The sequence below is a fragment of the Prunus mume genome, linkage group LG5, assembly GCF_029339155.1.
Source record: "Prunus mume cultivar Tortuosa linkage group LG5, ASM2933915v1, whole genome shotgun sequence".
Lineage (NCBI taxonomy): Eukaryota > Viridiplantae > Streptophyta > Magnoliopsida > Rosales > Rosaceae > Prunus > Prunus mume.
The window spans coordinates 16,308,766-16,448,428 of NC_142702.1; the positions used below are offsets into that span (position 1 = coordinate 16,308,766).

General features: G+C 37.3%; 7 protein-coding genes, 2 long non-coding RNA genes and 4 pseudogenes across 10 annotated transcripts; 5 read left to right on the top strand and 8 right to left on the bottom strand.

Annotated features, from left to right (window-relative positions):
- Positions 1-5,012: 5,012 nt before the first annotated feature.
- On the top strand, positions 5,013-6,554 carry LOC103331453 (uncharacterized). The gene is given in 2 exon segments (XM_008234075.3): positions 5,013-5,707; positions 5,709-6,554. Coding segments are annotated over 2 exon segments (933 nt in total). The 5' UTR covers positions 5,013-5,347; the 3' UTR covers positions 6,282-6,554.
- Positions 6,555-15,241: 8,687 nt separating this feature from the next.
- Positions 15,242-18,137, bottom strand: LOC103331454 (putative purine permease 11). Of its 2 annotated transcripts, none has more exons than XM_008234076.3 (2): positions 17,980-18,137; positions 15,242-16,514 (listed from the first exon to the last, which is right to left on the bottom strand). In XM_008234076.3, exons 1-2 carry the CDS (start codon positions 18,014-18,016, stop codon positions 15,421-15,423), a joined length of 1,131 nt encoding a protein of 376 aa, XP_008232298.1. In that variant the 5' UTR covers positions 18,017-18,137; the 3' UTR covers positions 15,242-15,420. The 2 variants fall into 2 exon arrangements, with proteins under 2 accessions (XP_008232298.1, XP_008232299.1); XM_008234077.3 differs by lacking the exon at positions 17,980-18,137 and adding an exon at positions 17,684-17,965.
- Positions 18,138-19,465: 1,328 nt separating this feature from the next.
- Positions 19,466-23,693, bottom strand: RAB6A (Ras-related small GTP-binding family protein). The gene is made up of 6 exons (XM_008234078.3): positions 23,389-23,693; positions 21,412-21,482; positions 20,891-20,979; positions 20,517-20,628; positions 20,044-20,134; positions 19,466-19,855 (listed from the first exon to the last, which is right to left on the bottom strand). The coding sequence occupies exons 1-6, from the start codon at positions 23,503-23,505 to the stop codon at positions 19,709-19,711; spliced, it is 627 nt and encodes a 208-aa protein (XP_008232300.1). The 5' UTR covers positions 23,506-23,693; the 3' UTR covers positions 19,466-19,708.
- Positions 23,694-31,215: 7,522 nt separating this feature from the next.
- Positions 31,216-32,318, top strand: LOC103331466 (putative rRNA-processing protein EBP2 homolog pseudogene; annotated as a pseudogene).
- Positions 32,319-38,766: 6,448 nt separating this feature from the next.
- Positions 38,767-40,680, top strand: LOC148917136 (protein FAR1-RELATED SEQUENCE 5-like; annotated as a pseudogene).
- A 1,486-nt stretch (positions 40,681-42,166) lies between these two features.
- On the top strand, positions 42,167-44,200 carry MTACP-1 (mitochondrial acyl carrier protein 1). Its single transcript, XM_008234079.3, has 2 exons — positions 42,167-42,429; positions 43,768-44,200. The coding sequence occupies exons 1-2, from the start codon at positions 42,229-42,231 to the stop codon at positions 43,942-43,944; spliced, it is 378 nt and encodes a 125-aa protein (XP_008232301.1). The 5' UTR covers positions 42,167-42,228; the 3' UTR covers positions 43,945-44,200.
- Positions 44,201-46,687: 2,487 nt separating this feature from the next.
- LOC103331457 (putative invertase inhibitor pseudogene) lies at positions 46,688-47,479 on the bottom strand (annotated as a pseudogene).
- A 7,853-nt stretch (positions 47,480-55,332) lies between these two features.
- LOC148917137 (uncharacterized) lies at positions 55,333-58,149 on the bottom strand. Its single transcript, XR_016126702.1, has 2 exons — positions 56,325-58,149; positions 55,333-55,982 (listed from the first exon to the last, which is right to left on the bottom strand). It is a non-coding gene; the product is annotated as an uncharacterized LOC148917137 (long non-coding RNA).
- A 3,279-nt stretch (positions 58,150-61,428) lies between these two features.
- LOC148917138 (uncharacterized) lies at positions 61,429-63,044 on the bottom strand. Its single transcript, XR_016126680.1, has 2 exons — positions 62,622-63,044; positions 61,429-61,904 (listed from the first exon to the last, which is right to left on the bottom strand). It is a non-coding gene; the product is annotated as an uncharacterized LOC148917138 (long non-coding RNA).
- Positions 63,045-82,687: 19,643 nt separating this feature from the next.
- LOC103331458 (protein TRIGALACTOSYLDIACYLGLYCEROL 4, chloroplastic) lies at positions 82,688-87,414 on the top strand. The gene is made up of 5 exons (XM_008234081.2): positions 82,688-83,085; positions 84,258-84,507; positions 85,194-85,575; positions 86,513-86,829; positions 86,950-87,414. Exons 1-5 carry the CDS (start codon positions 82,814-82,816, stop codon positions 87,145-87,147), a joined length of 1,419 nt encoding a protein of 472 aa, XP_008232303.1. The 5' UTR covers positions 82,688-82,813; the 3' UTR covers positions 87,148-87,414.
- A 17,148-nt stretch (positions 87,415-104,562) lies between these two features.
- Positions 104,563-112,016, bottom strand: LOC103331470 (LRR receptor-like serine/threonine-protein kinase EFR). Its single transcript, XM_089051708.1, is given in 4 exon segments — positions 104,563-104,887; positions 104,890-105,017; positions 105,148-107,523; positions 111,818-112,016. Coding segments are annotated over 4 exon segments (2,967 nt in total). The 3' UTR covers positions 104,563-104,623.
- A 13,853-nt stretch (positions 112,017-125,869) lies between these two features.
- On the bottom strand, positions 125,870-129,224 carry LOC103331471 (uncharacterized). The gene is made up of 2 exons (XM_008234090.2): positions 126,527-129,224; positions 125,870-126,380 (listed from the first exon to the last, which is right to left on the bottom strand). The coding sequence occupies exons 1-2, from the start codon at positions 129,216-129,218 to the stop codon at positions 125,977-125,979; spliced, it is 3,096 nt and encodes a 1,031-aa protein (XP_008232312.2). The 5' UTR covers positions 129,219-129,224; the 3' UTR covers positions 125,870-125,976.
- Positions 129,225-139,092: 9,868 nt separating this feature from the next.
- LOC148917139 (uncharacterized) overlaps positions 139,093-139,663 on the bottom strand; it is a 40,143-nt pseudogene continuing 39,572 nt past the window's right edge.

Consider the following 139,663-nt stretch of genomic DNA (forward strand, 5'->3'; position numbering starts at 1 on the left):
TGACTTTCAAAATCGTGTAGCCAAAACCTCTTTAATTAAAGAACACCACGCAAACACAGAGAACCCTTCAAATGAATCTATCGAAATTAATATTTTTTTTTTTTAAGCAAACCAAATTAATATTGTTTTTTTATTTATTAAGAAAACCAAATTAATATTGGTTTGGTTGACCTAGTTTTTAGTCTATAGTTTATTTGCAAAATTATAATATTGTGGTCTTATACTAATTGTGTGTGATGTATATAGTTAATCTCATTATTAATCAATACCGTCGTCAAATCCTTCATTTAATATGAACATCGATATATGATTGGTAGTGAAGCTAAAGAATACCACTCAAATGTTGTCAAGGCGAGTGACACGTACTAGATTTAGGGTCTATTTATGTAGGAAGTATTTTTACTCGGTGTTAAATTTGTAAGGCAAAAAGTCACTTTTTGTCCTTATAATTTAATGAAATTTTCACTTTCGTCCTTGTGATTTTAACTTTGGCAATTTGACCCATGTAGTTTGATTTTATTGCAATTTAAGGACATGTCTAAATTTTCATAAAATTTCTTGACATAATAAACATGTGTCTCTTACATGGATGGGTATTTTGTATGGAAATTTAGATGTGCCCTTGAATTGATATCAAATCAAAGTATAGGGGTTAAATTGACAAAATTTAAAACTACATGGACTAAAGTGAAAAATCCGGCAAATTATAAAGACCAAAAGTGACTTTTTTCCGATTTGTAAAGAAATGGGTTTAAAAAAATACATATTCCCCCACAAACACATCCTAAAACTTGACCGAAGTCGATTTTATTAGTTCACACACATCTACTCTTGTTTTCAAGTGAGAAGTTATGAGGATGTGAAGAACAATCGCACTTTAGAAAGTTAAGAAACATTGTAAGCATAAGAGTTTGGGCACTTCCCCAATTACCAATTAGTTTTGGGGTTGAAATCTCAACATTTTTTATGGTATCAAAGCCAAGTTTACTCACGTTTAAAGTCTAACAGTCATGCGTGCTCCAGGTCACTAAGTTAAATTGTTCATAGGTTAGGCTTGAAATTTTGCTATATATACATAAAGGTCGTGTAAGGATGTGATAACTTGTCCCACATTAGAAAGTTAAGAAATTTTATAAGAGCTTATAAGGATGTCAGTCCCTCATTATCAATTTTTTTTTATTTAAAAAAATTCAATCAATAGTCTATTCTAAGGGGAGGGGGCACCCACAAGGGGATTCAAACTAATGTCATGGGATTTGCAAACAAAGACCTCAACCACTAAAGTAAACAACCACTCGCTTCATTATCAATTGGTTTTAGAGTTGAAATCAAAGACTCGAAGTAGTATGCTTTTTGGTCATTATTACTAATTTCAAAGATTTGGGTACCATTTTTTTTTTTACAATGGGGCCGTTGTATGTTCCCTTACTTAAGCAAGCACCTACAAGTGTTGTTTAATTAAATTAATGGCAAATGGTTTTGTGGGTTACTACCAGAATGCGACCCAGTCCCTACAGATATATATTATGCACTAAAAAAGTTTAACATGCTCACAAAAGTTGCATTGCTTTTAGGGATTTCTAAAAGGTGAGTTGGGTGCTCTATAGCCTTGATTGGATGGTCGAGGTCATTGTCTAATAGAATTTAAGTCAACCATTTTGCAACGACGACTTTGATTTTTACCAATATTTAAAAGTAAATATTTAACATGGTTATTCTCACATTGCAAAAAATTATCTAAATACATCAATAATTGATAATTATTCATACACGTATGCATGACTGTTTAAAACAAAATTCGTAATTAAAATTATACAATAATAAACACTCGCGCATAAAGAATTGTCTAAAACAAAACTCGTAATCGAAACCAGATTTTAGTTGCATCTAGATCTACAAAGAAGAGTCTTGATTTTTAAGACGAACGGTACTTCGATTAAACATTAAAATGATCACAATGATAATAAAATGACTATATGATTTTCAATTTGATTAAACTTTTCATGAATAATCTTGAAATTGGACATTTTTGGTACTAGTCTAAAAGAGAAAGTACATGTAGCATTCCTCTTTGATCAAAGGGTAGTCTCTTAAATATATGCGGCGCACAAAAGTGACAAGTCATATACTCATATATTCAATTGCGTTGTCTTGTATTATCTGAAAATAATGAGATGGCGACACTTTAAACTTTGTCTATTTGTTCTAGCTCTCTATACCGAATAGGTCTTTGCTCTACTTGTGGTATGTAAAACTATCACAATTACTATTTTCACCTTTTTCAACTACCAATTATATTTCAAAATTTAGAAACAAAAATTAAAATAATTATCATATTTTCACATAGTTATGTATTTACTCAACAGATGATTCATCTTCACTTTCAACTAATTGTGTCCTTTTCTTTGGGATGTGTATTGTAATTATTCATCTTCCTAACTTTTCATGTGTAAACTAACACATGGTATTGATTTAAAAAAGAAAAAACTAACACATGGTATTGGAATGATTCAAATTGTTAATTGTTTGTAGATTACTAACACGAATAGAATAAAAAAGTATATATGCTGCTTTATACGATGCTACCCATCCGATGTAAATGACCTAATATTTTGTAGTGAGCTCATCACAATATGTAATTCAATACCTGAAAATTCAAGAATTAGAGGTTGATTAGGGGAATAGTTGATCCAATTCCAATTCATTCTCCCTGATTGGAAAAAAGCCTTCGGTATAGAAGTATTTACTATTTACCACGAATATTAAGTTATTAAATATTCTAAAAGGCATTTTCAACTAATACTAAACTTGATATGATATGAGAAAAGCAATGGAAGTTTCAGAAACTCATAAGGACACCTGTAGTATTAAGTACAAGCAAAGACTTTTGAACCATCAAAATCTTGCCGACTGACCTGTACCATTGACAAAGGTGCAATAGGCATTAAAATGCAGGTTAAGTCCGATGGGGTCAAACGCGTACTGAGTTTGGTAGCCAAAACACACACCACAAACAGAAGGTTCAATTCAAGCTCAAGCCAAAGCCCCAAGGTTCAAGTCAAAGTCCCTTGTACGTCTCTAGTCTTTGCTTTTACTTTTAATTTAAAATCTTGAATGGACGTTCAAGAAAAGGAAATAAAGCAAATGATTCAAATGTGTATGGGCTCACTTTTAATTTGAAGTTTAAGAAGAAGGATTTCTAGGTCTAAACGATACAACTCTTTTTTCTATTGGAAAATTATAATTTTAGGAGATGATTCGAGCTTTAAATATATACAAATTTTGAATTACGTTACAAATAGCATCGATCCTTCCACTGAAATAAAGTGAGATTTGAACTTGAAATATTCTTTTACAAAATAAAGACAAAGGTCACTAAATCGAATGATCTTAACATACACTCGACCTTTGTAATGTATATAACAATTCAATTTTAAAATTTCAGATAAAGGTAGTTTAGGTAAAACACTAACATTCACCAGAATATGTATCTTTCATTTCAAATTTGTTCAGTCTTGAACCAAAAAAAGAAAGTGGAGTAAAGGGATACATTCCCCCTCCAAACTAAACTCCTTCCCTCTCATTCAAAATTCCCAATCAAAAGATAAGTGGCATCTCACCTTTAATTTCCTTTTTCTTTTTTCTTTTCTTCACCACCAAACCCCTTTCTCAGTATGGCTCATTAGTTCTATAATTAGATAAGAAAAGAATGAATAAGAAAATAAAAACATTATTTTCAGGACATGCTATTTTCATAGGTTTGTGTTGTACCATATGACACTGATAGGAGTATAAAGAGAAGAATTTTTGTAACTCTTGTTTTTATGAACCAAATTGCTTTCTTTTTGTGTATTATTATCTAAGAAGGGGAAGTGGAGAGTATCATATTGGATTGCCTCAAGATTGTCTCTTATCTGTAACGTGAATAAAACCTAAGGTACACTTGGGTGAAAATAGAAGAGTTTGACCCACTTTTTCCACAGCGTATGTCACCCCATGTGCGAACCAAATTCCCAAATTAGTTTCTTCCATTTTTTTGGCTTTCCATGAAAAATGAAAAATAACTAGAAACACGAAGAAAAAAAACACAGAATTCCACACCGCGCCGTTTGTTTTTGTTCACTATTCTATGATACAATAATATTCTCCAGATTTTAATCCAATAATGATAGGACTGGTTTAGATCCTATAATATTGGATGAATACTTTTTCGATTGGAAGAAATAAATTTTTATTCCAATAATAACTGTAAATACCAAATAAAATATAAATAGTGAATGGAACCCAATATCAATTTAAATATTGTTTAGCAATAAAAAAAACAAATGGATATTGAAATCCTTCCAAAAAGCCCATATGCTTTGGCTTTGCCCCCACAAGGCAGGAGATTTAATTTGCTCCATCCAATTCCCGAGCTTGGTTATGCTCAACCACGCGCCTATAATTAGTGGTGCATTAACATCTCCTCCAAGGTGGTAAATCTTAAACCCAACCCATAATTACAAGCAAAATCCCAACTACAAGATAGGATAATACATGTCAAAGACTCAAAACCAGATTTTCCCTCACCTAATGATTGAAGATTAAAAACAGTGTTTGCTCTGTACATTAGAAAGTCAATTAGAAGATATCCAAAATTAAAAATTCAAATTTACCACCGTGTATTAATGATTGCTAACTATTGATGTATGTAAAATTCACGTTCAGCGTTGACTGGCAATTAGTTAATTAATTACCTGATAAGCGAAAAATCATGATTTTGGTAATGGCCAACCTTCCAAATTAATTTGGTAATTGGATAAACAACAAGCTGTTACATGTATCATCCATGAACATCTTCTTCTCTCAAGGCTTTGAGCCAAGTAAATGAATTACGACCCTAAACCCAATCCAACCTAGCACATGTTTTTCTTATACTTCAACTCTGACTCTCTCTCTCTCTCTCTCTCTCTCTCTCTCTCTCTCTCTCAAGCTTTCTCTCTCTAAATTTAATAAAGATACCAAATAGCATACCCCATTGCACACCTCACACGAGCACACACCCACACACCCACGCACAAATACCCACATAAAAACTCCCACCCACTCTCCCTTTCCTTCTCAAATACAAAACCAAAGCCAAGAAGAAGACAGAGCTCCCCCTTTTGGCCAGTGAAGAAGCCCTTTGGGTTCCTCATCATTTCCCATAGAGATTCAGGAGAAGATCTCTTTCAATTTTCATACCCAGAAAAAGAAACACCCTATTTCCTCAAAAATGCCCACAAAGCCTTAAATTTCTCCTCATACCCACTTGCACAAGCATTTCACGTTCAAATTGAATTGTGGGTTCGGATAGTAAATGTTTTAGATGAGGTGCAAGAAGCACCTTTGCGACCTCACCAGCGCCGTCGGTGTCTGCTCCTCTTGCCTCCGGGAACGCCTCACCGCCCTCATCGAGGCCCAAACCAAGGCCCAGGCCCAGGCCCAGCTTTCTCGGCTCCACTCCCGGACCTCCGCGCCGCCCGATGAACCGAAGCGCAAGTCAGACCCGAATCCTCCGCCTCTCATCTTCCCTCGCTCCGTCTCCCCCTACGTTTCTCGAAGAAAATCGGACGACTCCACGTGGCACCACAACCACCGTCTAGATCATCAAAACCAGCAACAACAGCACCGTATTCGATTCTACAGTACGCCCCAGGTGGGCCCCACCTACAACAGCGCCACCAGCGCACACCATTGAAGGGTCGTGCAGGAAGACCAAGACCAAGTTCTCGCTCTTATCGAGCCTTTTCCGGTCCAGATCCGATAAGTTTTGGTCGGATCCTAGTTCTTCGACGCTTCAGCCCACGTCGTCCTCCTCGGCTTCGTCGCCGTCGTGGTTCTCGGCGATCTTCTCCGGAAAACGACGGAATCGATCGAAGCAGCTCTACGCCGACGAGTCCAACAACACCGGCGGGCAGAGACCTCGCGGGTTGTCGCCTGATATAACGCCCGATCCCTTCGAGGACTGCGAGCGATCGCGGTCAGGCAGCGGGGACTCGTCGGGGGCGACCCCGGAGTGGAAGCGTACGCCGACGCTGGCTCCATCGTCGACTCGGAGGACACGTGTTGGCCAGGGGAAGAACAACGTCTCGGGTCTGGCGTTTTGCCTGAGCCCGCTAGTTCGGGCCAGCCCGAACCGGAACTGGGGCCAGAAGGGGTTGCCGCCGGAGTTCGCCGGCGAGATTCGGGTTGCGGCGGCGTTTTGCAAGAACCGGTCGAGGAAGCTGGTGGATTTCGGTAGAGCCAATCCTAACCGTTGATCGTACTGACCATTGTTGTGCTGTTGACAACCACACTGTTGTTTATCGCGTTTGTCTGTCGAAAGTACGATTTTGCCCCCTTCATCTTTTTTTTCTTTTTCTTTTTCAAATTTTCTTTTTTTAAACATATGGATGGTAATTTAAAAGGGAATGTTGGCTGTGTCTCTGTACACTAAAAATGTTGTTGCTTGTTGGTTACCCACAAGATAGATTCTTTTTGTTGTATAATTTGGAACCTTATATAATTTTAAATACAGTGAGTAATTTTTTAAATTACGCAATTGCCCTCCTATCTCTCTCTCTCTCTCTCTCTCTCTCCTCTCTCTCCTTTTTGAGTTTGGGTCTGAAAGTGGGAAACGCCACCGCATTGTGGGAACCATGGGGGCTCATGCGGCTGCTCCGCACTGGAAAAGCACAAGCTGACCCAATGGGGTGGGGCCAGGTGGTTCAAATTTTTGATCAGTGGCTGGTGTGGGTACCACGCGCCCACTTAGACTAAGGTGGCATCGTGACAATTGAGAATCAGTGTGCTGGTGGGGCCCACAAAACGCTGCGTTGTGTTGTGTCATATTGATATTGTTGCGTGCGTGTGTTAAATTTTTTAATAAATAAATTTGGTGAGTCTGATGATCGGATTCAGATTTTCGGATGCTTAGGAAGGTAATAGGGTATTGACCAAAAAAAAAAAAAAAAGGGAGGTAATAGGGTGGGGCCCTACGTGGGTTTTACATCGGTGGGACCCAATGGAACGGGCCTCGCCTGACCAAATATGCAGCTGCTTTGTTAACGGTCATGGCTCATGGGAAGAAAACATCAAGGGTTGGTTGGGGGATCTTAAATCTTCAATATTGTCCCAATTCCCAAATTTTCATATACTTACTATAAGTTTACACGTAGGTTTGTAGTCACAATCTGTAGTTTTCTTTTTATTTTTGGTTACTATTCAATACATTGTTCGTATAATGTTGTATTATCAAACAATTTCACCTGTTATGTTATCGATGTAAATTACAGGACGAGTCATTCGAACAATAGTCGTGTAACCTAATCATCCTTCAATTTATTCAACCTAATATTTTTTTAAAAAAAGTTGGAGGAATATAAGGTGAGAAAATAAAAATGAAAATCACAAGGTTCTTTTTTTTAATTTTAAAAATTGTGAATAAAAAGCTTTGTTTAGAGTTGGTGTGGTTTCCTAGAGAGGTAGATTCAGTACGGTCAATGTCCTTTTGGCTTTTAAAAAAAATGAAGTTTTGTTGGTGGTGGTACTTTTCAGTCGGCCTTTCCTTTTCATCGGGTGGCCTAATTATTTGATTAGAAGTTTTTGTTTTGGACCAGTTTGTTTTTGATTTGAAGTCGAAGCACGAACTGCTTCATGATGTTCCTTTGATTTTTTCTTTTGTGACAAGTTAAAATCATGGGGATCTTTTTGCTTTTGTTTCCTTTATTTGAAATTGATTTTCTTCTTTACTCAAACTGAGCAAATCATTGCAAACCTAAAAACTATGAGAAATCTCACGACTCATGAAGAAACCTTATGTCACTCTGACGAAAGAATGATCGCAATATTTCATATAGAGGATTGTAACAAGCTTTGATACTTTACAATAAGATGTCGTTTCTTCTAAAAACAATTATTCTTTGATAATAAAAAACTAATATCTTCAATATTGTACTCGAATGCTTATTTGTCACAGTAGTTCTTAGTTTACCAGTATTTCTCTTTTTAATATTGAAAAAACTTTATAATATCAATTATAATCAATTGATAATTAGTTTCGAACCTTCTTCCAGTCTGCAACCCAACTCGTGCCTATTAATTTTTTATTTTTTTAGTCAAACGTGATTGAATTTTATTGATGATAAGAAGAATAAGTATAAAAACTGGACTATGTCCTAGATGATTAGGCGGACATCTCTACACATAAGGATATGACATTCAAACTAACTCAGCAGCCTACTCTCTCAAACCATGATAACGATGGCTTGATATATAGTGCAAAATGGGCACCCGACCATTAAATTAAAGTTTAGCATTTTTGTCAAGAAATATGAGATGACCAAACGTTTTTCTGAGTTCCAATAAGAAAAGATCGAGAATGTTATAATTGTAGGCCAAATTTAATGTGGTAGACTGACTCTCACATTCCATGTGCCACTGATTTATTGCCAAGGGCACAAATATTTTCACCCACATTGCTACCGAATAATTAAAGACTTATCCAATTTCCCACTTTACTTATAAATCTGTCCCCTGTGAATCTTGAAGCAATCCCATTTGAATTATAAATCTGTTTTTTTCGCATCCAAAGGCGATAGAAATTATAAATCCTGTTGATTATGTTTTCAAAGATATAATTGGATTTAAAAAGTCTCATGAAGCATGAAATTATGGATTAAACATGTGTGATGTGAGTTGGTGAAACAATAATTTGTGTGGCATTTGGGTCAAGATGATTTAATTGCTTTTAACTGTACTATAAATTATTGACCTGAATAATTCAGACCTATCAACCCTAAACTTACTTCATTAATACTTCAATTCTTTTCTCTTGTCAGAAATTTAGGTTGTTTTAATTGTCCTTAATTCACATTCAATTCACTGAAATTATTCAATACTGAATACTAAATCTCAAAAAAGTGTCCAACTTTCAAGTGGTGAGGGTTGATGGAAAAATGATCGTATCCTTGATTTATCATAATCTTTCTTAATTACATTTAAAATGGTCGAACCTTTGATCTATCATAATCATTACACATTTTTCTCATCCTCACTTTACTTAATCTCAAGGATTTTCTTAAGACCGTATTCTTTGGTTACATTGTAAAAGACCTAACCCTCGACATATCCTAGTGTTAACTCATTTTTCCACTCTCCTCGCTACTTAAGCTTAATTCGAAGAGCCTGCGCGGGTCTAAAATACATCTCTTTTGTTTCATGATCACTTGATGAGCCTAACCAGAAGATGAATTTAAGAATTCTTCTTCTTAATATATATTTTTTATATTCTCGAAGGTCAACACTAATACAATGGGAGCCTACCTATTTATGGCACACCCACCATTGACGTAGCACTTGATGAAAGTAAAATTTTCTTTGTTTACAGAAAATAAAAGGAAATTTCAGTTCATTAATGGATCTCACCATCCATGGACTGACCATAAATATTGGTCAGTCAGAAACTTGGGGCTGGAGAATGTTAGAAGAATTACAATTCTCGCATATACAGTGAAGGAAAAGAGATGGCTATAGAAGAATTTTTCGAAAGCTAACATTGTTACAGCAACCATAAGCATGCACGTATATGAATATGAGACTTGGTGTTTTATTCTGACCCCATTTAACATTTATGATTTATTCCATGTGTCATCCTTGCTCTCCACTTTCAACTTTAGGACCCAGAGATTGATGGCTTTTCTTTACAAGATTGGCGAGCAAATTAATTAGGGGACACAAGTTAGGTGAGCTTGGTCTCAAATGGAAGACAGACAGAGAGGGAAAAAGTGAGGAAATGCAAGAGAAGAGACATGGGTGGTGTATTTTTGTTGAAGAATTTAAAGTCTTTTATTGGAAATTTGACAAAAATGATACAATATATAACGAGTGGTTCCACTACTAATCGTACCGAGATTTTTTTAATAAAAAAACTCAACTACTTCTCCGCTAATGAAGGTCTTATTAGTTTGAAACGTGCATAAACTTGTTTATATACTCCAAAAATATCATTTTCTAAACTCTACCAACATGAAATCAAACGGTCTCCGTCGCTCTCCTTGGAGACATATGTATAGTCAACTACTAACATGCTATAAATTATGCGCAATGCATATGCATTATACCTTGACCTATAAATAATGACCTAGTTCTAGGCCAGGCCCAGCAGAGACAATCATACAGATGAGAGAGAGAGAGAGAGAGAGAGACAGAGAGAGAGAGAGAGAGAGAGAGAGATGCATCCTACAGTTGCCAACTTGCCAATAGATTGTAACATCTCATTCAGCAATTAATTTATGTAGTTGCTATCAGTGACGGACTCAAGATTTTGAAGATGTGAGGTGAACGTAAGCGATAACTGATGATTTAAAAAAGTAATTCATCTGCAAGAGAGAAGCCATCATATATTTATTTGCAAAATATTTATCAGAAATCTATTGGATTTTGATATTTTGACTTGCGAAGATATTTTGCTTGTCAAATTGAATGAGAAGAAGTCAGTGAATTGCCTGTGTGAATTTCTTCACCTTTCCTAAACTCAGAAGGGCACAAAGAAGAGGGAGAGAAAAAGGGGATGATGGGAGAAGATGGATGGGATGAAGGAAGACAAATTGAATGTGTATCTCTAATTTTTATTTATTTACTAGCATGTTTACTTACAAGTACTAGGTATAGGAAATGTTCCAATTCTTCACCTCACCTATGTTTACTAACACATAAAGTCGGATAGTTGCTTGACCTATTTTGTAAAATCTCTCTCTCTCTCTCTCTCTCTCTCTCTCTCTCTCTCTGAATTGGTTTTTATTCTTCTTATAGGAATTGAAAATGAGTTGTATGGTATAAGTTTTGGTTATTTGTTGATAATATATTAAAATTTATGGGTGAGCTTGTGCTATTATTTTTGTGTTGTATTGCAATTACTTCTTGTTGTTGTTGTTGTTGTTTTTTTTTAAGTTTTTATTTATGTATAAAGATGCATTTGAGGGTAATGCTCATTACTTTTATTGACTAAGTGTATTTTTCTATGTTTATTAATGAAATTCACTAGTACATTCGAGTTTTTAATGTAAGTTTCAACTGGTCGGCTTTCGAATCCTGGATCCACCACAACATGTGGGTCACACCTTAAAATCTGTAATCACATACCTTTAAAATCATGAATTAAATTAACTTGTGAGGTGGGGGGATTACAATTTTAGAATTTCCATTCATGTGCTAAATTCTTTATTTTCCCATTGCTAAATTCTTTGATTCATTACTTCACCCAATTCATGATAAGTAAAAATGCCATACATGGGTTAGAGAGAAAGGGAATGAGGATGGCTAAGAAGAAGCACAAAGAAGATGGTTGGGATGAAGGAAGACAAATTGAACGTTTATTCCTAAATTTTATTTATTTATTGGGCTAGAATAATGAAAAGAGTTTAGATAAATTAAGAAGCATAAGTCAGGATTTAAATTACTAATTATATGTATCATTGGATTAATTCAAAGACCTTTATTAGAGCACTTCCACCCGTGTAGGCCAGTATGGGCAGAAGGCCTCCACAGCCCCCAAAAACTAACTCCAGCAGTGAAGGCCAACCCGGGCAAGGAGTGGGCTCTATCTAAGGCCAAGACTTGCTTGGGATGCTGTCTGGGTTTGCTGATGTCAGCATGACATCAAAGACCAATTTAAATACCCAAAAAATACAAAAAATTCAAAATAAAAATAAAAATTTCTTCCACCTATGCATGTTCTTCACTTCCTACACCAAAACTCCATAAAAATTCCTCTCCTCATATCTCATGTGAATAGTATTTGTCTTTACTTGGCATGTCAATGGATGGAAAAGCAAAATAAGAAAGGGTAAGGAAATCACTATTCACATAAATAGTGTCTACCCTTACTTGGCCTTATCGTTTGCCATGACACCATAGGTGGAAGTACTCTTAGAGAGATCCTCATAAGTCCTCATTTAGGTGAGTTAGACTGATATGCAGATTATTTGGAAAGACATAATAACATTTTATTGAAGTGAAAAATCGGAACTCATATAAATGAATTTCAAATAAGAGTGTTGCTATTTCCACCCCATATATATATATTTTTTTTATCCATCTTATTTTTTAAAATTTAAAGACAAATTTTCCCATATATAGTAGAATCAAACTCCCAGATTTTCATGAACATGGTGATTGGAATAAAAAATTGAAAATCGTAGTGGGTGCGTGTGTAGAGTAGATTTTTGGGATAATTTATTTTGGTTGGAGTGTGAGAGACAGGGAGAGACACGGAGACAAAGAGAGATGGCCATGGCATGTGGATGATGACGGATGGGAGGGGGTGGTGGTGGGTGAGAAGGGTTCATCTTAGTTATTTTAAATTATTTTTTGTATTTTAAAAATTACTAATGATTAAAAAAGAGAATTTGCTTAAATAAATAATTAAAATGTATTTTAAGAATAATAGTGGTTGAAATATTTTTATTTATTTTTTATATGGTGGTGGAAAGATAGATGTGTGAAAATAGCAGCACTCTTAAATAATCGGGGCAAAACTTTGTATTGTTGTTGGTATTCTTTATTGGCGGCCTTGGTTACTGTGGACTGATCTGGGTCCAATTTTCTTGCACGAACCAGTTAACAAGACGTCAAAACCAGCTTATCTTATTCATCCACAAATTGTGTATTTTAAAACTTGGATATATATATTTTTAATCAATATAATTGTTTATGTTTTGTTAACGTTGGACACAAAACATTCATGCCCTAGAAATTGAAAACCTAGTGGTAATCTATTAACTAGACATTATTTCACAACCAAATACTATTGCATTCAATATTCACACCAAGGGGATGAGTTGACCATGGACTAAGCAGACTTTCGATCTTACGTACAACAACAGCACAAAAAAAAAAATCAAAATCAAAATCAAAATAGAAAAGCATATAGTAAAATGATAAAGTCAATGTTAATAGACAATAGAGATATAATATGTGCATATGTCAATGGATTAAATTTTGATTTAAATTCGATATAACTAATTTGGGATGGATTGAGATTCTTAATCCTATTATGACCAAAATTCGATAATTCATTAGCTTAATAAATCAAATATGGATTATAGCTGAACCAATCAAATTTAATTTAATATTTTTATGTGCTTTTAAGAATATTATATATGTGTGAGTGCATTGAGAATGCACTTAAACTATTTAATTATAGAAAAAGAACACAATAAAAGAAATTCGATACTAAAGAGATTTTAATTATTTCTAAGTCTTAAAATGAATCCGATAATAATTCGATATGAATTTGATGCTTATCAAATATGGATCAATAAGTTCAATCCAATAATCCAAATATGATCGGATTTGGGTTGATGCCATTTTTGTGTGAATTTGATCCATTTATAGGCCTACAAGTACACAACTAACAATCATTATTATCTAAGAGATTTACACATAGGTTAACTTCCACCTTAGAGCACTTCTAGCGGATCTGTTTTGTCAAGGCAAAATGGAGCCCAGATTGGGTTTAAGCTTCCGAACAATGAAAGGCAGTTCGGGCAAAAATGGCCCCCAATTATCCAGGCAAGTCCAAAGGCAAGAATTGCCTGAGCTGCTTAGATTTGCTGATGTCATGCTGACATCAGCGTAATGTTAGCAACCAATTTAAATACAAATATATATATATATATATATAATACCAAAAAATTCAAAAATTTTTATTTTTATTTTTATAAATACCTGGCCATGTACTCACTTCCCACACCAAAAATCCATACAAATTTATCTCATCATATTTCATGTGAATAGTGTTTGCCTTTACTTGTCATGGCAATGGTGGAAAAGCAAAATAAAAAGGATAGTGCAGTCACTATTCACATAAATAGGACGCTCTTACTTGCCCTTACCTTTTGCCATGGCACCGTGGGTGAAAGTGCTCTTACTCGTCCCTCATTTAGCTCATCTTCATTTGTATAAATTACTAGAAGTACTCATACAATTGAGAAACACTACTATCAACGGTTCACATGAAAAATGCTACTATCAACTATTCATGTACACGTAGGTGACTGATAACTTAACACAAAAACTCTAGTGAAATCTATCAAAACCCTTTCAGTTAGGACCAAATACTACAAGAAGTCCTCTTTCATCTTAAATAAGAAGGGAAAAAAAAAAGTAAAATAGCTAACTCTTATCCTAGGCATTTGTGGAACATATGGGCTATGCTAAGAACATGTGTATAGTTTTTGCTGGTATGCTTTCTAAAGTCTCATTACAGAGGTCTTTGTATGATCAAATATTACTTTTAACTTCCAACAATAGAACTATCTTCGCCTCAATAATTTAGAGATGCCCTAATCCAAATCAAGCGAAAATTGACCTCCTCAATTTGGAATATTGCCTGGCCTAGTGGTTTGCTTGCTTTGGCCTTTCGTTCTACATTGCCTTGCACTACAGGTTTTCTGTTTGTCTTGTATCTTTTTACTCTCTGTTTTTCCTGCTGTCATGTTTCGCTGGATGTTGCTGGCTGTGCTTTGTGCTCTTCCAAATAATTGGCTGCTCTCTGGTTTGTGGTTGGGGTTTTATTTTTCTGCTTGTTTGTTTCTTCCATCATGGCCTTTTTGCCATGGGGACTGGGAAGAGAGGCCTGCTCCCCTCGGTTTGTGTTTGCTTTGTTACTTCCGCTGGGAACTGTCCCCTTGCTTGTGTCTCCTTTCCGGTTAGATATATTCATTCATATACCACAAAAACGAAAAACATAAAAACCACAGATTTACATGAAACATGTACATTTTCCTTCTATCATGTTGATTTAGAGGCTACCTACTGCCAAATTTTCAGCCATTATTATACGTCGCTTGTGCATACGTTTTAAGCACTTTCTTCCTAACTAAAGCATCTGAAATCACTTGGCCCTTTCTTCCTAACTAAAGCATCTGAAATCACTTGGCCGGAAAAAAGATCAAGAACCGACACAGAGGTACGATCCTACATAACAGATCCTGCTCAAGTAAGATTGTGCTCTCTCTCACCCTTGTCATCAGTCTACTAAACCTAAAATTCAAGTTTAGACCGTAGAAAAGCTAAAATTAACTTAATTCTCAAAAGGACTATTTTACACTACGTGCAGTTCAAATGCAAGTATAAGAGGATCTGAATGACCAATTACATAAGAGACTAAGAGACAATAACACAACTCCATCCCATGATTGTTTCTATAATTCTTTATCTATTTCGACATTTAATCATCTTAGATGACCATGACCATAAATATTACAGTAACAAAATAAAAAAATGTGATTTCAATGACATCAAAATATTTCTATAACCAATATATAAGTTGTATGGCGTTGATCAAAGTCTTAAAAAGACAGCTGCTATAAATAATCGAAAAGAAAAATGTATTCCTGTGCATTTTTATTCAACCAATCAGGCAGAAGAATCATTGTGTGATTCCCTAACACCAGTCTGCCTTCTTCTTACCTTAGAATCATCAAGGTAGTTCTGATAAATATAAGTGGCAAAACCCCAAATAGCCAGAAGCATAGCAATTATCTTGACACCGTCCATCTTGTCATGGAAAATTATCACAGCAGCTATAGGAGTAACAGCCAAGGAAAGAGTACTAATTACGTTGGAGAAGAGAGAAGAAACAACGAAAATTAATCCCACAACACCAACAGAACAAACTTGCCAAGCCACAGCTGTCCAAACTAAGGTCATCACATAAGAAACTCGTCCCTCGCCAAACTTTTCCATTTCCCCATGCAAAGTCCTCCATTCCCCACTGGCAAAAAGACCCACAGTTGCAGCACAACTGGCAACCAGTGCTGTATAAATTTGCATTTCCAAGACCACAGAAAAGGTTTCCTTCTTAAGAACTTTTTGGAAGGTAAGCTGCATGAGGGAAAGCAGAAGAGAGTAAATTGCAGAAGCTCCAAGGGTACAGATGAATCCAAGGATATGTTTCCACTTTGAGACTCCTGCTGGTCCACTGGAATCATCACTGACAGCAATAAGAGCTGCTGAGAATGACACGATAATCACTGAATTAAGAATCAATGCAGTGAACTTCTGGGAGTTGATGAAGTACGAGAAAACTGCATTGAAAGCCAATTGAGTTGCACAAATGAGGGAGTAAGTAGAGGCAGATAGGTACAAGAGTCCGACAGAATACAACATGTTGTCACAAGCCAAGAGCACTCCAAGGGCAAAGTAAATCAAGGCAAGTACTTTAATGGAAGGTGGGGCTGAAGAAGTTGATGGATCTTTGGATGAAGGAATAAAATAAAGTGGGATGAGAAGAACTGGGAATGCTGCAGTTTGGACAAGAGTGGCCATCCACTTACTATTACCACCCTGGTCATAATAGAATCTCCCAAGTAAAACCGCAGCAGCCTGCCCCACAATGAGGAAGAAGATGTTGAGTGCCACCATAAACCACCATTGACAGCGGCCAAGTTTGACAAATTGTGTTTGCTCTATGACAGTTTCATCTTTGGCTAAAATCGATTCTTGGCTATCTGTATTTTTACATGTAAACAAATTAGCTTCCTTATGGGTTTATCAAATTATCATAAACCAAAAATTAAAGCATTTGAACCTGGGAATCATGAAACATGTAAACCGAAAACACAACATCTATAAAGAGAGTTTTTCTCTACTGGTAAATGTCATAGCCAAATTTCAGATAGACATTATTGGTCGAGAGGCAAGACCTCATTTCCTTATACTTACAGTCAGCATAGACCTTTAATGATCTTTGAAAGAATATTACTTACACATTACTGCGTATTTAAAGGTCTCCTGTATCTCTTTTTTTGTAATTGCAAAAGCATATGCACGCTTCTATCAGGTTAGCCAAAACAAATCACAAGCAGGAAACCTTGGGAATGTCCTCTTCTAATAAAGGTGATTCGAGGATTCAAAACAGAACAAAAAGGCCTTCTTTTTTATATTACTTTTTTGCTCTTACAATACACAGAAGAAAAATGAAATTTTCATGCCCAGGAGGAGCATTTGATGCATGGATATGATCAACTCTAATCAATAAACATGCACGCAGTTAAGCATATCATTTATAATCACTACCACATATTATGTTGCAACAATATGCCTGTGGAAATAACCATAAGGTCAAGAGTATATCCCAAATAAATAAAAAAGACAAGGGGGGAAAAGCTTAGTTGAAAGCGAAGAATTGGGCCGTTTGTGCCATAAATTCATGCCCAACAAGCTAAAAGCACGATGGACTCAAATCCTCACCTAACCAGCTAAAGCATATATAATAATCATCAGAAGCACACAAAATAAATAAATGAACTAATTTGACGAAAAAATAAGTCAAAAATCGAAATCCAATTGAACTTTTCAAACCCGCAAGTAACCAACCACTGAAAGCAACCAAATACTACGAAGAATAAGCATGTGTGAAGATTCAAAGTGAGTCAGTGACAGATTTTAACCGGAAAAAAAAATCTGAGTGCCCAGAATTCAAGATTGCATATTCTGTTCTTCTCATAAGTTTCTCAGCAACCAAACAGAACCTCATATTTTGATTAGTCTGACGAAAACCCAATAACATATCGATCAAAATAAACAAAACCCATGTCTAATTTCACCTTTAATCCTTAGAATTCAACACACAAAATCAAAAACCAAAAGAAAAACAGAGAGAAAGAGAGAAAGAGACCTGGCATGGCCATGCTTCTTAAGGTTTGCGTGACTGAATGAAAGACTTTCAAGTCTAGAACCCACCAAGCGGTGGCCGGTATTGTTAAGAATGGAACAAAGAGGTTTTTTAGTGGGTATTTACTGTTGCGGCTGCGTACTTTCACGATTCCAATTTTCAATCATGTAATTATGAATTTATTTATTTTTGTGTTCTTCGAGTGGTTTAAGGGTTCAAAAATAAAAATAAAAAGAGCCCAAGGTTAGAGGTTAGAATCGTAAGATGGTTAACATGAATCAGATAACCGGGGTACATACCTCTCCACCATTCAGATTCTGCCTTGTGTAAAGACATCAGAAATCTGCGGCCAAAAAGAAATAACACGAGAAATTTGAATTGCCCTATACCCAAAATGTGTCTGAGGAGTGAGAAAGTACAGATTTATGTTATGCTACTATGTTTGCTCCCAAAATAAGTACAAGACTGGAATCTATGAAAATAAAAGGGTATTCTCGGTATTTGGCGGGGGCCACAGCACAAACAAATGTGATATCTGGCTCGTGTTTTGGTGGGATATCTGATTTGGGGTTGGCCCAACCAAATGTGAGTGTATTTAGGTTTTTTTTTTTTGGGTGGGAAAATCTTCGAAATTTGGAGTTCACGAGATGAAAATGTTTTGTAATTAAAAAAAAGTTACATCTTAAAAAAAAGTACATGTATCTCTTATGTGATTATAATACAAAGAAAGTAGAAAAGATTTTAGTAATGTGACATGTGGATGATGTGCTACGAGTTTACTCAAATTATAATAAGTGTACAATTATAAAAGTTAAGGGTCTATTTAATTCACGGAATGAATTATTTAGGAATGTATTTCCCAACCTATTCAAAAGCTTGGAAATACTAGAAAATGATAACTAGGAAAGACCTTCTATTTTCTTTCACACATTTGGTTTGTATAGTAATATAGGAATTGAACTTTGTTCCCTTTTCTAATAACACCCTAATTAACTAAAGAAAATCCAATAATTTTTATGATTTCCATGTTTAAGGTATTTAATTTTCAAGAATGTACTCATCAAACATGAGAATGACAACTCATACCCATTCCCAAACTTCTAAACCTTGAACCAAATGTAAAAGGGAAAATCTTAAACTCAATACACATGTTATGCAAATAAGAGTACTGTAGTGATACAATGATAAGGACCAAGTTTTGCACAAATTATAGTGTGTTTACAGTGATGTCCACTCAAATCATAACACACGTTCCTGCCCAACATGATCCTAATTTCTATGGATAATTCTTCCACATACGAAGGTTAAGATTTTGATTAACATTGGCGAGTTTCCAAGACTAATCTTGAGATTTTCTATGACACCAATTTCTAAGGAAAGAATAAAGAAAAGAAAACCGTCTACTTACCTTACTTATATTGAGGATACCATTGTGACACTTTCTTGAGTCAATTACCCATTGACATGTATTTTAACTTTCTGACATGACAATGCAATTTTTTCACATGACAATGAATGATAGGCTTGGATACCACCATGGTAACATCCCCGTGTAAGTTCTTCCCACTCAAAAGAAGTCGAACTTGAGATATCTTTCAACATTAAGAAGATTAGTACCGCTAAACTAAGAGCTAGTTGGTTAAAATTAAAACTCAAAACAGAATCCTTCTTAATTATTTTCTTTTCCCCCTTGAACTTTTTTCCAAGTTCGCAGGTATGGATAAAATATTAGAAACAAAACCAAATTTAACACTTATCTTATAGGGTGGAGAAAATATAAGAATATTTCAAAACATAAAATCATAGAAATCTATTAAAATCACTTTGCAAAACAAGACGTCTCTTTTAATTACTTTTAATTTTGTCTGAGTGTTTGTGATATTCTAAGCTTAGCCAAACAGTATAAAAATCCTTTAAATCCAAACACAAAACTCCGAATGCTACAGTAACTAAGCTTTACAGACAGTAGGATCACCGAAGCATACAAGGAATGGGGTAAAGAAGTTGAATAAAAAAAACCCACGTAAATTAACAAGCACATCCGCCCGACTGTGCCTGTGACTGTGATGAATTTGCATTGGATGACTTGAGGTTCACATCAACCATATCCTCTTGCTTCGTCGAAGAAAGTGTTTCCATGCCAGGCAAGGCAGCTGCTATCTTTCGGAACAGTGCCTGCAATCGGATTAATGAAAATTAACATAATGACGTGTCCATCTGCAACCGAGTAAGCATATCAAGTGACCTTGACGAGGGTGCAGTGTTCTCAACAGTTGTATCTTGATCGACCCCAAGCAACATATTCATACCATTAAGACATTACATTACTATGATATAACTCATTAAAGATAAATGTGACTCACCTTGATATTGAAGCCAGCCTTGGCACTAGTTTCGATGAACATAACATTGAGCTCACGAGCTTTGGCTTCTCCTTCCTCTATGGAAACTTGCCTGTCCATCCACAACATGGCCTATATATGAGCACCGGAAGTGGCAAGAAAAATCAGATGCAATAAGCTAGCCTAATTGACAGTGAGATACGACCTGAGGGGAAAACTTGTAGTATTACCCTCCTCGTTCCCATCTACAGTACCAAACATGTATTCAGCATACATGTTTTACGAAGGTACATCCGCACAGCTTGGTTTAGAGCATCTTCTTCTAGTGCTCAGATTGGTCAAGCACGCAAATGAAATAAATAGCATGCAAAAGATGCAACAAGTCATCATTCTCATGAAGACCACGTTTGCATGACTAAGGAACTAAAAAGTGTAGGAAACAAGAAAATCAACTGTCTTCACAACTTACTGCAGAGAAGAAAGCAGATCACTACCTTTTGTCTACAAGATCTGTTTTGTTTCCAACAAGTACAATGATAACATCACTTCCCCGCTCAGTGCGAACCTCTTCAATCCACTTGGAAGTGTTTAGGAATGACTGCCTGCCTATACCATAAGAATGAGCCAAAATTGAAATTCATCAAACATTGAACATAAGACCCAGTGATTTAATTAGAAAGAGATGAAGTTCAAGCTCAACACAGTTACTTTTGACTAGATTTTTTTTTTTCAAAACAAAACAAATCCCTCACAGATGGGACTCTTAACAAGAGCTTCCTCAAAAGGATATTCACAAAGTATTTGAACAGCTGGACTAAATTTCAGGTCCAACAATTTAGAGAGAGAGAGAGAGAGAGAGAGATCATACTTGCAACATCATATACAATGACTGCCACAGAGGAATCCCTGATATAGCTTGGAATGAGACTCCTGAACCTTTCCTGCCCAGCAGTATCCCTGTTCAAATTTCAAAACTTTATGTTTCACGAGATACAAATTTTTTTTTACAATGTCAATCTTGTCCCAGGATGAGATAAGTATGAAAGCCCAATAATCACAGAGAGAAAATATGGAAACAAATCCAAAGCTTTAGAATGAATGTTCAAGAAAGACAAGTAAATGTGCCCCAAGTACTTAGAATCATAATGAGAGTACTAGTGACTTCTAAGAGGCAATCTCTTTAATAAAAGCAACCTAGTAACCACTCATTAAGTCCACAATAAATTAAAGTCACATCACAGAATGAGAACACTGAGCAAGCTCATGTATATAAGAAATCTAACTGTATACTTTGAAAAGGGGGTTCTAATCCATCAATTGAACATAAAACCTACGAGAAAACATGGTAACATCTACAGAAAAATAAACTAAAAAAGGATAAAGACTGACCAGAGCTGCAATCGAACAGTTCGATCTTCAAGGTACATTGTCTTTGACAGAAAATCAATGCCGATGGTAGCCTGGTCATCAATGAATAAACATATAAGCTAAGAAAGAGAAACTCGAACAAATAATTCAAAACATGTAAGTTAAGAATTGAGCATAGATAAATGTACAGTGCCAGATAAGTACATAAATGTGTGTGTGTAACATTACATCAAAAAAAAAAAAAAAAAAGACAAGTGTCTGCACATTAAAAGAGATGGATGACAACTAAATAAGTATTTTAAATAAGGAGCTGTTTTTCAGCCGTTATCAAATTTTGATGAAGAATGCATGTCATCCACTGTACAATTAGTCGTTCATATATAACATAATGGCTGAAAAACATGGTCTCATGTAAGAACTTTATTAAAGAATAACTATATACATGTATAATTATGTCAAAAGAACAAAGACATCCACAGGAATCCCAACAAAACTAAGAAAAAAGAACAAAAGGTAATTAGGATTGATATCTGTAGAGTGTCAGCAAAGAAAGACAAATGAATGACATTTGAAAAATCAAAATAATTGCGTTACAGAAAATGCATCCACAGGAACACCCACCAAAATAAGAAAAGGAAAAGGTGAAAACAAACAAACTTGTGCAACTAAGACAAAAAAGATAGATATTAAACCTAATTATTCCATTGGGAATAAACATTTAGAAACCAAAAAGTGTTGCCTCTATGGAATGATAGGTGAAAATCCACTGGTAGTACTCATAGCTCAATGGCAGAGCATTTGGCCAAAAACAAAAGGTCAGTGTTACAAATCCCAGAATGACATACCTGTTTAGTATTAGATTGTACTAACTTATATATCATGTTTATAACTAATGCCTTTTTCTTGTGGCCGAGGACCCAAATCATACACATATCCCAATCATCCATGCATATCCATAACATAGGTCCATTTTAGGTTGGCTTTGCATATATTCACTCATAAGCTTTTTATATAACGATATGTTTCTCAGCCGTTATATCAGATATGAACAGCTGGCCACCATTAATGGTTGAGAAATAGGTACTTATTTAAGGATCCTATTGCTGAAACGGAGGGTGACACCCTCCAATCCCCGTCGAACCCCACTTCAAGTTTTAATTTTGAATCTCAGCCCCACCCCATACCAATCCATGAACGATTACTGTTGCATCATTTGAAGAAAGTCATAAGCAACTGGTTTAATTCTTTTCCCTACTCCAACGTAAAAGAAAAGAAAAATCATAAACTTCTAATATTACAAAAAGTTATTAAGGGGGCCAATCCTTACCATGGTTATGAACCTCACTTCATTAGAACATTTTCAGCTCCCACTCAATGTCTGTCCTTTATTTATTTTTTCACATGCAGTACTCCAAGCAATACATCTTTCTTTGTTTTTTTTTTCTACACAACTCTCCTTTGTTATTAAAACTTTACGTACTACTTCAACATAAAAAGGAGAATGCTGTAATGTACTTGGCACTTGGCAGGCACATTCGAACGGCCGTCACATAAGGCCCCACATCAGCTTCCACAAGAAAGTAGAAATACTAGAATTAAGACTGCTCAACTGTAGTACAGAAATCAGTGTTTGGATTCTAATAATAGCAGTACCAGCTCGTGGTTCCACACAAAGATTTGGATCAGCATTTATTCACAAATTTCACAAATATGTACCACAACCATAAAAGTCTAACAAATGTAACGAAATTTCAATAATCCGAAGAATTCAAAATTTGATACCAAACATAGCTCATAGCTGTTAGATTGAAAACAAAAATCGCAAACGAAAGAAATTTCAATTCCATCATGAATTGGAAAACTCTATGCCAATCAATCGAAGACATTGTTGATGTTCACAGCAACTGTTGACAGAAATGAAACAGCAAAAGACTGCAAAGCTCGAAAAGTTGAAGATCAAAGAAATTGCAAAAGAATTGGATAGGGAAATCCGATTACCTGATACGTGTTGTCGAACTTGTCGTACATGAAGCGAGTGATGATGCTGGTTTTGCCGACGGACTGGTCCCCCAAGAAGACGAGCTTGTACTTGGCGAGTGCCGAAACGGGAGCCATGGAGATTTCGGATCTACGTGGATCGGATCGGGTTCAAGGTCGAGATCTCGCCAGAGATTTATCGGACAGATCGAGATCTCGGAGCCTCGTTCTAAATTCGCTTCGTTTGTTTTATTTTTCCTCGATTTCGTTTGGGTGCGTATTTATACGACGATGATATGTTGGCATATAGAGAAAGGGAGAAACAGAGACAGAGAGAGACTGTTTTTGCGCGTGAAATTGGTTTGAAGAGGTTTTCCCGAAAATAAATTATTAATGTCAAAAATATTCTTACACGGTTATTAGCTTTCTAGTAAAATGCATGGCTAAGTGGAAAGGGCCTTCATAATTTGGGTAAGAAACTTCCTCCCTAGTTTAGACGCTTGTATTTAGAAGAAAAATAAACATGCTATTTTGGAGGCCAAAATGCAACACATAAAGCTTATTTAAATACATTTTCTTTTGTCAACAAGATCTAGCCTTGTGAAAAAGAGTCTTTGACTTGCAACCAAATGATCTTAGGTTTGAACCCATATGGCACCAAGGTAGCGTGTATGTGTGTGAGAATCCTCTCATCCAACAAAAACAAAATTGATTTATTGGTTCACCAACTGTCTCAAGTGTAGGTCTCCTTGCTATGGCATCGGTCTCCAGGCATACCGATCTCATCGGTTAGGCATACTTGTAGGCTCCACCTTATAACTTGTGAAAAAATATATATTTTCTTTTAAAATTAAGAGAGATGGGCAACGGCCCACTATTAGCAACACCGATATCGTTCACAATTTAACCACCTACATAGCCTAGTAGGTGTAGAATTTATCACAAAAGGTCTCAGTGATATTAGTAGTATAATCACTCATTATATATTATATTTATTTTGTCAAGTTTCCGATGTGGGACTTTATATTATTCAACATTTTCATCTTAACTCTAGTGTGAATAATCTAACACTTAGAGCACCTCCACCCCAAAAGGAAAGGGCAAGGCAAATGCAAGGCAAGGTTTGACACTATTCATGTGAATAGTGCAGCCTTGTCTTTTTTGGTTCCACCACAAAGGGAAAGGGCAAGAGCAAATACTATTCACTTTACTTTATTTTATATTTTTTTATACTTAAACCATTAATTTTGATAAGCTTTTTAGATAATATTTTTGGTTGCCACATGTCACTATTTATTATAAAGTTACATTAAATTGGAAATGCAAGAAAAAAAAATGATTATGCAATAAAATATAAACAAATTGGAAATGCAAAGAAAAAAAAAATTGAATATGCAAGAATAAAAAACAGTTACATTAAATTGAATAGGCCATTTATTTTTTGATAAATGGAAAGTAGTAGAAAAATGAGAGTGGAAATTAAAAAATATTGGAAAGAGAAGAGTTGCATGAAGATTTAGTGTTGAAAGTGAATAAAATTGTTAGGTATTTATAGGGAAGAAATCCATAATTTCTTGATATTTTAAAAAAAAAAAATTCAATTTTTTTGCTATTTTTTCAGCCAAAAAAATCAAGGGCGTCAGATTTCTGCAAACAATTCAATCAAAGTGCCCAAGAAGCGCCACGTGACATCTTCCTATTGGTGTAAAGAATTTGATTTTCAGGTGACATCGCGTGGCGTCACGACGTGCGAATCGAGGGCAAGAGCCCAGTCCTGAGTGCCTTTGGGCTTGCCTAGGTGGTGAGTCCCAAAGCTTGCCCAGCTTCCTTTGCACTGGAGGTCCAACTCGGCCAGGGGGCTTGTTGCGGGTTAGTATCTTTGCGTTGCACTTGCTCTTAGCCTTTTATTAAAGATCTTATCTATAATTGGAGCTAATAATTACACATAACTATTCTAAAGAACCTAGCAAGCTAACTTAATACGAGCTTTTAGCCAATGAGGTCTAGCATAGTAAAAAAAGGCATTAATTTGTAAACTACTGGTCTCATATTCGAATCCCCATGACACCTTAATAGTGTGTGTGTGTGTGTGTGTGTGTGTGTGTGATGAACCTCATCCCCTTGTAGTTTAGGAGAGGAACTTACCTATACTAGAGATACCACCAGAAGTGGAGGTACTCTAGGGTCCGAGGTGGCCTGCCCTCCCCCACCCCCATATTATTTGTTCTCAACACGGTAAATGTTTGGGCTTTAGTTCATATATTTAATAATGCAAACCATATAACCATTCTAATGGCCCCCCATTGCAATCCATAATAACTTCATTTATAATTATTTGTAAAATGTTTGTGGGCTCATTACACAACTAACATATATATATATATAAAGGAAAGTATTAATCCTCTAATAACCAAACCAATGAGTCAAGGAAATAGAAAATAAATAGTTTAAAGGGAAATGAGATTTTACAAAAAACTTTTCTGTTTTGATACATGAAATTGAGTACAGAGTTCTAAAAAATGTCTGTTTTTCCTTATATATTATTGATTGTATGATTGATTTTCTCTTTCTATACTTGTATTACGGTCCCACACATACCATTCTGGCTCCGGCATTGAATACCATTGTGTCGTTATTCCAAACCAATCACTTATTGACATGTATTTTAACTTTCGACATGATAATGCATGATAAGCTAAGGATATCACCATGATGACATCCTCATTACATGTGAGTTCTTCTCGTAGTTTAAATTATCACTTGTATTTTAAATAAATAAATAAAGAGCTTTTACTTTATATCACCATGCAAGTTGAAGTACAAAGTTGGCACAAATCAGTTCATTAGTTCACCTTTAAAAATTTCTAATGATTGCCGGTTGCCCCAGGATCTATGCGACGTACTTGGATATGAGACCAGGGACATCTCCATATTTCGTCCCACACTATAATATCATTGGGAAGTATGTGTTGAACAATTAATCTCAAGTTATATACTTTAAAAAGAAATTAAAATCCAGTTTTTTTTTTTTTTCTATATTAAGAACCAAATTGATGAGCCTGACGACAAGGGGTAAGATGTTTTTGGTGCAGCTTTTACATGGTAAGTTGGTGAGGGCCAAAGATAAATATTTCCTATTATAAACCAATTTATTCATATCCTGGTTTCTCATCCTTGACTACGACTAGCGTTTCTTTCCTCTTTTCTATTTGTTATTTGGGTGCCGTATTCAATTCTAAATTATTTTGAACTCTTTCTTTGAGAGGAAGTTTAATTCTTTCATACAAACAAACATTCCTTTTTTGTCAGGACAATTGCTCCATTTGGAAAAAACCAGCAAACAAAAAGGTTACCAAAAGCTTCATAACCCTACCTTCCATATATGCACTCCATGGCTCATTATAAAACCCAGGCCATAACCCTAATTATTTTCACTACCCCAAAAGAAAAGAAAAGAAAATTAAAAACCTTATCTCATGGCTGTCTCTATGAAGAAAACCTTCTACTACAATTTTTTTCCCACCAAGGCCGAGGAACAGGAGGAAGAGAAAAAAGGCGGTAGCAGCAGTGGAGAGAAACAAATCAGCCGAGTTCTGATAGAAATGCATGACTTTCAGGACAATCAGCCGCCACTGCTACTAAAGCGTACCGATCCACGGGGCATCATAAAGGCGGTTTCTGTAAGCGAAATCCAGATGGGGATTCTTTTCTTTTCATTCAGTGAGACGTTTGAGCACATCTTTCGACATTGGACGCTGGACGAAGTCAATTTGGTCATAAGTGGCTACAACAAGTTCCATGTTTTGGTGAAAGATGTTACTGATCACGAAGAAACTGAGTACAGAAGTGACAGAATATTTTTCCAGAGGTTGCAAAACGATGAGTTCTATATTCTTGGGTGTTTGGATGTGATAAGAAATAGGTATCTCAGTGCTGGTGACGAAATTGGCTTGGCTTGGGAAAGGGATAGAAACGGAACGGGAATGTTTCTGTTCAAATTGTTGAGCAGAAGCAAGAGGGCGCCCGCAAACATCATGTTTTAGATTATTAAGAGTGTGAGTTTTATTTTTAACTCCTAATAAAGCATGGTGGATTTGGATTTTTATATGTGGTTTTCATGATTGTTTTGAGTTTGATGGATATGGAACTTTAGTAAGTGATGTTTCTGTTCTATGCGAATGTCTTGTTTTATATTTCAATGATGACTGATTTCTGTTTTCTCGTGTGTTTTTTTGCTAGCTAGCAAATATTAATTCTAAAAACCTGAATTCTATGTATAATCTATAATTTTGAATATAAGGAGCAAATCTTTGACACTCAAATATAGGGGTGGTTGAGGTTCGGTAACCGCGAATTTTTACCCAAACCGCAAATCGACCAACTATTTGATGTATGGTAATTTTGAAACAGTAAACCGACCGTTTTCTACGGTTTACCCTATTGCATAAACCGCAAAAAGCGCCGTGAATTAGCGGTTTAAAACCGCAAGTTCTTTTTGTGTCATAAAAATCAAATCTTCCATATTTTAGGCCTAATTTTGATGCTACTTTTGAAGTCCTTTTGATTTCAAGCATACTTTAACCCAAAAATATAAATTTACAACCTCAACTTCTCAAGTATATATAAATTCACAACCTCCTCAACTTCTCAAGCATTCATAACCTAAAGAAAATTAAAGTTACAATTCCAAACATTCCAATTAAAGTTAAACTTCTCAAGCATTCCAATTCTAAATCCTTTAAAGTTACAAACCAAAAGGAAAATGCAATGCAAAATGAATTAAAGTTACAACCCAAAGGAAAAATCCAATTCAAAGTTAATTAAAGTTACAAACTAAAGGAAAATGCAATGCACCAATGTTAGAAACTAAAGTTACAAACTCAAGTGTTGGTGGTGGTGAGTGGATTTGAAATGACCTCGTTGTATTGTTTGAGCACTAATGCTACATACAAAATGCGATTTTTTTTAAATAAAAAAAATATAGAGTTGCGGTTTGCGGTAACCGCAAGTTTTGAAAATCAAATACCGTAACAGCAATAGCAAATTAGCGTTTGGTTCTTTATACTGCAAATGCGATTCGGTTTCCCGTGATTGCGGTTCCATTGAGGTAAATTCTCGGTTGGTTTTTGCAGTTTTTCGGTCTAAAATGCCACCTCTATTCAAATCATAATTCGACCTTTTTTTTTATTATACAAAAGATATTGGAGGTGCGGAAAATCGAACACAAATTTCTTGTACAATGATAATTGCTTTAGCCACTTGAGATATAAGCCGTTTTTTTTTTCCTGATAACCCCTTGTCATAATTGTTTTTTCTTTGTTATAGAAAAATATGTAAATAAGGGAATTTGCGTTGGATATAATTCCGTATGGCATTGTCAATACATTTTGAGATTGGTGTACGAGCAGTTAATGAAAGCGCAAATAGCGGTCGCTAAACGAGTATACTATTAATGAAATTTACTTTTTAGTTTCTTTTATACAAGGACAAAAGCTAACGACCATTGACTAGGTTAGGTAAGTGCAGAAAAAAGAAAACGAATACTGGTTTGGTATGATAGTTAAAATAGCATGTTGAATTAGGGCTGAGCACAGTCCAGTTCGGTTCGATTTTCAAGTACAATGTCTAGGGGGATTGAACCAAACCTGGACCTATACAATTTTGGTTTGATTTGCCTAATTTTAAGTTTTAAATAGGAAAAGGTGAATAAGAGAGAATAAGAACATGAGAGAAATAGGAAGAAAGGAGAAAGGAGAAGAGATAGGGAAAGAAAGAGGTCAAGAAAAGAGAAAGATGGAGGCGCAACAAGAAGAATGGCTATGGTTCATCGAAAAGAAAAAGAAGCAAGGCCAGAGTTATCATTTAGTTGGTATAATAAGACTAAGGCATTGAGTATTAATGAAACTAAAATATCTTGATAGTTCTTGCGATTACTAATGTTTTTTGGATTATTATTGGGCTTACTAATAAATTTGGATATAAATAAATAAGTTAAATTAACATAATTGGTCTGATTCGGTTCAGATCGACTTTTCCAAGGCAAAAACTAGAAATGAACCTAAAACGGTTCAATTCGGTTTTGAGACAAAGTTGACTTTCTTGGTAAACATGGTTTTCCCCCCCTTTTAATTGTACCAAACCAAGTATTATAATTTGATTCAGAAAATAACTTTTTACTGTATGTGACATCGTCTTATAGGAATTTAAAGTGTGATTAGATTGTTATTAAATTGATTTAGTGAAATTACCTGTAGGATGTCTATATATGCCTAGAAGGGGTTAAATAGACTAATTCAAGTTTGATGAGCTTATTTAGTAAAAGAGAAATACGAAAAAATTGTATAGAAAATTGTAGGGCTGTTCACGGATCGATAACCGTGTCTTAGAGGAGTTTCTACCATCGAACCGGAGGTCATCGGCGCACCTATTTTGGAGACCGCCGCCACACCGAGGAGATGCAAGACCGACTACAATCGGCACGCCAAGAAGTCGGTGTGGTTTGGTTTGGTTCGGTGAGTATCGATGGCAGAGGATTGAACTGAGATTAAGGACCACTTCCTGGTTGAGGGTATGGGGAGGAAGAAGAAGAAGATGGAGAGAAGAGGGAAAGAAGAAGAAGAAAATGCAGCTATTTACCCAAAAAAAAAAAAAAAGAAGATGCAGCGGCGGGAGGAAGAGGAAAGAAAAAAAGATGGAGAGAGACAGAAGAAATAAGGGATGTCGGCTGGGGTGGGAGAAAAGAAAAAGAAAAGGAGAGTGTGTGGGGCAGGGAAAACCCTAACTTTAAAAAAAAATATTTAGATTGTAATAAATAATACAATTATGCACACATTACACAGGAAGACACATCAGTCCAGTGGTATTTGGGCTTTATATATGAACTGTGAGCAAAGTTCTATTCCCCATCATGGCATTTGTCTAAATTTTTAGGCAATTTAATAAAATCGGTCGGTTCGGGTTTTGCCGGTTTAAAAAAATTCAAACCGGTTCAAAATTGGTTCACACTCGGTCGGCAGGTTTTCCTATCGATTTCAATAATTTGAATAAAAAAACTGGACCAACCCGCCAAAACCGGTCTGGTTCGGTCGGGTTTTCGGTAATAATGTGCACCCCTAGAAAATTGATAATTGAATGTCAAAGAACCAAATAAAGATACTTTGATGAGCTTGTATTGTTTGGGGCCGTGCCCGAACCAAAAAATAATAATAACAAACTTGAACAAACAAATTCTAAGAGCAAATTTGTAAATCTAGCCTATCTAGGTTATCCTTTCTCCATCCTTGATGTTAGAAGTGCAGCATAAGAATTTTCATCTCCTTCTTATATATATTTTCATATTTTCAAATACATGAACTAATAGGAAGCATTTTCTCATGTTCACTGTTCTTAAATGGAATTATGTTTCTTTTTAATAGATTTATTGTTGGTTTTGCAAGATTGCAAAACATGTTTGAGTTGAAATTAGTCTCACATTGGAAAACTAGCATTCCTTGGAGGTCTTTGTAAGACTTTCTCTTGGAAATAGAATAGTTTGGATTGGGTTATGCAAGTGGCCCAATTGAGTGATAAACACATAGATTTCGCCAGAAATCAAAGCCTTAATGCTAGGACTTTGATTTAGATAGTTGTATCTTGGTGAAGCAGACGCCTGCTAGGGGCGAAATTCTGTTTTAGGGACATTGAAATTATGCAAGCCTCTATCTACAAGAACAATCAGTTTTTAATTTACTGCCATATTTAATTTTGTTATTCTATTTGTTGTTTAATTTACTTACTAGAATAATACTAATTGTTGGTCCACCATCATTCACTCCATGGATGAACACAATGAAGAGTCCACACTATTAAATGGGGAAAACAATAGAAGAGGATGATTTGGAAGATGTTGTGTCTGAGCTAGAATCCGAACCAGAATATGGAAATGAGGAAGATGTGAAATTGACTAAGCCTTCTAAGAAGCATCTCAAAGGGAGATGTCAAATATCAAACATCAAATTTAAATTTGATGGCTGATGTGGCAATTTGACATCTTACACAGCTTTACACTCCACCCGATATGTCAAATTAAATTATTATTTTATTACATTTTCGTGTTGATTCATTTTTAATTAAAAAGAAAAGAAAAGAAAAAATAATAAAATATTCATTTGACATCTTGCTTTTGGGATGTCAAAAATAACATCTCAACCCCAGCCTTCATTCCACATCAGCTTTGACATATCGGTTGGAGTGATGTGAGATATTATTTCTAGTTGTTAAATGTCTATGTGGCACATTTGACACATCGGTTGGAGATGCTCTAAGAATGCCTTTTACACATAGGCTCTAAAAGGAGCAAAGAGGGCCTTTGAGAAGCTTCAGTCCATGAGGCTTGCTTTTCTTAGGCTTGAAGACTACTATGCAAAAATGGTGAAGTTAGATTCCCACATGGAGAAAGTAAAGGGCCGTCTTTTGATAGACAAGAAGAAGATTGAGGAAGCTAGGAGAGAAGGGAGGCTAGGGAGGTCAAGAAGTTGTTCAAGGAGATTCAGGCTTAGAAGTTGAAAGAGAGAGCTAAGCAAAAAAGAGAGGACATGGAATCCGTGAAGAAGTGGAGGAAGCAGAGGTAGCAAAGTGGGTTTCATGAGGGTGACAAAGGTAGTGAGTTGGATTTGGCTTTTGAAGATGGGAAGCCATTTAAGAAGTCAAGCAATAAGAGGCCATGTGTGTCTCGTGGAGATCGGTTCGGTGGAAAGGCGGCAAGACAAGGTAGGGAAGGTGAAGAAATCAAAGAAGAGGAAAATCAAGGATTCCAAGTTTGGATTTGGAGGGAGGAAAGGTTGTAAGAAGCAAAATTAGCTGAAAAAACCAATGATTTGAGAGGCTTTAATAGAGATAGTTTCTCAAGAAATAAGAAAAGGAATAGTGATAGGATACATGTAAACTTTCAGTTTTTTTGTGCTTCGCTCTAACATATTGATCTTGTAGTGTTAGTTATGCCAATGGCGGGGTCTAGCCCACTGAAAAAGGGCTTTGACTTGTAAACAAGTGATCTCATGTTCGAATCCTAATGGCACCTTAGTAGTGTGTGTTTGTGTGCTAGAAACCCCTCTCCACTTGTATTTATAAAAAAAAATCATTGCTGCTACCAAGCCCTCATGAATTATACCAAGTTATGTTCATCTTCATGCTGATTAAGAACAAATGAGTCTAGCAAATGAAAGGCCAATTAGGTGCCTTATGCTCACAAGCCCATTTCATGACAGACCAATTACACTGCAAATCCACATGAGGGTGCATGGAGGAAGATAAAATTCACTGCAATTCTTTACACAAGTTAATGTTTTGTGAGTTTACCATTTGTATCTTTCTAGTTACAGGATGTTACTTTCCTTTTTTTGTTGGCGAAAATAAGAAAATTCATTACGAAACAATGGGGGTAATTACAAGAATTGCAGAAGCTATAATTCCCTAAACATGAAGGGTTCCACCTAGATCTAAGAGTACACTTCAAACCACAAAAGGTAGAAACAATGAGCAAAAGAAAATAATAATAACATCAACCTGTTAGAAGTCATAATCATAAAAAACAGAGCAAAGCATATAAGAATTTGGGTGATGTGGGCTAAAACAGAGCCCAGAACGACCAAATGCCTCCAACTCAAGAAGGATCTAGTAAATGGACTAGGATGGAGACACAGAACTGGCCCAAAGGCCACTTGAGAAACCCTAGATCAAACTAAGGAGAGTTTTGAAAGGCTATATTTTTTGTTGTTGGAAGAGATGCTTGATAAAAATAATAAGCACCATAAGAGTGTACAAAGATAACACTGAAGTAGCCAATACTATCCAAAACCCAAGCATGAGAGACATGAACAAATGCATGACCTTAGAAAAGATTTGCGCTTGAACAACTAAAGGAAAAACAACAAGAAAAAAGAACAGGATGCCCTTGGCAACACCAGAAACTTGCAGTTTGGCAACCTGCAAAGGTCTACCTAAAACAAACCAAAGCAACACAACTATACAAAGAACAAGTGAAAAGAAACCTTAGGAAACTTAAACAACACAACAACTAGAAAACCCCAAACCAAACTAAAAGCAAAACAACTAGAAAATCATAAAAAAGAAACAAAAACCTATTAAAAGCCAAGTTGCATAGAAAACGAAGAAAACTAAAGAAACACAATTACCCTTAACTGACCCACCAAATTGTCCGCCGGCAAGAGCGGTGAAGGAGAAGAAGAATCAGAATTACCCTTAACTTGTTTAACCGAACCAGATTAAACATGAGTAGCATGATCGGCAATCCGCTTGATACCAGCATGTGAACCCTCTGTAGACCCAACAATAGTGAGAGAATTGGAAGCCCCATAGTGTTTTTGGCAAGTATGGAGTCAGAGGCTAGAGTTCAAATTGCCATGTTATCCACTAGATCGAGAGCATTAGAGATACAGATACCCAATTGCCTCTAATGAGGTGGCGAAAGTAACTGTTGTTGAACCGCCTTCAAAGAAGAAACTACTTGAGAACCACCAACCATTTATAACCGCTGCCCAAAACCTTCACTGTGCTTCACTTAACAAGCCAAAGTTATGTTGCTTTCCTTATTGAAAAGAGTTACTTGCACCTCTTTTTTTTTTTTTTTTTTTTTTTTTTTTGAAAGAAGAAAAATTATGATTCATGAAAGGTAGAGTACACAAAACACAACTTTTCATCTTTGATGCCATTGGGTGCATGTAAATATAAAAGCCCAAGATAAATCCAAATATTAGGTGGTCCTCATTGGGCTATTCTTGGGCAAAGGCTTGAGCCTATAATATGGTTCAATTATGGTGTAATCCAGATTGACCTAAAAAGAAAAATAAAAAAAAAAGAAAGAAATATCAACTTATTATATCAATTAATATGAAAATATCTAATTTAAAAAGGTTATAATTCAAGTGGTTTAGGACTGTTACCCTGCACTTGAGGTCATGTTCCCCTTCTTAAGGTTTATGTGGTTTCAATTTGGTCACTTTTGCCCATGTGGTTTTCAATTCCAAGCAATTCGAGTACATTACCCAATTTTCGTTGATGCTCACTCAATTGCCATCGCTATTCGCAAAACCTCGCAGGGATGTTTAAAGCTTGATGGACCTTAGCCATATTTGGTTCGAGATCCAACTTTTTGCTGATATCCCTTTCTGCAAGCAGAAGATAGAAGTTAGTCAACCACATACATCAAAGAATTCAAATGAAATTAAAGCATGTCAATAGACTATGACTCACCATGGTAATAGGTGATAGGAACAAGTAGACCGTCACTTACTTCGCCTTCCCACTTTTTGTTGACCTCCACAGCATTGGTGTTCCACACAGTCTTCATGGTTGAGACCGTTAAACAATTTGGCATTACTCACACGAAGTTGGGCATACTTCCCACAGCGTCTCACCTTGAAGAAGTAACAGATCTCCCATACTGTCAAGCCCAGGCTAAAAGAAGCAATTCAGGTTATCAAAGCAGATGATCGCCCGGTAGACATTTGGGGTACATTGGCTTAGGGCATACTCCATGGCATAAAATATCTTCCTGAAGAACGTCAACAGCCAAAATGTGTAGCCCAATGAGAAATAGAAAAGGTGGAAAGAGATGATCCTGACATCCGGGTTGTTCGGGTCTACCCGAGGCATATCATTAGTTGAAGATTCCGTCAACCTGACATGCACGTCATTAGGTGTGGCAGAAGCAAAGGTAGCACGCCACTTATGGAACTGAGTCTTGGACGTGATGCAATGCAAGTTTGCCACAAATCTCTTTTTCAACACCTTAGAACCACCTCATAAATATAAGGGCACTTGTGAGCTAGATCACCGAGTACCCTCATCAGAGACCTGATAAGTGAAAAGCTGCAAAAAAATGAAGAAAATTCTAAGGAAAATAGCAAGTCAAAACCCTAATTGGTGGTATAAAAAAAACAAACGGGAGGAGACACACGGCCTGAGCCGCAACACCTAAGCAAGTGCGACCTTTGCTCCAAAAAACAAAAATAAAAATAGCACTTTCGCCAACAAAAGGCGATGACCACTATGGCAGCAGCCTCCTCTCGCGACCTCGGCACAACCAACATAGGCTGGTCCCACAATCAATTCAAGCACACAAGCCAATTGGCGAACCAGATAAGAAACAAAAAAACAATAGAGTAGCCACAACTTCGCGCCAACAATGGCAGCAACCACGACCGTGCTCAGCCACGAGTTCACGGCTGGCCTCGCAACATAGCTAGTTCACGTAGTCACGATGACAACCAGCCATTGTTCGCCGTGATAAAAAAAAAAATCTATTACAACCACCGGTGTCCACCATGGCCGTCACATCACAACAACAACCAACTAGGCCATGCTAACTAGTCCTCGCCCATGAAGAAAAATCAAAGAAGAAAAAAAAGAAAAGAAAAAGGCATGACTTATCTTAGGCAAATCCTCTCCTCGACAAGCAGTACACTCCTCCAAGATCTCTCTTATAAGCTAGAAAGTAGAGAAAGACAAGTTTGCAATTTGAAGATGAGTGAAGAGAAATCTTGTATTTATGGTAGTTGGGTATACTTGACCTAGAAGGAATCACAAGCTTATTCCAACTGGGAGCCTAATTCCAAGAAGAAGTCAAAAGCCTAATCCAATTAGGAGCCCAACTCGTAAAAGGAGCTCAACTCACAAAAAGAAGCCCAGATGCAGTTGGAAAGCCCAATAAATATTTCACATTTCCTCCATGCAGAAGCGGGGGGCATTTGTGGGAACACATATTTCGGCAACCAATAAGAAGATGACACGTGGAAAAAATGAATATTCCTTAGGTAAACTAATTACCCTAATTAAATCCTATTTAATTAGGGAATTATCTTTGATTTAAGATAGGAATATCTCTCTAAATCAAGGAAACAATTTCTAGCAAATCTCTTTTATTAATTCCTAACATCTTTGGGTAAGAATAATCCTAATTAAATAATGATTATTCTTCAAACCTTAGCCAAGCAAGGAGTCTATAAATACATGGCTACACAACACGCATGAGGTAATTCCAAAACCCTAGCTGAATCCCTATCTCTCTCTCTCTCTCTCACGCCACTCTCTCCTCTGTCCTTCACGGCTCCGACCACCCTCACATATGGCTCTAGCCACCCGGTTCTCTCATATCATAGAGAAAACTCCGACATTCTCTATTATTTTCGTATCTTTCTCAAGATCATCTAACTGACTTAGGCATCAGATGGCCTTTGGCCAACACTCCCCGAGTGTGGTCTATTTACTCTAACATTTTTCGCAGGAATCGAGGAAGAAGAAAGAGAAGGAAGCTCGAAGGGTGAAGAATCTCTCGTAAATATTCTTCAGTGAAAATTTTCCTCAAACATAGGTGTTAAGGTCAAAATCCCTTGCCAATTCATTGAACACGTGCCCCTAAACTAAAATGGAAGATGGAATATAGAAATTAGCAAGGGATTTGACCTTAATACCCTCCTCCAAATTTCTAACGACAGTCGACAAATTTGATGGAAATTGGGCAATGTTTTCGAATTGTCTGGAATTGAAAATCACAGGGGCAAAAGTGATCAAATTGAAACCAGGGACCTTAGTGGGAAAAGTCGTAAACCACAGGGACCAAAAGTGAATTTTGCAACAAAAAAAAGTTCAAAATCACGCCCCTAACACGTGACTACTAAGCTATTTGTTTGTTTTTTTTGGTCCGATACTACGAAAATTCTATGGTGCCTCAATATACAGTCCGACTATCCAATGGTTGAGTTTCCATGTTAAAAAAGGATGGCTGAGATTCAATGACTTAGTAACCTGTTGAGCCCTAGTTATTAAACACGTGAGTGGCATATAAGGAAAGAGAAAGGTAGGTTTGGAGGATGAAGAAGACGTGCAGAGAAAGGCAGGTTTAGAGGATGAAGAAGATGCGCGCTCTCCTCTCTAGTTGCCCAAATCGAAAATCCTAAGAGCCCATCCAATCCTTAGCTCCTCCAGGAACTCTTTTCTTTGCTTGCCCAAATCCAATCCTTAGCGCCTCCAGGAACTCTTCTCTTTGCTTGCCCAACTCCAATCCTTAGCGCCTTCCAAGAACTCTTCTCTTTGCTTGTCCACGAACTCTTGGCTCTGCTTCCCTAGGAACTCTTCTTTCTCACTTGCCCAAATCCATCTAAAGCGCGTCCAACTCTTGTCTGTGCTTGGGCAAAACGCATCTGTAACAAGATAATGCTCACTGAATTGAGGTCCTCAACTCTTCTCTCTGCTTGCCCAAAACTCATATGCAGTTACCAAATTAATGGTGGGTCCAACCTCCATGATGAAATGGTCACCAAATTGGAAGTATTTAATAAATTTAGTTTCTTCTGGGCATTGTCTGATATAGAATTTCAATTTCGCAGGGGAATGGATTTGTAATAACAACGTGGTTGTAAAGATTTTGAAGATCCTTGGCTGTTAACTACGACATTTGAGTTGGTGGACAAATGAAGTGTAAGGAGGAGGCTTTGAAAGTATGGAAACATCAAGTAAGATTTCAAAGAACCCTTTTTTCTGGCTTAGGACTTGAATGTATTTTGGGCAATGAGTTGATGTAATTGTTGACCTGAGTATGTACAATTGCATGAGATTATTCATTTGTGTTTTTTTTAAGAGAAAGTATGTTAGCACAGAGAGTATAATGTAATTTCAGTTTGAAATTATGTTTCTCAGGCATGAAGGGGTTTGGTAAGATGGACAGGGGTGTAGAGACATCAAATGATGGTTGTAGTGATTTAGGGTATCTAGGATGGTTGTGAAAGGTCGAGTCACAGGGCACCGGCAACAAAGAGTGGGCATATGTCGATCGAACATATGGTTAGTCAAAGTAGTGATGATAATGGTGGTGACATGATTGCACCGAAGAAAGATGTTATGGGGAAAGAGTTTACAACAATAGAATTAGCGGAAGAATATTATATGATCGATCCTCAAACATCTTTGCACCGAGAAAAGATGCAAAGGGCATTGGATTTAGCGTGAAGAAAAGACAAATTGGTTCGAAATTCAGAAGGGAAAGTATGTAGGAGACGGTGGTGTTGTTCTAAAGAAGGTTTGAGAAATGAGAAGTTTAATGATCGATCAAATAGGATTCGACCACCGAAGGCAATTATAAGAGAGAATTGTTCTGCCTATTTTTGGGTGGGTTATGAGAAGAAACGTGATGTTTACATCGTTACAAATTTTGAACCACATCACAATCATCAACTAGTTACTCCACTTGAATCGCCATATCTCTGATGTAACCGTGTCGTTTGAAATTCCGATTTAGCACAAAGAGTGGGAATGCGAAGAGCATTGTTTAGAACATGTCAAACATATGAGTATATGGTCGACCAATGTAGCAGGTATTTAAATGTTGGTTTTCAAATAAAGGATATGTACAATAAGTTGGATGCATCACGCAGGGAAATTTTGCTCGGCGATGACACAGAAGCTGCACTCTCTTACTTGAAAGCGAAAGGAATAATGGATCTAGAATTCTTTTGTAAGTTCAGTGTTGACGAGGAAAATAGGCTTGGTAATTTGTTTTGGAGGGACTCCACTTCACTTTTGGATTACATTGCCTATGGCGATGTCCTCATATTCAACAGCACGTACAAAACAAATGTTTATGACAAGCCCCTAGTGTTGTTTGTCGGTTCGAACAACTACCGTTCTACTGTAATGTTTGGTTACGCATTATTGCAGGATGAGACATTTGAGACTTACAAGTGGTTATTGGAAACATTCATGGCATTCCATGAAAGATAAGAAGCCAATGTCAATATTGACAGATGACGATGAGGCGATGCGTAAAGCCATTGATGATGTGTTTTCCATGTCTAACCATCGGTTGTGCTCATGGCATGTGTCAAGGAATGCACAGAATAACTTGAAGGATAATGAATTGCTAAGAAATTTTCAGGCATGTATTTGGGAACCATTTGCATTGGACGAGTTTGAGAAAAAATGGGAGGTTTTGAGGGAAAGAGCGAGTACTCCAAAACAAAAAGAATGGTTGAAAATGATGTATGCAAAAAGAGACTCATGGGCTGAATCATGTATGAGAGGAAAGTTTTTCGGTGGTATGTGCACCACTCAACGCATGAAGTCCATGAACAAGTATATGAAAGATTATTTGAGGAAAGCGGTGAAGTTGTTTGAATGTATTCCAGCAATTGATAGGGCTATGTTACGTCTCAGGAATACCACGACGAAGGATGGTTTCAAAGCAAATTACTCCACACCAGTCCTTAAAACCGTATTGACAAAACTTGAGCAATAAGCTTCTCTGATTTACATGCATAGGTGCTTTGTATTGGTACGTCATGAGATCGAATCTTGTTCAACACTCACCCATGATAATGTAATGCATAATTTTGGAGGTCGTGTATACGTATTGTCAAAATATGGTGAACCGCATAATAATTGGACTTGTGTTTACCACAATGGGGAAAATATGCGGATAGAGTGTGGATGCCGGAAATATGAAAGTGAAGGGATTATTGCCACCTGTTTTATTAATGAAGTGCGTGGAAATTCCTCCAGCACTCATAATGAAGAGATGGACAAAGAGTGCCCAAACTGATACATGTAGAGAATTTATCGGCAAAGGCGAAGACACTACCAATGAAGTTGTAGAAATGGTGAGGTATGGAAGTTTAGTGCTATGTCAAACAAAGTATGTTTTTATGCATCGAAGAGTGCAGATGGTTATGCCATGTTGATGAATGAGTTTAGTAGATGTGAGGGAATTTGTTAAGGCTTACGGCAAAAGGAAGAAGTGACAAGTCTGAAATTAGGTACTACTGAGCAATGTCCTCCAAATATTGTGAAAGATCCAAATATCGTTAAGACAAAAGGCACTCAAGCAAGGTAGGGTGGAACGCGTAAGTGTCGACAATGCCATTTGTGTCGCGGATATGGACATACAAAGTGTAATTGCTCTCAAAGAAACTTGCATCCAAGTAGAAATGCATGTGTGAATATCCCATCAGGTAGTGAAAGCTATCAGTATAGTTCTGATAAAGGGCCGTCCCCGGACATTAGCTACAGTTATCCTAGTCAAAAGGTTTCTCAATGCAGAGGCAACTATGTGGTTGATTTATCTGGTTCTGATAGTTTTTCTATTACAGACCCAATCGGTTCTACCCCCAACAATGACAATGGTTTCTCATTCGACAATGGTGAACCTAATTCCCTATGTACTGGTTCAATCCAAAATAATTGTAGTTTTGGAACTTGGTTTACATGTAACAATTAACATTAAATGTAGATTTAGTGATGGACAAGATGCTTTCATATGACTGACATATTATTGTTTTATGTATGTATTGTTGAGAAATGTTTTAGGACTTGTAGGGCGTGCTTGGATGAAAGTTTTATCAAACCCACCTTGCTTTCTAACCCATTTAATCATTTTGCACACCGATTTATTGTCCCAGGACACAATGGGATCCAAAGACTTATCAACATATACTCCACCATGGATAATTGAATCGAAATAGAATAGTTGCAGAAAAAGCAGTGACCCATTTACATATGCAACTTTCTTCGATTTAAACGACCTTACGCCTTCACATAAGAAGTTGAATCCATGGCCGGCCCAGTTCTTGGTCTCTATCTTCCCTGGGATCGTCAAGAAAGTTAAATAGTTCCTGGTCACTGATGGTGAAGATGTCGGGCAAAGTACAGTGCCAAGTGCAAACATCATAAATCGAACTTTAAAGTCTTCATCCGCATTTTCACACATTTCCAATTGTTCAGCTAAACCCCTTACTAATACTCTCTTGCCATTTCCACAGAAACTCTTAACTAACTGTTTCACCTTTTCATCTTCTACCGGCAAGTCGGGTTCAACATCCTCGCCGGTGTTCTTAAGACCCATAACACACCCAAACTCAACGACACTTATTCCAAACACATTGTCGTGCAGTTCTATAGAAGACGTATCAGGATTGAACCTTTGAATAAAAAATTGGCATAGTTCGCAGTGTAAACAAGTGCAGGACAAAGATGACACATTACCGAACCCAATAGCATTAATTGCTAACCGCTTCTCATTCGACAATTTTTCCACCGTACGAATGGAATCGGTCCGGGCTGCATCTACTGGTCAAACCCATCTCATTCACTACATCGTTTACTTGCCTACTCGAACTTTCTACTTGCCCACTCGAACCTTCCAAGGCAGAACCATATGTTGCATTATCTTTAGGGTTCAATTTCATCCACTTATTAGCAATCTCTTCTTGCATCTGAAATAAAAAATTCTCATTAATAAAGCCTTTTTAATAAAATAATTAATAAACTGACCCAATCCATTGTCCATCTCTCACCTTACTGTCCAACTTTGCATTGGCCACTTTCCCCATTTCATGTCATTCTTTTTTCCTGTAAATCATTTATTTTTAATCAAAAAACCATCATAATAATAAGCAACCACATTTCCAATTTTTAGATGTACGTGTAACTTACATGAAATTAAAAAATGCATCTCGGCCAACTCTTGATTGTTGCACATTACTCTCAGCCTTGCGCTTTCCTTTCACTGATCCCCTTTTTTGAGCTTCCATAACTTAGATCGTTTACCTATTCACGCGCTGCTCATAACTTACATGAAATTAGAAAAAGCAGTGAAATCGTTACCTATTGACGTTAGGAGCAGCGCGTGAAATCATTTACCTGTTAACCGGATCAGCAGGTTTCCTTGTTTTAAAAAAAAAGTCACGTGATTGGCTGTGCCTTACAGCTGATGCACCACAGAAGGACTCTAAGCTGTTTGTTGACAACGCCATTTTCCCGAACAGCAACGAAATAGACTGAGAGAGAGAGAGAGAGAGAGAGAGAGGCAGAGAGATGGCGCTGAGAGCAGCCCTACTGCGGCACGTGCGAATTCCGGCACAAACCCTAAACCCAGCCCTAACCCTAACCGGAGGAAAATGGGGCCCACCTTCTCTCCGGTGGATGTCATCGCACGACGATCATCTCTCCAAATCCGAGGTCACCGAGAGAGTCCTCTCTGTTGTCAAGAGCTTCCCAAAAGTCGATCCTTCCACGGTATGCCTTTTCGTACCTCTACCTTCTGTTTGTTTCCCGGGAAATGTAAAACATTATATCAGAATCTCAATCTTTGTTTTGATTTTTCCATCGCTTTTACCGTTTTGTTCTTTGGTGAGTTGTAGTTAGTGTGCTATCAGTCAATTTCTTATTTGAACTTAATTTTTCACATGGATTTTTGAAATAATTCAAGTTTGATTTGGGTTTCGAGGTTATAAAATAATGTCAAAAGAAGAGAAAGAAAAATGAGATTTTGGATCAGTTATATATATATTTTGGGTTCAATTTAGTCCCTTTTTGGGCATTTTGTGGATATCAATGCTCAGACATCAATACAATGTAGAAATGCTGGTGTTGTTTTGTCCTGAATTCGTTGTTTTCTTTGTTTTCTTCATTCTCTGCCTCTATGGTAATGGGCTAAGTAACTATTAATCATTCCGTATTGTTCTGTATGCTGTTTAACCTTTAAATATGTTTAATGGGTCATTTGGGCCTTTTAATTCTTATGATAAGAATCATGGGTAGAACTTGGCCCTGCAAAATCAGCCTGCTAGGTAAGGATTTCGAAAGAGTTCCTATTTAGCTGGTGTGGGAAAACAAGAGGCAGAAAACAACTTTTATAACTGATTTTTGGGGCATGTAATGCACATTTTGCATGGACTGTGATCCTTGATTATCGAAACTGGATGTTTTAGTATTTGTTCGATGCACTTGTACGCATTAGTAAGGGTTTGTTAGAAATTTTCTGAGTAAAGGACACATGGTTGCAACTTAACATATTTGTAAACTCACTGGTCCGAGACAGAGATCAGGCTATTAGAACTAAATAGGACAGATGGTGAGGCAAATTCTCTGGAACAAGGAAAATAGATATCAACCTTTTCAAAATGATAGAACATTTTTTTTTTGCTCTTTGTAAGGAAATTCTACTACTGGGCACTTGATAACTAAGATCTGAAAGGTACTGGGTTTTATAGGGAAAGCGGGTTATGAATGAGAGTCTTTATGGATTGTGCGTGCGCTTGGTGACTGCTTTGATAGATTTATATGTACACAGTAGTAGTTAAAAATCCAAAACCATATTACCTGCAGGATCTATTTTAGTGCTCATGTACTATGTTAGAAACTTCATAAGTGAAATGGCATGAATGCCCATCTCCCTATTTGCAAGTGGCCTGCCCCTTAGGTTCTGGTTTAACTTTTTCATCTGTCTCATTTTATAAGTATAATTCTGTTTCTCCCTTTCAGAATGTTTTCTTTTTCCATCAATCAAGCATTAAAATTTTGTTTTGACAAAAATTTAGTGGGAGTACTGATTTTTCCAGCAATTATCTGCAGGTGACTTCTGATGTACATTTCCAGAAGGATTTGGGCTTGGATAGCTTGGATAATGTGGAGATTGTGATGGCTCTGGAAGAAGAGTTCAAGCTAGAGATTCCAGACAAGGAAGCCGATAAGATTGACTCTACTAATCTGGCCATTGAATACATCTACAACCATCCAATGGCTGGGTAACTCTCTTTAGTAGCAGCTTTTTTCCTTTACATGAATTGTTCAAACGTATTTTTGTTTTGCTCTTGTGACACTTGTAGAAATTGATCACCGTGTTGGTTGAAAATAATTTGCATCTGTCTGAAAAAAGAGTAGTCCTGGAACTAAATTTTATCAATGTCTTTCCAATGCATCGATTGTAAACAATGACATCTTCTATCCAATCAGCCTGCTGATTGGTTGTGTTCCTGCTCAATGCTATTTTTCATTACATGGTTTAGCGTTCTGTATGGTTAATGTGTCTGTGAGTTGAAAGTGCATTATAATTTATAGCCCTCTATACTTGTGGACTTGGTTGATCACAACTTGACAACTTCTTTTTTAAGGATATTATCTAGGTTACCGGTGGTTAACTTTGCTGCTCTTCATATTGGCAAGTTGTGTCCTTGTGGGATCTTATTTTCCAATCCATAATTCATTGTTGCAAGTATTATGATGCTGGTGACCAAAACATTGTCAAAATGATGGGCAGGTCTGTGTGTCTGCTTCTACGTTAAGCATTTTGTTCCTTGAAAAGTGCCTGGTCTCCAAGGAACACTGTTTTTTTGTTCCGTCTCCAAGATACACCTTCTAACCCCAATATTCTTATTTCACTCCAATACTACAAAAGCGTTTTTAATAATCTTGAAATTCTTATGACAGTGCACAAAGCACTCTCAAACTTTTATGTGGATACATGAAATTTGACCAAGATTTATAATACTACCTTTCCATGCGTATATTAGAAGATATAGTTTGTGATATGATCAAGTTGCTATGTATAGTTCATATGAAAACTTTGATGATTGTGATTTTGTGTTGGCATGTGCCCTAACATCTTTAAATATATAGCTTTTGCAATATGTCCTACTTATTTCATTCTTGTGGGCAACTGGTCTTCTGGAAGTTGGATCTCATTGCAATGCTTGAATGGTTTTGCCACTTAACTGTCTTTAATGAGATTGCTTGTAGTTGGATTGAATCTTAGGATTTCATTCTTGTGGGCAACTGGTCTTGTGGAACCTGGATCCCATTACAATGCTTGAAAAGTCTGCCACATATCACTGCTTATTTATATCACCGAACTAAGAACTAGTTGGTACATGTTAAATTTGGAAGAAAGAAAAGTGCATTTCACATATTTTTTGTGTGTGATAGCGTTAAGCATCAAATCATCTTTGCTTAAGTTGCCTTCTTTTCAGCCAATGATTGCATGTATTCTTATCATAATGCTAGAATATTATGGAAGGCCATGTTGTTTTAGCATTGAAGTCTACGACATCGATCAAAATAACTCTCTCGAAGTTACTCCAAAACACTTACTTGCAATGACTTGTCCTCCCGCAAAGATATATTAATTAATTTGTTGGATTCAAAAAGGAAAATTGAATTGCAAACTACGAACTTAATTCTCCAAATTTTGTTGCCAAAGTTAGGAAGGGGAATGAGGAAAATTCACATACACGAGTATTATGGGGGCTTGAACCGAGGATCACTTGGGAGCACATCAAATGCCTGGGTCAATTCAACTAACACCCTATATGTGGTGTTACTTGAATCCAATTAGCCTCAAGTTTTTTCACTATTCAGCCTCAAGTTTTTTCACTATTCGACCGAAAAAAAAAAAAGGAAGGAAAAAATGTATATTTCATTGGCAATCCATGACTTTCAATTTTCAGGTTTGACCACCCTACTTCTCGGCCTTTGAGAGAGTGAAACATGAAGAGTATTATTATAGCGGTGGAAATTCTAGTCCTTGCAGGTTTTTTCCTTCTTTTCTTTTTGCCTTATTCTGGTAGTCTTTTCGTGTTAAGTTTTGGCCTTGTATTTTTATTGATCAACACACAAAACGGCAGCTACTAAAGTTGTAATTATTATAGAATATTTGGGTGTGTATTTATTTAGCCCATATTGTGATATGGGGTTTAATTTGGTCACGTTGCCTTGGAAAGCTATTACGACCTTTAACTGCTAATAGGCCATATTGTTTTGTCATATAACAACCAAAGCACACATAAAAGTAGAATTCTTGCATCCACACCCAACATTTCACTGACGACGCAATCTACTAATTAGTAAAGAGAAGAGCACTAATGTGTACAAGGCTCCACCACATACTTCTATCAGATTATTTATTTATTTTTTTCTTTTCGACTTTTTGGGAGTAGATTCAAACGGGATCTCTTCTAACAAAGCGAAGAGAAATGTTATACGTGTACATATAATTATCAGCTACTAATGTAATGAAACAGGTATAGATCAACGTCTAATAGTCATTCACATATTTTGTTAACATGCATTCACCCTTGGCTTCAAAGTTGAATCCTCAATTTGTTGCAAACATAAATTCTTTATAAACTTGGAGCTAGGTTTTATAAAAAACAAAACCGTGGTAAGGGAGTGAGCACACAACGGTGGTCAACTGGCCTTGACATACCATTTTGCAAACACATTTCTTGTCCCTAACAATAAATACTTGTAGTTTTCTGTAATACCTAACATGAACTTTTAGTTGATCAATTGCTTCTCTATCATTAAATATTTTATTATTATAAATAATTGTAGGATTAATTGGAAGTTACTCTTTCTTGATGTTAGCTTCAAAGCTCACCATTAGCAATCCCCTAATTATCATATCTTCATCAATTAGATTTCTGGTTACAGCTAAGCGGAATTCAGATTAAAAAAAATTTGCAAATAACAACAACCAGACAATGAAACAAACAAATAATGAACATGAAACCTATGCATTGTAGAAACCAAACCACATAACTCCAAATATACGACAAATAAGTAGAAACAAAAGACAGCTAGCAAGCCAAGCCACCATGCAAATACCTTCTTATTTAAATTAATTTAAATCCTAATGAACCAAGCATGTGGATAATAGAAAGAGCTATGGCAGAAAGCTGAAAAGCATCGTTGTTTCTCTTCGTCAATGGCGAAACCAACCCTTCTCTTTCATGGAAACCATCTTCACAAGTTACAGGGGCATCACACACTGCAGTCACTCGTATATTGGCATCTCGATACTGCTTAGCCTTGTAAGATCTGAGAGCTTGCTTGATGTCTGGTGTGGCGTCTGAATAAAGCTCCAAGCAGACTTCCAAATAGACCCTTAATAATTTCTCCAGTTTCTTGTTCTTCAGAAGGTGTTTGATGTGTTGCCTTGTGCTGGTCATGTTTTGGCGGATTAAGTTCAGGGAGATTATGCCAAGTTGGCGAACATCGGCGCTGCTGCTATTCGGGGCGGCTTGGAGGGAAGTTACGCAGAATTTGTAGCTTAGGTTTGGATCGTGTTGAACACATTTTTTGCAGGTTTCAGGGATGAGGTTTTTGGCAGTTATGGCTTTCAAGGTGAAGAAAAAGAAGAAGAATAGGAAGAGAGGGAGGGATGTGAGAGAGAATGTGGAAGTTCTCATTTTTTTTTTTTTTTGTGTTGTGGGGGATTGGGAGCTATATTTTCTTTAATGGGTATTTATAGGTAGTGTGGCTAAGTCTTTCTGATTTTTTATTATTTTATTATTATTTATATATAATGAAAATAGTTAAATTACAAAGAAAATTTGAGGATATAATATAATTTTAATGGACACATTACAAGGATAATTTGAAAACCAAACGTAAAGTTGAGTGCAGTTATGTCCTAATTTAAGAAATTTATCTGCCATCATATTTGCTTCTCTATACAGATTTTGGACTTTTCAACTTTCCTTGTTGATGAAGAAGACTTCAAATATTTTAACCTGCTATCAAATTCTCCAAGGCATACTTACTGTTCATGAAAGACCATGCTTAAGGACTGCAATTTTCGATTGAAGAACTAAAAATACAACCAATTGGAAAAGTACCACCAATTTTCACATTTACCATAAGTGATCCCTGCAACAATGTTCCAACAAATTTAAAATTTTGTTTTCCAGATTAACGAAAAGCAGGTAAAGTTGAACAATTTGTCAATAACCAATCACATAATTTCGATTTTGGCGGTTCTGAAATTGTGGAGAGGAATGTTGCACACTTGGATTGAAATTATTTACTTCAAAAAGTGAATAAATAAGATTATAGTAGCCTCTTTGCACGCCCTTTCGAGCTTGGGAGAGGCTTTTTAAAAAAAAAAATTTAAATTTATTTTAGAATTAAAAAAGATAAAGGGTAGTTGTGTTCCATAAATATAGAATTCATTATCTTATTTAATTTTTTTAATATGAAAAAGTGTGAATTTACCATATCATACACATTTAATTAATAATTTCAATTCTTAATGTTTGCATTAACCAATGACATTTTTTAGTATTTTGAATGTTTCACCATTCTCTTTCTTGTACTTTATATTATCATTCAATTAATAATTTCAATTATTAATGTTTGTATTAATCAAAGGCATTTTCTATTATTTTAAATGTTTCACTATTTTCTATTTTTTGCTTTATATATATATATATATATATATATATATATGAAGATAGCAGAGAGAGAAAACCTAAGTCCAATGTTATAAATGGTCTTGGGCCAACACAGTTGTGGAAAGAGTAGGGGCCTCGGCGTGAATTATTTTGAGCCCCAACTCGGCCTTGGCACAAACCTGGTTTGAATACAAGAGCCCAGCAGTTACATGCTATACACCTTTATGAATTTTGGCTTTTAGTCAACATAGCATATGGAATATACTGCTTTATTTTTATATTATTTACAAAAGTAATTGGACCTAGGGTATGTGTTGTGTTGTTATTAGTGCTGTGTGAGTGGCTGTAGTGTGTTGTTATTATTCAAACCGGGGCATGCTGAAATGAGTTCTCAAGAGTTAAAGGCTTTTATTTCTAAGTAGTGTAAAAATGAATTATTAATACAAATTTTCAAAGTGTGTGCAATGCACCAATGTTAAAACTAAAGTTACAAACTCAAGTCCCTTGTGTTGTTTGACGTTATTTATAAAACAACATAGTGTAGTACATTTTATTATAAGAAGAAGCATAATGTTTCTTTAACTTGTAATATGTTCCATTTCCTTGAAATTCAACTTCATCATCCGGGGGAATTCATGAATTAGGAATATAAGAGAGAATGCCACCCCTACAAATTTTTGTGTTTATTTTTCCCTTACGAATATCATATTTTAATGAATTAATGAGTTTTTTTATTTAAATTCCACACTTTTCTTTGTTCACCCTAATACTTCAATCATTAATCTCTTAAATTTTATTAGTGTAAAAAGATAAAAAAAAAAGTCATCCAATGTAATACTTAATCCTAGTACGTACACACACACACACACACACACACACACACACACACACACATACACTCCACTACTGTTCATATTAAGTTTTAGAAAAACACAAACTCCTCTACACCATATTACCAGATTACTCATCTATTTCAATATAAGAAACCTACTACACTCTCATATTCTCTTTACAAACCTTAATGCAAATAGTGGCTTGTGGGTCGTCAATTGTGGTATGTAATGTGAGAAGTCACCATCAAGAAGACCACCTGCTGATTTCCCCAAGAAAACTTCTGAATTTTGTACAAGAATTTGATTAGGGCTCTCAAGGAAGGTAAAGACTGTGAGTCTCTCTGTTTTACAATAAGTAATGATAGCTGGAATTAGTTGTTAATCACTAAGCATCAAAGTAGAGTGGTGAGGGGCAAGATAGTGAGGTGTGGGTTGATGAGTTTTTTTGAGTTTTATCTATTTAAAAACCCCACACTTTTCTTTGTTCACCCCAATACTTAAATTATTAAGTTCTTAAGTTTTATTATTGTGTAAAAGACAAAAAAGGTCATCCAACTTAATACTTAACCCTAGTACATCTATACACACACTCCCACACACCCCACTACTCTTCATATTAAGTTTTAGAAAAATACAAACTCCTCTACACCCTATTGTCAGATTACTCTTCTCTTTCAATCCAAGAAACCTACTACTCTTATTTTCTTTTCACAAAACCTCCTAGTTCATGCTCAATGCCGCAACACTTTTGACAATAGTATTTTTATCTCTTTAAGTAATGTGAGGTTGAGGTGAACTTAAAGTGGTGAGGGGCAAGATAGCAGGGTGTGAGGTGTGAGGTTGATGAGTTTTTAATTTTTTTTTTCCTGCTTGGTGTGTATTTAAGGGTAATTTGGGAAGATAGTGGAGTTTTCTTAGAAATTGTGAAAATTTGAATTAGAAGTTGGGGTTAACTTAGAATGTGGGGTGAACAAAGAGAAGTGCAGGGTTTAAATAGAAAAACTCGTTTTTTTTTCTTATGCTAGGTGTGTATTTAAGGGTAGTTTGGGAAGATAGTGGAGTTTTCTAAAAATTGTAAAAATCTGAATTAGAAGTTGGGGTAAACTTAGAATATGTGGTGAACAAAGAGAAGTGTGAGGTTTAAATAAAAAAAACTTGAATTAATTCATGGTTTTTCAAGTATTGGATTACGAATTTTAATTTTAGTTTTTCTAAAGTTTGGAGTAATTTTTTTTTCCTGATAAAAAGGCGATAGAATTTTATTAGATTAATAGGCAATATAACAGACATGGGTAAAACTTCCCTATTGACCTGAGCCAACTGAAAAGTTGAAATGATCTGGAGGCAATCTCTCTTATTATTATTATTATTATTTTTCTATAACTCCTTACTACTGCCATAGTTTCCTCGAATATAGTCAAATGACGTTAAGGACAAAATTGGCTACTAATAGGCCTGGCTCTCCTAAAGAGACTAAGAACATATTGCTAATTCAAGATTGTCTCTAGAATTATGAGAGAATAAAATAGAGAAAACTCATAGAGTGGAATCCACATAATTTTTATTTTTATTTTTATCATTCACGTGTTAGTGTTTGGGGGTGGTGAGAATTCACCAAACTGGGCACTTTTCGAAAGCACGAGCAACCGGGCTACACTAGTGTAGCTGGAATGGCTCGAGATGTGGAGAATAGGCGACTGGGTATTTGCTCATATGCGGCCAGGCTACGTGGCTAGGAGGTTGGGCCAGGCTATGTGGTTGGAAGAATTGCCTGGGCTGCATTCGAGCTTGGCTGGAGAGTGTGGCCGGACCACGAAGTTAGAAGATGTGGCTGGGTTTTCAGTCGCAAAGCTGGGCAAAGAGATGCGGCTGGGCATGACTGGAGGAGTTGGGGCTGGATCAAGTTGGGCAGATCCCGAGAATGCAAGCGGCTATAGGGAAGTTCGAGCGTGGCAAAATCTTGGCTGCCGGACAGCAGCTGGAGTATCGTGGCCGGGCTGTACTTGAAGTTGCGGCTGGGTTTTTGTTCGAATGGGGCAGAAGTCATGGTTGGGCGTTGTGATTTGGAGCTATAGGATAGAGCGGATGAGGTTTTTGTTTAGGCTGGAGTGTTGCGGCCAGATTTGCTGGGCCATGCTCGAATGTGGCTGGAGGTTCGAAGGTGGATGAGTTATTGAAACTTGGGAGTCAACATTTAAGTTCTTTGCGGCTGGGTGAATACAGCTGGAGCCTTTAGTTGGTCTCCAAAATTGCAGTTGAATGGTTTGCAAAAAAGTGATCGTCTTATATATAATATATATATAAAGACGTAATTTATGCATGAATCTTATTAATGAAAATACAAATATTAAGCATATGAACATAATGGTATATTTCAAAATACTCAAAATATTTAAATTTCAAAGACTTTATTAAAACATTGGCTTATGAGAATGTTGGCTTACAAGTATAGTTCCTGGCTTCGCTCACACTCGGCTGTTCTTCAGATCATTGTTTCTGAGAGAACAATTTGAAACTAGGAAACTAAACTTTTACATTATGAATGCAAACAATGCAAAGATCCCCTTAAATAGACAAAATCAAAATCTTAGTAAACTTAAAGTAACTCAAGTAAACTAACTCAGGTAGCTTTGTAATCACGGAGAAGGAACTGTGTAGCTCTTGATTGGGTTCACTGTGCATTTACTCAGCGCTTTTACTCAGGAATCTGCTTTGTGCTTTACTCGGATGCTTTTACGAGGAATCGCTTACCTGTGCTTTTATGCTTTTGTCGATTCACTTTCAATTTTGTCTGCTGCCTTTTTTGACTCAATTATGATGGGGAATCTTAGTCTGAATTTAGCTCATAAGTGGCATATGCTTCATTGGGGTCCTGACTGTGGGGATAGTCAGACCATCTCATGGGACGATCAGGGCTCGGGCTCAGTTGGCGAGGTTGGCAGCTTGAAGAGGATTGGGATTCATTGTCTTCATCGTCTTGCATTTGGGAGGCTTGGAGTAAAAGTTGCTTAGCCATATCCTGTAATTCGGTTTTAGATTTTCCTTCAACAGAGAGAGTAGTCTGAGAAGAATGAGGAGAAGCAGGCTCAGGTTCGTGTGTAGGGAATGGAGCTTGGGGAAAATCACGGTATATAGACTCAGAAGTACGGTGGATTTCAAAACAATCCCACCACTTAACATAGAATTGTCGGGAAAATAATTCTAGTTTCCCAATTAACATTGTAAGACCATTTCATAATCCAGGGAATCTTATAACGGGTAAAGAAAAGTTGAGGGATTGGAAAAAATGAATCACGCTCAGGAATTTTAACTTTTGTAGAGAAATAGGTAATTAACTCAGTGACTTGGGGGGGGATAATTTCTGATTTAGGACCATGTGTATCCCACCAATGAAGGAGCCAGTAAGGAAGCTCACTACGAAACTTACCGTCAAAATTGATAAACCAAGAATGTGTAAGCTCAGGTGTTTGATGTAGAAAAATATAATACTAGGACTCAACATAATCAGCATAATTATATTGTAATTTGGATGGAAGGGTTCTTAGTTCATAGGGATGTGATCCTCAACGCTTTTCTGACTTAGGACTTGGTAAATGTAGAGAGAATGGTAGATGATTTTCTGGGGATCTACTTTATCACGGATAGGCTTAATATCAACCGATTTAGTCTCATGGAGAATTTCTCTGTAGAACTTAAGGGATTTGTAAGGACTGTGGGGAAGATAATGAAAACCTGGTGGAAAATGATTTTGGGCAATCATAATGGGGCTCAAAGATTTAGAAACATGGGGTTCAACAATAAAAAGATTAGTTGTACTTTTATAAACATAAGGAGATGTCTTAGGGTAGTAAGAAGAAGAAGAGAGAGGAGTTGCTGTTGGAGGTAACTGGAAAGGATCATAGCTAGAGGTTAAAGCAGACTGGTAATTAGGTCTTATTTGGCTTATTGTAGATCCTAAGGGGCCGTAACGATTCATAACAGGAATAGGAGAAAGGCCAGGATAAGGGGTGATTGTAAACTCAGGCTTAGGAAAGGAGGATGAAGAACCAGGCTCATTTTTTGTTGTTTTTTGGCTTAGGGATGTTGGGAGGATTCTGGGTAATTAAGGAGATGGGCTGTAGCTTTCTTTGTGCTTATCTTTTTCTTTTATGCTGGCCATTGTTTATCCTGTAAAAACTCTCTGGTAAGAAAATCAGGAACAGAATTCTCACTGCCTTTTAGATATTCAATGTCAAAGTCAAATATGCTTAAAAGAGCTTGCCATCGTGCAAAAATTTGTTTTGATGCAATATTTTGAACATCTTTTTCCAAAACATGCTTAGCCGATTTACAGTCTACTCTGACTAAAAATTTTTGATTCAATAAATCATCTTGAAATTTAGTAATGCATAATACTATAGCTAATATTTCTTTTTTAATAGTACTGTAATTAGATTGCGACTTAGTCCAAATACCAGAATGAAAACGAATAATTTGCTCAGGAGGAATGGACTCAATTTTCTGCTTAAGGATTCCACCATAACCTATCTCAGAAGCATCTGTTTCAACTATCTTAAAAGAGTTGGTAGTAGGAATTCCTAGACAAGGAAGGGCTTTGACATGACTCTTAATTTGCTTAACAATCTTAGTATGAGTAGAGGACCAAGGGGGAGGATTATTCTGTAATCTATCATACAAAGGCTTACACTGACTCCTTAGATTTTTGTAAAAATCAGAAACATAATTAAGGGATCCTAAAAATCTTTGTAGTTGATTCTTATCAGTTATCTGGTCAGAAAATTTATCTGCAAATTGTATGGCTCGATCTATCGGATGTATTTGAGAATGACTAATATTGAAACCAAGGAATCTAATGCTAGTTTGAAATAATTTAATCTTTTTTGCAGAGACAACTAATCCATTTGTTTTTACAATTTGTAAGAATTTATGCAAGTGTTTCCAGTGTTGTTCTATGGATTTAGAAAAGATAAGAACATCATCAATGTAAACAATAGAAAAGTGACTATAAGGATTAAAAATCTCATTCATTATATTTTGAAATTCACTGGGGGCATTCTTAAGTCCAAACGGCATAACATTCCACTCATAATGGCCAAAAGGAGTAACAAAAGCAGTCTTATATCTATCAGCTTCATCAATTTGTATTTGCCAAAAACCACTCTTTAAATCAAATTTAGAAAAGATAGCAGCATTGCTTAAATGGTTGATCAGATCCCTCTTATTAGGGATAGGGTATCTAATCCATTCTAGAACAGTATTTAAAGGTTTATAATTAATGACTAATCTTGGTGATCCTCGTTCTAACTCAGTATTTTTCTGTACGTAAAAGGCAGGGCAAGACCATGGAGACTTACTTTTCCTAATGATGTTATTTTGTAATAGGTCATTAATTTCAGTTTTACAATAACTTACCATTTCTTGGCTCATTTGTATCGGACGGGCTTTAGTAGGTATATTTTTCTCAGAGAAGTTTTTAATGTAAGGTAGTTTTACTACATGATGTTTTCTATGCCAAAATGCAGTAGGGAAATCAGCACATAGGCCGTGGTATAGAAGATGGTGTTAATACTCTCCTTTACACCATAGTTGAACATTTTATAGGAACGCCAAGTCATACTCAATCTAGAATACATGAATTGAGTAATCTAAGATGCCCTCAATTAAGCGATTTTAGGTGGTATAAAGATATTTTTATCTCCCGAGTCATGCTAAGAAGATAGTAACCAAGCCTTTTGGAAAGAAAAATTTATTAATGGACTACCTAATTTATTTGCCCATAAGATACGTACTGTTCTAAGTAATGAATTAGGCCATATAGACTATGATAGTTTAACTTACGGTAACATTATTAGTACGATTAATCAAGAAGGTATGAAAATGTGTATTGATATGAAAATTAATCGCCAAATACAATCTGAGAAAAGATCTGCCAAATATGAATTAGGAAATTTCTGTGAGCAATATGGTCTGTCTGTTCCCCCTTCTAGACAAAATAAGTATAAATACAGCTCTCCTAGGCATATTAGAAAAAGCTGGCATTATAAGCGCAAGATATACCCATACCAACAAAATAATGAGTTTTATAAGAAAAGAAAGTTTCATCCTAAGAAAAACTGGTCCAAAAAGCCAAAAGATAAGAAAATGATAGACAAAAGCAAAGTTAGATGTTATAAGTGTCAAAAGTTTGGTCACTATGCCAATAAGTGCAAAGTAAAAGATGCTATCCGACAACTACAAATTACAGATGAAGAAAGAACCAATTTACGTAAAATACTTGAAATAAGAGATTCTGAGTCTAGTGATGATGTAACCATGGTAAGCAACTCTGAGTCATCCCATTATGAGTCTTCTGATTCCAAACCAAGTTCGCCAAATATTCAAATAGGATGTAAAGATAAATGTTGTAATGTTCTTAAGTCTATTTCTGTCTTAACTAAGCAAGAAGAGCAAGAAGAATTGTTATTAGAACTAATCAGTAAGGTAGAACATCCTGAGTTGAAAACTGAATACTTGAAAAAATTAAAGAAAATTATGACCCAAGAAAATAGCATAAGTCAACCCTCTTCTTCTACTATAAGTCTCAATACAACCTTAGAGAGATTCCATAAGAAAAAAGAAATTTCTTTGCAAGATTTACATGCTGAAGTCAAAACTATAAAAAAGGAAATACTTGAGTTAAAACAGATGAGTCACAGGTTGCAAACTGAGAATTATGACATACGACAAAACCTCAATTTCTTCTTAGAAAAAGAGTCCCCTAAGACCGATAGTCAACCTGGTAGCCCTACCCACTCGGAAGACAATGAGAAAATTGATCAAGCCCTTAATTTAATTAATCATGTTTCTTTTAGAAAATGGTATTCCAAAGTTACTATAATTGTTGATGATTTTGAAATCAATACTATTGCTTTATTTGATTCTGGAGCCGATCTTAATTGCATAAAAAAAGGATTAATTCCAACCAAGTATTATATGAAATCTAAAGAATCCCTAAGCACTGCTTCTGGAAAATTATTGCAATTGAAATATGAAATCCCAAAAGAACATGTCTGCCAGAATAGAGTCTGTTTTAAAACTTCATTTGTCTTAATAAAAAATATAATTGATAAAGTCATTTTAGGATTACCTTTTATAAGCCTCCTTTACCCCCTCCAAGTTGAATTTGATGGAGTAGTTTCTAGTCATTTAGGAGAAAAGATTAAGTTTGAATTCCTCACTCGTTCAGAATTGCATAATTTAAAGAACTTACAAAAAAATATGGTTACTAAAATTGCTTCATTTATTCAAGATAAGACTAACCACATTTGCCACTTACAGGAAGAATGTAAAAGTTTAGTTTCCTAGTTTCAAATTGTTCTCTCAGAAACAATGATCTGAAGAACAGCCGAGTGTGAGCGAAGCCAGGAACTATACTTGTAAGCCAACATTCTCATAAGCCAATGTTTTAATAAAGTCTTTGAAATTTAAATATTTTGAGTATTTTGAAATATACCATTATGTTCATATGCTCAATGTTTGTATTTTCATTAATAAGATTCATGCATAAATTACGTCTTTTTTATGTCTTATATATATATATATATATATATATAAATATAAATGAATGAGAATGGGCAGTCGGGTTGGAGAATTTTAGCCCTCCTTGTATTATTTTATGTTTATGTAATATATGTAATAAAATTGTAATAAAAATGGATGGCAATTTAAGTGGACTTGGAAGCCCAGTTCTAAGCCACCAATTTCAAGCTCAGGATTTTCGGAGGATTATGTGCACATGACCAAGGCCTCAGAAGGAAAGAAATCAAGGAGTTTGATAATAACTCCGAATGTTCCAAAGCAAGGAAGAATCAAGTATGTCAGAATAGTTCAATCAATGCAATCTTACGGATTTAGGGGGGCCTTAGAAGGAAAGAATTTAAAAGAGTTGACCTTTGGCCATTCAATGGCCAGCCCATAGGCTAACGAATGCCCTATATAAACCTCACTAAACGAAGGAAAGAGAGACACAACATCAAACAGACAAACCTACGTTTCATCTCGCACTTTTCTTTTCCTAGACTTAAGATTTTACTTTTCACGCACCTAGTGTAGCAAGTTCTTCATTTTCCTAGTATAAGTTTAAATTCTTGTTCAATTTATATTTTCTTGTCATTTAGATTCAAGTTTACTTTCATTGCTTTGCTTTTCATTGTTATCGCACTTCAATTAAGTTTAATTTCAAGTTTATTTTATTTTATTGTTCTTATTGTTCTTATCGCTTTTATTTCATTCTTGCTTTATTTATCGCTTTGATTTATCGCACTGTTTGGGGGTGGTCAAAATTCACCCAATTTGCCAAGAAAAATTCCTAGCGGCCGGAGAATTCCTACCAGGCAGCCTTCCTTTTAAAGAGCTTGTACGCCGTCCTACCAACGGAGAAGTAGCAACTAACTTAGACAAACACAACCACACAACCAAAATAGACCAAACTTAGGTACTAGAGTAAACCAACACTAGAGGGACCAAAGGAATGGAAATCTGTCCCGAATAGGAAGGTGTACACAAAACAGATAGTGTTTGGTTGTAGGAAGGAAAACATGATCTGTAAAACAGATTACACACCAAGGTGGAGATACAAGTACCCAAAGAAAGATAAGCTCCAAATTGTGTTTTAAGGCCACAAGCAAGGGAGAGTTCTCAAACTTGACTGTATAAACAAAAGATAGAACTGGGTGTTCAGATTCCTACCAGATTATACAAGGAATTAACACGCAAGAACCAAATTCAACATGCAAAACTAATCAGGAAATGGTAACAAAGGTGACGAGTGAGCTTTGGTCATAATAGATTTACCGAGGCTGTGCTGAACCAATAGTGCTCAATTTTCGATATCTTAGAGTAGATGAGCAGAGGAACAACTTTCAAGAACAAGAGGTTTCGATTAGAACTCCAGAGAATAGAGATTTCGAGCCATGAATTTGTCTGGCCAATTTTCCAGAGTTTGAAGAACTTTGAATCTAAAAGGCATGTGTACAAAGCAAGAGTTCAAGATCGATTTCTAAAGAAGTCATGACAGCCTAGACTATGAATTGGAACTGTGAGAAGTGTTCGTGGTATCCAAACAAAGCAACACAGAAAAGTAGACACAAGGAAGTGAGAAGGAAGCAAGGAAGAGGTTGCTTCAGCCTTACCAATGCTGAGCTACCAAAATTGGAGGTGTTGTCGACTACACAGAGCTGAACAATTGTTATGAAGGAAGGATTGTCACCTGAGTCAAGGAAGTGGACATGCAAGAGTGAAAAAGTGTAGTCTAGAGTAAAACCAGCAAAAAGCATGACCAGTCTTACCTTAGACATGATTTCAGATGGCTACAGAACTCGAATGGCTCTCAAATTTTGATATGTTAGAGCTCTCGACCTTAGAAACAAAGTTCATGAATACATCGACACCGAAAGAGGAATAGAAACTGCCATGCAAGGCCAGACCCGTGCCTTCAGCAAAACCCAGGTAGTGACGAGCAACTTGTACTAAAACTGTGTTTTAGGTGTCTAGACCACTTAGTTTTGGCTCAATTTTGGATATGCTTTAGTAGAGAGGAAGAGAAACAGATTTATAGAAGGGGATATTTCGTTTTAAGCTGTGAAGGGTTGAATTCCGAAGCAGTTAAAGGAACTGAGTTGAAGATGCTCAGCTTTGGAGATAAAATAAAGAAAAGCTGTCTTCTGTGGGGAATGTAAGACAGATCAGCGGGGGAATGATTCAGGCCAAACGTGGGAAACATTTAGCAGAGAGTATCAGGCTCCCTTGCTAGTTTAATAACTCTTTACAACAGAAAGAGAATAAGGGGAACAAAACCGGTGCATCACTTGTGGAAATGCCGAGTGTTCACAATCAAACTTTTGTAAACACAAGAAGGCTTTTTTAGCTAATTTTGGCAACAAGGGAATTGGAATAAACACAAGATAAAGAATAAAAATAAAAAAAAGATGTTTGGATTACCAGGACACAAGTCTTTGCAACGCCAAAAAGGTATAAACATCTGTCTACTGCATTGTAAAGGTAAATCCTTCAGTTCTAAAGAAGTCAAATATAATAACGATCATACCTTACAAGAACATCACTCCCGATTGAATTATTACATAACTTCAAAGTCATAAAAGTCAAAATATTTTACATGTCTTCGGGAATCAGGCTACGTACTCTGTAGATTATTCCCAGTTTCTGCAGCAGGAGATATTCAGAGATGTTAAGTAAGAATAAGCTTATTGTTGTTCAATCTTGTATGTGCTTTAATATTGTTAGTTTTGTCTGTTTCCTAAATCGACATTTAGGCTGGTTACTTACGAACACCATGTTGCAGCACGGAGTATTACTTGAATAATTCAAGGATCTGAAAACGAACTATGACTACCACTGAGAAGGAGAGGCCTGTTCATCCGCAGGTCCAGGAGAGGACGTGTGGTGTGTACAATAGGTGGCAATGAGGTGAGTTGCGGCGACATGATCTGAGAGGCAAACATGAGGCTAATTCATGATTCCTGGAATCATCTGGGATTCAAACCTCTTGCATATGCGCTGCAAGCTGAACGAAATATTTGACAGAATCGGATTTTGCAAGCCTGAATTAAACTCATGAACAACAACTAAAAGTTTTTATGTCTTTCATTAATTCTGTAACTATGTAATGTGGACCAACTTCTAAATTCATCTAAATTCAGAAATTGACAAATTAGCTGACCATGCTCGTAGGAGGTTATGTCTGCGTGCAATGGTGTCTCCTCGGTCGCCTACGGCAGGCACCAGACACTTCCCAATATCCACTATAGATGGGTAAATAGGAATTTCGAAATCATTCCTCTTTTTTGGGGGGCTAGTAAGTCCCAGTGTTCATGTATAACTTAAATAGTTGACGAATTAGGCTGGGTTGCTACGTGAGAATAAACCGCTAACTGAAAGGATTCAGTGAAGCAACGAAAGAAAGATGACGGTTAAACAGAAATAAGGGAAATAGAGCCAAAGTCATATGTATGTATATAAATAGGACTCTGGGAAACCCTAAAAGTGAAAAAGAAAGAGACGGTAAACAGAAATAAAGAGCCAAGAGCGCCAAGTTTGTAGTATAGAAAATGCCATCATTAGCTGATTTCATCTCTAGTAATGATGTTGTATGGGAGGACAATCGTGTTGTGTACAAGTACCGCAGAATTATTCGGTTAGCATCCTAACAATTTTACCTATCTCTTTTTTTTTTGGTTTCTTTTTCTTTTTCTTCTAGTTCCAATATATGATTATATACGTCATTAACATGTACTATTTTTATTCTTTTTCACAGTGACATTATTGAGCTATTTGCCGAATACATGCTCTACAATCAATATTGCCATTGGGATACTCGTCACATAAATATCGTTGATGATCGAGTTCGAAGGATGGTATTTTAAATCCCGATAGTGGACCTATCGTGAGAAGAACGTGTAAGACGCAATTCATATCCATGGGTCAAGACATATTGGGGAATGATAACAATAAAAAGGAGCTAAAACACTTTTATGACATGGCTAGCCAAGGGTAAGGAAACAATTTTACTAACTCTTTCTTGCTCTGGTTTCCTTTTATTGCTTTTTTTTTAATGGAAATTTTTTGTTTTTATTTGTAGTGTGGATTTTGTGGAATTATGGCATCACCCACTGCTCATGGCACGTGATGAGAGATTCTATTTCCCTATGCATGCCTTCTTAAAACTTCAACATGTGCCAAAATGGAAAACACACAAAGTAGAAGAGCTCACAGATTTATACGATTTCTTTATTAAAAACCGCATAAGCATGCAGTTCTTAAAGAGGTAAGGTATCCTACTTAATGTTTTTTTTTTCCCTCTATTGTTTTCCTTCTAGTTCTAACCCATCATATTTGTTTTTGTTAGTTTTGAAGAAGACATTTGATGATCATCAACTCCATCTTATCCTGGCAGCAACACAAAGAAGTATGTGATGCTTAGAACGTTGGGAAGCTTGGAGACACAAATGCGAATGCATCTTTTTCAATCTAAGGAGAGTTTTTTTTTTCTTTTCTTTCTTTTTCGTATCGATTTCTTAGAGTGGTGTGAGAGTTGTTATTTGATGCTTTAGAAGTACAGGGTTTACAAGCCATAAATATTTACATTTTCGGATTTGATTTATTCTTATAATTAAATTTCCTACATTAGGTCAAATAACATAAGTTTTGTTAAATTTCCTACATTACGCAATTCATTTAAGCTCCAGCTCTTCAATCTCTGTTTTGTTAAATAACATAAGTTTCCTATATTAGGTCACCCAAGTGTCTTAAGCATGTCAGGAAACTGTGGGGTAAGGGCATACGAGTTTAGGGTGGTCTCACCAATTATCCCATTTTTGGTCCTCTAGATATAAGAATCACAACTGACAAGTTCAACCTATCCCAGTCCATTCCAACTTTAGTTAGTATGCAGGCATGTAGTTTCCCTTGCTTGTCACGTTCAGCTTGGTGGTTAAACTTCACCTGTACTAAATAGAATGGGAGACTGAAATATCAACCTTAGAGACCAGGGACAAACCTTTCGTTTTCTTCCTCGTCTCGAAACTATATCTGAATTATTTTGAAGCCAAGATTGGTATAAATGACCAGGAATGATTGTTTGTTCAAAATCCATTGCAGAGGCTTGTGTTCTTCTTGTTTTCCTTCTTATAGGCCCCTGTCTCTCTAGAACCTGCTTCATCCACAGTTGCTAAATTGATTAGTCTCTAGTTCTTTTCTCCTCTTTCAGAAAATGGTTTATTTGGCAAACATAAGATTAATTGTACAACTTAATCAACCACTCTTAAAGTGACATCATGACTCGGGATATTTGATGTAACTACATCAACATATGGGGACATTGATGGTGGTATAACCTCCAGATGTCATCAATGGTGGTATAACCTCCAAAATGTGACATTATGACTCGGGTAGCAGGGCTAGAAACAAAAAAATTAACTGCCTTGGTTGGTTATGAAGGAGAAATGCTTGTATGAACTTATTTCTCTTCACTAAAGAATTGCAATTGCACTCTCTCCTCCAGATTACCTATGATCCAGTGGCTATAATAATCAGGACACCTGAACTTGGCAAAGGAAAGAGCTCCAGTACCACTCAAAGGGAAAAATGAGAGTTCAAATTATCTTGAACTCGGAAAGAGATTGCTCACAATCTAGGCAAACGAGACCCATAATGCATATATATATATATGCATATTCGGTTCGGGTACTTTATCAAACAGGTGGCGGGCACATACCACCCCATTTCTTTCCCCATTTAACATTTCGAAAATAGCTTGAGATTTCCCTTTGGGGAGAAAAACAGAGCTATGAAAAACTTGGCATATATTTAAACAATAGATTCAACGAAACTTCGTGTACAAAATAAACGAAAGCAGAGAATGCATTACCATATTTGGCCCAGAGGAGTAGCTGGTGCGAGTAGAACATTTTGCCGTCGGTGAGAAGAGTACGACTGCAAAAGAGAGAGATAACGAGGAAGACGAAGCCGAAGAGATTTTAGAGAATAAGGTTATGAATGAAGATAGAGATGAGAGAGATGAGAAGGAAGGAGTTGAGCTAGAATGGGTGTGAGTGTGTGTGTGAGTGGCTCTTGGTTCTCTGAATATTTATGCGGGCCACAACGCGGAGCAACTTTTGCAGGGGAGAGCCTGATTTCGTGTCATGCTCATGTTATAACTGATGAAATAAGCTGAGGGTGTTGGCATTTTGCGTGCTACACCACTTGAAAAGGGACAAATGGACGTTGCAAGCAAGGAAGATGGACAATTGAGTAAATGAAAATATGTAATAACCAAGTACTGATGCGCACTAATTTCTTATTTTTTGAGCATTGCCACGTATATTTTTAACTCATACACATACTTATAGGCTTAGGCTTGGGCTTGAGCCATCACCAACCACAAATGATGTCAAAAGCCCAATATGGCCCATGATCTATGAGGACGACAACAAGTTTTTCCAACACACGGGCATGACAGAGCCACAGAGGCGCGTGGAGGTACGGTTGAATCTCTCCTCGCAGGTGAACAGTGACTAACACGGGGGAGAAAGGGAAATCGCAGAAGGAAGGACCAGATGCGGGAGAAGAGTGAGAGAGAGAGGACATGAATAGGGAATGTGAAGGATTTGATGTGAATTGAATTGGGAGGAAGTAAATCCTGATTTTTGAATGAGCAAAAACTCCAAACTTTTCTTAATGAGTGCGAAACTCTTCATAAAATGCAAATTACGGGCTTCATGAGAGGCGCCACCGAACGTATTTTGATCGCCAAAACTTCGTTAAATCTCCGATTCAAGCCTACCGCCTGTCTATGGTTTCGTCTCAGTACCACCTACGCAACCAAACCACTCGTGGTCCCAAAATCTTCCCGGATAAGAAATTGACCAAAATTACCCTTAACCCAAGAGTAAATTAATATTTTCTCTTAATTAAATTAAAATATGAAATAATTGGAGTCGGGGTGTTACACAGGGTGCGCTGGAATAGGTGTACGGCGGCTCTGGATGGCTTATGGATGGCGTCTGGATAGCGCACAGTGGCTACTGGATGGTATACGACGACTCTGGAAAGTTGTACAAAGAGCATATAGGCTTGGATGAAAGGCTTGTGGTGTGGGAGCTAAATACCCACAAGTTTGGCAAATGAGAATTCATGTGTTTCCCTTTATGTTAGCTATGCTTGAGCTTGAGATAAGGCTTTTAGAAGATTTTGGTGGTTAATGAGGCTTTGACTATGCTGATGGGATGCGTAGCTTGGGAATTTGAAGGATTTGAAGGATATGGTGTTTATGGGTATGATTCTTAGATATGTTTATGAGTTCTAGAGATAGGAGGAAAAAGTAAAGGCTTGAAGTTATGCTTGTGTATGTGCTTTACATGTAAGAATAATATAGGAAAGTGGGAGAAATTTTTTAGGAGGTTTTGGATGAGGTGCTTGTAAGAGCTAGAAAGACGGTGTAATGAAGATGGTTGATAGATGATGAGATGCTTGCAAGAGCCAAGGAAGGAGTTGTTGGGCTGCTTCCAGCAGCCAAGAGGAGAGGAGTGATAGTTGCTGGGATGCTTGCAGCAACCAAAAGAAGGGCCTCATGGCTGCTTGGATAATTGCATCTGCCAATGGATGGAGGCCTGATGGCTAAAGAATGGTCCTTTTTGCCTGACCCGTAATTGCCAATTTATAGTGGGTGAGAGTTTTTCCTTATTTCAATAAGTAGAGGGAAGTGTTGTAGCCAACCTATTTCAAACGGTTAAAAGGGAGCAATGGGTCATGCTATTTTCTGGCATGTGAAACTAGGTACCGGAAATTGATTATTTCCTACGGGTAAAAAGAACTGCTGGAAATGGCTTATTTCTAGCAGGTAATATGGAGTGCTGGAAACAGTTTGTTTCTAGTGGCTAATAGGTAGTGCTTGGAGAATATCTCATTGCTTACCTGGCTAGGCTTCTTTTATAGCACGATAATGCATTGGACCTAAAATATACAAGGACCTTCCTTGAGATTTTTTGGACTTTAACAAATTGCCGCTAAATTATTAATAGAATATAGAAGTCTTTCTTAATTATTTTGTGGCACACATAATACACTGTAGCTTTTTTTTCCATTAATAAAAAAAATATCATATTCGTTACAAGCTAATGTATCTAGTTTATATTTAAGTTGCAATACTTTCAAACAAATTAATCAATATATTCAAAATATATGTGTGTACCGTGGATCATGCAAGTTCTTCAAAAACAAAAACAAAAAATTCATAAGTGAATCTTTTTTAAGTAATAAAAAAATGTTATTTCTTTCATAAATTATGAATTATAATAGTATTATTTTCTCTAAATAAACTCTGAAAACTTTTAAAGGGTGACCCCTGAAGGAAATTTTTTGGATCCATCCACTAGTTATTGTTTATACCCATGAGAGCCACCCGAACATTTTGAAAATCTCCTCCGAGATATGGCCTGCCTCCAAGCCCCAATCTCCAATGACAGAAATCTCGCTCTACCGACCCATCCTTGATGACGTATTAGAATGAGCCCATTGAGTAGGAGCAGGGGAATTCGACGTCATTTTGGAAAAGAGTGGATTTAGCAAAAAAAACAAAAACAATCAGATGGATCCGGACAAGTTTTTCACTTCACTTATTGTTTATATCCCTCAGAGCCACCAAAACATTTCGCAAATCTCCTCCCCAACATGGCCCGCCTCTAACCTCAATCTCAAATTATGGAAATCTCACTATATCGGCTACTTTTGGTTAAAAGCCATTTGTAGCTACGAAATGATATGTCGCGCGGAGAAAGTGACCTCGAGAGCGGCTCAATGTAATCTTTATGCCAACTTGCCTTCTCCGAGGCTACCATACCAACTAGGCATGATTATGATAATTCCTTCGACGATTCCGGAATCTCAATGATGGCAAAAACAACGTCGTCTTTCTGTGTGTTGCTTAGCTGATTCACCCACTACAACGTATTAGAAAAAGCCCACCGAGTACGAGTGGATATTATTAGCATCTACGAAATTTGTCTTGTCATGTGTTGTCATTTGGTAAAATAGTGGATTTAGCAAAAACCAAGGGAATCAAACGGATGCAGACAAGTTTTTCACTTTAGTTATTGCTTATACCCCTCAGAGCCACCGAAACATTTCGAAAATGTCCAGCCCGATACGGATCGCCTCCATGCCCCAATCTCCAATAACGAAAATCTGCGAAACGATGTTGCGTAGAGATAAAAACCTCGAGAGTCGCTAAATGTAATCTTTATGCCGACTCGTCCATCATGAGGCTACCACGCCTACTATGCTCGATTATGACAATTACTTCTACGACTCTGGAGGCTAGATGATGCCGAAACGATGTAGTGTTTCTGTGTGTTGCTTAACCGAACCTCAAAAGACTCGCCCTCTATGACGTACTGGAATGAGCCCATCGAATAGGAGCGGGGATTATTAGTATCAGTGAAATTCGAGTGGTCATGCGACGTCATTTGGTGAAATTCTTTCTATGTTCTGATGATGATGAGTTGCTCTCAATTTCATGGTCGATTTGAATGCACGAGTGTTGGTTTTTGGTTTTGCATTTGTTTCATAAAAGTCCATTCATCTTCTTCTTCTTTTTTTAGCTGCTGTGTTTTGTTGTTATGCTTCAAAGTTTGTTTTTATGTTTTTTTAATTGGATTGGAAAGACAGAAATTGGAAGAATTTATTATTGTTTATACCCCTTAAAGCTACCCGAACATTTCAAAAATCTCCTCCACGACACGGCCCGCCTCCAAGCCCCAATATCCAATGGCGGAAATCTCGCTCTATCGACTACTTACGGTTAAAAGTATTTTGTAGCTATGAAATAATATGTCACGCGGAGATAGTGACCTTAAGAGCGGATCAATGTAATCTTTATGCCAACACATCCTCCTTGATGCTACCACACCAACTAAGGTCGATTACGATAGTTTCTTTGACGACTCCAGAGTCGCCCTCTAAGACGATGGCCAAAATGATGCCTTCTTTCTGTGTGTTTCTCAACCGAACCTCAGAACATTCGCCATCTAAGGGTACTGGAATGAGCCCATCGAGTATGGGTGAGGATTATTAGTCTCGGTGAAATTCAAGTGGTTATGCGACGTCATTTGGTTAAATAATGGATCTAGCAAAAATCTAAAGAATTAAAGGATGCAGAATTCCTCTCTCTCTCTCTCTCTCTCTCTCTCTCTCTCTCTGGCATCCTTATTCTCCATATCTACCTTTACAAAATCTTACCCAACACAACACATAAAACGCAGCTGCCACACCCCATTCTCAACCTTCAAAATCATCCTTGCTATTCTCACAATCACCCTATTCTCACAGCTTTGCTGCAGGTCGTTGATATACGGCTGCACTCGACTGTGCTAATATAGAGGAAGCTCGAGGGTGTTATTCTCGAGTCGAGTTGCCTGCAAATCTTTGGGAACTGTGCCCTCCTCTATTGACGAGTTTCTTATACTCAGACGAGTGCTTGACTTGGTAGTGGCATAGGAAGAAGGCAAAGGCAGAGAGCATACTGAGAGTGACAATTCCTACGGAAGCTGTGATGCCAGTGGCTTTAGAATGGTGGAGTTTGACAGTGGAGGATGGGATTGGGGCTGATATGGGGTCGACCTAGACGAAAATTCATGTAAGAAAGGTTGGTTGGTTGGAACACTCGAGACATTCGCCGGCAGGGGCGGTGGAATCGACGGTGACACAGTATTAATTTCATGGTCAAGAAGAGGGTCGAGTGATGATGGTATGCTGATGAAGATGAGGAGCTCTCAATTTCATGGTCAATTTGAGTGCGCAAGTGTTGGTTTTTGGTTTTGCTTTTGTTTTGTAAAAGTCCATTCATCTTATTTATTTTTTTCCTGTTGGGTTTTATTGTTAGGTTTCAAAATTTGGTTTTGTGTTGTTTTAGTTGGATTGAAAAGACATAAATTAAAAGAATTTGTTATTGTTTATACCCCTCAAAGCTACCCGAACATTTCAAAAATCTCCTCCACGACACGGCCCGCCTCCAAGCCCCAATATCCAACGACGGAAATCTCGTTTTATCAGCCACTTACGGTTAAAAGTATTTTGTAGCTATGTCCCGCGAAAACAGTGACCTCGAGAATGACTCAATTTAATCTTTATGTCAACTTGTCCTCATTGAGGCTACCACGCCAACAAGGCTCGATTACAACAGTTTCTTTGACGACTCCAGAGTCACCCTCTAAGACGATGGCCAAAATGATGTCTTCTTTCTATGTGTTTCTCAATCGAACTTCAAAAGACTCGCCCTTTAAGACGTACTAGAATGAGCCCATCGAGTAGGATCAGGGATTATTAGTATCGGTGAAATTCGAGTAGTCATGCGACATCATTTGGTTAAATATTGGATATAGCAAAACCCTAAAGAATCAAAGGATGGAGAATTGTTTTCATTTTAGTTCTCTCTCTCTCTCTCTCTCTCTCTCTCTCTGGCATCCTCATCCTTCGTATCTACCCTTACACCATCTTACCCAACACAACACATAAAACCCAGCCGCCACACCCTATTCTCAACCTTCAAAATCATCCTTGCTTTTCTCACAATCACCTGTTTCTCATGGCTTCGCTGCTGGTCGTTGATCTACAGTAGCACTCGACTGTGCAAATATAGAGGTAGCTCGAGGGTGTTATTCTTGAGTTGAGTTGTTTGTAAATCTCTAGGAACCGCGTCCTTCGCCATTGATGAGTTTCTCATACTCAGAGAGGTGCATGACTTGGTGGTGGTAGAAGAAGAAGGCAAAGGCATATAGCATACTGAGAGTGATAATTCCTACGGAAGCTGTGATGCCAGTGTGGTCGAATGGTGGCGTTTGGCTGTAGGGGATGGGATTGGGGCTGGTCTGGGGTCGACCTAGATGAAAATTCATGTAAGAAAGATTGATTGGTGGGAACACTCGAGACATCTGGCAGCAGGGGCGGTGGAATCAGTGGCAACTCAGTCTCAATTTCATGGTCAGGAAAAGGGTTGAGTGATGGTGGTGTGCTGATAATGATGAGGAGCTCTCAATTTCATGGTCAATTTGAATACGCAAGTGTTGGTTTTTGGTTTTGGTTTTGTTTCATAAAAGTCCATTCATCATCATCTTCTTTTTTTGTTGCTGGGTGTTGTTATTAGGTTTCAGAATTTGTTCTTGTGTTGTTTTAGTTGGATTGGAAAGACAAAAATTGGAAGAATTTGTTATTGTTTATACCTCTCAAAGCTGCCCAAACATTTCAAAAATCTTCTCTACGACAAGGCCCGCCTCCAAGCCCCAATATCCAATGATGGATATCTCGCTCTATCGGCTACTTACGGTTAAAAGTATTTTGTAGCTATGAAGTGATATGTCGCGTGGATACAGTAACCTCGAGAGCTGCTCAATGTAATCTTTATACCAACTCGTCCTCCTTGAGGCCACCACGCTGACTAGGCTTGATTACGACAGTTTCTTTGATGACTCTATAGGCTCGACGATGGCCAAAACAACATCGTCTTTTTGTGTGTTGCGCTCAACCTAAACTTAAAGGACTCATCCTCGACGACGTACTGGAACGAGCCCATCGAATAGTTGTGGAGGAATTGGAGAGGTAATTCAACGTCATTAGGTAAATAATGGATTTTGCAAAATAAAAAAGAATTAGAAGGATTCGGAATTTGTTTTTACTTTAGTTATTGTTTATACCTCTCACAGCCACCTGAATATTTCAAAAATCTCCTCCTCGACACGGCCCACCACCAAGCCCCAATCTCGAATGATGGAAATCTCATTCAACGTCATTAGGTAAAGAGTGGATCTGGCAAAATAAAAAAGAATTAGAAGGATTCAGAATTTTTTTTTATACTTAAGTTATTGTTTATACGCTTTAGAGCCACCCAAACATTTCAAAAATTTCCTCCTCGACACGGCCCACCTCCAAGCCCCAACCTCGACTGACGGAAATCTCACTTTATCGACGACTCCGGTGAAAGGACTTCTATAGCTGTAAAATGAAATGTGGCGTGAAGACAAATAGCTCAAGAGTTGCTCAATGTAGTCTTTCTGCCAACTCACCCTCCATGATAGTCTCGATTAAGAAAATTTCTTCTAGGACTTCAGAGGCTCGACAATGGCCAAAACGCCGCTGCCATCGTTATGTGTGTTGCTTAACTGGACCTCGAAAGACTCATCCTCGATGACGTTCTAGAACAAGCCCGTTGAGTAGGCTAGGGGATTATTAGCATATGAGGAATTTAAGTGGTCATTTGACATCATTTAATGAAATAGTAGATCTAGCAAAAACCAAAGGAATCAGAAGGATGAAACAAGTTTTTCAGCTTTAGTTATTGTTTGTACCCCTCAAAGCTGCCCCAAAAATTTCTAAACTCTCTTCTCCAACAAGGCCCGCCTCCAAGTCCGAATCTCTAACGATGGAAATCTCTATATATCGGCTACTTTGATGAAAGATCTTTTGTAGCTACGAAACGATATGTCGCACGAAGACAAAGACCGACATCTAATCCCTAATCTCTAGTCACGGAAGCCTCGCTATGGTGGCTACTTTAGGTGAAGCATATGTTAGAGTTGCGAAGCAATATGTCGCGTGAAACAGAGAGCTCGAGACTTAGTCTATGTAGTCTTTCAGCCAATTGGTCCCTCTCGAGACTACGTCGGTCGCTAGGCTCGACTTTGATAGGTGTGATGGTGGCTTTGGTAAGCATATGTCAGAGTTACGAAGCAATATGTCTCGTGAAGACAAAGAGCTCGAGACTTGGTTTATGTAATCTTTCAGCCAACTGGTCCTTCTCGAGACTACGTCAGTCGCTAGGCTCGAATCGGATAGGTGTGATGACAGCTTTGGTAAAAGAATGGATCTAGCAAAAACAAAATAATCAGAAGGATATAGACAAGTTTTTCACTTCACTTGTTATTTATACCCCTTAAAGCCACCAGAACCTTTTGCAAATCACCTCCTCGACACGCCCCACCTCCAACCTAATATCCAATGACAGAAATCACACTATATCGGCTACTTCCAGTTAAAATCCATTTGTAGATACGAAATGATATGTCATGCATAAACAGTGACCTTGAGAATGGCTCAATATAATCTTTATGACAAGTCGCCCTCTCTGAGACAACCATGCCGGCTAGGCTCGATTATGGCAATTTCTTTGACGACTCCGACGGCTTAGACGATGGCCAAAATGAAGTCGTCTTTATGTGTGTTGCTCAACCGAACTTCCGACGACTTATCCTCTACGACATACTAGAACGAGCCCATCGAGTAGGAGCGAGGATTATTAGCATCAATGTAATTTAAGTGGTCATTTGACGTCATTTGATAAAATAGTGGATCTAGCAAAAACAAATGAAATAGGAGGATCCGGTCAAGTTTTTCACTTTAGTGAAACCTCTTCCCCGACAAAACCCTCATCCAAGCCCCAATCTCCAATGACAAAAATTTCACTCTATGGTCTACTTCAGAGAAAGGTCTTCTATAGTTGCGATACGTTATTTCGCGCGAAGATAGAGAGCTTGAGAGCCGCTCAATGTAGTCTTTATGCCAACTCACCCTCAATGACTCTACGATGTCATCTAGTCTCGATTAAGAAAGTTTCTTCGACGACTCCAGAGGCTCAACAATGGAAAAAACAACCCGTCCTTTTATGTGTTACGCTCAAACGAACCTTGGATGACTCATCCTCTACAGTGTATTGGAATGAACCCATCGAGTAGGAGCCAAGATTATTAGAATTGGCGAAATTTGATTAGTCATGTGACGTGATTTGGTAAAATAATGGATCTAGCAAAAACCAAATGAACCAGAAGGATGCAGACAAGTTTTTCACTATAGTTATTGTTTATACCCGTAAGAGCCATTAGAACATTTCGAAAATCTCTTCCCTGACACATCTCGCCTCCAGGCCGCAATATCCAATAACGAAAATCTTGTTCTATGGGCTACTTAATTTTAATTTTAATTTTTCATTTGGTTCTCTCTCTCTCTCTCTCTCTCTCTCTCTCTCTCTCTCTCTCTCTCTCTACAGCCTCATCCTCTGTATCCACCCTCACACCGTCTTGCCCAACACAACACATAAAACCTAGCCGCCACACCTCATTCTCAGCCTTCAAAATCATCCTTGGCTCTTCTCACAATCACCTTCTTCTCATGGCTTTGCTGCTAGTCGTTGATGTACGACTACGCTCGAATGTGCCCATATAGAGGAAGCTCGAGCGTGGGATTCTTGAGTCGAGTTGTCTGCAAATCTCTGGGAACCCTGTCCTCCGCCATTGATGAGTTTCTAGACTCAGATGGGTACTTGATTCGATGACTCAGTGGCGAAAGCGTGCCCAGAGTGACAATTCCTGTGGAAGTTGCGATGCTAGTGGGGTTGGAGCAGTGGTGTTTGACAGTGGGGAGGGGATTGGGCCTAAAAGACGTCATAGTTCTGTGAGTCGCTCAATCGGACCACAAATGACTCATCCTCAAGGACGTACTGGAACAGCCCGTTGAGTAGAAGCGGGGATTACTAGCATAGGAGGAATTTAAGTGATCATTCGTCATTATTTCATAAAATAGTGTATCTAGCAAAAACCAAGGGAATTAGAATGATGCAAACAAGTTTTTCAACTTTAGTTATTGTTTGTACCCCTCAGAGCTACATGAACATCGAAAATCTCCTCTCCGACACTGCCCGCCTCGAGGTCCAAATCTCCAATGATGAAAATCTCTCTATATCGGCTACTTCGGTGAAAAGTCTCTTTTAGCTACGAAAGTGAAGAGTTTTGGAATCTCTCACAGGTGTGTAGATGAAAGTTTGAGATGAATGAAGAGTTTTGGAATTATTTTGCATTAGTTTGGATGTATTTAATATAGTTAGAAGTGTTAGAGAAATGTTTGCAAATTTTTAGAAGTTTACAATGCAATTAGGGAGAAACCTTTGAAATTTCTATTAATTCAACTCAATTTAGAAAAACAGCTCCTTCGATGGAGATGCAAGTTTTGTAATGTAACCGCTCTAGTCAAAGAGATTGAAATCCAATTCCTACAACAAAGAAAATATGAGAAACATATACTAGACTAAAACCAAATGAGGCTCTGGAGCCGCAGGAGCAACTGACCTAATTGAGCCTAGCCACCGATGTAGCCTCGAAGAGGGCGAGTTTGCTGAAAGACTATATAGAACGACTCTCGAGCTCTCTTTTATGCGACATAACATTTTGTAGCTCCTGGAGATTCTTCATCGGAAGTAGCCGATAGAGCTAGATTTATGTCATTGTAGATTCGGGCTAGGAGGCGGGCCGTGTTGGGAAGGAGATTTTCAAAATGTTATGGTGGCTCTGAGGGTGAAGATCGGACCATGCTTTTTCATGAGAAGGAGACTTGATATGGAGCTTCGGGGTCTAGGGATTTAGGGTTTTGGGGAAGCCTATGTTTTAAATGGGAGAGTGGCCTCTCAATCTAGCCAACGAAACGCCCGTCGTTTGTTGGAAATTTGTAATTACCTCGGTTTGGGGATTGAGATGAGTTGAAATTTTGAAATTTGGAGCTCTTCATTATTTTATTTTATTTTTTGTTATTCTTCTAGAATGTTAAAGTTGTCTTAAATGTATGTATTATAAAAGTATTGCATGCGTATTTCTTGAATTTTTCTTGAAAAGAAATGCATTTGCTGAAGATAATTGTTTCGAAACTCAAGCTTATGTAATTTGTGTAATATGCATTCATGCATATTTGAATTGTGGTACAATGGTTTGATTCGGACTGGATTCAAAACAGTAATATATGCAGCTTGTGTATAGTCTAATTGATAGACACATTTTTACACCATTTATTATTACTAACATAATTGCTAGTCTTTATTTTAATTAGTACAATTTTATTTCTTTCTTACAAAAGCATTGGAAAATAAATAAGCAAGAGAATAAAAGTTCTAATTACCATTTCATTATATTAATAAAGTGGGGGTAGCATGTTATTGAGTTTGAATCATTATATCAGTTGAAAAATGCATCACGTAGGCTCCCTTCTCTATTTTAATAATGGAGCCTCACACTTTTTAACATTTGACACGTGTCCATGATTCCATAATACAAAGTAAAAAGTTAACAATAGTTATGCCTATGAACATATATGTCAAGTATTAAGAAGGATAGTGAGGATCATACACCTTGAGTTAAAGTGGTGAGCAAAAATATTTCCAATCTTTAAAAGACTTCGTTGTGCTTACTTTATCATAATAAAAGAATAATTAGTGTTTGCCTGTTCACCAGCCGACATAACAAGTAAAGAGAAGTTGAGGTAGCTACATGTCAAGGGCAGCAGATGGAGAAAGAAATGAAAGAATGTTATTCCCGTATGGTGCAGCCAAAGCCAAAGAGAAAGAGAAAATCAAATTGACTACAAGCATGTGATATAGCAAGAAAGAAGAATGATGGGGTGCCAAAGTCAAGTAAAAGATGAAATTCCTAGAGAGAGAATTGAGAAGTGTCACACCAAGGCCAAAAGAAATGGAAAGTTATTTTGGAATTGTGGGCTATTTATTTGGAATGATGGGCTATAAACTTGATTATTTTATGATTCAAGCTCCCAAACTTTGGCTATAAATAAAAGCTTGGAGCAAAGAAGTGAGGGATGAGGAGATTTGCGGCAAATTTAAGAAGGAAAGAGAGAAATAGAAAGAGAGAGAGAGAGAGAGAAGAGGAGAGAAAATGCAATAGAATTGAAGAGAACATTGGGGAGCCGAGAGGCAAGGATCCAAGGGGTTAAGGGTGCAATTTTCCACTTTTCATTTCTACTTTAGTTTTTATCTTAGAATTAATTTGTGATTTTATTTATGTCTAGTTAAATTTTGTTAATAATGAAACACCATTATAAAATGAAGTTCTAGTTTTTAGCTTCTAATTTCCAAATTATATTATTCAATGTTTATAATTTCCGCCTCACATGATTAGTAGATTAACTTTCTTTTCACCACTTCTATCATGTATTTGGGGTAGTTAAGAATTTGGGTTGATTTATTAATACATCCTTGGTTTTGTATTTTTAGTATACACATTTCTTTGATCTCATCATTCAAACAACCTTTTTCCACATAGGATGTTTAGGAAACTTCGATCCTTTGTAGTTAAATAAATTTTGTGTACATGTGATGCTTAGAATTTGTACTAATGAAGGGAAGGGGAATTTACAAAAGATTCATTAAATAGCTTAATTGATATATCTTGAGAAAGCAGTACATTGACTTCTAGATTGCTACTCCATGAGAATTAATAGGTAAATAATTAGATTTTTATGCTTTATTTAATTTTCTTTATCAACAAACAAATCACCATTTGAATCAACTAGGATGACAATGAAATTAACTTGGGTTTAATTAGTTTCTATCTTTTTCACGCAATCTTTGTGGGTATGACCTCTTACATGTCTATACTACATCCAATTCATGCACTTGCGAGTATTTATAAATTCAAACCGACACCTTTTTGGCGACAACACTAATATTTTGATTGGATTTTATGGTTTGAGCATTAAAAGTCTGGGCTTCTTTTGATGCCATCATCTTGGACAAAATATTGAATACATGGCCAACCAACGAGGTCTAGTCTAGTGGAAAATTGTCTTGACTTGCAGACTAGAGGTCTCAGGTTCGAAACCCCATGGCATTAGTTGTGTGCGTGTGTGCGAGAAACCCATATTCCTGTAGTTTAGACTATAACTTGTACAAAATATATATATATATATATATGTTAAATACGTAGATGGATAATATGAAATTGATCATAGTAAGTCACAAACCTTTACTTCTCGATCTTCGCATTTTATATGAAGAAGCAGAGATTATTCGAATGGGTTTGGTGTTTCTCAATTGAAAAACCCACTTGTGATTTTCAAATACCATCACTATTTTCCAGCCCGTTTTGAAATCAACGAGGCCTCAATTTGGGGACAAGCCCAAAATTGTGGACTCGAACACTATTCCTTATGTGTAATCACAGCAAGAGGGCAGGACGAGCCAAACATGCTTGGTATAAGTCAACAATTGAATGAAATAATGTTATTGTCAATGGGTTCCCGACACGGTGGTGGTGGATTGGATCACCCCCTCCCCCTCGTGACGCCCAGGATTGAACCATAGTAGGGTTTCTTTCTTCCAGTGTAACAAAAACAAACACGTGCAAGGGGAATGGTATCAACACTCATTAACATATATAGTATTGAAAAACCTATATTTAGTTAGTAGTATATATCCACACAAAATTACTTGCCAATTTTAAGAATAAAGCGTGCGGAAAATATAAATATTTATGTGTTGTAAACCATATATATACTTCTAAACATTAAAAGTACTTGCCAATTGCAAGTAGATAATTATTATCTTCAATAAAAAAAAAACATTAATGTTATATATCCAACCAAACATTGTTTAACAACCGAGTAATACTTCAAAAAATAATGAAGTACACCTTTAGCAGAGATGTACAAATCAAATAATCTAAACCATTTTAAGGAAACAAATAATCATATTTAGTTAACACACCAACAAAAAATATGAAACAAACACTTAGGGCCTATTTGGTATTCAACTTGAATCCAACTTTTTAAACTCAAAAACAGAATTTGAGTCCAAAACAATGAAAACCTGTTTGGTAGCTTTATTTTTAAAAACTCAAACTCAAGAACAACTAAAAAAACACCTCAATTATAAAAACAAAACAAAAATCTGTTTTTTCAGTTTTCTTTCTAACAACCCACAAGTTCTCAAATTTTTAAGATTTGAAAATAGTTTTCAAGTTGTATACCAAAGAAGTTTTTGAAACTTAAAAATGGATTTAAGAACTCCTTGTTTTTAAGAAAAAATCAAAACTTTTGAGTTCCTTGTTTAAATAGGATACCAAACGCCCCCTTATTTTCTCTATGCTTATATTCTTCAAATAAACACCAAAATATGAGTGCCAAAAACAGTGGGAACAAACCAAAAAGAAACAAACAGTGATTCAATGAGTATACATATATGAGTAATGCTACATTTACCACGTTTTTATCATACATTTCTATACCACATGATGTGGCATGTCCATATTACATGCCACATCAATTAAATCAATAAAGTGTATTTTAATTAAGACAATTAGAAAAACAAATACTGGAAAAAATCAAAAAAGAAAAGAAAATATTAAATAATTTTAATTGACGTGGCTATCCACCTCAACTGCTACACAAGATGGTGTAAGGATGTGGTATACAAATGTGGTAAGAGTAGCATTATTCATACATATATACCTCTTACACTATCTCAATTTTATACATGGGATGGGATGGGGGATATGTCAATGATTAAATAAGGGGGTCCTCATTTGTCACATAGATAATTTTATTTCATCAAAACTCAACCAGCTGCAAATGCCACCCTCCATTTGCTCAAGCGGCTCAAGGGATTTATATTTGTTTCTCATGCTTTTCGCTGGCATACTTCCAGTTGATGACTCCCATATGTTCTTCAGATAATCTGGTCTTCATGGGAGGTGATTGCTTCATTCTCACCGTTGAGTACCTTTGTTCTTCTACTTCAACTAAATCTCCATAATTCTTTAGAGAAATCATTCTGTAAGTACAACCATAGACCCGTTTTTGTCTGTCTTTGATTAGTACACTCTTAATGGACATACGTGATAGATCCGCAAAGAATATACTTCTCCTACCGAGATAATTTTTTATTTATTTCTTTTTATCCCCATATGATATGAAGGAGGCTGCATACAGACATCATATGAAAACAAGAGTCGCGCTGTCACTTCCTTAGTGTCTCAAATGAAAACCTAAACCCAAAATTCATCACATGGGATGACCTTTCCCACATAAAAATTCGACACCAAGAAGCAAAAATGATTTGTTATTTCATAAAGACAGTTTTAACACCCTCTTAGGCTCACTAGTTAAGAGAATATATCAATCTGAATTGACTGTGCATAAAGCCCTGTACTTTTGCATCATTCATCATATTATGAAAATCTAGGAGACGCAAATTGACACAAGTTAAATTTACCTGTAGGTAGTACGCATGCTCCCAAAGGTCAATACCATGCAAAATGGAACTAAAGATAACCCTCTAGTAACCAATGGCTCCCGCAACAAAATTAATCAGATTTACAAATATTCTAATGATGCAAACTCAGCCATTGGATAAGTGGCTGTACCAGTACAGCCGATGCACCACAGAATTTTCGCCGTATATATGTGTTTGTGTTGTGCATCAGTCAACTATTCTGAGTCGTAAAAATTATAAATTAAAAGAAGCCTATATACAACTATTCTGTGTGTGTTGTGCTCTGATTCATCACCAAGTCCAAAAGCAATGACTACTCAAGAGGGTTATCGGAACGTAAAGATGGAATGAATTGTTGACCAACCTAACCTAATGCTAAAGAATGAAGAAGCCATATATTGTAAAACAGACGTCAGTAAATGTAGTCTTGATTCAACATTTAAACCTTTTCTTCATGCTGCTTTTTTACTTTTCTATTAATAAAGTACTAGCTATATTATATAGGCATAGTAGAAAATGTAGTCCACACGATCAAGTCGCTGCAAGGATAGCAGAAAATAACTAAATGAGTAATTGTCGAGGATTCCATCCATTTAGAAATTTCGGTATGCAATTTGTACCTAGGTACGTACATTCCTACCATATGCAAAAACTAGGCATAACGGCGGGAAAATATACTTCTCTTACAGAGATGCTTCAAAACTAAGGCGTACATCATTGTTATTGTGGTTGAAAAATATATTCCGTGATCCCATTCGCCGCATTTAGAAAGACTATCCTAGTCGTCTTCATAGGAGGTGATTGCTTCATTCTCAAGAATAACCGTTGAGTACCTTTGTTCTTCTACTTCAACCAAATCTCCATAATTCTTTAGAGAAATCACGCTGTCGGTACAACTATAGACCATAGAATTTTGTCTATCTTTGGTTAGTACACTCTTAATGGACATACATGTTAGATCCACAAAGAATATACTTCTCCTACCAAGGTAGTTCTCCTCGTGGAAAAATATGCCTTGCTCCCACTCGCCAAACTTGAAATGCCTAGGCTTATGACTCCCAAGACGAAGAGGATGTTGTTGCATATCTATTTTGTAATTTAGCACACCCACTCCCGTTTCTTCTTATCATCATAATTTTTCAATCCCAATACCCATATCTCTATATCTAACAAAGAAACATCCACTAGGGCCAAAGCTCCCCTAGAATTAAGCAAGTGAACAAAAAGCGAAAGATCCAGCTTTTCTTTAACGCGAGGGGATGAGGAGTCCAATAGAACTCCTCGTTCTTGAAGTCAAAGGAAAGTATATGTACCGTGTTGTCATCTCCACTAACCAGCCAATGCATTTCTCCGTGGGTAGATGTTGCCACATTGTTGCAGGATGGATAGCAAGAGAGCTCGTATCCATGTGTACAAGCTGCCACATTGCAGGATGGATAGCAAGGGGGAGCTGAGGGTAACTCCCGCCATGAGCTTGTCCCCAATACAAGAACTTCAGCCGCCGCCATGTGGGTCCTGTAGTCCTCCTTTTGATAGCGAGAGACACGAACAATCTTGTAGGTGTTGGTCATAATATCAAATCCCATGCCGTAAGTATCATGATTGCAGGAACTATTGGCCAGAACTTGGAGGTCACTCGTTGTTGGGAGCATTAGAAATTCTCGCTTGAAAGGATTCACCAACGAGCATGACCTTCCATTTTCCTAATTACGCTAGGATAATTATTTAATTATCCAATTCAATTAGAAAATAAATATTTGTTCCCACTTATAACTTTCATTACGATTTAGGAAATAAATTAATGCATATTTCTAATTATCCTATTTACACCTAGGTTTCCTCTCTCTCTCGATTAATATATATATATTTTTTTTTCTGGCTAAACATTTTTTCTTTTCTTTCACCAAGATATATATATATATATATATATATAACATAATTTCTCTTTTTTCTTATATATTAAGAAAGAACTTACATAATATTCATAGCTCTCAAAGAAGAAGGAAATAATGAACAAAATTTGATTGCATTGATTGTGTCCCGACGTATGAGGGGAGATATGATTGTGTTCGATTCAAGCCCACTACGCGTCCACGGACTCATCTCGCCGCTCTCTACGCAACGATACAGCCGGAATTCCCAAATTCCTTTTTGAATAAGAAATGACCTAATTACCCCTATCACCAGGGTAAATTCGTAATTTCACTCAAATTAATTAAAACAGGGGATAAATTTGGAGTCGGGGTGTTACACCACTAGATGTCAAGATGAAATCTCGGAGGTCAAGGCCCAAGCCACGGATTCACGCCCAAGATTTCCAGAGGTCAATGTGCATGTGATGGAGGCCTCACAAGGAAACAAATCAAGGAGATTGATGATAGTTCAATATATTCCAAAACATGAGAGAATCAAGCAATCAAAATATTTCCACCAATGTGATCCTACGAATTCAAGGGGCTTCAAAAGGAAAGAGTTTTAAAAAAAGTTGACATTTGGCCATTCAATGGCCAGCCCATGGGCCAACGGATGCCCTATATAAACTTTATCAAACGAAGATAGAAGACACACAACATCAGACAAACAAACTTATCTTTCGTCTCGCACTTTTCTTTTCCTAGACTTAGGATTTTATTTTTCAAGCACCTAGTGTAGTGAGTTCTTCATATTTCTAGTGTAAGTTTATATTTCTCTTGTCATTTAAATTCTTGTTTCGATTCATATTTCTTGTCATTTAAATTCAAGTCTATTTCAATTGTTTTAATTTTCATTGTTATCGCACTTCAATTAAGTTTAATTTCAACTTTATTTTATTTTATCGTTCTTATTGCTTTCACTTCGTTCTTGCTTTGATTTATTTTATCGCACTTCAATTTTTGTCTTTACGTTTATACGCATATTTAGTTTAATTGCATTATTTTTACTTAAACCACAAAAATTCACAAAAATATTTGTACGAAACCTAACAATTCTCGAGCTCGAGAAAGTGAAAGAATCTAGGCCAAGAGGAGGTTTCTTGCTTGGCCGATCAATTTTTTGGTCAGAGGTTAGAAGCGCAACACATTCATCTATTCACATTCCATTCAAGCCCAAATTCGGGGCTTGGTGGTGGCACGCCCCGCATCCAAAAGAAGAAGGACCAAAAGTTCCTTCCGTCGGCTGCTCTGGCCGAAAAGAGGGAAACACGCACTTTAATTCTTGTCTTTACGTTTAAACAGACGTTTAATTTAATTGCACTATTTTTACTTAAGAACCTAAAAATCACAAAAACATCTCGTACAAAGCCTAACCATCCTCGAGCCCGAGGAAGTGATAGAACCTAGGCCAAGAAGAGGTTCCTTGCTTGACCGATCAATCGTTTGATCAGAAGTTAGAAGCACAACATATCCATCTACTCACATTCCATTCAAGTCCAAATTTGGGGCTTGGTGGTGGCACGCCCCGCATTCAAAAGAAGAAGGACCAAAAGTTCCTTCCGTCAGTCACCTTGGCCGAAAAGAGGGAAACAGTTAGTAAACTCAAATTCAACAAGGAGCCCCCCCATTGTGGTTGGATGAGGCTGAAGTTTGATGAATCAGTTTATAATGATACTGCAAGTACTGGTTTTGTTATCATGAATTGTGATGGAAATGTTATGGGAACCAAATTTGAGCCAACCGCTAGGTCAAATATTTCCTTCCATTTGGGGATTATTTGGCTTAATTGGGAGTTATTTAATTTAATTGGAAATTATTTGATTCTTACCCTAATTAGGGATTTGATTTAAATAAAATCACTAATTACGTTAGTCTCTCCAAATTGGGGGAGAATAATTCCTTTCCATATGTGGAATTATTCTTCCAAAACCCTAGTCTCCGAGGCTCCTATAAATACATGGCTACACCAAGGCTTGAGGTAATTCTAAACCTACGTCTAAACTTCTGTATGAAACTCTACAGAAATTCCATCTCACAAACCCTAGCCGCCATAACTCTTTCTCTCTCTCACACAAGGCTCCGGCCACCACACACGGCTCCGGCCACTCGGTTCACATCATACAAACATCTCCGTATTCTTTTTTTTAGCTATTGTTTTCCTACAAACACTCAAACTAACTTAGGCATCGGAGGGCCTTTGGCCAACACCCCCCGGGTGTGGTCCTCTTATTCCAATTTGTTTTGCAGAGAGAAAAAGAAGCAAAGAAGAAGATGAAATCTTAGACGAATATTCTTGTGGGATGAAAATCGCTCCCACACATGTGATGCTTGATGGTGCCAAGAATATAGGACATGTTTCTATTACTATTGCTGAGTGCTTGGCTCTTAGGGATGGTTTGGCCTATGCTTTACGTAAAGGATGGCGCAAAGTTCTAATAGGAGACTCCAAGGTTGTCATTGACTATGCGAACCATTTGACAGCCTCCCCTTGAAGTATCAAGTTGCTTATTCAAGACATCATGCTGTTGTGTTCCCTTTGTGAAGATGTTTCTTGCAAACATGTTTAGAGTTCTGGGCAGATGGTTTAGCTAATTTGGATCACTATCTTTCCCCATCTCAACTTTGGGAGAATGACCTTATTTTTTTCTTCTTTTTATTTTGATATTTTCAGGCATACGTGTTCGTGTGGCTTTTCTTTGTAATTTCCTTTTTTAGCATAAAAAAAAAACATTGGAATAATTCAAATACCAATTCTTAATAAGTAAATATAAAAGCCTCAGCATACCCCTAATCCTAATTCCAATTCATTATCTCAACCTCAATCACCATTAGCTATAACCCAAGCCCTTACAATATCATTTTGTATAAAAGTCTAAAATCTCAATTGAATACACCCCTTTAAATGGGTCAAAGTGTAATTTTCCCAAGAATGAGAGAAGTATCTCAAATGACAAACAAAGCCCCTCTGGGTGTTGTTTCATATTCAAATGTCAGGGCAGATAAGGAAAGGAAGGACCCAAAAGAAGGGACAAATAAAACCATCGCACAAAAAAACCCATCACTTAAACCCAAAAACCAAAAGCCACCTCACTCAGTTTTACTCTTCCAGAGCCAACAATGGCGAACCTGAGGACGGCAATGGACTCTGCCTTCTGGGACTTGAACGTTTCGTCACCTCACACCCTTGAGGGCTCAGCCAAGGCCATACCCGGCGACCCATTTCCTATCGACGGTGCTCGAGCCAGCCGAGTCCTCAGGATTCAGCAACTATCCCTTCTGGGAAATGGGTTCCCTTTGGGTATTATACCTTCTTACTCTCCCACTTCTCACAAGGACTTGGGTTCTTTCTCTCTGCAGTCCCTCTTGCTCAGACCAGCTACCTCTAACTGGTACACTGCTATACATGCTTTGCTTATTTCTTGGATTTTGTTTTTTGTTTTTTCTGTAATTCTCTTTCGTTTTGTGTGTTTCCTTGGATGGGTTTGTGGTTTGTATGATTGGTGAAAGAATGTAGGAAATTGAAGTCTCCTTTTAATGGTTTAGTTATTCATTGGTTTTGCTTGTGGCTTGTTTGGTTGCTGACAAATGTGGCGAAAAAAGCACTTAAAATTTGAGTTCTGGAGTTGAATTAGGTAGAGGCAAAAGGATAAGGCAGAATTTTTTTTTCTTGTTCTAAAAATGAACATATGATTTTGTGTTTCCCAATTTCGTATTTTTGTCACATGTGACCAGCCTCTATCTCTGTTTCTAGGCTTGGTTTGTGCTTTGTTTGAACTTTCATATTTAAGAAAATTTTGGTATTTCGTATGTACATTGGATTTTTGGTGAATAATTCAGTATTGCTATTGAGTGTTGATGGATAAAAGCAAAATGTTTAGATATGGAAGTGGCTGTTGTCCAAACTGAGAATCAAGTTATATTCCACCTTGCAGACTGCCTGGCGGTGGGGGCAATTTTCCTTGGTAGTGTTAGAGTTACAAAGAGTTGTACAGACTTTTCCTTACAAAATGAGGTTGCAGTTTATGTGGAAATCAGACTCTTATTGGGTATTTTTTATAGGAAGTGTTTGATAATTGATAAAGATGCGAGAAAGATAGATTGATTGGTGAAGCTTGACAACCAAACAAAGTTTGTTAACTTAGTTCTATTGATATAGCACATGAAGCATGGAATTTCTTATTGCCTTATTATATTGCTATTGTGTGAAGGAGGTTTCATGTTTTTCGCGAGCATGAAACTGCCTTCATTTCGCAGGGTTATCAGAGAGTATTGGTTGGGATTATCCATCTTTTTTATGGGACTTGTTAGATGTAACAATATCCTAGACAATGAAAGTACTATTTAATTTGTTTTGCCCTGGTGGCACAAAAATGATGTTTGAATTGAACTTAGAAGTGACTGTATATTCCAAGAACTCATGTCAACCCTTCCTACTTAGACTAAAGTCACATTCTGACCCAAAAAAAGAGGCCAAAGTCATCTCTCACATCTATCAACTATGGTAGTACTCTCAATTGTCTGATGTACTAATTCTTTTGTTACATGATCTGCACGAGTATAGGTGGCTTGGATTAATTGGGCAGTTCCGCCCTAAGAAACTTATTTCTTCTATTAAAGCTGAATTTTCTACTAATGATGACATGGAGGTTCCTACTTTCAAAGATGTGGCAAAGCATGTCTTGGACAAGTCACTTTATTCGTTTGGGTTATGCACACAGCTTCTTGTGGCTCCCTCATCATCCATAAAGTTGAGCACAGAAGGGCATGGTGAGAAAAAAGGACGCCGCAACAAATTCATGCTATTTCACAAGGCACGCATTTCCCTTTCTAGTTTTGACATTTAATCAAATTGTTTAAACAGTAATTTTTGAACTGTCAGAATTCGTTGTCTTCCTAGTCTGTGATGCGGATATGGGGATTTCTGAGTATCTAAGTTCTTTTTAATTGTAGGTGGGTTTGTTTACTAATTGTAGTGTAAGATTCAAGCTGTTTTTTGTGGTTTTCTGATGCTGTGTTGTACTCTACCATCCAACTAATAATTTGGTTCTCTCTCTGAAATCAAATTTCTTGTATGTGAATTAAAGTTCAACATAGGTAATCCTAGGGATGTATCTTTACGAGCTATTGCTCACTTGAACATGCATTGGGCCCCATTTCTGGTAAACAGGTATACCAGAGTCTGTCAGCATGTATAATTTATGTGTTATTCTTCCGACATTCTTAAATGTTCGAAAGTAAAGTGATAGGCTTGGTGTGTAGTATATACAACTTCCTTAGTTTACAAGTTTATTCTGTTTACATATCTGGCCTTTATATATAAATTATGTGATTCAACAACATTGAACATGTGCACTGCACTGAACATAGGGGCTACACTGCATAAGCTGTTTTAGTAACAATGTTCATCTCTGGAACTATATTTCGTTCATTTATCTTGCTGGGGATTATGGGGCATGTGCAACAAAATGATTTTTCTCAACCTTTACGATGTTTGCAGCTTCCTTACCATGATATTACACTTGAGGCTGCATGGCCTGAGCTGTTCATTGACCATAAGGGACAATATTGGGATGTGCCTGAATCAATTTCCTTAGATCTGTCTTCACTTGTTTCTGAATCTGGATTGCGGTACCGCATTGGTATACATAAAAATAGTGGTCATCCCCAGGCTGTAAATTCCATAGATGGTGAGGTACCTACTTCCCTAATGCCTGGATTGTGTGCAAAGGCTGCTTTTTCATATGAAAAGAGCCAAGACCTTTGGAGGCAAAAGGAGACAAAAAAGGATGTTATGGTAAAGAAAGACAAGGGTTGGTTTTGGCGGCCATCGTATGATGTACGTCTTAAAGAACCTCATGCTGCAGTGTCTGGAATTTTTGGTAAGTTTACTACCTTACAAGTTAATCATATTTTCTGTCATAATGTCTTACTTCTTTCATTAATATATATTTTTTCTTTGTGGAAGTTTCATTACTAATACTCAGGTGCAATATCTTATAATTTTGAGCATATTAGTTTTATAAATTGGGCTCATTGTTTTATATGTTTATGTGTTTTGGTTCTGTGTGGTGTTAACTATGATTACATCTCTCCTTGTCATTTGTATTTTATTTTATGGGAAGTTTTCTACTTTAGTATATTGAAGCCAGTATGAGAGAGGGGTCATTTCATGCCACAATGTGTAGGAGGGAGGCCATTTCCACAATAATATACAATTATTATACAAAAGGATAATTACTGAGTGTAGGCCCCATTAAATAATGAAGGGGAGATCTTGATTTGATTCTAACTTCAGCATTTTGGCATGATATAGTCACTGTTAAGAAAGTATATGAGTTAGTTGAAACTTATGCAATTGATAAAAGGCCGTACCCATTCACAAAGCGATTGGCAAAAGCTGTAAATGAATGCTAGGTTTTATGTAATTAACTTTTCTCTTGTTCTGAAAATTTATTTCCATTATGGGACAAACCAAAAAAATTATGGCACAAACAAAAGTTATGTTGGTGAATGGTTGTAGAGCCAGAGTTAGACAAAAATTCGAAAAGAACAATTCAATAATTTTCTCTTTGTTATGAGTCCAGATTCATGGCTGTATGCATCTGAAGGTTTTTTCTTTTACTATTTCTTGATGTTTATACCATAGAAAAACAGCTACAAGGTTTTAAATTTGTGAAGCATTATTAATCAAAATTATAGGTTATTCTTTTGGCCCAAATCATTGTCACTGATATACTTCACCTTTTGTTTGCCAAATGAAATTGTAATGTTGTTTTTCACTTGTTTCTTCTTATCAATGGCGGCATTACATGTTAGGTGGCAGCTGCACAGCCTGGTTTCAGGATGGTCACAGCCCAGTGGCAGTTGAATTGAGGGGAGATGAAGATAATTCTACAAGTAGTAAGAAGAGAAGCCCATTTAGTGCTGATTTTTTCGGCTCAGTCTGCTATAGTTTCCAGCACGGAAAATTTAGAGAGCTGTATGGTGATCTGACCAGGATAGATGCTCGCCTGGATATCTGTTCAGCTTCAGCTTTGGCTAAAAGAGTTATTAATGGTTTGAAGAGTTCATCTGCTAATAGTGCCAGAGATCCCATGTCCTCCCCTAGGATCAATCTAATCTTTCAGCAGCAGGTATTTCTGTTTACACCTATTATATCTGTGCATAACTGGGTGAACTTTGTGTTTGTTATAATTAAATGCATCTGGAGGCAATTAACCAATTCTTATTGATACCGTGACTTTTCTCTGTAGGTTGCAGGGCCAATCGTCTTTAGAGTGGATTCCAGGGTTTCACTCGACTCCTTGCCTGGGAAACGTGGCCCACATATTGAGGATTTCATATACAGCTTGAACTACTCCTTGAGACTTCTACGATCAGGGAAGGTTGTCGCTTGGTACTCCCCGAAAAGAAAAGAGGGGATGATTGAGTTGCGCGTATTTGAGTTTTAATTTCTGAATTTTAATTTTTTTTATTTTGGATATGTTTGTTTTGATTAAATCCCATTTAAAAAAATGAAATTAGCTAGACAGTAGAAAGTGAATGAAGGCTTCCATATCTTTTAGTGACTACTAACCACTTGTCCGTATATTGTGTGTGGAGATTGCCCTTCTGCTTGTCTAGAGCTAATTCTCATAGCATTTCAGCATGTATCACAGATACGAGAAAGTGGCATGAGATCTGCCTCTCAGAAGTGATTATTATTGATTCAGACCTGATATTTGAGATTCTTTTGGAAAAAATTAAAAAGATTGAAGGTGGAAGGTAAGTTAAGTGAAATAATAGCAATGACTGATAATTATGTTGTTTCAGTTCATTTTACAGCATGACAGATCTAAAGCCTCTTTTATTTCAATCGAGCAGAAATGAATCAGATATGAATTCATTCATATATTCTATTTGCTTGAAGTGTGTTTCTGATCCGACACATTTCAACCATGGCATCACTAATGTCCAACTGTTCTCTAGGCACCTCTGAAGATCAAGCAACACCAATTTCCAAAATAGCAACCAAGCTTTCTTCAATTTTGATCCCAAGCTGTGTGCTAGCCTTATTAAGACGATTGTTTCCGTTCATCTCCCTTTCTTCTTTTTCTTGAACAAGAACGGGATCTGCAATCTCGATCACTTCCTCATGCAGACTTCCTTTGACAAGGTTACGAAGGTTTGAAGTCCCTTGAAATATTTTATCGGTTGGTCTTTTTCCTGTAAACATTTTCGGGAGGATGCCATAACTATACACCATATTCTAATTTCGAATTAACTGCTCAATGCCAAATCTTCATGCTTCAAACTGTACGTGAAGACAGAAATTTAAGGAATGATGATAGAAAGGATTGATCACTTGGAGGAGTGTAGCCGATTGTTCCCTTACCCCGATGGAACTTGAGTGGTTGCCATCAGAAGTTTTTGGAAGGAATCTTGCCAACCCAAAGTCACCTACATGTCATTGAGAAGAACATTGCTGGGTTTGAGGTTGCAATTAACTATCGGCGTCTGACAGTGATGATGCATATAATCCAATGCCATAGCAACATCGATAACAATGTTCAACCTCTGAGAAAAAGTTATTGTAAAGAATGTTTGGTTGAAAGGTTTTGTTGTATTGTCAATAGTAGAGTACAAGCAAAATATATACTGCCAAATTACAGAATCTCTGTAGCGTGATCCCCAATCCTAGGGATTGATTTGGATCTGTCTACCTATATCAAGTAACTACTCTATGTATGGTTATAATTAACATATCAGTCCTCTTCTATTGAGGGATCCCTCAAATAATTTTATTTGAGGGACGCCTTTAGTACTCTACAATTTTTTTTCCAATGATCCAAACCATCTATTTTTTAGGTCTTCATTCATAGATCATCCTTATAAAAAATTAGACAAATCAGAAACCATTTCGACATCCAATTGTGTCCTACAAAATCAATGAACACGGTGCTTCAAGAAAATACTAAAATTTCAATAAATCAATTGAATGGTCAAATGATATCGGATTCAAGTGATTTTTTGTAGAAATGATCTTTGAATGTATATCTACAAAATAGACGGTTTGGATTAGTGAAATACAATCCGGAGTGGGCCCTACAAGGGGTGTCCCTCAAATAAGCTTATTTGAGGGATCCCTCAATGGAAGCTCTCACAATAATAACATATCAATTACAATATATTATTCTATTATCTTTGGACTTTAGTCACTGAAACCCAACCTGCCCCTATACAACGAAGTTTAAATAATTTAGATTATATTCAGCAATATGTAGATAGTACAGTTAAAATTAATTTTGGCAATCACCCTAAGTCCTCAGTCCAATTACAACAATTGCCTACAACGAGCCAATCCAAGAGACATACGCCTGCTAGACACTCCTTCGCAGCTTCTTCCTCTACCCAAGAAAGAGACTTAGAAATAGAAAAAACTTTAATTGATTTAAAATTAGAATCTCTAAGAAAAACAGCCCAAGTTAGTCACCCGTGCTATGGAACTCCACCTGTTCCCCCACTTGCAAATCAGCTTAAGCCTGAATCTCCTCCTACCTGACCTACCCAAATAGATTTCTTAGCTAGTGAAGCCCATATTTATGACATAGATAACCAGTTAAAAGTCCTTAAGAAAACTAAGCCATTTAAAATTCATTGGAAAACCTTAGATAACAACCTCTATGACCCTGCAAATGAGACTAGAAGAAATAATTATCACATAGTTGTCCCAGATAAGAACAAGAGACGAGATTTTTAATGCTTGGAAAGACTATATGCGATCTGCTAAAGTTCAAGTTAATTATCTTGATTTTGTAGAAAGCCGTTATATTTCGAATGAATTAAAAACCTTAACTAAAGAAAATTGGGTAAAAGCAGATAAATCCGAAGTTGTCTCTAGCCATCCCCCTGTACAAACTATTCTTATTAACCATGGAACGTCAAAAGTTATTGCAAGTCCTTTTAAAATTGTTGACCAAACAGATGATAAGAATAAGAAACTGATTGAACAAAATAATTATGCCAATTAAAGTCTAGTTGTCATAGGAAAAAAAATTAGCTAAAATAGAAACCAAGATTGACAAGCTTCTTCCTTCTGAACCTAAACTTAAGTCAAAAGAAAAACCTTTAGTTCAGTTTCAAGAATTACAGCCCAATCACTCACTGAAGACTTCATCTACTATGAAAAAGATAGAAGGCATGCTTGAGCAGTTAACTCCAGTCAAATCTGGTCTTAAAGTCTTAGGATCTTCCTCAGCCTTAGTTGTCTAGTCAGGTACTGATTCAGACGAAAGTATGGAAACCATTGAGTCTAGTAATATTTCAAAAATTGAAAATGCGTTCAAGAATTTAGAATTAGAATATGAGTTAAAAATAAAAAGATTAACTAATAGAGTTAACCCCAGTAGCTTAACTAAAAACTGGTATCCTAAGCCTACACCACCTGACATCCAGTTTGAAGAAAGAAATAATTTGAGTCAGTTTTTTGTTTCTTCTGATAAGTTGTATGAGTGGAATATAGACGGTTTGTCTAAGCAAGAAATAATGAACAAATTAACTCATATGCCTATGGTAGCCAATAGTTATATCACTAATCATAATCTTCGTCAATCTGAGATTGTCCCTTTATTAGAAACTGGTTTTACTGGAAACTTACGTTCTTGGTGGGATAAACACTTAACTGATGAGTCTTGAAGAAATATAATACATGCTATCAAACTTAATGAAGAAGGTCTCCCCATATTTGATGAGAATATAGGTCGCAGTGTAGAAGACGGAGTCAATACCCTCCTTTACACAATAGTTGATCATTTCATAGGAACACCAAGTCATACCCAAGCTAGAATACATGATCAACTGAGTAATTTAAGATGTCTTCAATTAAGTGAATTTAGATGGTATAAAGATGTTTTTATTTCCCGAGTAATGCTACGAGAAGATAGTAATCAAGCTTTTTGGAAAGAAAAATTTATTAATGGATTACCAAATTTATTCGCCCACAAAATTCGAACAGTCTTAAGTAATGAGTTAGGACATAAAGATTATGATAATTTAACCTATGGTAATATAATTAGTACGATTAATCAAGAAGGTATGAAAATGTGTATCGATATGAAAATTAGTAGACAAATTCAATCTGAAAGAAAATCTGCTAAATATGAGTTAGGTAATTTCTATGAACAATATGGTTTAATTACTATCCCTCCTTCCAGAAAAAACAAGTCCAATTACCCTAGTCATATCCGTAAGAAAAGACATTATGATAGAAAGAAACAATCCTTCCAACATAATAATGAGCATAATGAATTCTATAGAAAAAGAAAGTTTCACCCTAGGAAAAATTGGTCAAAAGCGCCAAAAGATAAGGATAATAATCACTTTAAGAAAAGTATTGATAAAAGAAAAGTAAGATGCTATAAATGTCAAAAGTTCAGTCACTATGCTAGTAAGTGTAAAGTAAAAGATGCAATCCGACAATTAAAAATAACAGATGAGGAAAAAGCCAATTTAATTAAAGTTCTTGAAATACGCAATTCTGAGTCTAGTGAGATTGAAACTTCGGTTAAAGACCCTGAGTCAACTAACTATGCGTCGTCAGATTCCCAATTAAGTTCACCTAGAATCCAATTAGGATGTAGAGATAAATGCTGCAATACTTTAAAATCTATTTCTTTTTTACCTAAGCAAGAAGAATTATTAATAGATTTGATTAGCAAAATAGAAAATCCTGAATTAAAATCTGAGTATTTAAAGAAACTTAGAAAGATCATCACTCAAGAAACTAATACAAGTCATCCGAGTCCTCCAACAATAAATCTTAATACTACTCTAGAAAGATTCCATAAGAAAAAAGAAGTTTCTTTACAAGACCTACATTTTGAAGTAAAGAAAATTAAAAAAGAAATAATTGAGTTAAAACAATTAAGTCATAAGTTACAGACTGATAATTATGGAATTAAGCAAGATTTGAACTCCCTCTTAAATAAAGAATCCTCTGAGTCTGATAGTCAACCTGGCAATCCCTCCAATTCTGAGAAATCTTTACAGGAAGAACAAACTATTAATTTAATCAAACAAATCCATTTTAGGAAATGGTATTCTAAAGTTACTATAATTGTTAAACATTTTGAAATCAACACAATCGCCTTATTTGATTCAGGAGCTGATCTTAATTGTATAAAAGAAGGTTTAATTCCCACTAAGTATTATAAGAAATCTAGAGAATCCTTAAGCACCGCTTCAGGAAAGTTACTTCAATTAAGCTATGAGATCCCAAAAGCCTATGTTTGTCAGAATAAAATTTGTTTTAAAACTTCTTTTGTTTTAATTAAAAATATAACTGATAAAGTCATTTTAGGCTTACCTTTCATAAGCCTTCTTTACCCTTTTCAAGTTGAATTTGATGGTGTGGTATCAAGTCATTTAGGTGAGAAAGTTAAATTTGAATTTTTAGCCAAACCTAAGTTATATAAGTTAAAATCTTTACAAAAAAATGATATTGCCAAGACAATTACTTTAATAAAAGACAAAATTAGCCAAGTCTGCCACCTTCAAGAAGAAGTAAAAACTAAGAGAATTGAGTCTCAACTAAGTAGCCCATCTTTCCAACAACATGTCTTAGAATTTGAGAAAAAATTAGTATCCGAAATATGTTCAGATCTACCCACTGCTTTTGAAATCAACACAATCTCCTTATTTGATTCAGGAGCTGATCTTAATTGTATAAAAGAAGGTTTAATTCCCACTAAGTATTATAAGAAATCTAGAGAATCCTTAAGCACCGCTTCAGGAAAGTTACTTCAATTAAGCTATGAGATCCCAAAAGCCCATGTTTGTCAGAATAAAATTTGTTTTAAAACTTCTTTTGTTTTAATTAAAAATATAACTGATAAAGTCATTTTAGGCTTACCTTTCATAAGCCTTCTTTACCCTTTTCAAGTTGAATTTGATGGTGTGGTATCAAGTCATTTAGGTGAGAAAGTTAAATTTGAATTTTTAACCAAACCCGAGTTATATAAGTTAAAATCTTTACAAAAAATGATATTGCCAAGAAAATTACTTTAATAAAAGACAAAAGTAGCCAAGTCTGCCACCTTCAAGAAGAAGTAAAAACTAAGAGAATTGAGTCTCAACTAAGTAGCCCGTCTTTCCAACAACATGTCTTAGAATTTGAGAAAAAATTAGTATCGAAATATGTTCAGATCTACCCACTGCTTTTTGGCATAGAAAAAATCATGTTGTAAGTTTACCTTATGTTAAGAATTTTTCTTGAGAAAAATATCCCTACTAAAGCTCGACCAATCCAGATGAGTCAAGAAATGATGGAATTTTGCAAAACTGAGATTAATGAGTTATTACAAAAAAATATAATTAGAAAAAGTAAGTCACCATGGTCGTGTCCTGCTTTTTATGTCCAAAAGAATGCTGAGTTAGAAAGAGGTTCTCCAAGATTAGTCATTAACTATAAACCACTTAATACTGTGTTAGAATGGATTAGATACCCTATTCCTAATAAAAGAGATTTAATTCATCGCTTAAGCAAAGCTGTTATCTTTTCCAAATTTGATATGAAGAGTGGGTTCTAGCAAATCCAAATCACTAAGGCCCTAACTCATGGCTGCGCTTTGATAAGCTATCTGTTGCCTCGTACCCTTCTTGAGGATCAAGCCACACGTAGTTCTTTCCTCTGTTCTTGATGTGCAACTGGTTTGTTTACTGTAAAACTCGCTCTAGGGTTGCCATTTCTGGAGTAACCGGGACTCCGTTTTACGATCCATAAAATACTACTTGAAATTGACGGTGATCCAACGGTTCAAACGTATCGAACAAGGAAATCACACACTAGGTGAGATCCGTTCGGGGTTCAAACGTTATCCGAATTAAGATCCGCGAAATCCTACGCGCTTGTGAGGAGGAGGAGATTATTATATGACTGACTGTGGTCCCCACCCTGTTGCCCATGCGCTGCCACACGCGCTGGCGCGCGTGGTGCCTAAAGCGATAACGCTTTGTCGGAAAAACTCCAAATCACGGCTCAAGGTTCCTACCCTAGGTGTAACACCCTATTTGGAGCCACTTTTGTTCTTGGACTTACCCCAAAAATTGACCGGAAGTGGCCGGAATCGCACCCTCAAAATGGGCTGAAACCTAACTTAACAATCGAAGTATTTACGCTTGGAATTTCTGAAATCATACAAACCAGCAGCTAGAGCATGGAAAATAGCTAGAAAACCATACCTCACTCGTCCGATTTGGTGGCCGGAGGTGTCCGAACGAGTTCCGTGAAATTCCATCAAAAATTGTCCAAACCGCCCTGTTTCATGGCGGTTTCCAGCGACCACAATGGCGGATCGAGGCTGGGATAGGCTGAGACTGAAAGAGGGGAGTAAGGTGGTTCGTTTGGCACTGGTCTTGCTCGATTTGGTGGTCGGGGCTGAGAGATATCACCTTTGAAAGTCAGCTGGTTGAGCTGCCATGAGAGGAGAATGCAGGTTTTAAAAACTGAACTTCGAAATATTTACGGTTATGCCACTGAACTTCTTTAACTATGAATACATAACTAGGGTAAAGTAACTTAAGAAGTATTGGATTCTTTAACACGGGAAGAGAGGCTGCAGTTTTAACTTAGGGAAACTACTTTTTCCAATTCAACTTTTGATTTTGTCTTCTGCTTTTTTCTTTAACTCATGCTTTTACTGGCCACCTTTTGCTTTTACTCAGTGGAATCTCATAATGAAGGATTTGCTTTTAGTATGAATTCAGGTCATAGGCTGGGTAGTCATCATTGGGGTCTTGACCATGAGGATAGTCAGACCATCTCAAAGGGCAATCAAGACTTTTTTGACTAGAGGAGATAGGGCGACAGCTGGAGGACGACTGAGACTCATTGTCTTCATCATCATTCATTTGAGAGGCCTGGGGCATCAGTTGTCGTGCAATATCTTGGAGCTCAGCTTTAGACTTTCCTTCGACGGAGAGGGAGGTCTGAGAAGATTGGGAAGAGGAGGACTTCTGCTTAGGCAACTGAGGTGCAGGTACTTGAGGAAAATCTCTATAAACATATTCAGCAATTCGGGGAACCTCAAAGCGATCCCACCACTTAACAGAAAATTGGCGGGAGAAAGTTATTGTCTCCCAATTAACTGCATAATGCCACTTTAATATCCAGGGAATTTTATAACGGGCAATAAAATGTTGGGAACTTGGAAAAAATAAATCACGCTCAAAGAACTTATATTTTTGAGCAAAATAGGTGATTAACTCAGTAACTTGAGATGGTAATATTTCAGATTTAAGACCATGTGTATCCCACCAATGGAGGAACCAATAGGGAAACTCACTGTGAAATTTACTATCAAAGTTTATGAACTAGGAATGGGAAAAATCAGTTGTTTGGTGCAAGAAAATATAATACCAGGACTCAATGTAATCAGTATAATTATATTGGAATTTGGATGGAAGAGTTCGTAACTCATAGGGATGTGCTCCCCAACTTTTTTGGCTCAGGATTTGGTGAATGTAAAGGGAATGATAAATGATTTTTTGAGGATCTTGTTTATCACGGATAGGCTTAATGTCAACTAATTGGGTCTCATGGAGGATTTCTCAGTAAAATTTTAAGGACTTATAAGGACTTTGTGGCAGGAAATGAAAACAACTAGGGAAATGCTCTTTCACAATCATGGCAGGACTCATTATTTTAGGAATATGAGGCTCAATGATAAAAAGATTAGAACTACTTTTGTGAACATAAGGAGACGACTTATGGTAAGAAGAGATAGGAGTTGCGGTTGAGGAAAGCTGAAAGGGATCATAGCTGGAAACTAAGGCAGATGATAATTTAGGCGAAATTGGCCAACTTGTGGTACCTAAAGGACTATAACGATTAACAACTAGGATTGGAGAAAAACCAACATAAGGAACAATTGAAGAGGGTGACTCAGACGTAGGGAGAATAGAGCAACTAGACTCGATTTTGACTGCCTTTTGACTCATCGATGCAGGGAGGATTTTGGGCAACTGGGAAGGTTGGTTTTGATTCTCTTTTTGTTTATCTTTTCTGCTGGCCATTGCTTATCCTGCAAAAATTCTCTAGTAAGAAAATCAGGAACAGAATTCTCACTTCCTCTCAAGTATTCAATTTCAAAATAAAAAATGCTTAAAATAGCTTGCCAACGTGCAAAAATTTGCTTTGATGCAATATTTTATACATATTTTTCTAATACATGCTTAGCAGATTTACAATCAACTCTGACTAAATTTTTTTGATTTAATAAATCATCTTAGAATTTAGTAATGCATAATACAATAGCTAGTATTTCCTTTTTTATAGTACTATAATTAGATTGCGACTGGATCCAAATACCGGAATAGAAGCGAACAATTTGATCAGAAGGAGTAGAAGTAGTTTTTTGCGTAAGAATCTCACCATATTCTATCTCAAAAGCATCTGTTTCAACTATTTTAAAGGAATCTGTTGTAGGAATGCCAAGACAAGGAAGCGTCTTAACATGACTCTTGATTTGTTTGACTATCTCAATATGAATGGATGTCCAAGGAGGAGGATTATTCTGTAATCTGTCAAACAACGGCTTACACAACTTTCTCAGATTCTGATAGAAGTCAGAAACATAATTAAGAGAACCTAAAAATCTCTGCAACTGATTTTTGTCAATTATTTGATCAAGAAGCTTATCTGCAAATTGGATAACTCTGTCGATTGGATGAATCTGCGACTGATTAATATTAAAGCCAAGGAATCTAATATTTGTAACAACCCGGTCCTTAATTAATATTTAATTATTAATTTATTCCAACAAAAGACAATTATACCCATAGAATCTTTTATTGGTTTAAAGGTTGACTTTTTGACTGGAAAAGTATTTTGGGGATTTCAATTATATCGTTGCGTAGAGCGCGATGAAACGAGTCCGTAGACACGTAGTGGACTCGAATAGGAGTTGTAACGAAGGAGTTACGATCAAAAGAAGTTCAGTGGCATAACCGTAAATATTTCAAAATTCAGTTTTTAAAAACCCAGAATTCTCCTCTATTGGCAGCTCGACCAGCTGCCTTCCAAAGGTGATATCTCTCAGCCTTGACCACCAAATCGAGCAAGACCAGTGCCAAACAAACCACCTTACTCCCCTCTTTCAGTCTCAACCTATCTCAACCTCGATCCGCCGTCGTGGTCGTTGAAAACCGCTACGAAACAGGACTGTTTGGACAGTTTTTGATGGAATTTCACGGAACTCGTTCAGGACACCTCCGGCCACCAAATCAGACGAGTGAGGTATGGTTTTCTAGCTATTTTCCATGCTATAGCTGCTGGTTGGGTAGGATTTCAGAAATTTCAAGCGTAAATACTTCGATTGTTAAGTTAGGTTTCAGCCGATTTTGAGGGTGCGATTCCGGCCACTTCCGGTTAATTTTTGGGGTAAGTCTAAGAGCAAAAGTCGCTCCAAATAGGGTGTTACACCTAGGGTAGGAGCCTTGAGCCGTGATTCGGAGTTTTTCCGACGAAGCATTATCGCTTTAGGCACCACGCGCTGCCGGCGCGTGTGGCGGCTCATGGGCAGCAGGGTGGGAACCACAGTCAGTCCTACAATAATCTCCCTGTCCTCACGAGCGCGTAGGATTTCGCAGATCTTAATTCGGATAACGTTTGAACCCCGAACAGATCTCGCTTAGTGTGTGATTTCCTTGTTCGATATGTTTGAACCGTTGGATCGCAGTCAATTTTAAGTATGTTGATCTAGGTAATTCCAAGATCGTATAGTATTTGATGGATCGTAAAACGGAGTCTCGATTACTCCAGGAATGTCAGGCCTAGAGCGAGTTTCGATAAACAAACGATTGCGGATCGAGCAGAGGAAAGAACTACGTGGCTTGATCCTCGGTAAAGTGCGTAGGCAGCCTACGATTATCAAGCGCAGCCATGAGTTAGGGCCTTAGAGTTCGTGTTATTGTTTTTCAGGGCACGTTGGTCACTTATCACCCACACCGACCAGGTGTCAGTTTTAACAGGGTTCGACCCGGATTTCAGAGTGGAATTTGCGTCGAGTCATTTCAATATTGGTTTGGAATAACTTAAACTTAGGGGGAGACAACTAATCCATTGGACTTGACTATTTGAAAAAATTTATGCAGGTGCTTCCAATGTTGTTCTATGGATTAGGAAAAAATAAGAACATCATCAATATAAACAATAGAGAAGTGACTTTTAGGATTAAAAATCTCATTCATTATATTTTGAAACTCACTAGGCGCATTCTTTAGACCAAAAGGCATAACATTCCATTCGTAATGACCGAAGGGGAGTGACAAAAGCAGTTTTGTATCTGTCAGACTCAGTGATTTGGATTTGCTAGAACCCACTCTTCATATCAAATTTGGAGAAGATAACAGATTTGCTTAAGCGATTAATTAAATCTCTTTTATTAGGAATATGGTATCTAATCCATTCTAACACAGTATTAAGTGGTTTATAGTTAATGACAAATTTATGTAGGCGTATGTCTCTTGGATTGGCTCGGTGTAGGCAATTGTTGTAATTGGACTGAGGACTTAGGGTGATTGCCAAAATTAATTTTAACTGTACCATCTACATATTGCTGAATATAATCTAAATTATTTAAACTTCGTTGTATAGGGGCAGGTTGGGTTTCAGTGACTAAAGTCCAATCAGTAGGTAGACTAATCTCAGACCATTTAACTATGTGTGGAATTCTAATATTAGCATTAGGCGTACAACTTTGTATTAAAAGGATTTGATCTTTCGGACTCTTATTTAAAGCTTGAAAATTCATATTCGTACCAGTAACTTTGTAGTAAATTCTATACTAAAGGTTGGGTACCTAGGAGGACATTATAACCAGAAGTCTTAATATTCACAGTTAAAGTTTTAAGAATATGAGGATCATTCAGGCTTACAATAAAATCAGGGTAAAAATCGAAATGAACTGCACCATTACACAAGCTAGACTCAATCATTCCTAGAACACTATCATTAAACTCAGAAAATCTAGCATCGCGTAAACATAATAAAATAGAGGCTTGTAATCCTAATCTAGTAAGTGGTTTAACAGCAACTTGAACAAGGCCTATATGCAGGAAATTATTACCATCATGCTTATGTTTCTTAATAGACTCAAGATTAAGTAATTGACAAGATTCATGTCCTTTACTTAAAGCATAAACTTGGTCAACTGTTTTTACATGAGTAGTAGAATTGAAACTAGAAAGTGACTATTTTTTCTTATAAATATTTTGACTTGGGACTTTAGGCATATTCCAATCTCTAAAATCTAATTGTTCATCATTACTAGAATTATATTCAAACTGTTCTTCATTTACTATCTCAGGGAGGCGACCTATTGTGGTTCTAGAGCTGCTCGAACTACAAAAATTTGTCCTAAAGAGGCGACTCATTTTTACTCAAGTGTTTGGGGTTGAATTTCTGAAGAAGAAGATGAATAGTGACTTCTAGAACTAACTATTTACTCAACAAGAAACCTATTATTTCTTTCTTCAAACTGGATATCAGGTGATGTAGGCTTAGGATTTGTAGAAAGCCGTTATATTTCGAATGAATTAAAAACCTTAACTAAAGAAAATTGGGTAAAAGCAGATAAATCCGAAGTTGTCTCTAACCATCCCCCCTGTAGAAACTATTCTTATTAACCATGGAACGTCAAAAGTTATTGCAAGTCATTTTAAAATTGCTGACCAAACAGATGATAAGAATAAGAAACTGATTGAACAAAATAATAATGTCAATCAAAGTCTAGTTGTCATAGGAAAACAATTAGATAAAATAGAAACCAAGATTGACAAGATTATATATATATATATATATATAGATATAGCATATACTTCTCTCCTTACTAATGTACCGGGAAAACAATCCAACCGGAGGATTATTTGGCTATTACCCAGGATTTCCAAGTGCTAACCCACGTCCAAGGATGAGTGGTCCAACCGGGGGACGGAACTCCATAGCTCACTGCGCCGGCCTGCCAGCGACACGTGTAGATCACATATCAAATACCAAGTCCTACGCGCGCAAAAGACATCATCACACACCAGCACTGCCAACGACATGTGTGATGAATCAAGCAATATACATACTCTTCCCATACACCGGCACTGCCAGCGACACGTATAGGAAGTGTCTTACACGCCGGCACTGCCAACGACACGTGTGGGAAGCCTAGTAACCAGGGGATGGTACTCACCTAGCATACTCATACATCTCTCAACCACCCCTCAAACTCGATCTTGTCACAATCTCACATCAACAACTCAAGTACTCCATACATAGGCAATATAGGTAGAATTTCCCAAAATCCATATAAACGTACTCAAATATGTCAAATAGGTCAAAACCCACAATATATTGCCAAAATGCTATAATAACACCAAATTCAACATTTGAATATACCATATATCCAATATATCATTTAAAACATTATGCATAAATCTTTCATCAATAAAACCATGCATATGCTTGAAAACAAAGTCCACTCACAGGTAATCCCAAGCTGCTCGACCCTGCGAGGTCACCTTCTTGATCTGATTGAGTGAGCACCTATTTGAAATACGAACACTTGATTAATATAACGCCCTTTGAAACGGAAATCACAAAAGAGAATACTTAAAATACAAATTTATAAATAAACCCAATCCTAGACCTGCGAGGTCACCTTCTTGAAATCTGATTAGGCGAGCACCTATTTCGAAATCGAACACTTGATTAATATAACGCCCTTTGAAACGGAAATCACAAAAGAGAATACTTAAAATACAAATTTATAAATAAACCCAATCCTAGACATGTATTTTAAAAAAAAAAAAAACCCAAACACTATTTAAACATAGAAATACACCCAAAATCAACAATTGTATATTTTTTGGGTGTGTTTATAAATGAGTTTTGAGTGTGTGCAATGATGAGTTTTTGGTGTGTTTATAAAGTGTTTTGGGTGTTGGGTTTTTTTTTATAATTTCAGCCCTCATTTTGGGTGTTTTAGTGAAACTCCCTACTTAAAATCCCCAAGTTCCCAGTGCGTGTACGTCCAAAGGATATCCTAAGGTCTGCAGTTACAGGTTTAGGAATCGCTCACAAATGGACGGTTATCCTTAACTCACAAACTTTGAATTATTGAATCGGAACATCCAGGGCTCCAATTCACGATCCGTGAATTCCTATAGGATTCTAAGAGTACCTAGATCAACATATTTCAATTTGGAAACGATCCAACAGTCAGAACCTATCGAACCTGGATAACGCACAATATGCGAAATCCGTTCGATAGTCAAACGATGTCCGAATTTAGATCCGCGAAATCCTACGCACTCGTGACAACCTAAGGATCGATCTTATCAGGAAGAAAAGTAGCTTCACCACCCTTGCCCACGCGCCGCCACATGCGCCGGCGCGTGGGTGTGTAAAGTAAATTCGGCGACGGAAAAACTCCACACCACCGCTTACCCTTCCTACCTAGGTACTTTTCAAGGTCGGGATCACTTCATCCAACTACAAGGAGGTCCAATTCGTGCGAGGCGGCGAATTTCACTTTGAAATCCGGCCAAAACCTAGGTTTAAATCGTTTCCCAAACTCAAAATCAATCCCATCCTAAGCAGCGATCGGCTAGAACTCGAAAATGGATAAGAAACCACACGATTCACTTTGGGATTGGGCGGCGAGCGGCGGTGCAGCGACGGAAAATCCGGTTTGAACGATCGATACCTTAAATGCGGAATCGGGTTTTCTGGCGGGAAAGCTGGCGAGTCTTGATCAGGCGTCGAGAGAGTCGATCGGGACGGTGTCACGCCCGACCATGGCAGGTCTTTGGGAGAATCGAAGAGAGAGTGCTCGGGTCGGGAGAGAGAAACAAGAGAGAGAGAGAGAGAGAGAGAGAGAGAGAGAGAGAGAGGACATGTGCGTGCGCGAGGAGAGAGAGAGGTGAAAATCAGATTTTTACTCTAACCCTTTTTGAAATATTTACCGTTTTGCCACCGAATTACTTTTGATTGCCAAATCTTCATTACAACTCCGATTCAAGCCTACCGCATGTCTACGGATTTGTCTCAGTACCACCTATGCAACCAAACCACTCGTTGTCCCAAAATCCTTCCGGATAAGAATATGACCAAATTACCCTTACCTCAAGGGTAAATTCATAATTTCTCTTAATTAAATTAAATATGGAATTAAATTTGGAGTCGGGGTGTTACAATTGGGCTATATGGTTAATTTAATGGACCCTTTTGGGCTGAGATAATGGGCTATTTTTCTCCTTCGTGTTTACCCACATATTTGGGCCTAAGAAACGAGCTTGGGTTCCGAGGCTCCCAAGCAACCCAAAACCTCCATTTCTCGGCCCATGAATGGGCCTCATGACAACTTATTACCATCCATACCACAACCTACTCAAGCAAGCCCCGGGCATTCAAGTGGCTTGAGCCCACTTAGGCTTGTAGCGTGGTTGGGTGTGCAATAATAATTTCTTGCTTGGCATAGCATGTCGCTTGGTATGCTTTTAATTATGATGTTTGACAAGATAATTAGCATGAATTTGTAGAGCTAATGCATTTTATAATCTTAATCTCGATTCCTAGCATGATGGATAATTTATTTGGCATGGCGCGTGCATGGCAGACTTTTGTGTGTTCCAAATTGGGTCTTTTCACAATAATGTGTCGTTTTGGGTCGGGAATTTATTCGGACCCAACTGTGAATTTTTTGGACCTCAACAATGGTCATCAAAGAAACAAGAGACTGTGACTCAATCATCAGTCGAAGCCAAGTACGTAGCAGCAGCAAGTTCAGCATGCCAAGCTATTTGGCTTAGAAGAATATTTGAAGATATGAAAGAGTGCCAAACAGAAGCTACTGAAATACTTTGTGACAACAAGTCTGCTATTGCCATGGCGAAGAATCCAGTGTTCCACGGCAGGACAAAGAATATCGCCATCAAGCATCACTTCTTACGAGAAGTGTCAGCAAACAAAGAAGTTAAGCTCAAGTACTGCAAGACAGAGGAGCAGATTGCAAACATCTTCACTAAGGCACTTCCAAGACCAAAATTCAAACTGCTATGAAGCATGCTTGGAGTAACACAAATGTGCATTAAGGAGGAGTGTTAAAAAGTAATGCACATTGTACTTTGAATAATATAGAAAAATCTTGAATAATATAGAAAAATTGAGAGAAAGTAGGTAAGTTAAAGTCACTAGAAACATCCATGTACTATAACTAGAGAAATCTAGAATAAGGTGAAAAATTGTGGCTGAAAATGACTTTGAAAAAGTCAATTGCATGAGCAAACGATTTTTCCAAAGCTGCCGACTTAGTCCCTCTGTAAATAAGCATATAGCCTCTCATTGTAATCAACAAAGAAAAGCTACAGCTATCTAACTCTCCCATCAGCCAACTCTTGTATCCAACTAAGTTTGTAAAGCTTCGTAATCTTCTTCCTCCATTCAAATAAAAATTATCTTGTTACCTTTTTAAAAAGTTTTCCTTTCCAAGTTAAGCTATTGTCCTAAACACTACCAACCATTCTCCAAACCTCTTCTCTCTTAAACTAACAATTTCATATCTGCACTCCTCTTAGACTCCCAAATTTGGATTAGATGCAAAGCAAGAATGTGATTTTTGAAATAAGGAACAATGTGCGTTACAATGATATGTAGCATATAGAAGTATGCTTTTATTCGCATATTCTATTCGCTCAAAGTATCTTTCGTATACGACACATCTCTGTCAGAGCATCACGAATGTCCAACCGTTCTTATGGCAACTTCGTAGAACAAGCTGCACAAACTTCTAAAATGGCAATCAAGCTTTCTCGAATCCTGATGCAAGCCCTTGTACTGTCCACATTACGAGTATTTTCTGTGATCATGACCCCCTCCCCATTTTCTTGAACCAGAACAGATTATATTGAAATTAAAAGCAAAACCTAAAACACCGCGTACAAGTAAAGGAAGCAACACTAGTCCGCAACCAGTCTCTCAACATTTATGCTTTGATCAAGAGTGAATTTAAATTTAGTCAATGTCTCATACATCTGCTTGGTGATCTAAGTGTTGAGAATTGTTTGACACCAGCTCCACGTGATAGTGTTCATTTCAAATTTACACACGTTTATAGATTGATTCTCTCTGTACGTATCAATTATTTCTTTGAAGAAAAATAGTCTGCTAGATGCTAATTGATTATAGGACCATGTATTTCTGAACTCTTTAGGTAAGCAGCAGCATATGCCATCCAATTATTCCAACTTACAAAAAGTCGGAAAACTATAGTGCTTGACCAATGCAAAGTCTACTCGGTTGTATATACTTTTCCAACTTTGTGAGATGGAATTTGATACAAAACTAGTATTTTCCAAGACTAGCTGGCCACGACTAGTGTCAAAAGCTATCAGCGTGTATTTGGCATTTGCCGACACCAAAGAAAAGTTCTCTCCCATAGAGATAGGTTATTTTCAACACTAGGATGCAAATAATTACCCGAGGACTTCTGTGACATTTTCAATGATGAACATTATTTTCATCATTGAAAATAGGATTCTTTTCTTTTTTGTCCATAGTTGAGATATAATTACCTCCACTAAATGTAGTGTCCATCGATTAAGATTAAAGTAGGAATGTAATTGGTCCAAAATATATCCAGACTATCTAAAGTAGCGTGTGAGCGACTGAGTGAGTGCGTCCACCATATGTTATAAGATAGTTGTGTCGTGTGATAATGCATTTATAATTCAAGCCCAGGGTCATTACAAACACCAATACCAATGGAGCTGGCGGCTGAGGGAAATTTTAGGGTTTTTCTTGAGAGAGAGAGAGAGAGAGGATATTCTGGATGGAAAATAAATGAGTAAGGAAACAGTAACACTTTCGTCCAAAAAAAGGGAACAGTAACACTATATTACATGCTAATGCTGCACAGTGTGCTTTTTTCTGATCTGACACATCTGTGCCACAACATCACTAATGTCCAACCTTTCGCCAGGCAACTCTGCAGAGCAAGCAAGACCAATTTCTAAAATTGAAATCAAGCATTCTTCGGTTTTCATGCGAAGCCTTGCGTTATCCTCATTACGATGATTCCTAGTGCTCATCTCCGCCTGCACCATTTCCTGAACAAGAACGGGATCCACAATCTCTACCAATTGCTCAGGCACAGCGGCCTTGACAAAAAGTTATGAAGGGTTAAAGTTCCTTGAAACAGATTGTCGGTCGGTTTTCTTCCTGTAAACATCTCGAGCAGCAGAATGCCATAACTGTACACATCTCCTTGTATCCACACGTTGTGTCCCATACCATACTCTGCGTTTGCTCAATTTAAAACCCCCCCAAAAAAAAAATTTCTAATTAAGTGCTTTCAGATTTAATGTTTCAAATATTAACATAAATACTGAAAAAATGTTGCGAAAATGAAACAGGAAAGATTATGTACCTGGAGGAGTATAGCCAATTGTTCCTTTTATTCCGAGCGAGCTTGATTGATTACCAGAACTGGTTTGAGAAGTTATGGGAAGGAATTTTGCCAACCCAAAGTCACCTACATGTCCAATCGCTATGTTCAATCTTTGACAAAAAGTTAAGCTCCTTTGCCCATCATTTATCTCTCCATTTGTTCCAGCAGGATGCAACCATTCCTCTAAACTTCCATTAACCATGAACTCATAAATTAAGGCCTTGAAATCATTACCGCGATAGTCAGAACCTGAACACACCGAGAGTACTTTCACAAGATTACGGTGTCTTATATTTTTCAAAGCCTCACACTCAGCAGTGAAACTTTTGTAGGCTTCACGACGAATGAGATTGAAAACCTTGATGGCAATTGTTGTTCCACCATCTTCAAGTACTCCTTTATAAACAGACCCAAAACTTCCCATGCCAATCAGGTTGGCAATGGAGAATTCGTTTGTTGCCTTTAGAAGACTTTGGTAAGATAACCTGAGAAATTCTTCTGAATCACTTGAAGCGCTTTCCTTTTTTCCCCTTCGTAAGCATTGACGGTACAAGAATGTTAGTACCAAAATGACTCCGAGTATCCCAAAAACCAGAGAGATTATCAATTTCATGGTTGGACTCAGCCCTCTTTTTTGTGGAACTCTGCATTTTGGCAAATGAAATTCAGGAATGCCGCCACAAAGTTTACTATTTCCTTCCACTGATGTGGCAGTTGCATTCTTGAAAATTCCATTGATTGGTACGCTGCCCTCAAAATTGTTGAAAGATAGGTTCAAGGATTGCAAAACTTGAAACCGCTCCAAGAATTCTGGAATCACGCCTGAGAAGTTGTTTTGACAGAGATAGAAATCTGTAAGACCTCTTAGTGAAGCCAAGGATGATGGAATTTTCCCTTCGAAGAAGTTTCCATGCATGTCTAGATATTCTAATTTAATACAACTACCAAGGCTTGGCGGAATTTCACCAAATAACTTGTTCCCAGAGATATCTAAATACTCTAGATTTATTAACTTTCCCATATCCCGGGGAAGGGAACCAGTGAAATGATTTTGAGATAAACTCAAATAATGTAAGGAGGAGAGACCAGTGATCTCTTGCGATATATTCCCATTAAAATCGTTATCGCCAAGAGATAAGACCAACAAATTGTGACACACTGCTAAACTTGATAGGACATTGCCTTGAAGTTTGTTGCTATTAAGATATAATTTAGCCAATCGACTTACATTTCCAAGAGATGGAACATTCCCGGAGAGAAAGTTGCTATGCATATATAATTCATATAAGTTCTGAAGCTTGCCTACATGAGGGGGGATGTGACCTGAAAATTGGTTTCCAGACAGCCAAATACTCTCCACGTTGACCAGATTTCCAATGCCGTTTGGGATGCTTCCAAATATCTTATTGTCACTTACGTGGAAGAATAGAAGAGAAGAGGACAAGTTTGCTATGCATTGAGGCATCATACCACCGAAAGTGTTTGCATCAATTTGCAGTCTTCTTAAACGGGTGGCATTAGTCAAATCGCAGAGAAAGGTCAAGTCACCAATCCCCCAACTTCCAAGATGATTGTAGGCAAGAACTAACTCCTCAAGTCTAATCAAATTTTTCAAAGAAGGGACTTTTCCATGCGGTTGGTTTTGTCCCATTTGAAGTATAACTAGATTTGAAGCATTAGATATTGAAGCAGGGATAGGTCCACTAAATTTGTTATCGTTGATACTAAAGAATTTTAGACTTCGGAAGACAGTGCCTAAGTTTGAGGGCAAAGTACCTTGTATTTGGTTTAAAGAGGCACTAAATGCGGTGAAAGAAGAGAGATTGAAAAATGAGGGAAGGATCACACCAGATAAGCCATTTTGATCCAATGCAAGATAACCTAAATTGGTCAGTTGGCCAAAAATATCTGGAATACTCCCAGTTAAATTATTAGAAGATGCATAAAGATCTTCAAGAGATGATAAGTTGCCGAAAGAGTAAGGGACACTTCCCATAAGGTGGTTGTGGTGAATGCTAATATATCTTAGCTTGGACAAGGTGCCAAGCTCCTCTGGAATTTTTCCCACCAGAAAATTGTTAGCAAGAATGATAGCTATGAGTTGAGAGCAACCTGATATATGAGAGGGAATTTCACCGGTTAGTGAATTGTTGTGCAGTCGTAGATCTTCCAATCTGCATAGACGGCCAATTGCTGAAGGAGTTTCATGGCTGAAGCTGTTGTTTTGGAGATGAAATGCTCTCAAAAAGCTCAAGTTTCCAACATGGAGTGATATAGAGCCTGCAAGTTTCAACGACTTGAGGGACAAGCTGGTGACTCTCTGGTGACGACGGCCACATGTAACGCCATGCCAACCTCAAAAGTGTTAGTTGATGTTACTAGTGACACGTGTCCTTGGTGAGGTGGCAAGTTTGTTAGCCCTTCACGTGCTTAGTAGTATGCTTGGTTAGTCTGTTAAGCAATCTGTTAAGCAGGTTAGCTTATGGTTACACAGCTATATAAGCTTGGGTCTGTGGTTCATTTAATCATAATGTAAAAACACAATTTCAGAGAATATACAGAGCTTTACTTTTCTCTCTTCAACACTTCTTCTTCTCCATAGTTATCATGGTATCAGAGCTTCGGCTCTTGATCTCCGGCTTCCGCTCCGCTTGAAAAGCTTGATTCTGTACCTTTCATGGCGGGTTTTCATGGAAATTTCGTGCTGCACAATCTTGCGATTCTGGATGCGATTCTTTGCTTGTGTTTGAGCTTCTTCTTCGTTCAATAAATTCAGCTCTGGTATGAATTCTAAACTTGTTCTCTGCATCGACATTGAATTTAGGTCAAATGATTCAGTGAATTGAGGCATAAAGCTCCTATTACGGCACGAAGCCTATATTGAAGCACGAAGCTGTTTAATTTCTGATATTTTCTTCTTCCTGAGGCACAACGCCATTGTTGAAGCACGAAGCTTTTATTGAGACACAAAGTACAGTGATCTTGAGGCAAGAAGCCCTGTTTGCCTTGTTAAACAAATCTCGAGCATACTTAGCTTGATTGACAAAAATATCACCATTGTCCTGATAATGAACCTCCAATCCCAGAAAATAGGTAAGACGACCTATGTCTTTCATATCAAATACCTCCCCCAAAGAATCAATAACAGATTGTACCACTTGTGTATCTGATCCAGTGATGATTATATCATCAACATACAATAATAGAATAACCACAGAGGTAGAATTTTGTCTGACAAATAGACTAGGATCTGAGTGAGATGAGTGAAACCCCAAAGAAGGCAGATAACCTGTAAACTTGGCATTCCATGCACGCGGTGCCTGTTTTAAACCATATAGGGATTTCTGTAATTTGCACACATAATTAGGATATGTAGAGTCAGTAAAACCTTGAGGTTGCCTCATATAAACCTCTTCTTGTAATTCCCCATGAAGGAAAGCATTTTTTACATCCAATTGCCGTAAATCCCATTTAAACATAGCAGCTAAACTGAGTACTAATCACTGTGGTGTGTCTCACTACAGGACTAAATGTTCGTCATAATCCAAACCATGCTCTTGATTGAATCCTTGAGCGACCAGCCTAGCTTTGTATCTAGAAATTGTTCCATCTGAATTTCTTTTTATTTTATATATCCACCTACATCCTACAATATTCTTGTCAGGAGGAGAAGGAACAAGATTCCATGTACCTTGTAATTGAAGAGCTTGGATTTCCTCTGCCATAGCCTGTTGCCATTACAGTTGAGCTGTTGCTTTGCCTTAAAATAAGTTGGAGCCTCGGGTTCTATGATGAAGTAAGCATAGTTGCAAAGCATGAGAATTCTGGAAATTGTCTTTTCTGAAGAACCCCAGACTTGAGTCTGGTTTGCATAGGATGACAATTAATAGAATGAGGCATTGCATAGGCATCTGATGACTCATGAATATTTGAGTTAGGTGGAATAGGTAACACTACCTCCAATTGATTGGTTGAAGTAACAGGTAATATAGAACTTGATGAGAACTCCAAGGACTCAATATTATTGGACATTGGAAGTTCTGAATGAGGTTCCATAGAAGTGAGCGAAGATGCCTAGGGTTGAGGTTTATTAGGAGTCTTAACCATTAAGCTGTCAGAAGATAATTTTGTCAAGTGGCAGTATCAATTGCAATCTGTGCTATAGGGATATGATTTGTATGGGCATTTTGATGGCACTACTGTGTGTCCACCGAAATTTACAATCTACGAGTCAGGAGGAGTCACAGAGATTCTGAAGATTATAGGTCTTGGATTCAAAAGTGCCTTATCAACTTGAAAGTGCCTTATCAACTTGAAAGTGCCTTATCAACTTGAATCAAAAGTGCCTTATCAACTTGAAAGTGCCTTATCAACTTGAATCCAAGACCTATAATCTTCATGTAATCTCTGTTGTGACTCCTCTGACTCGAGATTGTAAATTTCGGTGGACACACAGTAGTGCCATCAAAATGCCCATACAAATCATATCCCTATAGCACAGATTGCAATTGATACTGCCACTTGACAAAATTATCTTACGGCGACAATGGTTAAGACTCCTAATAAACCCTCAATTCTAGGCATCTTCTGCTCAGTCTTCTATGGAACCTCATTCAGAACTTCCAATGTCCAATAATATTGAGTCCTTGGAGTTCTCATCAGGTTCTATATTACCTGTTACTTCAACCAATCAATTGGAGGTAGTGTTACCTATTCCACCTAACTCAAATATTCATGAGTCATCGGATGCCTATGCAATGCCTCATTCTATTAATTGTCATCCTATGCAAACCAGACTCAAGTCTGGGGTTCTTCAGAAAAGACAATTTCCAGAATTCTCATGCTTTGCAACTATGCTTACTTACGTCATAGAACACGAGGCTCAACTTATTTTAAGGCGACGGCTCAACGAGAATGGCAACGGCTATGGCAGAGAAATCAAGCTCTTCAATTACAAGGTACATGTAATCTTGTTCCTTCTCCTCCTGACAAGAATATTGTAGGATGTAGGTGGATATATAAAATAAAAAGAAATTCAGATGGAACAATTTCTAGATACAAAGCTAGGCTGGTCGCTCAAGGATTGAGTCAAGAGCATGGTTTGGATTATGACGAAACATTTAGTCTGTAGTGAGACACACCACAGTCAGATTAGTACTCAGTTTAGCTGCTATGTTTAAATGGGATTTACGGCAATTGGATGTAAAAAATGCTTTCCTTCATGGGGAATTACAAGAAGAGGTTTATATGAGGCAACCTCAAGGTTTTACTGACTCTACATATCTAATTATGTGTGCAAATTACAAATCCCTATATGGTTTAAAGGCACCGCGTGCATGGAATGCCAAGTTTACAGGTTATCGCCTTCTTTGGGGTTTCAATCATCTCACTCAGATCCTAGTCTTTTGTCAGACAAAATTCTACCTCTGTGGTTATTCTATTATTGTATGTTGATGATATAATCATCACTGGATCGATACACAAGTGGTACAATCTGTTATTGATTCTTTGGGGGAGGTATTTGATATGAAAGACATAGGTCGTCTTACCTATTTTCGGATTAGAGGTTCATTATCGGACAATGGTGATATATTTGTCAATCAAGCTAAGTATCTTTGGAGATTTGTTTAACAAGCGAGGCATGGACACTTGTAAACCATGTTTGACTCCAATTAAACCTCATCAGATCTGTGTTGAAAGATGAAGGTACTTTTCTTTCTGATCCAACATTGTATCGAAGTCTTGTTGGAGCATTACAATATTTGACCTTTACACGACCAGATATTGCTTTTGCAGTAAACACAGTGTGTCAATTTATGAATGCTCCCACTGATACACATTTTGCTTTGGTCAAACGTATCTTGCGATATCTGCAAGGTACTCTTCAGTATGGGATCACATTCTCTCCTGGCTCTATGCTTTTATCTGGCTATTGTGACTCTGATTGGGCAGGTGATCCTAACACCAGACGTTCTACCACAGGTTATGTTGTATTTCTTGGTGATAATCCAATCTCATGGTCATCGAAGAAACAAGCTGCAGTCTCTCGTAGTTCCACTGAAGCCGAATACCGTGCTCTAGCCAATTGTGCAGCAGACATTGCTTGGATTAGACAGATAATGTGTGATTTGCATATGACACTGCCAGAGGCACCTATTATTCATAGTGATAATATGTCAGCATTGGCTCTTAGTGTCAATCCAGTTTTTCACTCGCGTATTAAACATTTGGAGATCGATTATCACTTTGTTAGAGAAAGAGTTCAATGTCGAGATCTGGTTGTGCAATATATTCCCACAGATGGTCAGGTTGCAGATATTCTTACCAAGGGCCTTCATAGTCCAGTGTTCATTCGACATCGTTCCAATCTCAGGCTAGGTAACAACCCAGCTGAGATTGAGGGGGAATGTTAGCTGATGTTACTAGTGACACGTGTCCTTGGTGAGGTGGCAAGTTTGTTAGCCCTTCACGTGCTTAGTAGTATGCTTAGTTAGTCTGTTAAGCAATCTGTTAAGCAGGTTAGCTTATGGTTACACAGCTATATAAGCTTGGGTGTGTGGTTCATTTAATCATAATGTAAAAACACAATTTCAGAGAATATACAGAGCTTTACTTTTCTCTCTTCAGCACTTCTTCTTCTCCATAGTTATCAAAAAGTGGTTGGTTTCATTCCATGAAGCCAGAACTCCAAAGGGGTCGCTGGTTATTCTAGCCTTGACTTCAAGCAAGGCTAGTCGGTCAGTCTCATTTCCGGGAAGGGCCAAACAAAGACATACTGAGTGAAGGATGAGAACTTGGATGCAAAAAGATGAGAAAAACACAAGAGAAATAGAGTAGTAAAGCCCCATGATATCAGTTTAATTTGGCTAATGTGTTTGTGTAGCAGCTTGAGGAGGGGAGACTTTAATTTGTAGCGTGTAAATTTGGACGGCATAGTGTGTAATCTTCGCAAAAAGGCAGCTGCCCCTGCATGTTTTTTAATTTTCTTCATAGCTTTAAATGCTATCTTGACTATAGTGTGTAGTAAAGTCCCTATAAAAGGGATACACTACAAAAAAAAGAAGGCAACAATCACATTTTTTTTAGTCCCAAAATTGGTGGCTGGTCAATGGTTTTGCTTGCTTGTCACCATTATTTGTGTTTAACTCGTGTTCTGAACAAAGATGGGGCTGCCTTGCCCCCTTCGTGTGTAATCTGTTCCTCCCAAGCTAGTTAGAGTTGACAATGGATCTTGTCCATGTCTGATGTTTCTTTCCTCTTTTAGCTTATTGCATTGTTTGTACTGGCAACTTTATTGTCTGCTAGTGCTTGTTGGGGCACCCTCCAGTTTCCTTTGTGTCTTTGGGCCCTCTGTTGATGTTGTTCTGTTGCGGTTTCTCCGCCTATTATGAAGGTATCTTTTCGAAAAGAAAAAACACTCTCTCACATTTCAATTTATTGATTACGTATGATTTAAATATAATAAATACTAGCCTCTCCGCGCTTCAACGCCTGCGAGAGGCTTTTATTTAAAATTTTAAAAATTATTTTAAAATTAAAAAAAATAATGAGTAGTTGTGTTCTATAAAAATATGAGTCATTATCTGATTTTTCTTTTAATTTAATTTCTTTTAATATGAAAAAGTGTGAATTTACCATATTATCCTCATTTAATTAATAATTTCAATTCTTAATGTTTGCATTAACCAAGGGCATTTTCTGATATTTTGAATGTTTTATCATTATCTGCCTTTTGCTTTATATATATAGATAAGTCCACTTTATTGTCCTTGACATCTAAAAGTAACTTCCCAATTTTCCCGAGTAATTAAATCCAATAAAATATTTAAGAAATGTATTTTTATTTCCAATACACATTTAAACTGTCTTTCTTTCCTCTAGAATGTCCCAGGTATGTTTTCATCTTTCAAGCGCATGATATGACCAGTATGGGCTATGGCCCACACTCAACATTTTTTTATTCTTCCTTTTTCTTTCATTTCCTTCTCTTTTCTCTCTGTTTCCTTTATTTTTTTTCCCTGCGTCTATCCCTAGGGTTGGGCATCAAAACCGGAATACCGAAACCGTGCCAAACTGTGCCAATCTCATGCCGTTCCATTTGGCGTTGATGTCTAAGCGGGATGATACCGTGTCATCCGATTCTTGTTTGTACGACATCGGTTCAATTTGTGGTACCGTTTGGTGCCACACTGCCGAACAGTAGAAGTTAAAGTAAAAGTACCTGCATAAGCCGCTTCAAATATGGACTTTAACAACTTGATTTGCTCATCGGTGAACCTCCTCTGATTTTTGCTCTTGTTTTTCTTCCTCTTGGCTGTAGCCTGTGGTGTAACAACCCGGTCCTTAATTAATATTTAATTATTAATTTATTCAAGTAAAAGACCATTATATCCTTAGAATATTTTAATGATTTAAAAGTTGACTTTTTGACCGGAAAGGAATTTGGAGATTTTAGTTATACCTTGCGTAAAATGCAGCGAGATGAGGCCGTAGACACGTAGTGGGCTCAAATCAGAGTTATAACTAAGGAGTTACGATCAAAAGAAGTTCAGTGGCATAACCGTAAATATTTTGAAGTTGAGTTCTTAAAAACCCAGCTTTCTCCTATGTCAAAACTCGACCAGCCGACTCTAGGAGAATATTTCTCTCATCTCCGAGCACCAATTCGAGCAAGACCGGTGCCAAACGAACCACCTCACTCCCCTCTTTCAGTCTCAGCCCATCCCAGCCTCGATCCGCAGTCGTGGTCACCGGAAATCGCCACAAAACAGGGCGGTTTGGACAGTTTTTGATGGAATTTCACGGAGCTCGTTCGGACACCTCCGACCACCAAATCGGACGAGTAAGGTATGGTTTTCTAGCTATTTTCCATGCTCTAGCTGCTGGTTGGGTAGGATTTCAGAGACTTCAAGCGTAGATCGTTCGATTTTTAAGTTAGGTTTTAGCAGACTTTTGGGTCTTTGTTCCGGCCACTTTCGGCCAGGTTTTAGGGTAGGTCCAAGAACAAAAGTTGTTCCAAATGGGGTGTTTTACCTAAGTTAGAAGTTTGGGCCGGCAGTTCTGAGTTTTTCTAGTCGCGAAAATTGATCAAGCCACCCACGCACTGCTGGCGCGTGTGGCGGTGCGTAAACAAATTGATGGAGATCACATTCAGTTTTAGAATGATCCTTATGTTGTCACGAGCGCTTAGGATTTCGCGGATCTCAATTTGGTTAACGTTTGAACCCCTAACATATCTCGCATCTTGTGTGATTTTCGGGTTCAATAGTTTTGAACCGTCGGATCGTAACCATTTTCAGATAGGTTAATCTAAACGTTCCCAGGATCGTATAATATTTGACGAATCGTAAAATAGAGTGTCGGATACTCGGAATGCCAACTCTAGAACCATGTTTCTGATGCAGATTCGATTACATATTAGAGCGAGAAGAAAGAACTACGTGTGGCTTGATCTCTCGGTAAGAGTGCGTAGGTAGCCTACGATTATCGGCGCAACCACGAGTTAGGGGCTCGGATTTATATTCTTGTTTTCGAGGCATTTTGGTCATTTACAACCCACAGCCATCAGGTGTCAGTTTTTGTTCACCCGTTTTGTGATTACTCCTGTGGTGGAAGGGCAAAGTTCCCCACTGCCTTGTGAACCATTGATTGGTCAGCAAGTAAGCTTTCTTTGGTGTATGAGCGTGCCACTGCTAGCAATGAAGATTCTAGCAGACTTATTCTAGAATAGATAACTTACGCCCCAAGTTACTGATTTCCATAAACAAGCGATTGTGAATTTGGGTGAGGAATATCTCCCAAGTAAGTTTTTTTCTTGCCTCAGACTGGTGAGGACTTTAATAATTTACCTCAGTATAAAGAGGTTGTTCTGGCCAGAATGGTTGATGGAATTTAAGTTGTCTTAAGCAGAACTGCCTTTTACAAAACTATAAACATAAATATCCAAGCTAGCAGAAAGAAAGGATAGTTGGGACTCCATTTACATTTGGATAGGAGGTTGATCATTTGGATTGAATTTGTTAACAACTTCAGTGCTAAGCTTCAGCTGTAGATCGATACCAAAGGTTAATTTTGGCAGAGCTTTAATACACTTCAAGCTTTTGTGAGGCTTCTGAGTGGGCAGAACTGCGGCTTCTTGATCTGTGAGGCGAAGTGGCTGTTCTCAAGGACTTCAGTGGGCTAGAGATTGCACTGTAAAATTTGTTGAGGTTTTCATGTTTGGGAAAAGCTCAAGCTCTACCTGTCTTGGTTTTTTGCTGAACCAAATTTGTAATGAGAGGAATCTCGTTTTGAATGACTTATTTTTTAAGTCTAAACCTTGGGAATTCTGATCTAAAGTTGGTTTTCACTTGGAAATCAAGTGAGCTTCTGGTTGATTTTGAGTTGTTTATTTGATTGATGACTTGAGTGTTGGATTAATTGTTCTTTTCCCTGTTTACTCCTTCTTGTATTTATAAGAGATGTTTATCTGGAGTAGGGTAATTCTTTTAAATAATGGGCGGCAATTTTCTTTAAAAAGATCTTTCATTTTTAATTGTAAAGAAAGAGGGTTTTGATCAATTTCTAGTAGATAAGCTCTCAATAGTCAGTTCTTAAGATCACTTCCCTATATTTTTCAAACTGTGATGGTTAGTTTGATCTTCCATTTGGAGAAAAATATTATTTCCAAATATGTAAAAAAAGATCTGATCTTCTGATGGCAGAGATTCAGATAAGTCTCCTCCTAGCCGTCTGATTTTGTTAATCCCAGATTGAAAATATTGACTTTTCTAAGTCAGAAACATCACATGGAGTCTGTTCCTGTTTTGGTTTTCTTTCTTTTAATAATGGCAAACCCAAATTCGAGTTGAACCATGAACTGATTCCTTTCTTTTTCTCTATTTCTCCGAGGCTCAGGTTTTGCGTTCTTAGATACCTCCTGAGTTGGGCTTCTTTTAGATGTGGGCCCTTGATTATAATTTGGGTCATGAACTGTCTGGTTTTGTTTTTGTCTCATCCTTCAGGCCTCTAATCTTTGGGCTGAGTGTGTGTTTTGGCCCAATTTCAGGGAATGCAGGTGGCTGTCCAAAAATTGTCATGGGCTTTTGTTTTCCTTGGGCTCTGTGTCAAATTAGGTCCAAACACGTGCAAGCCTAGAAGATTACTAGTGACAACTTAGGCACTCAGAAGGACTGATCAATCTACTCATCCCCTATGCTAGCAATAACTAAAGGTGGTAAGTGTGTGAATACATCGTAACCATATGAACAACAAATATCAGATGATGACTAGTCAACAGCAAGAACACAAACCCAGAAAATCGTGAACAAAACCAGAAAATTGTTCACCCAAAAACCCACCACTGAGAAAAATTGGGGGTCATCATCCGACAAGGCAATCCACTAAGTAAAGAAGATTCTTACAAAGAATACACAAGCAAGCTCAAAAAATCCTAGATCTATTTAGGAAACAAGCTATACCTCCTCAAGTCAAGTGGATGGAAATAGCAGTACATGTAATTTTAAAAGCGAATATAAAAAAACTAATAATCCTTCAAAGGTTCTTGATGTCTCATATTTGTTTCCATGCTATAAATTAACTTTGATTCTTTGCTTTCTATTGGAAAACCCAAATTGCCGAATTATTTCTATGGTATTTTCCAACACAGTGCTTGACCACCAATGCAAAATCTACTAGCTAGCATATACTTTTCCAAGACTAGCAGGCCGTGACCAGTAATTTTTTTATATTTTGATTAGAGGCCAAAGACTTCATTCATAACAAAAATCATCATGAAGGTAAGAGTCAAGCTAGCTAGGCCTCTCTTCCATTTAGTAACATATCTCATTATAAGATAAAGCAAATTTGGTTAATTGGTGAGCCACAAAATTACATGTATGAGGTTGGTGTTGCAAGGATACAAATATGAAGTGACAGAATAACTCTTTCAGTTCTTCTATCAACTCTCCTTCTATGCTCATGTCAAATTTATTTCAATTCACGACTTAATTACCTCCAAACAATCATTTTCGATAATCAGCCTTGTGAATCAGGCCATGACCAGTATGAAAAGCCATCCACGCGCATTTGGCATTTTCCAACACCAAAGAAAGTTATCTATGCATATAATATTTTAACCCATAGAGAGACTTAGTTATTTTCCGACACTAGGATGCAAATAATCACCAAATCTAGTCTAGTGGTATGTAGTTCTTCATAGTGCACAATATTTTAAGAAATTCTAATTAAGGACTTTTGTGATGTTTTCATTGATGAACATTATTTTCATATTAGATTAGAACTTGTCAGTTGAATTAGGTTTCTTTTCTTTATTCTCCATAGTTGAAATATACTTACCTCCATTACAATGTAGGGTCCATAATGTAAGTGCTATAAAAAAATTTCATCTTGTACAGACGTAATAATTTGTCCAAAAATATATCCAGACTATCTAAGCCAGCTTTAAGATTAAAGTAGGACCCTAAAGTGGTGGAGAAAACGCCACTGGATTGGCTAACATATAATACGATAGTTGTGTCGTGTGAGTGATTGAGTGCGTCCAACACTAAATACGTCATTAGACGCTGCATTAGGTCAAAATCAAATAAATAGGGGTTTTTAGGTTTAATGGTTCCCGAATTTTTACCCGATTAACATTTTGGTTCCTCAAATCGATCCTGTGGTCCTTCAACTTCAGTTTCATTAGGACAAATGGTCATGTTGTCAATTTTGTTAACTTTTTCTGTTAAATGCAGGGGTAAAATGGTATTTTTGTAATGCATGAGTTGGTGGATGACCACCATACCTCTTAATTAGTATTCCACCCTTGGATTTTATGTAACCTATGCACTAAGTATTTGTAATTAATGCTTGTAACCTATAGGTATATTGTAAATGATGGTATTCAATCTCATATCTTGTAAGCCTATATATAGGTGGTTCTACCAAAGATGAATAAAGGAAAAACATTATGAATGTCACATCCCGGATTGGCTCTCTCATAGCACGATATTGTTCGATTTGGGCCCCCTTCTCTACCTCACGGTTTTATTTCTGGGAACTCACGAGCAACTTCCCAGGTGGGTCACTCATCCAGGATTGCTCTAGTGCCAAGTCGCTTAACCCGAAGTTTCAATGACTCTGAAACCAGTGAGCTCCCAAAAGGCCTCGTGCTAGATGGAGGCGGGCATGTACATATAAGGCACATCATCCCCTCTCCGTTGGTCGATGTGGGATGTTACAATGAAACTTTATCTTCAGTATATCACTTCTCTCTATATTTTCTTCCTCTAGTTTTATAAAACATTATCAACACGATATTGCTCTTAGTATGTTTTCTTTCTCTGATTTCCCTATTTTCTTATATGAGCTAGAGTCATCACATGGTTTATAGTTTCTTTGTACTCCCCATCAGACTTCATCATGCTCGTTTAAGAAAAAATGAATTTTCTTATTCTTATTACACTTGAATATAATACCATGTTTTTTTTTATTGGTTTACTTATTTAATTTTAAGCATTATCTTAATTAATTACAGCTTGTTTATGATGAGTTTGTATTATACAAAAGATCAGAGCCCGAAGTTACTCGATCCTCATCATATAGCTAGATTAAGACCCCGAGTCTTTTTGATTGAATCAGAACCTGAAGTTCTTTGATTCCAAATAATTGAGCGCCTGAAGTTCAGTGAATTTAAAAAGCATATAAGGACATGAAACTCCTTGATTTTGTATTAATCAAAATCAGAATTCCGTGAGGCCTACATATGTCAAGAACCCGAACCAAAAGTTTCGAGTGCATATACATTGATTTGAATATGAAGTTCAAAGCACAACTATTAATTCAATTTAATTAGATTTATGTATTCGAACCTAAAGCTTTGAATATATCTTGATATGAACCTCAAATTCATAGCTTCTCATGGATCTTAATACTATATATGAACCTGAAGTTCATTACTTCTTTGTGCCTATTTGCCATTTGAACTTCATCGAACCTGAAGTTCTATATCCATGAGATGAATTATCAAAAACTCAAAATTTATGATTTCATGGAAAAATAGCCTACTTTGAGGCACATTGAATTGGTTTAGATATCCGATTCTTAAACTTATAATTTCATCTACATATTGAATACACATTAATATTGGGTTATCTTGCATAGTTTTTAATTAATTTATTTTATTCTCCGTTTATACCACTTTGCTCATTTATTATTGTTATTTTTATATTTCATTTATTTTATTTATGTTGGGTTATTTGTTAATTTCATTTTACAATGGTAATGTTTTGTATTACCGTCCCAATATTGACAGCCAGAGACGTCTATTGGACAAACCTCCTACTTTCTTTTGTGGGTTGTACTACACAACCATTAAAGTAGTTGAAGGTTATGATGTCATGAACCAAAAGTTCATTGACCCGATAACTTTTATGTTGTGGCATGACTGTCTTGGCAATCTATGGTCCACAATGTTGCATAAGATTTTTATAAATTCGTAAGGACATTATTTAAAGACTCAAATATTGTCTTGTCCAACAAATATCGCATGCTCACAAAGAAAAGCTGTCATAAGACCATCTTAGTCAAAAATTGACTTTGAGCCCTATTTCCTTCAGTAACTCAAGAGGATATTTGTGAGCTTATACAACATTTAATTATGGACCACTTCACCAGTTTAATGGCTGCGCCTAACATATGGTCACAGTTTTGTCTATCGTTAAGACGCTTACGAGCACAACTCCCATATTATCCAATCCAGTGAATTTGGCTTGATAATGATGGTGAGTTTATTTTCTTAAATTTTGAGACAATTTTCCCGTCGTTAGGGGAAGAAATGTGGTAAACTGCTGACTACCCCCTAAACTATCACGCTTGTTGAAATCTTCATCCTGAATTATTTTTTCAGCCAATTTAACTCTCAGACTATTTTAAATGGTCAATTTAGCACTTGTCGTCAAGTTTTTAGACTTCCATCCAAATTTATGTTAATTATAAGGGTAAATTTGTCATTTTACAAGGACAATACCAAAAAATAATAAAGAAAATGTAAAGTCATGATTTCATCTCTCTTTCCCTTTCTTTGTTCTTTTCCCTTTTCCATCTTCTTCCTCAGTTTCTCTTTTCTTTCTTTTCTCCCCGTCTACTCCAGCTCTTTCAAATTTCTTAGCTCAAGTTGTCTTCTCTTTACAAATATCTAGAGGCTCCACTGCTGTATCAAAATTTGTCTGTTCATGCAACAAAAGCCTCTAGAGGGAGATTAGTAGCGAAAGATTAATAACAGCCAAGAGAAGGCTAAAATTGAAGGAGCCTGTGTAAAACACAATACAATACGGAAAAAGAGGAATTAAGGTTCAGGCAATCTTCACACCTCATAGAAATATGCCACACAGACCTGGTATTTTGAGGAGTTGATAACTTGATGCAATCCCTAAATCCCATTGACCCAATCAACAACAAGTAGGTGTCGATGAAGATGAAAACATATCTTGATTCTGATTATATGTTTATTTACACGGACCAACCATTGGCATTCACTTGAAAACCCTTGTGGATGTGGGATTGCAGACAGAGAGTCTTAGGAGGAAGGTCCGGGGAAGATGTTGATTTCCTTCCCCTTTCTTTTTTTTGGTTTTTGTGTTTTGTTTTTTGGTTTTTTCAGTTTTGTAGTTTTAATGATTTAATTATTTTAAACTTAAAGAAATTAAATTTTAATTGAATAGTGAATCACGTGCCTAACATGTGAAATTTAGATAGAAAATTGGATGAAATTGCATGAAAACAAACGGCAGGGGCTACATTGACCATTTAAAATAATCTGAGGGCTAAATTGGCTGAAAAAATAATTTAGGGTGGAGATTTGACGATTGATATAGCTCAAGGGGGTATTCGTTTACGGAGAAATGATGAAGAACATCGTGAAATAGTGTTGAATTAGTTTTTTTTTTTTTTTTTTTTTTTTTTTGTCTCATCAAGATAATGCATATATAAGTTATACATATGCAAGCATGAATTGATATTCATGTATCACAATCCATCAACATGGCAATAAGTGACTATTAATTAGTCATGTGTTACATGCCTGAAGCATGACATATATGTAGGTTCTAAAGACTTAATTCCCCATAAGTGGAGATAATTTGAAAAATTCAAGCCTTATTGAAAATAATGCTCTATAGGAGGTTATGATCAACATTCTCCAAAGAGATGTTTGTCCCCTAAATGACAATGGAAGCCCCTGAAGAGGCATTGGTACCCCAAAACAATGAAATGTTTATAAATTATGCATGCGCATGCATATGAGAGTTTTGGGATCACGAATTGATGATACATTTGGTTTATTAGTAGCTACTGCAATCATCAAGGGCTATGATTACATTAAATCACGTCTAATGAATGTCAACAAGTTAAGTGATTGGCCAAAATGGAAATAGGCAATTGCAATTATCACTAAATATAAAGTGTGAGATATTGAACCTATAGCTTAAACACCAAATTACAAATGAGTTGTAACATCCCAAACTAAATTAATTACTATTTAATTATTAATTATGAAATTACATTTTTGCTCTTAGGGGTAAGCATATTTTAATCACTTTTTGTTCGGAAACGAACTTGGGGAATTGAGTCTCACTGTTGTGTCTGGCTCGTCGATAAGAGTCCGCAGACAGTGGCATGCTCAATTCAGAGTTTCAACGATTGATAAAAAGTCTAAAAACTTAAAGGATGTAGAGGGAACTTCAAAATTTGTTAAATACCCAGCCTTCTCTCTCACCTGGCTCATGTGTGGACCCCCCAACTCTCTCTCTCTCTCTCTCTCTCTCTCTCTCTCTCTCTGTGTCTACGAAGCGGCGCAGAGCGCTGTTGGACTTTCCGGTGACACAGCGTCAAATCGAGCCAGGCGCGAGCTCGAAGAAGCTCTAGTTGCTCCAGAAAATTCCGAAGCAATATTTGACGGATCCGACTAAGTATTCCATCGATCCAGGTATGGTTTCTTATCCCCTCAACGAGCTCTGGCTATCTGCATAGGTGGTTTGGGTCAATTTGGGAGATTTGGAGTCGAATCTAAAACCTAGTTTTTGTCTGACTGTCGAGTGGCGTGTGGCGGTGTGTGGGCCACTTCGTGGTGGCACTTGAAGTCCCAAAATACTTCTCATGTCGTCTCGAGCACGCCGTTATGCTCGGATTAAGATTTGGATACCGTTTGACTATCGAACGAATGTTACGCCTATTAGGCGATATCTAGGTTAGATAGGTTTGGACCATCCGATTGGTCCCATTTTCACATATGTCGTTCCTCGTATCTCTAGGATCGTGTAGCAACTGATTGACCGAAAATCAGAATTCCGGATATTTCGAATCAATGAGTTTAGTTTTAGATAAATCGATTACCGTGCAATCGTGCCATCGAGAGCGGTTCGACCGCTCGATTGAGACCAAACTCTCGGGACTTGTTATGTAGACCTTGTTGGACTTATATGAACATTTGGATTGGAAATTGGGGGTTGTGGGTTGTGGGCCCCAAGGGCCTAGTTGGTCAAATTTCACGATCAGGGCCAAACCGACCGTTGGATCATGACGAGACGTTTAGGATGAATTTAACTTATATGGTTATGGACCAATAGGAATTTTCATATAACAAACTAGAGGTCGTGGGCCTTGTGTGCCCAATTAATTTAGATGGTGGGTCATGTTGGCTCGATTGAGGTCAATTAATGAGTTGTAATGGTGAGTGGACTTTTGTTTTAAAGATGCATTGTTTTTCAAATATTGAACTACAGGCATATTATGAGATTTTGATTGAACATGGTTTAAATGGGTTTATGGGATTTATGGGATTGTGTATATGTTTTGATTGTGGCCTTACAGTATCATATAGTATTACTAGAATTGATTGCTAATGATAAAATATATGGAATTTGAATTGTGGTTATGGCATATTGTTGGAACTTGGCTTTGTTATGATGCTGTGATATTGGGTGTGAGTGGTATATATTGATGGTGGTGATTGTGTGAGTTACCATAATATGTACCTCCCCGGTATTGACTGGATGATAACCACATCCACGATAAGGGATGCCGTCGTGTGGTGGTGATATAGGTGGGAAACTGAATTGTTAGGAACTAGTATTTTGGTTAAGGACGTTATGAAAATGGGTTATCGGATTGGTTTCGGCCTTTACCATGTGACATGAGACTTTCAGTGTATATATTGTTATTATTATTCTTTTTTTATTATTATTATTGTTTTATTATTGTGATTGTTATTATTATTCAATGATGGTTTGATAGACAGGTTTGGTGTCAGTAAGGATTTAATTAAATGTTGATTATAAGTTATATTCAAATACACCTGCTCAATGGTTTGGAATTACTGAAGTATAAATACCAGTTTCTGAATAGTATATTATACGTATTCGAATTTAGTTGAGAATAGTTTTGAAAGGTATTGCTTATGAGTTCATAAACGGCTTGAGTAGCCTGGTTTAGTTTGAGTTGGCATTGATGGGATTTGGGGTTCTTAATGTGAGTTAAAGTTGTGGGAAAGTTGAGAAAGGATTTTGGGGGATACGGTTGCCTTTGGTAGAGTCTATGCTTATGACTAGTATTGCATGTGCCTACGGTGGTAGTTGTCCTGTCAGTGGATATTGCCTATACCTATGGTGGCAGGTGTCTGACCAATGGATATTGCCTGTGCCTACGGTGGTAGGTGTTCGGACAATGATTTTCCTGTATCTACATGGAGATTACTTTGTAGGTGTCCGGCTAGTGGTTTGCCTGTATTTGTATTGAGTTTACTATGCAGGTGTCCGACCTGGATTTTCCCAGGATTTTCCCCAGCCACCTACCCGATTTGTCTACATAGGTGGTTGGCCAATTTCCCCCATCCCCCGATTTCTTTCGGAGAATATATTGGTTGCCTTCAGATGAATTTATATGTTCCATATACCCCTTGGTGGGTGATAGCAGGATGTACGCTATGTGGGTGGTTGCAGGTATGGTTTCATGTAAAAGGTTTTGCTGTTGGGATGTTTTATTTGTGTTGTTACAGGTGAAAATAATTTGGTAAATGTCCGTTTTTCAAGGGAGACTCTGCAAAAATTTCGGTAGACGTCTTGACCCTTTATCTTCTTGAACTCGGGAAAGATGGTAAATTAGTAGGTGGGTTCGGCATTAGCGAATGCTAGACGGGTAACATCGACAGGGATTCTGAGGGGGAATTCGGGTCGTGTCCTGTCATGAATGTTACATTCCTGGTAGATACATAATTTTGGTCTCCCGTCGTCATAAATGCAGCAACATTGTTATAAGTACAGTTGTTATTTTAATGCAAGACTTATGACATGTCTTAAATGTATATTTATGGAGACTGCATGCTATATGGAAATTTTTAAAAGCTCATGAATTATTTGAGATATATCACTTGAAGAGATGCCTTCAAGGATATAACGTGTCATAAATTCTTAATTAAAGGATTGACACTAAGGGCCCGAAGCTCAAGTTATGTAGTCCAACATTTTCATTATATTGTGTATAAATTGATCTAAATTATTTTTGTGAGTACTTTCCCTTCAAATTTGATATTGTTACAACATTATATTTGGAATACTTGTGATCCTCCTTCAACAGTAAGTGTTATGATGATCATGTATGAAGACATTGCTGCTTGTATAACGAAAGTCAAAGAAGGGTTCATTAGGGGTGACGTAAGCAAACCTCTTTACCAAATGTTTAATATCATGTAGGGATATTAATCCAGGGGAGCATCCTAGTTCTACTACATACAAGACATACGCGCGTTGTACTCTTTTTCCCTTCGACTAGGTTTTTGTCCTATCTGGTTTTTCCTAGCAAGGTTTGAACGAGGCAACATAAGCGCGTCCAACACCATATTAATGATCCAGAAGATCGTTGCACTCTTTTTCCTTTAGCTTATGTTTTTGTCCCACTGGGTTTTCCAAGCAAGGTTTTTAATGAGGCAACTATGTCATTGTATGGTGGACATCCAAGGGGGAGTGTTGTAAATGCATGAGTATGACCACCAAACCTCTTAGTATTCCACCCTTAGATTTTATGTAATCTATACACTAAATATTTGTAATTAATGCTTGTAACCTATAGGTATATTGTAAGTGATGATATTCAATACCATTTAGTGAATGTAGAGATGATGAGATTGTCCCTTGGAAGAAGTTTCCTTGCATGTTTCGATGTTCTGTTTTTATACAGCTACCTAGACTTGACGGAATTTCACCAGATAGCATGTTTTGAGACACATCTAAAAACTCCAGATTTGGTAAACTTCCTACTTCTTTGGAAAGCAAACCGGTCAATTGATTTTGAGAGAAGTCCAACTCAGATAATGAAGAGAGCCCAAAGACTCCCTGGGGAATGGTACCGGTGAAATTATTCTCACGCAGAATTAAGGCCGCCAAACTGTGACTCAGATAAAGTTGTAGGGATATGGCCTTGAATGCTATTGGAAACAAATAGTAATTTAAACAATTGACTTAAATTTCCCTGAGAAGGAGTTAAATGCTGACATGCCACTATTAGCAATTGAGAAAATGTAATATACAAGTGAAAATCCTTAACCTATGATCGGCTTACGATCGGCCTGCCCAACACAAATTATAGAAATCAAAGCAAAAGGCCCAAATGAAGCCAACAATTACAAGACAGTCCACTACATGGCCCCCAAATAGTGTAGGGAACATTCATCAAAAAATAAAGAAAAACTCTTTTATTTAATCAAGCAGACCTCTCAGATCTTACTTTAGACAGTAATGAAATTCTGGATACAAAGGAAACAGTATTATTACATATGCTCTATTGGCATATTCTATTTGCTCGAAGTTTGTTTCTTATTCGGCACATTTCAGACATTGCGTCAGTAATATCTAACCGCTCTCTAGGCAACTCTGCAGAGCAAGCAACACCAATTTCTAAAACTGAAATCCAGCTCTCCTCAATTTTGATGTGAGCCCTTTTGCTATCCTCCTTAAGACGATTGTTTGCACTGCTCATCTCCCTGTCCACTTTTTCTTGAACAAGAACCGGATCCACAATTTCTATCACTTGCTCAGGTAGAGCTTCCTTGACAAAGCCATGAAGGTTTGAAGTTCCTTGAAACATGTCGTCGGTTGGTCTTTTTCCTGTAAACATTTCCAACAGGAGGATGCCATAACTGTAGACATCACCTTGTGTCCACACTTCATGTCCCATACCATACTCTGCATTTGCACAATTCAAAACACAATATTCTAATTTATATTTAATTAAGTGCCCACAGCTCTACTTCCATGTTTCAAACTAGTAAAAGTATAGAAGAAAAAGAAAAAAAAAAAATCAAAACTGTAGAAGGGAAGTATTTATTTACCTGGAGGAGTATAACCAATTGTTCCTTTTACACCAATGGAGCTTGATTGATAACCAGAAGAGTTTTCAAACGGCTTGATTAGGAATCTTGCCAATCCGAAGTCCCCTACATGTCCAACCATATCCTCATCGAGAAGAATGTTGCTAGGTTTGAGGTCGCAGTGAACTATTGGCGTCTCACAATGATGATGGAGATAATCCAATGCCATGGCAACGTCGATAACAATGTTCAACCTCTCACAAAATGTTAAGCTCCTTGGTCTCTCATTTATCTCACCAATTTTTTGCGTTGGATGCAGCCATTCATCCAAGCTCCCATTAACCATGAACTCATAAATTAAAGCCTTGAAATCATTACCCTGATAATCGGAACCCGAACATGCCGAGAGTACCTTCACAAGATTACGGTGTCTAATATTTTTCAAGGCCTCACACTCAGCAGTGAAACTTTTATAAGCTCCGCGGTGGACCAGGTTGAGTACCTTGATGGCAATTGTTGTTTCAGCTCTCTCAAGTACTCCTTTATAAACAGACCCAAAACTGCCCATACCAATCAAGTTGGCAGAGGAAAATCCGTCAGTAGCTTTCAGAAGGCTTTGGTAAGACACGGTGAAATTTTTTTCTGAATCACTTGAAGTGGGATCCTTTTTCTCCCTCCGTGAGTAACGGAAGTACAAAAAGGCTAGTGTGAAACTGACTCCAAGAACCGCACAAACTAGAGAGATTATCAATTTCATGGTTGGGCTCAATCCTCTCTTGTTAGAGTGTTGCAGTTTGCATTTTGGCAATTGAAACTCCCGTATGCCCCCGCAAAGTTTACTATTTCCTCTAACTGATGTGGCAGTTGCATTCTTGAAAACTCCTTTGATAGGCACCATGCCCTCAAAATTGTTATCAGATAGATTCAAAAGTTGCAAAACTTTGAAACGCTCCAAGAATTCCGGAATCATGCCTGACAAGTTGTTTCCAGATAGGTTTAATGCGCTAATACCTCTCAGTGAACCCAAAGATGATGGAATTGTGCCTTGGAAAAAGTTTCCTTGGAGGTCTAGAGATTCTATTTTGATGCAACTACCAAGGCTTGCAGGAATTTCACCAGATAACATGTTTTGAGAAACATTTAAATACTCAAGATTTATAAGTTTTCCTACTTCCTGAGGAAAGCGACCGGTGAAACGGTTTCGGGATAAATCCAAAAAAATATATGAAGATGATGGACCGATGATTTTTGGGGAAATGATACCGCTGAGATTGTTTCTTGGAACAGACAAGATTTCCAAATTGTGACAGTCTCCTAAACTTGAAGGTATATTTCCTTGAAGGTTATTGTCATCGAAATATAAAATAGTTAATTGACTTAAATTTCCAAAAGAGGAAGGAATTTCCCGAGAGAGAGAGTTTATAGCTAAATCCATTGAATATAACTTTTGAAGCTTGCCTAGATCAGGGGGGATTTCACCAGAAAATTGGTTCATAGATAGATACAGGCTCTCCAGGTTAACTAAATTTCCAATCCCATTTGGGATACTTCCTACTAATCTATTGTCACTTACATAGAACCGGTCAAGAGAAGAAGACAAGTTCGCTATGCATTGAGGTAAGACACCCCCAAAATTGTTTATATTGACGCCTAAAACTTCCAAACGAGTGGCGTTAGCCAAATCGCAAAGAAAACCCAAGTCACGGCCAAATTCTCCGCTTCCAAGATGATTCTGAGTAAGAACTAACCGCCCAAGCCGATGCAATTTTTTCAGAGAAGGGACTTGTCCATGCAGTTGATTTGATGCCAGTCCCAGATAATATAGGTTTGTGGCATTTGATAATGAAGCAGGAATAGTTCCACTAAAATTGTTCAGGCCAGTACCAAAATGAATGAGATTTGGCCAGGCATTACCTAAGTTTAAAGGCAACGTCCCTTGGATGTTGTTGTTTACAATTCCAATCTGTAGTATAGAAGAAGCATTGAAGAATGAAGGAGGGATCATACCAGACAGCCTATTTACGTCAGCATGAAAGTACTTGAAATTGGTCAGTTGACCAAAAATATCTGGAATATTCCCCTTCAAATTATTTTCAGACAATTCAAGAGTCTTAAGAGATGATAAGTTGCTAAAAGAGTATGGGATACTTCCTGTAAGGTTGTTCTTGGAAAATCTGAGCACTGTTAGCTTTGACAAAGTGCCAAGCTCTTCTGGAATGCTTCCTACTAACAAATTTACGCCACAAGAAATCCTTAACAGTTGGGAGCAAGCTGATAAGTTGGTGGGAATTTCTCCACGAAGTGAATTATTCGACAAGATTAAATCTTCCAATCTGCGCAGACGGCTGATTTGTGGAGGGATTTCATGGCTGAAGTTGTTGTCATCGAGATTAAGTTCTCTCAAAAAGCTCAAGTTTCCAATGTGGGGTGATATAGAGCCTGCAAGTTTCAAGGACTGGAGGACCAAACTGGTGACCCTCTGGTGATGACGGCCACATGTAACGCCATGCCAACCGCAAAAGTGGTTGGTTTCGTTCCATGAAGCCAGGGCTCCAGAGGGGTCACTGGTTATTCTAGCCTTGACTTCAAGCAAGGCTAGTCGATCTGTGTCATTTCCGGGAAGGGCCAAACAAAGACATATTGAGTGAAGGATGAGAACTTGGATGCAAAAAAAGGAGAAAAACACAAGAGAAATAGAGTTGTAAAGCCTCATGCTATCAGTTTAATTTGGGTAATGTGTAGCAACTTGAGGAGGGGAGACTCCAATTTATGATTGTAAGCAGTACACTTTGATTGTTGGAATTTCTAACTTAGAAATGGAAATCAATAAATGTATGGTTTGGTGAAAGTTGGACGGTATGTTCTCCACCACTAATAATTCCTTTATCAAACTAACTGTAATCTTCTAAAAAAGGCAGCCGCACGTCTTTGATTTTTCTTCATAGCTTTAAATGCTATCTTGACTATCTATAAAAGGGGTATCAGTTTGTACATTTACCAGCTGAATTATTCAGCCTATGATAGTTGTAATATCTCTTCAATAGACAGTGTTTTTCTTACTTGAAATACTTGTTTCTTTTCTTTGCTTATTTGTCCATTTTCTTTGAGAGTGAAATTGAGAGAGGTGTGATATAGTTTGTAAACTTATCACCCACATTTATTTGGTATTAGTGTGTAAACTAAATACCAACATTATTTCAGCCCACCAAATTCTTCAAACATCACTCATTCCCTGAGCACATAGCAAGAGGCTTATAACTCAAGTGGTTAAGACAAGTTACCCATGCACCCAAGTCTTGTGTCGGAATCCCATTGTTCTTTTACAGAAGGAAGAATTTATTTAAGCTTGTTCCTGTTGGCCTATTTCTCAAAAAGTATTAGTGACTATTCTATAATCTGACCACTTTGAATTGGTCAATTTTTATTGGCCCTACGGTAGAAATTTACTATAGAGACAAAGGAGTAGAATATTTGGCCGTATTATTCTTCTCTACAAGGAGGAAATAAATAGCATAAAAGATATCATATACAGGGAAAGTAGTTAAGCCTAAAGTCAACAACTAGAAATTAGCCAATTACATCTAATTACAAGGCTAATCACACGAGGTTAACTACACTCAAACTCAACACTCCCCCTTAAATTAAATTAAATTGAGCATAGACCCATAAAATTCATTTTTAATCACCTACAACTTTTTTTTTTTTTTCTATTTAAAATACCCAATCTTGAAATTGGTACTTAGGTGACGAAAGATAAATTTAAAAGATATTCAACCAAGAACGCAACAAAGTTCACACACTCTAGACCTTGACCAAATACTCTTATGACTAGTCAATTGTCATATATGAATCATACTAAACAATAACATACACAGAGCATACAAAAATGTACCTGCAAGTTTAGAGAATTAGTAGTGACAAGCTAGGCATTCAGAAGGACCCGTCAATCTAGACATCTCCTGTGCTAACAACAACTATGGTGAAAGTGTGTGAAGACAACATAATCAAGCAAACACCAAACATAAGAAAAAGATGACTAGTCAACTAACCCAGAAAATTACAGAGATGGAAACCAGAAATTGTTCACCCAGAAACCCACCATTGGGAAAAACTAGGGGTCATCAACCGACCAGGCAATCCACTAAGCAAAAAGATTCTTGCAAAGAACACTAGCAAGCTCAAGAAATTCCTAGGTCTATTTAGAAAGATGAGCTATACCTCTTTTGTGCAATCTTCTTCTTCGACTTAGCAAAGCTTGAAGCTCAGTTATTCATGGCAATGACAGCTCCTTCTTCAGCTCTTTCATCCCATGGCACTAGCTTGCAAGCTCTAACTCAGACAGAAATGAAATTTGGATTCATGAAGAAAATGACCAATTTCTTCAAGAAACCATACTCTTGAAGAAATCAATCTTGAATCTGACCTAGATATATATGATAGAGTGTTTGATATAGCAAGATGAAGTTTTCATATTTCAAATGCAGTTTTCAAAAAGAAATAATTTGGAAAACTCAAAGATGAAAAATATGAAGGTTACTCTTGAGGAAAAAGAAGAGAAAGTTTGCTATGAAACTTTCCAAAACTTGTCTCCCAAAGTGACGGCTACCAAATGAGGAATGCATGCATTTTTATACAAAAATTCCTAGGTTGGAATCGCACAAGGCAGCAGAGGATTTCGCAGAATAGGACAAAAAAATGGGTAGGATCCAGCCGGAAACAGTGACTTGGAAAATCTTACTAATGCAAAGGTTGACTAGTCATATGGAGAAAGGATGACTAGTCATAATCTTCAGGAATAGGTTAATGCAATGTGATGCAATACAAAACATACCTTTGTCAAACACAATGTTGTCCATCATAATGTAGCCAGATAAGAACACACCTAGAGATGAAATTCTTAATCTAAACTTGAGCTTGAGAAAATACAATGATTTACCTATTACAAACTTGTCAAGGGAAGCCAAAAGAAAATTACAAAATCCATACATTTACAAATCTTTTCAAATAAAACCCGATAACTAGGATTTAAGTAATCAAGTTACCTAATCTAGTTTAAAATATGATTTATTATGTTTTTTCGGATTTCAAAACTACCCATATTTACAAGTTAACGTGTTATGTGGGGGGTGTAACTAATGGCACACACATGAAATTTGAAAATATCTCCAAATGGTTGTAATGGATATAAGAATTAATTTAGAAACTTATTTGAAAATAAATATTAAATTAAATATTAACTTATTAGTAATCTATATATGATTAACTTTTTGGTTTATTCAATAAAAAAAATTATGTTGTTTTCCTTTTGTGAATTATACCACTAGTAATCTATTTTATTATAGTTTAATGAATAATAGTATACATTCTAATTATGTTGAAAAATAATTTGATAATCTATCTATTGTTTGTTTTATGAAAAACAATTTTTTTTTTAAATGAACCTATTTTTTCTCTATACAATTTACCATTTTTTTTTCTCTATATAAAGCACCTATTACTTGTTTTATGAAAAATAATTTGATCATCATTTTATTGTTTGTTTTATGATTTTTTTTTTAAATGAACCTATTTTTTCTCTCCAAATAATGTACCTTTTTTTTTTCCTCTAATAATGTACCTTGTAACACCCCGACCCCAAATTTATCCCATGTTTTAATTTATTTAAGTGGAATTGAGAAATTACCCGTGGGATAGGGGTATTTTAGTCATTTTCTTATCCGGAAGGAATTTGGGAATTCCGGTTGTGGGCTCGAATTGGAGTTGTAACGATAGAGATATGATCAAATGAAGCTCAGTGGCATAATTGTAAATATTTGGAAAATGGATTTTTGGTTAAAAAGACGGTGCCCCCGTCTCTCTCTCTCTCTCCGCGCGTCTCTCCCTCTCCCCTGGTTTTTCGCGACAGCCACCACGGCCGGCCGTTCATTCGTCCAGCCACCAAAGTCGACGGGGCCGGTACCAAAATGAGTGGGCCGCCGTCCTCTTCCTACCCAGCCGGTCTCGCTTGGCCACCGCTGGATTTCGGAAAATCGAAGAAAACAACTGGTTTCGCCCGAAACTTCGCCGGCTTCGTTCTCCGTCGTCCGGCCACCGATTCCGGCAAGTGAGGTATGGTTTCTCACCTATTTTCCGAGCTCTAGCTGATGGTTGGGTAGGATTTCATAAATTTTGAGGCTAAGTAGCTTGATCTACGAATTGAAATTCAGCCAGTTTTGCGATTGCGATTCCGGCCACTTCCGGTCAATTTTTGGGGTATGCCCAAGAACAAAAGTGACTCCAAATTAGGTTTATTACCTAGGGTAGGAGTCTTGGCTCACGATTTGGAAGTTTTCCGGCGATGCGATATCGCTTTAGACACCCACGCGCTGCCGGCGCGTGTGGCGGTGCGTGGGCACTGTAGCTGAGGGGAATTTTTGTCCCACTGTGATCCTCTCGATGTCGGCGCCGGTGGGCTCGGATCTCATTTTGGATACCGTTAGAGTCCCGAACGGATATCGCATATCACGTATTTTTCGGGTTCGCTAGGTTTGGACGGTTGGATGGTCCTGAAGTTATAATATGTTGATCTAGGTATTACGGATCATGTAAGTTTGCGGATCGTAAATGGAGTCCCGGATACTCCAAAAATGCCAACCCTAGGGTTAGGGTTTTAGTGACCGTCCGATCATGCGATCGTGAGCGATCCGACCGTCCGATCTGGACCAAACTTGCAGGACGTGTGTCCTAGACCTTGTCGAACCTATAGGAACTTTCGGATCATAATTTGGAGGTCGTGGGCCCCGCGGCACTGTTGGACCAAGTTTGGTTAGTTTGACCCCGGGTTGACCTTTAGACTTTCGTTATAGTTCTACAATCCCAGGAGGGTTAGAATGACCTTAGTGATAGGTCTTGAGTGTTGTCGAGCTAAATGGATATTGTGGGTTTAGGATATAATTGATGAATTTAAATGGGGGAGTTTATGGAATGCTTTATTGGTTGAGATTTACATAAGATTAGAAATTAGAAATTATATATTTAATTGTGTGGATGTATAAAGGTAAATAAAGCGATCGAATGTTAGCTTACAGTGCTATACGCACTACCCCACGTACCCCCCCATAATATGATTGTGTGAGGGCTGGTGAGAATGTAGCCAAGCCCAGTGTGAGGTCGCACGCGTCTTTGGATTAGCCGGCGTGTTGACAGACCCCATACGTGGCCGGGTGCGTCCCGACGTATGAGGGGAGATGTGATTGTGTGAGGGCTGGTGAGAATGTAGCCAGCCCAGTGTGTGGTCGCCGCGGCGTCTTTGGATTAGTCGGCGTGGTTGACCTCTACGTGGCGGGTGCGTCGGCGTATGAGGAGATGTGATTGTGTGAGCTGGTGAGAATGTAGCCAGGCCGGTGTGGTCGCCGCGGCGTCTTGGATTAAGCGTGTTGGACCCCATACGTGGCGGGTGCGTCGGCGTATGAGGGAGATGTGATTGTGTGAGCTGGTGAGAATGCGGGCCCGGTGTGAGGTCGCACGTCTTTGGATTAGCCGGCGTGTTGACAGACCCCATACGTGGCCGGGTGCGTCCCGACGTATGAGGGGAGATGTGATTGTGTGAGGGCTGGTGAGAATGTAGCCAGGCCCAGTGTGAGGTCGCACGCGTCTTTGGATTAGCCGGCGTGTTGACAGACCCCATACGGGCGGGTGCGTCCCGACGTATGAGGGGAGATGTGATTGTGTGAGGGCTGGTGAGAATGTAGCCAGGCCCAGTGTGAGGTCGCACGCGTCTTTGGATTAGCCGGCGTGTTGACAGACCCCATACGTGGCCGGGTGCGTCCCGACGTATGAGGGGAGATGTGATTGTGTGAGGGCTGGTGAGAATGTAGCCAGGCCCAGTGGTGAGGTCGCATGCGTCTTTGGATTAGCGGTGTTGACGGACCCATACGTGGCGGTGCGTCGGCGTATGAGGGAGATGTGATTGTGTGAGGGCTGGTGAGAGGCCAGGCCCTGTGAGTCGCTGCCGCGTCTTTGGATTAGCGGCGTGTTGAGACCATCACGTGGCCGGGTGCGTCCCGACGTATGAGGGGAGATGTGATTGTGTGAGGGCTGGTGAGAATGTAGCCAGGCCCAGTGGTGAGGTCGCACGCGTCTTTGGATTAGCCGGCGTGTTGACAGGCCCCATACGAGGCCGGGTGCGTCCCGTCGTATGAAGGGTGATATTGTGATTGTGTTTGGTGAGTTGTGATGGATAAATCCTAGAATATGTATTTGTGTGGCGGTAATGGTTTATTTGATATTAGGAGTCTGGATAGATACGAAAGAGCTACGTGTGGCTTGATCCCTCAGTAAGGGTACGTAGGCAGCCTGAAGTTACTAGGTGCAGCCACAGATTAGACCCCACTTAGGTGGTCTTATTGAGATTGGTTCGGACCTTGTTGTTGGTCCTGAAACTTGGTTGAATTGAGATTGGTCCTGGAGACTGAGTGAGTGAAGGTGTGCATAAATAGATTTTGAATTTGTTATATGCATGTTTGATGCATTAAGTTATTTTAAAAACTTTGTGGGCAGTTTTGCTAGAATCATTTGAAGGCCGGAGGCCATTTATGTAATTGCATGAGATTATATTGTGCATGCTACCGGTTGGGTTATAAATGTGTTTTATGCAGGTGGAAATTTTGGGGAAATATTCAATTTACAGGGGAGACTCTGCCGAAATTTCGGCAGAAAGTCTCGTGCCCTTAATCCTCTCTGGTAAACGAGGACATAGATTTAAGGAGTGAACCCGGCGTGGGTGTGATGCCGGGGTCTCCGCAGGGTTCGTCTCGGGTTCCGGCAAATTCGGGACGGGTCCTGTCATACCTAGTAAAACAATTTACCTAGTATAATGAACCTATTTTTTCTCTAAATTTTGTATCTATTTTTTTCTCTAAATAATGTACCTATTACTTGTTTTATGAAAAATAATTTGATAATCAATTTATTATTTGTTTTATGAATTTTTTTAAAATGAATCTATTTTCTCTAAATAATGTACCTGTTTTTTTCTCTAAATAATGTATCTAGTAATACAATTTACCTAGTATAATGAACCTATTTTTTTCATCTAAATAATGTACCTATTTTTAATTTATAAAAAATGTGCAAAAATTTCAATTATACAACGTACCTATTTTCTATAAATTATTGTGTACCTATTTTAATTTATGAAAAACGTACGGAAATTTCAATCACAAAGTAACTGACCTAATTACTCTCTCTCTCTGTTTGTGTTGTTTCTCTTCTGTGCTTTTTTGGTCTCTTTTGTCTTTGTCAACTTTATGTTCGTTAATCATATAGTAATAAAAGTTATCAAATTTATCTATCGCAGACTCAAAATTCAACTTTAACTCTATCATCTCCAACAACCCAGAAACCAAATGGATCATATGGAAGTAAAGTTCCCAGTTCAATTGGTATTAATGAAACTCAGCCAAAGTCTCAAATTCAACCCTTAATTGATATCCTACATGGTTGTGAGGACATGGGGTCTGTAAAACAAGCAAAGGCCGTTCATGCTGAAATAAATCGATACCTACTTTATTCTTTACAAGTTGGGCAAGGAATGGAAGACAAAAGAAAAAAAGAGGTTGAGGAATGGAAAAAGTTAAGTTGAGTTGGAAAAAGTATACATGCTGCAAGACTTTAACTGGATTTCTAATACCATACAAGTTACATCGCTTCGCATTTAGATTTCTACTTCTCACAATCTCAACCACAAAATTTCCAGATTTTTCATCCAGTCACATTGAAAAGAAAAAAAAAAGATCAGAGGCTTAAAATTATATTGAAATTAAAAGCAAAAGCTAAAACATCGCGTACAAGTAAAGGAAGCAACACTAGTCCGCAACCAGTCTCTCAACATTTATGCTTTGATCAAGAGTGAATTTAAATTTAGCCAATGTCTCATACATCTGCTTGGTGATCTAAGTGTTGAGAATTGTTTGACACCAGCTCCACTTGATAGTGTTCATTTCAAATTTACGCACGTTTATAGATTGGTTCTCTTTGTACGTATCAAATATTTCTTTGAAGAAAAATAGTCTGCTAGATGCTAATTGATTATAGGACCATGTATTTCTGAACTCTTTAGGTAAGCAGCAGCATATGCCATCCAATTCCAACTTACAAAAAGTCGGAAAACTATAGTGCTTGACCAATGCAATGTCTACTCGGCTGTATATACTTTTCCAACTTTGTGAGTTGGAATTTGATACAAAACTAGTATTTTCCAAGACTAGCTGGCCACGACTAGTATCAAAATCTATCAGCGTGTATTTGGCATTTGCCGACACCAAAGAAAGTTCTCTCCCATAAATAGAGAGAGTATAGTTATTTTCAACATTAGCAGGTGTATTCAATTGGGATTTTAAAAGATTATTTTGGGATAAATAAGTCATGTGGTATTCTTGTGGTATTCCATTAAGACTATTAGGATTTTAAAAAGAGAATCGTCAAATCTAGTGGTATTCAATCAAAATTTAACAAGTAACAAAAAGTCATGTGGTATTCAAAACCTTGCTAATTTTGCAGTATTTTTTAAAATGTTGTGTGAGACTTTTTAGTGAGAGGTATAAATACCAAGCCCTATCTCAAATCCCACCATAACCCATCAGACTTTTCAGCGTGGAATTTTTTTGTAATTCTCTCCTCACCTTGACCTCCACCCAAGTGTTGAAGAATACATGAGTCCCACATCAGAAACTTAACAAAATAGAAAGTTCCATATAATAAATGGTTCCACTCCTAATAACATCGAGACCTTTTGTATAAAACCCCATACCTGCTAAACAGGTGGTTAAGTTGGAGACAATATCGATGTTGCTAAAGGTGGGCCAAGGGTCTGTCTCTCTAAAATCTTAACATGGTATTAGAGCTGGTCGGTTGATTGGGCCCGATTAAACCCAAATCAATCAAAAACCCCAAATTGAATCAAAATCAAAAAAACCCCAAATTAAAAATTATTTTTTAAAAAAAGTGACTGATGTTTGATTGCACATGTGGTCCACTAAAAAGTGGTCTCATGTGAGAAAGAGTGTTAAAGTATATACGAGTCCTACATCGGAAACTTAACAAAATAGAAAGTCTCATATAATAAATGGTTCCACTTCTAATAACATCGAGGCCTTTTATATAAAACCTTACACCTGCTAAATAGGTGGTTAAGTTGGGGACAATATCAATGTTTCTAGAAGTGGGCCAAGAGTCCGTTAGCTACCTGGTGTTGTGGTACAAGCTTCTATACATGTGGACCTTCACACATCTGTTTGACAAAGTTGGATGTCTGGGCAAAAATTGCCCACCATCTGTTTGACACAATCCCCCAAAGCTAGAAAATCGTTAATAGAATTCTTGTTGTGGAAGAGTTTGACATTCAAAGGCAACTCGCGTATTTGGGATGGTGGTGGTGTGGACCTAAATGTGGCGGTGATGCATTTACCAAAACCGATCACCAAACATTCACCATTTTCATGCTTGTTTATTTGGACAATTTGTCCACACCTGATTTGTCTTTAGAATCTACAGGTTTCATTGATTATTAGGAGGGTTCAGTCCAGTGGCCAGCCAATTTTGATCAGATTCAAAAAGATGGGTCCCAGAGATGGCTTTGTTAAAGTTAATGTGGATGGAGAGTGGAAAGCTGAGGATCATAATGGACGTCTGGGAGTGGTGGTACGGGATGAGCGGGGAGCCTTCATTGAAGCTTGTGACAGCTATTTGACTTTCAATGAAATTTCGTCTTTTATCAACAAGAACAAATAGATTTTGACAAATAAATGATTTTGACAGAGGTGAGAACCAAAAGCATTGAAATTGTTGACATTGATTGATGTCATGTACTGATAAATAGTTTACTTGCAAAATCCATACAAAAGTGGAATGCAACTCCACAGACCACAATACACAAGTGAGAGAGTGTGTATGTGGTGGCTGCGGGAGGGTGGGTTGCTGAGAGTAAAGGTTGGCTTTGTGGGTGTCGGGGTGGGGGAAGAGATAGAAACAATGTTAACGTGTCATTTTTAATAAGGGTCTATTTTTTCTTTAAAAAATCTTATGTCGACCCCGAAAGAAATCTATGTGGTCCTTTCAAATTTTATAGATCCTATGTTGAAATCTTTAAAATTCATAAGTAAAAAATCTTGATTATAGAAATCTATTAAAAAAAATCCTATAAGTAACTATATTCTACTTAAATCCGCAAGACTTTTTTTAATCCTAAATAGTCTTTTAAAATCTCAATTGAATACACCCTGCAAATAATTACCCAAGACTTCTGTGAAATTTTCAATGATGAACATTATTTTCATCATTGAAAATAGGATTCTTTTCTTTAAGATTAAAGTAGAATGTAATTGGTCTAAAATATATCCAGACTATCTAAAGAGGCGTGTCAGCGACTGAGTGAGTGCGTCTAAGATAGTTGTGTCCTGTGAATGACTAAGACGATAATGCATTTATAATTCAAGCCCAGGGTCATTACAAACACCAATACCAATGGGGCCTGCGGCTGAGAGAAATATTAGGGTTTTTCTTGAGAGAGAGAGAGAGAGAGAGAGAGGATATTCTGGATGGAAAGTAAATATGAGTAAGGAAACAGTAACACTTTCGTCCAAAAAAAGGAAACAGTAACACTATATTACATGCTAACGTTGCACAGTGTGCTTTTTTCTGATCTGACACATCTGTGCCACAACATCACTAATGTCCAACCTTTCTCCAGGCAACTCTACAGAGCAAGCAAGACCAATTTCTAAAATTGAAATCAAGCATTCTTCGGTTTTCATGCGAAGCCTTGCGTTATCCTCATTACGATGATTGCTAGTTCTCATCGCTGCTTGCACCATTTCCTGAACAAGAGCGGGATCCACAATCTCTACCAATTGCTCAGGCACAGTGGCCTTGACAAAGTTATGAAGGGTTAAAGTTCCTTGAAACAGATTGTCGGTCGGTTTTTTTCCTGTAAACATCTCGAGCAGCAGAATGCCATAACTGTACACATCTCATTGTATCCACACGTTGTGTCCCATACCATACTCTGCGTTTGCTCAATTTAAAACCCCCCAAAAAAAAAAATTTCTAATTAAGTGCTTTCAGATTTAATGTTTCAAATAACATAAATACTGAAAAATGTTGCTGAAAATGAAACAGGAA

What these genes read in the sequence shown, in the direction of transcription:
- LOC103331454 (XM_008234076.3), bottom strand. Translation starts at nt 18,016, where the DNA reads ATGTCTTTACACAAGGCAGAATCTGAATGGTGGAGAG. An exon ending in AGAATCTGAATGGTGGAGAG is followed by an intron (nt 16,515 to 17,979) that starts GTATGTACCCCG and finishes GTAAAAATACAG; the next exon opens with ATAGCCAAGAATCGATTTTA.
- RAB6A (XM_008234078.3), bottom strand. Translation starts at nt 23,505, where the DNA reads ATGGCTCCCGTTTCGGCACTCGCCAAGTACAAGCTCGTCTTCTTGGGG. An exon ending in AGTTCGACAACACGTATCAG is followed by an intron (nt 21,483 to 23,388) that starts GTAATCGGATTT and finishes ATTGATGACCAG; the next exon opens with GCTACCATCGGCATTGATTT. An exon ending in AGGCTGGCTTCAATATCAAG is followed by an intron (nt 19,856 to 20,043) that starts GTGAGTCACATT and finishes ATCCGATTGCAG; the next exon opens with GCACTGTTCCGAAAGATAGC.
- LOC103331458 (XM_008234081.2), top strand. Translation starts at nt 82,814, where the DNA reads ATGGCGAACCTGAGGACGGCAATGGACTCTGCCTTCTGGGACTTGAAC. An exon ending in AGACCAGCTACCTCTAACTG is followed by an intron (nt 83,086 to 84,257) that starts GTACACTGCTAT and finishes GCACGAGTATAG; the next exon opens with GTGGCTTGGATTAATTGGGC. An exon ending in AATTCATGCTATTTCACAAG is followed by an intron (nt 84,508 to 85,193) that starts GCACGCATTTCC and finishes CGATGTTTGCAG; the next exon opens with CTTCCTTACCATGATATTAC.
- MTACP-1 (XM_008234079.3), top strand. Translation starts at nt 42,229, where the DNA reads ATGGCGCTGAGAGCAGCCCTACTGCGGCACGTGCGAATTCCGGCACAA. An exon ending in CAAAAGTCGATCCTTCCACG is followed by an intron (nt 42,430 to 43,767) that starts GTATGCCTTTTC and finishes AATTATCTGCAG; the next exon opens with GTGACTTCTGATGTACATTT.
- LOC103331471 (XM_008234090.2), bottom strand. Translation starts at nt 129,218, where the DNA reads ATGAGGCTTTACAACTCTATTTCTCTTGTGTTTTTCTCCTTTTTTTGC. An exon ending in AATTGGTTATACTCCTCCAG is followed by an intron (nt 126,381 to 126,526) that starts GTAAATAAATAC and finishes GTGCAAATGCAG; the next exon opens with AGTATGGTATGGGACATGAA.